Source organism: Scomber japonicus, chromosome 18 (assembly GCF_027409825.1).
Source record: "Scomber japonicus isolate fScoJap1 chromosome 18, fScoJap1.pri, whole genome shotgun sequence".
Classification (NCBI taxonomy): Eukaryota; Metazoa; Chordata; class Actinopteri; order Scombriformes; family Scombridae; genus Scomber; species Scomber japonicus.
Window position 1 is genome coordinate 16,952,858 of NC_070595.1, and position 143,356 is coordinate 17,096,213.

Below are 143,356 nucleotides of genomic sequence, written 5' to 3' on the forward strand. Positions count from 1 at the left end.
TAGAAATGTGTGAGGAAGACACAGCTGCATGCAAATGATCACACACCTGGATTATGTTAAGATTGTGCAAGCAGAGTTATGAATGAACTGAGTTTTTCTGTATTTCCTGTAAACATCCACACCTGAATATGATCAAAACTAAGATACTAATGTGCGTCAATATGGTGAAACCTTTCAATCAGAGGATGCTGTGAAGAGTTTTACTGACTATTATATTCAGCAGGACTTAAATTGCTTTCCTGCTTTCATTAACATGCTTATTTGTTCTGTTTTACTATAAAAACAGGGATATTGTGTTATTTAATCACCTTATACAAGTTGCTAATCAGCTAATCAGGCTTTTTCGGGACAGAAATATGTGGCTCAGATGTTTAGGAATACAAACGCTGCATGGAGATGTAATTGCAAGACTTAATTAACTTTCCAGCCTTAATTAACATGCTTATTTGTTAAGTTTCATTTATGACACATGGAGTTATGTCAATTAAAAATGCCTTTCTGCTTCTATAGGTTTGCTTTAGGCAACACTCAGCAGGTTAGAGCCAAAAACCTGACCAATTAAAGTCTAATAATCACAATTATCTGCAAAGAAATTGGTTTGCAAGCAATGACTATCTTCATATGCTTATTTTCTCGATCAATTGATTCGTTTTTTAGTCTTTACACACCCTAAAATGTCTTGTTTTGTCACAACTAACGGTCCACAACCACAATATAGTCACTTCACTGTCATAAAAGACGAAAAAAATAAGAAAATATTCACATTTAGGAGGCTTGAATCGGATGATTTCATCTATTATTAATCATTTTCGATCATCAAAATAGCTAGTGAATGATTTATCAGCTGGAAACTAATCGATTAATCGAGATAAACTTGACTTATTCACCTGCTCAGACAAAACAAAAACATAAAACGCGACATGATGTAACACACCACCACCACCACCCCCCAAACAAAAAAATCAATTTCCAAACCAGCTATTAGAGAGAGGACGATTAAATCATGTTAGAAAGAGGGAGAGGGGGCTATTAAACATAAAAAATAACAAGGGGTATTATTGTATATGTTGCACAAATGGATGATTTAGTGGGTTTGATATTAATTAGCCAGTGAGCTAAAACAACGAGCTGCTGGCTGCTGCTTTTTGTGTGTGCTTGTGTGTGTGTGTGTGTGTGTGTGTGCAGCAGCAGCACGACGGCGCCTGTTTAAATATCCCCTTAAATTAAACTATAATTTAAATAAATATTTGTTGTGTTAAATAATGCATTATCACACTATATTCATCTAGTTGCTTATTAGATGAAAAAACAACCAGTGAGATTTTTTTTTTTTAAAAACAGGGGGGGACATCATCACCTCTCAGCTCATCAACAAAAAAAAGCTCCAGTAGCAGCAGCAGCAGCAGCGGGGAGGAGAGGAGAGGATAGCCGGGGAGGGAGGGGGGTCTGCGGGGAGGCTGCAGGGACACACACCGGGGAGGAGGAGGAGGACACGGAGGAAGAGGAGGAGGAGAAGGAGGAGGAGGAGGGGGAGAAAACACTCACCATCTGCGGTTCTGGGGGGCTGATAGCTGTTTACTCGGAGGATGTCTGCCGCGCTCTCATTCACCTTTTCCAGGAGGCTTAATTTTTTCTTCTTCTTCTTCTTCTTTTTTGGGGAGGAAGGAGGAGGAAGGGGGTTTGATTGTGTGTAGCCCCGGTGCCGGTTCTCTCTCTTGTGTCGGAACTCTTCTTGTTTCCCCTCCACCGATATGTGTCTCTCTCTCTCTTTAAGCCCCGCCCCCCCCTCCCCACCACAGTGGAAAAAAAAGGCGGACGGGAGCGCGCGTTCAGAAAGAAGAAGAGAAAAGAAAAGCTCGCCCCCGATATGTGCGCGTAACACTGTGGGTTATGGGGAGCGATGAGGCCCAAAACGGACTGACTTTAATTGCGATTTTTATCAGTGGGAAAAAAAAACTGTTTTGTAAATGATGGAAGAAGTGTTCAGATTCTTACTTTACTACTAATAATGATGATGATACTACTACTACTACTAATACCACTACTACTACTACTACTACGACTATTACTACTACTAGTACTACTAACTAGCCTACTACTACTACTACTATTACTAATACCACTACTACTACTACTACTACTAATACTACTACTATTACCGCTGCTACTACTACTACTATTATTACCAGTCCATCTTTTGGTTATTCTTTAATAATAAGAATAAGAATGAAACTTTATATATGGGTCAGTGATAAGGGTTCACAAGATGAGCAATTGAAAAATCTTAATCTTAATCTTAAAAAGCAAACTTTTTTTTTAACCAATAGTAAGACTTCATATCTATAATTGTACTTGTCTGAGTCTCTTGGTTCAGTTTGTAGTTCAGTTTGGTGGTGGTGGTGGTGGTGGTGGTGGGGTAAGACTGAATGCTCCTGTAACCACAAAATAATGATACTCATATTAAATATTTTATTCACCTAAGTGTACTTATACAAATAATAACTTCATTTTAAAACATCAAATGAAAAGAATTGTTTAAATGCAGTATATCTGTATTTAAAGTCAACATTGAGCGGGACATATCCTAAAAGCACCTGATGCACGGTGCTACCATCCTGGATTTTGAGGTCAGGGCTGGTGAGGTTCTTCTGACCTTCTTGAGTTGAAAATCCTAGTTCAATGGTCATTTGAGTTGAAATTTGTGACTAGGAAGATTCAGACACTTTATTTTCTGTCATGACAGAAAATGGTCTTAGACGTGGCTCACCATTCAAAACTCAGGTCATAAGATAAGTTGTCAGACTGCATTCCCTCCTGCTGTAATGATGGTAGCTTTAAGACAAGGATGATCTAAAGATGATCTATAATCTTGTGTGGAGAGTTTCCATCTACAGTTTCAGTTTCTTTCCTGGCCTTTTTTTCTCAGTAAAGTCATCAGGATAGAAACCCAGCAGATATATTTTCTCCTGAACAACTAAACTCACGTGGACGACAGAGTTCTCATGTGACCAAATCATGATAATGCATTTCTAAAACACACTACAGTAAGATACAGTCATGGCCAAAAATATTGGAACCCCTGCTCTTGACACTATGGTGGGAGACCACTGCTGACACAAAAGCATAAAAAAGCCAGACTGGAGTTCACCAAAACGTATGTGACAAAGCCAAAATCCTTCTGGGAGAGCGTACTGTGGACAGATGAGACCAAAAGAGAGATTTTTGGTAAAGTACATCATGGTACTATTTACAGAAAATGAAATGGGGCCTTCAAAGAAAAGAACACGGTCCCTTTGGTCAAACATGGTGGAGGTTCACAGATGATTTGGGATTACTTTGCTGCTTCTGGCATCGGATGCTTTCACTGTGTGAATGGTATCATGAAATCTGATGACTATTACTAAAGAATTTTGAGGCGCAGTGTCCAGTGTCAGAAGGTAGGACAATGACCCAAAACACACATCAAAATACACTCAGAGATGGTTAAAGACAAAGGGCTAGATAATTCTGAAATGGCCAACAATGAGTGCAGATGTGAATGTCAGAGAACATCTGGGCAGAGACCGTAACCGTTACCCTAAACCTTCAAATCTGAAAAGAAGAGTGGTCCAAAACTCCAATAGAGAGGTGTAAGAAACCTGTTCATGGTTACAGGAAGCAAATGATTTCAGTTATTTTTTCCACAGGGTGTGCTACCAAATATTAAGCTGTGGGTGCCGATCATTTTGTGTTGTTCCAATGCAAACAAAAGAAACACACATGTGAATACTTAAGCATTTGTAATTGCAATAATTTTCTGGGAGACGTGGCACAGTATCTGACAGAAGTGAAGGGGTGCTAATATTTTTGGCCTTGAGTGTATATTTACAAAAGAAAAAAATAAGAAATATGATCAATGTGATGAGACAATGTGCCTTTTTGGAAATGATCACATAGTTAAGCTACAAATTCACACAGTTGTGAACACAAGCTCTCATTTATTTATTTATTCATTTAAATGCAAAAATATTTTAATCATCTGTATTTTCTCTTGCGTGCATTGGTCTCCGTTTTTGTCTCTCTCATCATTTGTATTCATTTTCTTTATGTTGTCTCTTGTTCTGTCCTATTATCTGGTCATCAGTCAACTGTAAAGCACATTGAACTGCTATATAAATAAAATTTGATTGATTGATTGATTGATTGATTGATTGATTTCCTCCTAAACACAGCAAAAAGAACAAGTCAAAATGAAACTATCTTCTCTCAAAGCATCCAAGATTTTTATCCTGCAGATAAAAATCACTAATAAAACTATTTTTGGCCTCTCTCACTCTCCATAGACCACAGTGGTACGAGCGCAGCCTCTCGGGGGCGAGCTTTTTACTGAACGCGCCCCCCCTGGCAGTTTTCACGGGGGCGGGGCTAAGAGTGTTCGTAGGATGTCGCGCGGTTCTCATCTTCTCTTGATGCGTTCACGGGGCCTCGGATAAATAACAGACTACGACTGGAGCATGAGTGTCTCTTGATGATAATTGTGCTAAAAGTGCTTTTCATTTATTAATCTGACATCATTATGGAAGAAGCATTAAAATCAATTACTTAGGTAAAAGTACCAATACAGCAATGTTAAAAAATACTAAATTATAAGTAAAAATCCTGCATTAAAGATAATACTTCAGTGAAAGTGCCTATAGTAATAGCAAAATGTACTCAAAAGTACTGATGATACTGCAATAGCTGATATATTATTATATATGACATCATTAGATTATTAATAGTGAAGCATCAGTGTAAAAGCAGCATGTTACTGTTGTAGCTGCTGGAGGTGGAGCTAGTTTTCAATACTTTATATACAGTTAGCTAGTTTAGTCCAGTGGTTCTCAACCTAGGGGTCAAGTCCCTCCAAAGGGTCAGCAGATAAATGTGAGGGATGGTGAGATGATTAATAGGAGTATGGGAAGTTGACACATACAAATAATGTGTTGTTTTGGGACATATTGGATAATTTTACCTCACTGAACGGTTATCTCAATGAAACCATGAAACGTTTTAAGTGTATAATTCACTATTTGGTGGAACTACTTTAGTTATTTGCACATATATACAAAAAAACCCAGACAAACCAAAAACATCTGAAATTTAATGAGGTGCCCCAGCTAGAATCGACTTGCTTTAAATTAGAGGTCAGAAGTCTGGTTTCATCTTCAACAATGTGTTGATTTTTGAAAGCTTGTTATATTATCCATTGTGTCAAATCTTCATCTGAAAAGTAACTAAAGCTGTCAAATAAAAGTAATGGAGTAGAAAGTACAATATTTCCCTCTGAAATTTAGTGGAGTGGAAGTATAAAGAAGCAGAAAGTCCAAGTACCTAAAAATTATACTTGAGTACAGTACTAGGTAGTTATTTTCCACCACTGAATATTTGTGCTTTTTATTAATGAAATCCTCAGAATATGTTTTAGTACTGGTGCTTTTTGGTTTTCATGTCTATGCCATCAATGAGTCTAAACTACTTTATTCATACTACACTACTATATCATCAAAGTAAAACTGTATCAACTAGTTATATCTGTATAAAGTAATTATTAAGTACAACATAAGTATTTGACAATCAGAAAAAAAACATGATTTTGCTTTTAAAGAATGGACTGCAGATGATTTCAGTGGGAAAAGGACAGATTGACTGACTGTGAGGAAAAAGGACACAAGAGTAGATGCCAAAGTCTTTTTAATCAAAACTTCACATTATCCGAGTTTGACTGAAAGCGAGAAACTCCTCACACAAACATTACGCATCTTCTTGAAAAAACATTTCAAAAGCATAGACTAAATGCCAGGGAAAGGCACTTCACTAAAGACTTGAATACAAGACACAATAAGACCTATAACTTTTATTGACATCTATCAATGTGAATCATCACAGAGCCGCTGCTGCCGCCCTTTCAAATAATGAAACAGTTTGTAAGAGTTAGCTTTGTAGATTTTGTAGATGAACGAAATGCAAATACACAAACACTTGGCAAAGATCCATTAGATTAATTGGACAAAAAAAAAAAAAAAAGTCCGGTTTTGCGAGCACGAAAGCGTGTTAGTTCTGCGAGAAGAAACAAGACGACAACCAAAAACATCCTTTGGAAATTATTTTACTGACAGCAGAATTCATTACAGCTCTTTTAGCTTTATCCTAATGACTTACAACAACAAAAAACAATCTTGATGATGTATGTACAGTGGCTGTCTCTGAGTTGCTCGTGTTCATCTGTCTACAAACTCTGTCGGACTCATAAGGTCCTAACCAACCTAACAGCAGAGTCTCATTTCTCCAAAAGTCCACAAAAACCCCCCTCTCTAACAACGTCCTGTGCTTGTGTCAGGGCTTCTGATATGTTCTGCTTCCTGCCTACAATAGACAAGCTCGTCATGGAGCAATTATTTAATCGATTGTGTTGATTTTTTTATGTGTTTTTATTTATTTTTAGTTGTCCCACCTGCTCTTTCTACGTTTTGGCGGTTCGGGAACAGCGAAGCTATCATCTCCTCTGTCCCCCCTCCCTTCCCCTCCATCCCTCTCACTCCGTCGGTCCTCTCTGTCCCTCCTGTTCCCGTCTCCGTTACGACTGTCGCCATGGCGGCTGCCACTGCTGCTGCCGCTGCTACTGTAGCGATCCCGATCCCCGTAGCGGTCGCGATCTCTGTCTCCGTGGCGATCCCGATCCCCGTGGCGGCTGTCTCCGCTGTGCCGTTCGCTCCTGTCGCTGCTGTGGCGGTGGTGACTGTCTCCGTGGCGACCCCAGTCCTCCTGGTGTCTGTCCCGTGAGTTATCTCGTAGCGGGGCGGGGGCAACTGGAGGGAAGCTTTGCTGTGGACTGGTCTGACTGGTGGGCACTGAGCTCAGGGTGCCGGCGCTGGTGAAGCCTGACAGGGACATGGTGGCAGCGTGGGACCGCTCTGAGCCGTTGGGGGACTCTGTGGGTACAGAGCTCAGGCTGCCAGCACTGGTCCAACCTGATGAGCTATTGGATTTGGTGGTGAGCTTTGGAGGGCCGCTGGACGCAGCCACAAAGTGACTCTTATACTGAGCCTAAAAGAAGAGGACACGTTGAGAAGAAGGTCATTATTAAGTTACCGTGTGAGGCAGAAGGACTGACGAGATCACGAGAATCTATCTTGTAAGGCTTCAAAGTCATATGCTAATGTCTGGACCATTGGTGGTTCAGACCAGCGTCAGGTCAGTGTCCTATCAGGATCCTCACGCGATCTCATGAATCCAGCTGCTTCACAAACCATCTGGTGCATCAGGTTAATTCTGTGAGATTTGATTTTTAATAATCTAATGAGGCAAAAAGGGACAGTGGTCAATATAAGCTAGATAAAGTCTTAGATTTAGGATTTTGCAATATCATGACATGTTATAAGAGTCTTATCCTGGTTTTAAAAGCTACATTACAGTAAAATAATGTAATTTTCTGAGTTTACCAGACTGTTCTAGCTGTTCTATTATTTGCCTTTCACCTACTAAGTCATTATATCCTCATATTTATCATAAAACTCACACTGTAAATGTTGTGTGAAAATCTCTAATCTCAACCATATTGGTTCAATATGAGTAGAGATATTTGGTAAAAACTATTGTGATATTAGATTTTTTCCATATGGCCCAGTCCTATTTGAGACTGGCTAAAATAAAACAACAACAATAACAACTTGTAGTCTGTTAAACATAACACAAGTGACAAATATAATAGAAGTATTAAAGTATTAAATAATAGTAAACAGACAAATGAATTGCAGCACATACTTGCAAAAATAACAGCAATAGATCATAGCGGAATAAAACCAAGAATAAAATAACATTTAACCGGAAGACTATCAGGATGAACTTAAAGAAAAACCATATAAATAACTGCAAAGTAGGTTTAGTGGCAAAGACAGAGGTATACCTGGAAGGCTTGTTTCATCGCTGACATGCGGTCTCCCATCGCCCCCGTGTTTGGTTTGCTGTAACCTTCGTAGCTGCTAGTGGAAGACAAAATACTGCTGCTGCTGCTGCGTTCCTGCAAGGACAACAACAACAACAACAACAGAAACAGTTTACGGCACACAGTAATCACTAACATTATAAACACATTACAAACAAACCAAAAAATCATGTAAAACAGGTTTAAAGTCATTATTTGTAACTCACGGAGCTTTCAGCCCCCAGTCCTGGTCTCTCTTTGTAACCAAGTCCACCTCCACCGATATTCATCTTCTTTCCTTTACCGCCTTTAAATCTGGACTTCCTGAACCACGGATTCTGAATAAAAACAAAAGTCCAAAGGTCAAAACAATTCCTCCTAACCAGACATGTTACTGTAAGACTTTTCTCCTCCTTTAGCTCACCTGCATGGCTAAATCCATCAGTTCTTTGGAAACGGATTGATTGGCTCCCTCCAGATTCCTCACCAGGTCACCAGCGAATGAGGTGTCTTTGTTGGTGAGGAGGGTGTAAGCCACACCTTTCTCTCCGGCGCGACCGGTTCGGCCGATCCTGTGCGTGTGCGTGTCGATGTCTCGCGCCACGTCGTAGTTCACCACAGTACGAATGGACGGGATGTCCAGACCTCGAGCTGAGAGGAAATAAAAACAGGAAGCAGGTTAGTTTTAACGTTGTTTCTCGGCTTAAAATGGGATGAGATTTCTCCACATATACCACTGATACAAGCTTTTCATTGAAATATACTGTGATTTGAACAGATCTACACAGAACAAATATTATCTGCTTGTGGTTTTTAATGGAGGGTTGTAAACAGTTAAATGTGGCATCACACAAACAAGCTTTCGTCCAAATGTAATGCAAATTTTAACCAAATGTCCAGAATATTGGCAGAGGAGATATTGAATTTGATGCATGTTTCCATTCACTGCTGAGTATTTGAATATTTGAAGTTAGAAACAGCTGGTGGTGGTTTCATTTCCAGTTGGGGTCATTGGATGGAAACTACTAAAACTACTGCAGAAGAAGCAGGTGTAACAACATAATGCAACGAAAAACAGATCCAGGTATTCCTCAAATTGTGAGGGAAAAAAAAGGTTAGTCAGTCCATGCATACCAAAATTTAATTGCTAAATCTGTTTCCTTGAATTGAATTTTGCTTTTTCAACCAAGTGCAAGCACGTTTTCCCAAATTCTCAGCATTTCCAGCTGTTCTTTTATACACAAACTGAAAATGTGAATACAAAAAGGTGTAAATTAGGTATTTTGTGTAGCCTTTGATGCCAAATGTGGTGGTGAGAAATCTATTTGGAGGGGAAGCAGAGACTAAACTGTCATTTCACAGCACAAACTTTCAAATGGGGCACAGTTATGTTCATATTTCCGCTCACACAGAAGAGTAAATGTCGATGTGGAGTGAAGGGAAAAAGGTTGTAGCTCTTGTACTCACCTGCTACATCGGTGGCCACTAAAATGGGCAAATTCTTCTTCTTGAAGTCACTGATAACCTTGTTCCTCTCACTCTGGTCCATGTCTCCGTGCAGGAGGCCCAAGCTGTAGCCCTCCTGCGTCAGGTTAGTGGCCAGCTCCTCGGAGTTGGCCTTCTTGGTGACGAAGATGAGGACTGAGCCAGAGGAGGTGAACTCTACCAGCCGCCGGGTGAGCCAGCCCCATTTATCAGTGCCGCTGGGAAGCATCTCCACCACCTGGGTCACATCCTCGTTGGCCTGGTCGGAGAGAAAGGGTCATAAAACATCTGCATGCCTCAACTTGTAGTTTTTACATTTTAAATACTTACATATTAAACCTAAAGATAACTTTGGCTGCCACAATAGTTCAAAAATAGCCAGAATCATTTATCCTTTTCAAATGCTGACTGATAAATGTACTTTTTATTCTGAAATTAAACATTTATAATAACAATTTCATGTATTTTAGGGTTTTAAGAGCACACAGACGCTCTGAAAAGGGGGAACATGTATCTCTAAACTACAGCTACAGCTCTCAGAAACAGTATAACAAATGATTATGGGTTAGTTGATGATGTGTGAAGCCACAAACCTCTCCAATGTCTCCCTGCACCACACGAATAGGGTCTACCAAGATGTCTCTGGCTAGCCTCTCTATCTTCTTTCGAAAGGTAGCGCTGAACAGAAGAGCTGTGAGGGCAAACACATTCAGAATTAGAACAATTTATTTACAGTCTTTCAGTGAATGATAGTTTAGGGGGAAAAAACACTTACTCTGTCTGTCTGGGCGGACGTGACTGGCGATAGATCTGACCTGATATTCTAAAAAGGAGAAGAGAAACAACAACATAAATGAGATACTGTGCACAAATCACATCTTTTACAGAGTGCTGGTAATGCAAACCTACCAAAGCCCATATCAAACATGCGATCAGCCTCATCAAACACCAGGTACGACACTCTCTGCAGGGATGTGGCTTTCTTTTTAACGTGGTCAATCAGACGACCCTGCAAACACACATTTTCAGTACAATCTCACGTTTGTTTCAACCGTATATGTCATGTGGATTTTTCTTCTGAGCATCAAGGTTAAGGTCTTTTCTTTTCTTACCGGTGTGCACACCACAATCTCTGCTCCCTCCTGTAGAGCCTTCGCCTGCTCCCACATGCTGCCTCCTCCATAAACCGCCACAGAACGCAACGAGTAGGCTTTCCCGAAACGCTTACATTCTGCGTGGATCTGCGAAATAGTGAAAAAAAAAACCACACACACACACTCCCTGGTAAACCAACTCTCTTGACACTCTTAGATAGCAGCTCATCCAATATCCCGCTACTTCAAATCTCTCTGCACTACATACCTGCTGACAAAGCTCTCTGGTGGGACACACGATCACTGCGATGGGCCCCTCTCCTGGCTCCAGCTCCTTCTGGTCTATGATGTGAACCAGCATGGGCCAGATGAAAGCTGCAGTTTTACCGCTGCCAGTTTTGGCGATACCAATCATGTCACGTCCAGACAGAGCTATGGGCACACCCTAAATCCAAGATTCAGAAAAGGGATTAATCATTATTAAATTATTCTTTTTTTAAAACACAGTAACAGTCAATTGTGCTGCAACCTGGAGAGAAACTCTTACTGTACCTGGCACTGAATTGGAGTGGGCTGAGTGTACTCAGACTTGCGGATCTGGTGCATCAGCTGCTCATCAAAGGTGAAGTGGGCAAAGCTTGTGCAAGGTTTAGGAGGGGCGGCACCAGACACCTGAGAATGAGAAAGAGAAGCAGGAAACAAAGGACATTAATGTCCTTTGTTTCCTGCTTTGTTTCCTGCTTCTCATCGTTGTTCTTAAGAACAACGATGATGAAGGTCTCCAAAGATCTTTTTGTGTCTGGATCCAAAACAAAAATGACTGAGGCAGACTAAACAGCTGCTACAACATGTTAATAGTTTCAGTTATATAACATTTATACGCCACCGTGCATGAATCCTGAACTTACCCGCAAGTTCAGTTTCTGCCTTAACTCGATCACTTGAGTTCCAGTCAGGTTGCTGAGCTCCTCGTGCTCGTTGTAGAAGTTTTTCTCAAACGGTGGGTAATCAATCTGTGATAAAAAGAGACACAATGGTTATAAAAATCACAATAAAATCTCTCATATTACATAAAAATAAAAATATAATGTTGTATATTCAGCTGTACCTCAGTGTGATCAATAGGAGGAAGAGGTAGGATGATTTTCTTTGTGGTCGGTGCAATCGGGTTTCCATCACTGTCATAATCAATGTTCTCTTCATCTTCCTCTAGTGTCAGGCCGGCTGTGGGGTTCTCTGCCATGTAGCGGAAGTAGGCTTCCTGCAGAGAGCACAGAAGTTCATGTGAAAACTGAGCCGCTATGCTGCTTTACCACAGCATCCAGGCACCATCCAGGCACCGGAGAAACTCACAAATCCCTTAAAGAGACATTCAGCCTTATCACAGAAGGAAAAAACACATTGTACACAATCTGATTAACTATTCTGTCACTTGGTGAAGTAAATAAAAAATCAAACATGCTTTTGTTTTCCCAGACTTCAAATCATGAAGAATAATTTACACAAGAACAAACAGCTGGCATCATAATGATCCTAAATGCACCCTACATGGTCAGATAGAGGAGGGGGGAAGAGAAGGGTGAGCAGGGGGGAGGCGTTGAAAGATATAGAGAGGGTAGAGGGAATGTTTGGAGAACTGGAGACCTCTCTGATCACTCAGCGATGTAGTGGATTAAGAATTTTGGAGGGCTCACTCACTTGTTCATCTTCTTCTTCAATGTCATCACGAATACCCCTGCAATGACAAGCGGAGAAAAAAAAAAACTTCCCTGCGGCTCGTTCATACACCCAAGACAGCCCACATCCCTCCATGACTAAAGGTGGCTCTTTGCTTACCTGATGACACAGAATCTATTAAGCCAGCAAAGGCATGGCTGCAAGTCTCAAATTTAGTGCCACTCTTTGAAGAAACTTAAACTATAATGTCTCATTTTAAATAGTACAACAGTTATCTACAAATTAACAAAATCCCAAATTAGAGGGATTAAACTTTTGCTCACAAAATAATAATTTAGTTGTGGGCAATCTTCTTTTTATTCATTTCAAATGCAGAATTTAAGTAGCTACTAAATTATCTAAAAAAAAACACATAAAGTCTTACTTGGCTGACTTTTTCTCCTTTTCCTTTTCCTCTAGTTTCTTCATGTCTTTAGCTGCTTGGTTCTGGGGGAGTAATAAAAAAACAACAAGGTTTGTTAGAGAAAACAAGAGGAAGGATAACCTAGCTTGTCTCTGCCTAACTGTGACTCTTCTCACCTCAACCTCTGCCATAAAAGCATCCAGCGGGTCGTCCTCGCTGTCTGAGCCGCCGCCAGACTGCATCTGCTGCCGTGTGGGCGAGTTCTCAGCCGGGATGTACGGCAGATCCGCATTGCTGCTGGACTCTTCTTCATCGTCTTCAAAATACCTTGATGAGAAAGTAATTACATTCAAATTAATACTTACATGCATTAGTTTTTGTTTTAATATAGTTTTTCTTTTTTTCCAGTGTGTTTGTGGAGTACTCACGCATTTTCTTCATCAAAATTGGCTCTTTTTGTTCCTATTTTGTAGAAGGATGGAAGCTGCTGGTTTTTCCCATATCCACTGGATCCTGGGGGCCCGAATGATGTGTGAGACTTTTGATTAAGTTGAGGTTCCTCTTTTTTCCCCGCAAGGGAAAATCCTCCAAACCCAAAACCTCGCTTAATACCTGGACCACCTTTGTTCCAGTTCATGGCTGTGCTATAAAAACAAACAAACAAGAGTGTACTTTAATTGCTTAAAATGCCCCAATTATCACATCAAAAGTGTCAGTTTGTATGTTCATATGTAAAGTTACTCCTAACAGTGTGACTCTTAAAGGACTGGCTTCAGAAGTCTGTCTATCAGGTGGATAGACAAACTTTGAAACAGGTTTTTCTAGCCATAATCATTCCTCCTGTACATACTGACTATTTGAAGATCCATTTATGATGTAAGTGATCGAGGACAAAATCCACAGTCCCCCTTCTGTGCATACATCTATTTTAAAGTTCATCTGAAGCTAATATGAAGCGTCAGTCATCCAAATGAGTCAAATCAAGCAAATATCTTTCAATGTTAGTAATTTTTAGTGCCAAAGTTCCTCTTTTTGTTACTACACTTCCACCACAGCTCAACAGGGAAACACAAAGAGGGAACTTGATACTAAAAAGACTGTAAATGTGTCAGATATCCACTTGATATGACTAACTCAGACTGCTTAAGCTGAATATAAGCCTCACATCAACTTTTACATGCATTTTTTGCACACAATAACTAAGTGGACACTTTTTTTGCCCCCCATTACTTGCACTGAAAGCACATTTAAATGGGATCTTTTAATAGCCAGTATGAACAAGAGGAATGACTAAAAAAGCTGTGCAACTATCCTTTAATAATGGATACCTCTCCTAAATTTGGCATGTAAGCACGGAACACTTATGTCAAGGGTATTTTGGTAGATGATTACTCAAGAGGTAACACCTCTGCTTATTATTAGTAAATGGGCCAAGTACATGAGATGACTAAATTAGCAACACAATCTTTGAGATACTTTTTGCTTTGTTTACATTGGGACTAGCTACAAACAGAGGATATTGCATACATTGCCAGACATAAGGTAGATATTAGGGAAATGTGGGACACTTTTTGCAATTCTGTCTTGTTTACCTTATTTACATATGAATCCAATGCATTACATCAAGTCCCAATAGCATTATGAAATCCCTGAGATGTTTGCTTGTTAAATCAAAAGTCAAATTTTGGATATTGTACCCAAAAGGAACATTGCACTTATATTACAATTCCTTGTGCCAAATCATTTCAGAATTAGTAGTTGTTTGATTTAGAAATACTTTGAATTATACAAAGCAGCTTTTATCTGCCAAAACTTTCTGAAATGTGCATTCCCATATTTGGTCATTTAATTTTGTACGCTTACAGTTTTTAGCTAAAAAAAACTACCAAGCTGTATGTTCACATGTGTAATTCTAAACGATATAGCTCACACAGTAGGCATATACCAGTTAGCTTTAAAAAACTGAATAGAAAACAGAGATAAATGCACTGGAGCATAGTTGTGCCTCATTAGTCAATGTCCCATACAGGTACATGAGATGTTTGTTTAAATTAACAACACAACGTTTCAGATACGTTTTAGCTTTGTTTTCACTGAGACTTATTTCCACCGCAGAAAGTTAGCTACAAACAGAGGATATTGCATACACTGCCAGATATATTTATGCATATTAAACAAAGATATTGTTGCAATTGGACCTCGCAATATGTGAATGGGGGTCCTGCAAGACAAGCTTTTAACATCGCTTCAGAAACTGACTGATATAGCTCTATAAATAATTAAACAATATGAGGAAGCTACTGGCTAATGGTGGTCACTTAAAAGTAACGCATTTTAACGTGAAAACACTTTAGTATCGTGCAATATTTCGCAGTATTTTGTGAAAGCTAGCTAAAGGCCGCAATGCTAGGCCGAGAGAGAGGTGGGTGTGCGCGGCTAACACTTTACCGCAAATTCAGCGTATTTAAGACGCATTTAAAACCATGGCGCGTTTCTTGGTAACATATTCCGCTGTCTAAACATATCTAATGTTTTCTAATTGCGCCTAACAAGCTCTGTTTACCTGTTTTGTTTCTTGATTATCGTCACACAAGCTCCTGTGTTGCTTTTTTTCCCTAGTGCGGTGCTTGCGTCATCTGTACGCACCAGCCACCCTCCTCCCCTCTACGTAGGTGTGACGTAGTGACATACGCGACGCGACGCTCCCTCTCTACCAAGCTGTCAATAAAACAGCACGCTGAAAATGATGTCTGGCTAACTAAGTTGCCCTTAAAAGATTATATTTGCACCGAGTAGGCTTAACACTGCACTGGTAAGTCATTATGATGTTAGAATAATCTTAAATTAAGTCGGCGTTTTCCCCCTAGAGCTAGCCTGCGCCCTCCATCATGACAACATTAGCAACATTAGCAGCTAAAATATACTTGTGACGACTTTTCTCTCATTTTAAGTGATTTATGTCCTTTATTGGGCTTAATCAGGACTGTTTTCGTGTGCAATCTGTAGGTAGTTATTTGTGTGTTTTGCATGTATTAATAGCCACTAAATATGCAAGTGTGGATGCATGTTCGTTTCAATCAATACATCATCATTTCATTATTAAAATTAACAATAATTACTGAAAGAGAGAGCTTCACTTTATCACACGACGTTTAATAAATGCATATTAAACGTCATGCATGAAGCAAAACAAGTTGATAGGTTTGATAATAAGTCTAATAAGGTTTTTTTATCATCATACTTATTTTCTTTAATATATGCATTTTTGCGTTTTTTAATTTTTGTTCTCTCATCGTTATTTATTCATTTTCTGCATGTTGTCACTTACGTACTGTCTTATTATCAGATTGTAAATCAACTGTGAAGCACTTAGGCTGTATGAAAAGGTGCTATATAAATACAGTTTCATTGATTAATAGCCACCAAATATGCAAGCATGAATGCTCCTCACTAATCATTATTTTAAAACGTACATCATCACTCAAACTAACAATAAATTACTGTCACAGCTTTGCTTTACCACACAAGGTTTAATAATCACCTGGTAAACATCATGCATGTAGCAAAAAACAAGTTCATATATTTGATTATAAGTTAATACATTTTCAGGACATTTAAAGTTTTCTGTGTTATTATAGTAGAGTGTAGTTATGTTAATGAGCATGTTGGAGAAACCAGAAGTGACTTTTGTCTCCTGTATGAAGAGACAGCACAGAAACATCCTCCTCCTTCACAATCATTGTTTTCATATTAATAGCTACCAAATATGCAAGTGTGGATGCTGTTCAATCCAACTACTAAATCATTATTTTAAACATATGTAATCACTCAAACGAACAGTAATTGCTGAAAGATATTCACTTTACCACATAATGTTTAATAATCACCCTGTTAAACATCATGCATGAAGCAAAGAGAAGCTGCTTAAATTTACTCATGTTTTTCTCAATATTGTTTATGTTTTGTAGACGTGAGTCATTTTTCACGACATTTAAAGGTTTCTGTGTCATAATAATAATAATAATAATAATAATAATAGTAATACGTTTTATTTGTAATGCACTTCGCATTTGAAGCAAATCTCAAAGTGCTACAAGATAAAAGCATCAATATAAAAGACAGATAAGAAAAAAACTAGCATTAACCCTCCTGTTGTCCCCTAGTCAAGGAAGGAAGGAAGGAAGGGAAGGAGGGAGGGGAGGGAGGGAGGGAGTGAGGGAGGAATGAAGAGAAGGAAGGAAGGAGGGAGGGAGAAAGGACGGAAGGAGGGAAGGAAAGAAGGAGGGAGGAAGGAAGGAGTTGCTTTAGCGCATTCAGTTTAATAATCACCTATTAAATATCATGCATGAAGAAAAACAAATTGTGTTTGATGTTGTCAAATATGTTTCATAGTAATGCAGATATGGATACATTTTTCAGGACCTTTCAGGTTTTCTGTGTTATTAAAGTAAAGTGTTGTAATGTTAATGAGCATGTTGGAGTAACCAGAAACATCCTCACACCTTCATACATGTTGTCTTGTTGTCTTCACAGATATTCCCTGGACCTGTTTTCGGCCTCATATGTAACACACTCAAAAGGATCCATGTCTTTTCTTGTAAGTGACTGCCAAGTACTTCCTTTTTTTAGACATTTAGGCTTACAGGGCAGGTCGCCCAAACGAGGATTAAATCTAATTCTAGACGTAGGATTAAATCTAATCATGTTTTTCTATCAATATGTTTATTGAAGTTTGTTTAAGGTCAAGGACGAAGCTTAATCCCTGGAAAAGAAATCAGCTCATAAACACAAATATGTTTTTTTTTTTTATCATGATAAGATAATGTACAGTTTTATTAATGAAACTTCTGACTGAGCACATCAGAGACCAGTTTGTATCTGACAAACTTTGATATTTTCTCTCTTTGTTTAAAAATGTGTTAATTCAATGAAGCCTATCACACATTTTTATACATTTACAAGAAGGATCTTTAATGTCTGCTGGCAATTTCTGCACACATATAATTCAACAAAGCAGCACAATGTGTCAAATTTCAGTTTAAGAATTGGTTCACAGTGCTCATTATTGTGTGGGAATAAGATTTGGATAATATCAGTGAAAGTAATTATAATTTAGATAAGAGATGTAATGATCCAGAAAATCTCTGCAGTCATTTTTTTTAGGGGTGGATACAATTATACATAAACACAATGTAACGCTGACTAGTAGAACAAAATCAAATATCTATGGTCTCATAATTTACAATACAATTATATAACAGCTCTCTGACTTGAATCTGAATATAATAAGCTTTTAAATGACTGTTGTATTAGATTATATATGTGTTCATGGTGTTATATCTACTTACAGACAAGAAATAATGCATAAAAGTGTTAGATGTTTCTAATTGTCTAATAGTCATGTTTTTCTATGACTTTCTTTTTTCTTCCACACAATAGACAGAAATCTTGTTACAGTTGCCAGCATGAAAGCACCGTTATTCAACAGCTTCAAAATGTGTTTTTTATTTTTCCTGTTCCTGGAACTTTTTCCTTATTCTTGCTTTGCATTTTCTCTTTCTCTCTCTTTTTTTTTCTTCTCCTTTCTATGTCTGTTATTAACCCCCTCTGTGTCTGTCAGCGTTGGGTATCTGAGAAATTGAGTGTGGAGAGCCTGCGGGATTTGGAGTTATTTGGAGGTGAGGTCCGAGGCTAAAACCGGGTTACAACGAAAAGGGTTGAATCACACTGCTTACACATTAGAGGCTTCATCAGCGCTAATAGAAACAAATGCATCTACTGCTTTAGTTGAAGCATTGCTTTTAAGTGAGGTACTCTAAGGTGCAATTTTTAACAGTTTTCTCTTCAGTCGATAAGTCATCTGTTATCTGTCTTTAGCGTTAGCCTCATTATTTTATTTGCTTTAACCCTCCTGTTGTCCTCGAGTCAAGGAAGGAAGGAAGTGAGGGAGGGAGGAAGAATGAAGGAAAGGAGGGAGGGAGGGAGGAAGGACGTGAGGGAGGGAGGAAGAATGAAGGAAAGGAAAGGAAGGAAAGGAAAGGAAGGAAAGGAGGGAGGGAGGAAGGAATGATGGAAAGGGAGAAGGAGGGGAGGGAGGAAGGAAGAAAGGAAAGAAGGACAGAGGAAGGAAGGAAGGACGGAAGGAAGGACGGAAGGAAGGAAAGAAAGAAGGAGGAAGAAAAGACAGAAGGGAGGAAAGAGAGGAAGAAAAGAAAGAGAGAATGATGGATGGAGGGAGGAAGGAAAAGAAGGAAGGAAGGAACGAATGAAGGAAAGAATGAAGGAAGGAAGGAGGGAAGGAAAGAAGGAGTGAGGAAGGAAAAGAAGGAAGGAAGGACAGAATGAAGGAGGGAGGAAGGAAGGACAGACACAAGGAAGGAAGGAAAGAAGGAACAGTCAAAACAGACAGGGTCAATTTGACCCGGGAGGACAACAGGAAGGTTAATTGATCCAAAGACGGCACCAAAAAAAAAGAATCTCTTTTTAATGAATGTCTTGTGTGCCATTTTATTTAACGCTTCTTGTGATTGTGCTTATCTTGCGTCTAATTCTATTTTTTTATTTGCAATTATACCAAAAAAATCTGTCTTGAGGTGAGTCATAATGGTTAACCACGTTAGATTTAAACATGACTTTTAATCAGTAGTGTTTCTTATTTCTGACACAGCAAAGATAAGAACTCAGTACATTATCAAGCTGTGTGATTGCAGTTGGGTTAAAGCCAGCATGTGCTCCTTTTTTCAGGCTCCACTGTTGCGCTCATGCTGTAGTGAAATTAGCATAAATATGAGCTGCTAAGTGCTTCTGCCTGAGCTGATGTATCTCTATAATGACATTGTCCATTATGACCTGTTTATTTTTTAAGCCAAGCCTTGCAACTCATACAATTATTCATAGCTGTAGTCTGCTACTGTAGCTTTTCCCCCAGCAGTGTGTATATTGAATAATTACATAAGTTACTGTGAGGCTGATTTGATGGTTTTTATAGTCAGAAAAGTAAATCTAAATAATTATGCTGGTCCTGCTCTGAAAAAAAACACTTGCCTGACTGACCTGAAAACTTGGTTTAAACAATGGTTTAACTCTTTTGCCATCCACACTAATATTAATATTATTATTATTGTTATATACTTACAGACTTGAACTTCTGGACTAGCTTGTGTTCATTTCTTTTAAAGCTTTTCTTAAAACATTTATCAGCTCTGACTAGGGTTGGGTATCAGTACCTAATACCATTTAAGGTATCGACCGGAATAAATTAATACCAACTAGTATCGAAATGTCTCCCATCAAACGATACCTGTAATCGATCCAGAGTTAGAAAATATCACAAGCGTTCTTCGATTTAATGCAACTTGTGATTGTCTGAAAGTCTGAATAATTTCAAGACATTCAAAATGCATTGGTGTAAAAATCGAATCATTTAGATGAGGAAGAGTGGTGGCATTTTATGATCCTATTCACATCATCATTTTTTAAAAACCATACCCATCCCTAGCCCTGACTGGAGATGTTTCAACTCTGTGACTGATGTTACAACACTGGTTTATATTTTGAGGATATTTACCGCTGTCACATTAAGACCAGAGAGAAGACATGTTTGGTTTTGATGGGAAATACAGCACTGATCTGTAACAAGGTGATTTTCAGGACTGTAGATTGTGAGTTGTAACTGAACCGTAAACATTTATATTCATGAAGTTTCTCCTCATGAATAGTCAGGGTAATATTAGGTATTATGAAAAGTTTCTTGGGGGGTGGATTAAGTTTTCATTGCAAGCTTTGACCTCATCTTCATTTTCTAGCTGACCAGTCATTACACAATGTTGCATGATGTCGCCTTTTTTTACATATTTATTTCCTCTTTTTTTATGGCTGTGCTGTTCTCCCATTGCCTTACATAATTTCTGATAAGAGCCTGCAGTGTTTAGTTAGTTCTTTTTGCAGATTCAAGCATTTTACTGGAATTAGAGTTGGGGTATTTTTTGCAGTTTCAGTTGAATAATAGTCACACAAGCTATCATGAAACTGTGCTGAAAATAGGGTGTCACTTTACTTTGTGGGTGGTCACCTGAGAGATGAAAGCTGCCGGGTTTAGACTTCCTGTTAGACTCCCAGTTCTCCCAGTTTGAAGAGCTGCTCTAAACTCAGACCCTTCTCTTGTTGTGTGTGTGTGTGTGTGTGTACATGTCTTTATGTCATTTGATGTGGTTTTTCTACCCCAGAGCAAGCTCAGGGAGTCTCTCACAGGAAAGTAAGTGTGGTACTCCTGTCACTGCATTATCACTACCCCCCCCCCCCCCCCCCCTTTCCTCCACCCTTCCACCCTTCCACCCACCTCCCCCATTTTCCCCATTTTGCCTTTTGTGGATGTGCGTGCATGCATGCGTGTGTGTGCGTGTGCAGATAGAGGTTTATAACACGTAGAAATATTCACACACACACGCCCCCCCCCCGCCCCCCCCCCCCCCTCCCCTCGAGGCTTTTGCACATTCATGCATGCATGAGTGATCGGTTCACGACACTGCTGCACATGCTCGTCGTCGCTTAGAGGGGCCCATCCCACCTCACACTCACCGGGGGCCTCTTGATAGGGAAGAGGAAGTTAAGCTTTTTGCCTTTTTTAAAACAAAAAAAAGAGACAGATAGCACATAATCCTCTTGTGCACTTTGCCTACTCTTTATAGTTGTGTGTTGTGCTGTTAACTACTCTATTTTTGGACTCTGGTGTCTTCTACTCCATCCCTTCACTAAAAAGTCTTGACTCATGTTGTGTTGTGAGTACTCAGTGACAGTTTGACACTTCCTGTCTGTGCCGGCGGCCCGTCGTAGAGTCGATGGTGATACCGATGAGAGTCTCACAGTGTGTAGATGTGGAGCTGTACCACAGATATAGTGATGGATGGATGGATGGATGGATGGATGGAGTTCCATGTGTTCAAGCTTTTAAGCTAAATGCATGGCACACCTCCTCTCTGGATCTAATCAGGATGGCGGTTTCTCCAAGTGGCCCATCTGATTAGATCGACATTTACACAGATGTTCCCCTCGCCAGATGTTCGACTTCGCTGTCATGACGGTTTTGTTTAATGTAAACTGGTTAAGATTCAGGTAGGAATACGAAGGAAAAATGCAACTGTGAGTATATTTATTTTAGAGTCTCCGATCTCGATATCCGGCTCAAAGAAGGTGCACTATTCCAGTTATGAATGTGCATCTTCTGCGCAGGTCACCATGGAAACTGACACGGCTTGCCTTCATCAGCTTGCTACTTGCAATCTGTCCATTTTCCATCATTTGAACGGCGATAAATTGATGGAAGTCAGGAGTCCCCCACTGCCAAAGACGAAGTTTTATACTTTGTGTTTGTGATGCTTTAATCTAATTATTGTTAAGTAAACACAGGAAGGCATAAGATATTCTTAAGCTTCATTTTGTGACTCTGTATTGATGTGATTGTTCTGTTATTACACAGTTTTTATTATAGGAACAGTTCACAATTACTCAACTACTGTCTTGGGCCACAAAACAATACAGTGGGGGAAATAAATATTGAAATTTTTTTTCAGTGAATATATTTCCAATCGGGATATTCACTTCATTTAATTTTCACCAGACTTTTTTCCTGTGTCATTTCTTTATATGTGTGGATTTCTTGAGGTAATACCAATATCTGTTGAAAGTTTCATGTGAATAGCCTCATTGGAAATAAATTTACTGAAATAAATTCCCCCCACTGTATGAAGTCAGAATCTGTTTTAATTAATAGACTTAAATATTTACTGGTGATGGTTTAGGCTTGTGTCTTCTGATACTAATGTCTTCTAATTCCTGTTTTTCTCTTTGACTAGTGCCTTAGGTCAAGCTAACACACTTTGTGCCTTTTTGTAACACACCTCACATCCACTCAGTCTGTCCTTTTTTCTTTTAACAGTTATCACATTTATATGATATGATACTCCACCACACGACCAGGCCTCCAGTTGTCACTCACAGTCCTGCACTGTAGCAAATGAAGTCAGTGTCTCGGCCGACCTTCAGTTATCTCTTGTTTCCTTTTCCTCCCCCCACTCCCCCCCTCCTCCGCCTCCAGGCCCATGAGGACAGCCGGGAGAGTCTGACCTCCCTCCCACGTAGGGACACGATGGGCAGCTTCCTCCCTGACAGTGGCTCGTACGAGCTCCTCACCGTTATCGGTCAGTAAGCGGCAGTTATTATTATTATTATTGTTATTATTATTATTATTAGTAGTAGTAGTATTAGTATCATAACCAGAAAGCCTTAAGAATCTTTGTTTTAGCCTCTGAATTTACTGTCTCATTAAGCTTTCAATACATCTTTGAAACTTCTATGCAGTGACTGTGTGTTTTTACATCTTTTAACACAATTAAACAAACAAAAAAAAGGAGTGGAAGATGTTTTTTAGTCTTTTAAAATGAAAGAAAATCCACGTCTGTGTTCTAGGCCGAGGTCTGGACGACTTGATGACCGTTAACCTGGCTCGATACAGGCCGACCGGGGAGCACATTGCCATCCGACGGATCGACTTGGAGTCCTGCACTAATGACATGGTTACCTACCTGCAGGTCTGCTCTCGATCTGCCATCAGTCCGCATGACTCAGCTCCCTTAACTCTCCTCCTTCCATCCTTTCATCCTTTCATCCTCATTGTTGGAATCAGGAACGCTCATACGACCCTTTGTGTCTGGTCCTGATTAACTTCCCCCGTCTTTTCAGCTCATCCATCTGTGCCTAATTAGATTTAGCATCTTGTCCTCTCCGTCTGTCGTCTATTGATATAATAAGATGTAATTTCCTCTCCTCCTTTCCTCTTTGCCTCGCAGGGCGAACTACACGTGTCAAAGTTATTTCACCACTCTAGTATTTTACCCTACAAGAGCGTCTTCATAGCTGAGAATGAGCTGTGGGTCATCTCCCCCTTCATGGCTTATGGTGAGGAATAAAAGATGTTAAGAATATTTTAAAGTAGACTTTTCCTTTAAGAGCTTTCTCACCATGTTCATGTGTGTTTGATCTTTTTTTTTTCTCTCTCAGGGTCAGCCAGAGATCTCATCTGCTCACATTTCACTGATGGGATGACTGAGCTGACCATCGCGTATATTTTATTAGGCATGCTCAGAGCTCTTGAATACATCCACCACATGGGATACGTGCACCGGTAAGACGCACACACCTGCAGATTGGGCTCAGTGAGAAAAGCTTTTGAAGGCAGATATGAATTGTAAAACAATAACAGATATTATCAGTGTTTCCACAAGAATCATGTTATTATAGAGGTGGAGAATGCAGCTTTTTGGTGTCAAATTAATTTTAGTTCAAGGGTCACATACAACCCAGTTTGATCTGAAGTGGGCCACACCAGTAAAATATTTGCATAATAGATTATAATATAATAACAGATGAAGAAGCTTTTTCATAAACACAAGTTGTCCCAAACATTTTTTTTTTTTGCAGCCAAAGTTTTGTCATCCTGGTAAGAGATACTGATAAAATGTGTCCAAGCACACCAAGTTAAATGTGCCTTTAAAATCTGAATCACGTTCTAAGTTATCTCAACCTGGATGTGCACGGGAAGATCAGAAGCCTTGACTGTGAATGGCGAGTGAAATTAAGGGAGAATAACAGTGTGTTTTATGGAAAAATTGGAATTACTTGAAAAGTTATCCATTGGGCCTGATTGGACCCCTTAGTGGGCTGGTTCTGGCCCACGGGCCGCATGTTTGACACCCCTGTTTTAGACCATTATGGGACACCAGAATAATAAAATCTTCTAGGTTTTACAGATTGACACCATGAGGCCAGTGAATAAAATAAAATAACCTTTATTTATACTTGAGAGATCATTGATGGTGAGGCTCAATTAAAAAGAAAGGAAAAAAAGAAACAGCAGCAAACATAAAATAAGAAAATAACTAATTAAATGAAATATAATTATACACAGCAATTACAAGTAGATGTTTGGATGTTCATTTGGAGCTAGGAGTCAAAAGTCTGATAATCCAGTATCTGTTTCAACACTGATGAACCAATCTTTCTTACATTTGAATTCCAGTAAATATATCAGCTCTAGCTTCTATCTTTCTATCCTGTGTAGGAGTGTGAAAGCCAGCCACGTGCTGATCTCAGCAGACGGACGGGTGTGCATGTCAGGTCTGCGGAGCATCTTCAGTCTGATCCGTCACGGCCAGAGAGCCAAAGTGGTCCACGACTTCCCCCAGTACAGCGTCAAGGTGCTGCCGTGGCTCAGCCCTGAGGTGCTGCAGCAGGTACGACATTTCTACACGCTGTAGAAGAATATGATACCATCTCTCACCTGGGGGAACCGGTTTTTGGAAATGCAGTCGAGTTACAAGGTTGTGAATTGTTTTTTTTTTTTTATCAGAACCTGCAGGGCTACGACTCGCGGTCGGACATCTACAGCCTCGGCATCACGGCCTGTGAACTAGCCAACGGACACGTGCCCTTCAAAGACATGCCAGCTACACAGGTAAACAGAGACTCATCATCTTTAAACCTGCTCTACTTCTTCACTACATAATAATAATAACTTTATTTATATAGCACCTTTCAATAACAAAGTTCACAAAGTGCTTTGACAGACAAGGCAAGCAAAAGCATTACAATAAAAAACAAGACATATAACATAGAGAGAGGTAACAAGACTGACATTGACAGGAAGAGAGTAGAGGACAATGGAATACAGTGGGAGATCATGAGAATGTAAAAATATATCAAATAAATAAGACAAAGTAAAATAAGATTAAATAAAAGACAGTATAGCAGTAAGCAGAATGAACAGACAAGCAGATGACATCACATAAAAGCTCGTCTGTAGAAGTGAGTTTTGAGAAGTGATTTAAAAGAAGATACTGAACATGTGAGCCTTATTTCCTCGGGCAGGTTGTTCCAAAGCTGAGGGGCCCTGATGGCAAAAGCACGGCCCCCTCTACATTTCAGCCATGACTTTGGAACAACCAGAAAGGCCCCACCCAGAGGATCTAAGGCTGCGGGCCGGCTCATAGGGAGTTAACATGTCAGTTATGTAGCTTGGAGCTAGACCCAGATGTGCTTTAAAAGTGATCAGTAAAATCTTAAAATCAATTCTAAAATGAACAGGGAGCCAACGAAAAGAAGTAAGGATTGGGGTGATGTGATGTCGTCTGTTAAAACCAGTAAGAAGCCTAGCTGCTGCGTTCTGAACTAGTTGGAGGCGAGAGAGACATTTTTGAGGTAACCCAGAAAGGAGAGAGTTGCAATACTTTACCCAAACTTTAACTCTCTCTGCCTTCCCGTTTGACTTCCACAGATGCTGCTAGAGAAGCTAAACGGGACGGTGCCGTGTTTGCTGGACACCACCACCATCCCTCCAGAGGAACTGTCCCTGAAGCCGTCTCGCTCCGGGGCCGACTCCGGGATCTGCGAGGGAATGGGAGCCGGAGGGCCTCGCCACTCCAACGGAGAGCCCTCGTCGTCGTCGACGGGAGGACACCCCTACAACCGGACCTTCTCACCACACTTCCACGCGTTTGTCGAGCTCTGTCTACAGCGAGACCCGGAGAAGAGGTGGAACAATCTTAACCTGCATGTTGAAATATTGTAGATGTATTGTAGAATTGTTAAAGATCGAGACACTAAAATATTTTTCCTTTCTTCCAGACCATCTGCCACCACTCTCACAGGCCATCCTTTCTTCAAACAGGTGTGTAAGATACTGATATCGTCCCTTTTTATAGAAACACATGTCAAATTTACATTATTCTATCATTTTTTAGGGGAATCTTCTTAACTTAGCAGCTAAAAAAGCCCACTATGCTCTGTGATGTCTGTTTTTTTTCTCTTGCTTTAATTGAAACAGGAAGTTGTGGTCTTACATTACAGAGCGGCTTTTCTATTATTTGATGTACAGAAATATATAAACTGTACATAAAGCATCATTAAATGTAAACCACTGCAATACAGAAAGTCTCATCAAGAAGAAAAGCCTCAAAATGCTTTCATGTTGCCACTTATTTCAGTTTAAATAAAGAAAAAGATGAACCTTTGTTAAGTATGACAGAGAATAAACTGATAAGGTTACTGATTTAATGTTTTAATCTTCTCTCCTCACTCTCAGATCAAACGGCGGCCATCAGAGGCGCTGCCTGAGCTGCTGAGGCCCGTGTCCCCCATCACCAGCTTCGAGACCTCCCGGCTACACGGCTCTCCCTCCGGATTGGCCAGTCTTGAGTCGGGTCTCAGCCACCTGGACATGGACGACTGGGACTTCTGACAGTGGATGACACGGCGTGGAGACGCTCGTAGGATTCTGACGAGAAACTCTGTGAGCGGACGGGACGAGATTTGTTTTTGTAACGGTCTTCTTGTAAATAACACAAGCCTCCATCTAAAGGGACGAGGAGCTAAAAAAAGGCTCTTCTCGGATGTTCAGAAGCCGGCAGCCATCTTGCCTCTTCTTTGATGTGTGCTTTTGTTCTCTAGATATGCACAGACTTTTTTTGCACTGCACTGAAGGCCTCTCTCTCTCTCTCTCACACACACACACACACCTGTTTACAGATTGTACTCACACAACTCAAGCCCCACTGGAACCAAAACACAACCGGACTTCTCTCTACTCCTCAGAGGAGCGTCTATGGATGTAGATGTAGCCTAAAATCCTAAAGATTCTCATTTAAAAAAAAAAAAAAAAAAAGGATCAGAGGGAAGCTGCTACTGAATATTCAGAGGGGGACACTCTACCTCTTGTTTGAACACAGCCACTTGTAAAGTGGACCATCTGCTCAGCGAGACCGCCATAAGGAGTGCACACACCGGTCCTCACAGATGACTCAGTGAAGCCCTCTTCTAAAACACCAGATGGGAAGGTTTCAAATTCCTTCAGAGGGTCCACTGAATAAAAATACAAAAAGCATGTATACTTATTTCTTAGCTCTCTGCCTGTGTTGCAGTCTTAACTCCATCTCATGCTGTACGCCTCACTTTGGTTGCACAGAGGTTAAAATAATCTGTAACATCTGTTTAGTTTAACCCTCGGAGCGTAGAAGTCTGTATTTCCTTGAACTTAACTCTGGGCGTGATGATGTTACTTAATGTCAAACGTGAATGTTACATTGGTGCTTGTTTTGTCTGGTTGCATGTATTTTGAAGAAAAACAAAGTTTTGAGGTCAAAGCAAAAAGTGTTGCAAATGTTTGATTTTACTTAAAGAATAAAGTGTTGGATTTAATGTTTTAACTTTAAAAAAAGACACAATGTAGACGGTTTAATTGTCTTTTAAAAAAAGATACTTTATTCAAAATTTACACGGACAAACACAGAAGGGGGAAGGGAGGGTTAAAAAAGGTTTTAGGAGTAGCTAATCATCTTCATCTGATGGGGGCTGGTCTGCCAGAGCTTGGCTTTTCTCCATCTTCGCAATCAGCTCTGAAATAAAAAGGAAAACAGTAGATTATATGATATGAAGGGAGCCATATACCCCTTTTCCACCGAGCTCGAGCTGGTGCTGGTTCGGAGTCAGAGCCTGACTAAGCACCGGTTCTTTGCTTTTCCACCGCCAAAGCTCCAGCCCCAAGCCTCAGAACGGGAGCCAGAGCAAGCACCAACTCTTTGCTGGTCTAAAGCAAGAACCGATTACGTCAGTGGACTGGGGGCGGGGCTAACATTTATTAGCCGGCTAGCGGGGTTAACATTGATTAGCTGACTAGCGTGGCATTTACAGAGGGTTAAAGATTTGTTGATTAAAAACAGCACTGGCTCCAGCTCGGTGGAAAAGGTGTAATTGAGGAATTTAATTGCCCTTCAACTTCCCCTCCACTTACCTTTAGCGGGGTTGAAGACACCGTTGGTTTGAGTGTTGCACACGTAGCAGCGCTTGGATTTGCGGTAATGCTGAAGAGCGCAGGCCTCACAGAAATAATGCTTGCACCTGGGAGACATTTAACTGGTTAACACACTGCGGTTGGTATTAAACACGAGGCACTGCACAGTGAAGAGAGACATGAGGGAGGAGAAGTAGGAGCTTACTTTGTGATGATGGGATTCTTGAAGGACTCCCTGCAGATGAAACACTTAAAGGGCAAATCCTCGTCGTCGCTGCTCACCTCGTAGTTCTCGTCATCTAGTTGAAAGCACAGCGTTAGAAAATACAGACGCTGTTACAAAAATGAAAGTCAAAGGCAAGGCAGGTTTATTTATATAGCGCATTTCATACATAATGGCAACTCAATGTGCTTTACATAAAACAGAAAAATATGCAATTTGAGAAATAAAAATAAAGAAACATGAAACATACAATGAACCCCCCACACTAATAATAAAAGAGTACAGAAAAAGAGAGAAATAAAATACTAGAATAGAGCATTAAATATAAGATTGCAGCATAAAATAATGATTTGCTTTAAAATCATTAAGTCAAAGGCAGAAGAAAGTCGGCACACTGCAGCTCTCAATGCAGAGTCTCCGTCTTAAATAGATCACATGATGCGTCAATCCCATTAAATACTTATAGGTGTACATATAAGTGTGAGGAAAATAATAACACATCATAGTGTATATTAGGGATGTGCGATATGATGAATATCTATTATTTCATGAGCGCTTTGGTAGCCGAGTGGTTACCACGCGTGCCACATAATGCCCCCCAAAAAGTCTCCTATTTCATATTTTACTCTTTGGTTTATATCATTGTGACACAAATTACACTCTTTACAGCATAGATGTCATTATCAGGATATAACATGACCTATATTATATTGGGGATGAGATTTGAGTCATATCACCCTAATAATTCTTTTATACAACAAGAGAAAATATTATTATATAATTCATGGATGTACAGATAGGACCCAAAGAGTACAATAGCAAAATATCAGGCCTACATTTAAAAAAAGATATTCTACATTATAAAAAGACTCACTCTTGGTATCACATTAAACTACATCTACACTGGGAGCTGAAGTGTGCAGACTTTATTCTTACAGATTTGGTTTTTCAGTCTACTGCTCAACTTTTTCCATAAAAACTAAAAAATCCCAGGCAAATTTAATCCCTGAACTCACCGTTGGCTCCATATCGTCCCTCTTCCAGTTCCCTCTCGATCTGCCAGCCGTGCTTGTAGTCCGATCTGTCGTGAAGGAACTTGCAGCTGTCTAAAAGCAGCAGAGAAGAACATGAAGAATATTAAACTCAAAAAAGGTCAAGACTTGACTTTTTAACCCTCGTGTCGTCCTCTCAGGTGAAATTGACCCCGTCTCTTTTGACTGTTCCTTCTTTCCTTCCTTCTTCCCTCTTTCTTTAATTATTCCTTCCTTCTCCCCCTCCTCGCCTCTTTCTTTGCTCCATCCTCCTTCCATCCTTCCTTCTTTCCTCCTTACTCCTTTCTTTCTTTCCTTCCTTCCTTCATTCTTTCCGTCCTTCCTTCCTTCCTTCCTTTCTCCTTTTCTCCCTCCCTCCCTTCTTACTCCCTTCCTTCCTTCCTTCTCTCCTTACTACCTTCCTCTCTTCCTCCTTCCTCCTTCCCTTCCTTCTGTCCTTCCTTGACCTGAGGACAACAGGAGGATTAAGTGATATAAATCTCAAACACACCTCCAAAACCACAGAAGCCAGTCTCCTTGTAGTCTTTGCAGATGTCCGGCTGGTAGTCCCACCTCACCGTAGCTCTCAGGTGTTCGGGAGCTCGGATTGGTCCTTTCCTGTTAATCAATTATTATAGAAATGTAATCAATTACACATCAGCACTACACAGTCTGTATGAAAGCCTGGGATCAAAACGCCTCCCCTCGCTGCTCACCTGACCATGCCAGAGGAGGCATTGCCCATGGTCGTGTCTTTAGGCTTGATGAATTTTTGGTAGTTGTTGATGCCGCGGTAGATTTTGTCGTCCTCTTTGCCCTCCAGCTCCTGTTAAGAAGGAGGAAAACGGTTCATACAGCGAGCAGGAAACTTAAAAATAATTTGGCGAAAGAGCTGTTTCAAGTGTAATTAAGTGTTTTATACAAAATGCAAATGCTTAATATAAATTTTTATTACTTTAAGCGCTTAAGAAAATCAAATCACAGTTATTTTTCTAAATTAAATGATTAGTGCTTTGTTTAGTCTAGAAAATGGTGAAAAAAGTGACCAAACCAAATAGTTCACTGTCATAGAAAAACAAGTTGAATTAAGAGAATTTGGATATTCTTTCTTTAAAAATGACTCAAAACAATCAACCAATTATCAAAACTGTTGGCAATTAATCTCCTGTTTCTAGACTAATCAATTAATCAGCTAATTGTTACAGCTTTAACATTCTGTTCATGCTTTAATACAACATTAAAACTTTAATAATAGCATGAATTTAATCATAAATGAACAAATAAGACCATGGCAGCTATCTATTCTTCATTGGCATATATTAAATAGTAGTTTATGTTTAATGTTTAATAACATCGTCTCATCGTCTCACCTCTTGGATTTTCTGGCTCCTCTCAAAGATGGCCTGAGCGTCTTTGTCTCTCTCTGTGTCCAGCTCGTATGTTGCAGTAGCACCCATGTCCTCTGGTCCCTCTGGTTTCTTTTTTTTGGGGGGTGGGGTGGGGGGGGGGGGGATTGGGAGATTAACAGAAAAGGGAAAGATTTAAATTCAAACAAGTCAAACCAAGAGAGTGTGGCTGCTTTACAACAAGGACAGACAGAAGACAGAACATTTTATCCACCAGAGCAGCAAAGTGAGTTTTCTGCCACTCCGACAAAATGTGATATGAAAGAAAAATTGTCAACTCACCGCTGAGCGTGTGGATTTGTAGGAAACTGTGATCTTCTTCTCCTCTGTCTCATTCTCACTTTCACTGGAAGACATGGTGTCTTTCTCCACTTTCTTTGTCTGAACAGGAAGGAGATTCGGAGAGTCAGTCTGACCTTTTCTTTGAAGCTTCAAATAGATCTTTAAATCCAGATATCACTATGAGGAATACTACGTTACCTTTTGAATCATGGGATTGACTCGTTTGTCTTTCCTTTCTCTTCTGACCACAGAGCTCTGGTCCTCGTCACTGTTGCCATCTGAAAAAAAGAAGAAAAAAGAAGTAGATGAAATTTAGTTTTATTCTCCAGTAAAGGTGAAACCACTAAACTTTAACAGCTGGCTACTCTTAAAGTCCAGAGAGAGAGATGGCTGACAAATACTGGATTTTTGGGGCTGATGCCAATATTGATATTAAGGAGCGGGAGGAAAAAAACTCAGACGTTGATAAATATACACTGAATAAACATTTTTTCCAGATGTGGTTACCAAAGATATGTATAATGGAGAATAGATGTAATTTATATAAAGTGACATCAGAGCACTGAGGCAGTCAATTACTGATTATGTGTATATTAAACTTAAATAAGGGAAAAGGATTAAATCTACATAAAATGCAACCTCTATATATATCTTTAAAAAACATATATCGGCACACATCAGACAGCATAAACACTGATACCGATATATCTGTGACAGGCCAATATTGGTCAATAATATCAGTTCACAGATATATCGGTCAGGCTCTAGTTTATAATGTCTGTTTTAAAACAACAGTAATTCATAATGCACTTACAATGTAAGTACAGTTCTCCTTCTGTGCAAAAAAAGTATTTAAAAGTTTATCTGAAGCTAATATGAAGCTTCAGTCGTCCAAATGAGTCAAATCAAGTAAATATCTTTCAACGTTACAGTGTTTTTAGTGTCAAAGTCTCTCTTTTTGTTACTATATTTTCACCACAGCTCAACAGAGGAAACATAAAGAGGGAATTTGATGCTAAACAGACTGTAAATGTGTTAGATATCCACTTGAAATGACTAACTCCATCACCTACATTAAAAGCACATTCAGTATGAACAGGAGGAATAATTACAGCGAGGTACTTGAACGCACCACAGCTGGCGGAGTAGTCTAATCTTTAAATAATTGTTAATGCATTGTGTATATAATATAATAGTCCTTATTAAAGACACACAAACACTGGCTAAGTCTTTTTGACATTTGAGCACCACTAATGAAGCCAGAGCGTGACGAGCATCAGCGGATTAACTTGATAAAAAGCATTTAAATCATTAGTCAAAGAGTAACTTTCACCTTTGTCACTGTCGCTTGCTTTTCTCTTTCGTCCTGAAAATTTCTTTGTGGATTTTTTAAACAGAAAAGTGCAAGGACCCGCTTTAGGCTGCTCTGACTCCGCCATCTTCCCTTCAGATTAATAAACAACTACTTTTTGTTTTACCCCTTAGCGCCCTCTATTGCCCCGGATGACTTTTTTCAAAATAAAATGTTTGCCCCCTGTTGGTCAACAGGTGAACTACTACTTACAATAATCCATTTGTTATAAAGTCAAAACATAGTTTTCAACATATTTTTATAGATTCAATTTACTTCTAGATGTACGTAAAGTCATTTATAGAGCCTCTGCATTTTGAGTCTATGGATAATTTCTATAAAGAGATATCTGCGTATGAGTCATAGACTGTATGCTATAAAAGAAAGGTATGAGTGCAGAATCTGTAGGCAGCAGCACAAGATTTTGGTTGTATGCAAGTAAACAGTCTGTTCGTAGATCAAGAGAAGGTGGAGCACAATGGACCAAATGCATTGATGACAATTTTGCTTTTTATTTGCTTTTTTTTAAAAATATGCAGATATCAGTCTATGGAGATGTGCCAAAATTTCAACTAGACCTAAAACATGAACAAAAAGTTGCTAATCACACTTTCCACTGGTGCTTGCCCCCAGAGAATCGCTGTCAGACTTATAGCTGATGGGCTCCAATAAAGTCTATTTTACTCTAAATGTGACCATAATTTACTAAATGAACACCATGCTGTATTGAAGAAGACTTGAAACTAGTGATTGAGACCATAAACTCATTAAGAGGCAATTCACTGAGGTAATAAATTAATCACCTCTTTTTTGGAGCCAGTTGGGGCAGTTTAGGAGCCCTACTGGCCATTAGAGACAATGCACCTTTACGTCACCTCATTGGCTTCACTTTCCAGACCCCCGAGAACTGCTTTTATTTTGAAGTTTTTAACAGGAAAACGTGCATTTAAGCTTGTCTAACTTGACGCTGCTCACTACCGTCCAGTCCAGTCCTCCTCCTCCTCCTCCTCCTGCAGCATCATCATCATCATCACCACCATCATCCGTGGCTCCCCGCAGAGGACAGTGGGTGCTTGCAGGACGCTGAGCCGGCGGAGGGAGGGGTCCTGGCCTGGGCACGGATCCCAAAGAGGCCCCGGGGCCGCCGCTGGATGGAGTCGGGTTGCGTTCAGACCGCAATGGCTATGGGTCTGACATCGAAGAAGGCGTCTGCTCGCAGTGTCGGCGTGGAGAGAAAAAACCTCATCACGGTCTGCAGGTAAAAGCGAAACATCACGACACGCAAGATAAGATGCTGTGAATCATCTGCAAAGTGTCTCATCCATGCATGCTGCTCAGATGATAATAAATAGATGATGATAATGCTGATTTAATGACTGAAATGCTGCACAAAAAATGTAAAAAATAATGCAGATTATTCACCAGATTTCTAGAAATTGAAGGGATGAAGAGGTGGCAGGTGCGTTTTCACCTTCACATACCCCTGCCATCACATCCGCCTGTGCAGACAGGGAAAATAAACAAATAATAATGAGCCTATAATACATTTAAATGAAAATAAATTAGTGCATTGCATTACTCTATTATTGACTGTATAAATGACCTTTTCTGGTAGCATTTTATTATAGCATTCCTCTAAAGATCATAGCTTATATTTATTGTGGCATTTAAAGAGTATCTCTTCTTATTCTCTTAGAAATAGTCTGTTTTATTTTTAACTGGTTCATTCACCTGCTTGATTACTGGTTAATACACTTTTAAAATGATACAAAATGAGAGTTTTTGGTCATGGTAGGACAGCAATAAGCCAGCAGCAGGTTTCCTCCTCCATCACAGTCAGGTTCATGGGACAAGGGCGTTTGGAGCAATGCAAGGACTTCCTCCTCCTCCTCTTCCTCCTCCCCCCATCATCAGTGGCCCTCAGGCAGCACAGTACAGTGAGTGCTGATGGGCTGTGATGTGCGGTCTGTATCTGGCTATCTCATATATCACTGTCTCATTCAGTGTTGAGAGGTTCAGAGAGGTTTGGCCTGCAAAGTCCCGAGCTTCAGAGGCTTCACGGTCCGACAATTTAACTGTCAAGAGTGTTGAAATATATCTGTGCGGTTCAACCATATGGCTATGTTTGGATCTGATATTTTGTACTTGTGTATCTTATTATGATCTCAATCAATAGTTTCCAAGCTTTCAGGCTTGTGATCGACCTTCTAAAATGAAGGAATGTCTCATTGTGAGACTGACTCTCAGGTGAAGATCTTTATAGGGACACAATTAATGATCAGTTTCATAATCGACCAATCGTCAAAATTGCCCAGAGTCAAATGTGAACTCTTTGAAATGTCTTGTTTTGTGTGATAGACAGCCTAAAATCTAAAGATATGTAGTTTACTGGCATGTATGACACCAAAGAGCTTCTTATCCTCACATTTAAAGACTTGTAACCAGCAAATATTTGTTGTTTCTCCTTAAAAAATGACTCAAATTATGAATTGTTTATCTAAATAGATGCAGATTCATTATCTGTTGATTAACTAATTGTGGCAGCTCCAGACGTGAGTGTGTGGAAATTACCATTATAATTATTCTCAGGGGTCCAGGAGACACAAAAATATCCAATATTTACAAGAGGTTGGGAACCACTGATCTAAATAGACTGTATGAAGCATAATATAGAGTTAAATGAACATGAAATTTGTGTAATGTACTGCATGCTGTGAATATGAATATATCTAACACAAGGATTAACACAGGATTAACAACTGAGCATCAAAAGCTCAAGGTTTACTTCATCTCATTTGGGTCTACATAATCTATGACACGTCCTCCATCCTCCATCTTGTGGGCCTGGACTTGAAGAGGGACTCTGTGTCAAAATCTAGTTTTAAGACCTGAATTATTATTTTTTTTATATTGAGTTTATTTGTTGTAAAGTTGTGTTTTTATCAGATTGGACACAGAAAAGTGAGGGAAAGGTAGCTTAAATCCATCCTTATTTTCTTTATCAAAAGGTCTGATATTTGTTTTCTCTAATAATCAATTCAGTGTTCAGTTTATAAAATGTCAGAAAATGGAGAAAAATGATGAATGAATGATGACTGAAATGCTCATTATTTGCTGTAGCCCAAATTAGGACATTCAAATTACTTATTTCGTGTGACTGACACAAAAAAAACTTAAATTGTTGAGTTTACTATCCTGAAAAACTGTGAAAACTGGCAAATATTCCCATTTGAGAAGCTGATACCAGTGAGTCTTTGCTTAAAAACATGACATAAATGATATAATTAAAATAATCCAGTCAATAATTCAAGTTATAATTTCAGCTGTAGAGTATAGTGGAGGTCAATTAAACTTTTTTAAATCTCATGAGTTTATTGGCGATCCTATCACTCTCAGTCTTGATCGGGATATTTTCAGAATAAAATCCCTCTGAATTTATCTGCAAGATTTCACAAAGTTCATCATTATTATTCTCCTAAATAATGAATAATTTCTTTACTATGATATTTCTATGATAAAATGAATCTTAGCTTCTCAGTATATAATTTATAGTGACTTTTATTTTGAAATTTTAATGCATTAATTTGAACTATCTTTGTTATTCCTTATGCTTTTCTTTGTTCCTCCTGCTTCAGATTACTCATTCAGACACTCTTAACAGTTCTTCTTTATGGCTCCTAAAGTTCCTGTAAACATTACCCATGTTTTCAGCAGTTTCACTATTACTTCATACAGTAGATTTATCATTTTTCTTTCTGATTGTGTCTGCACTAAGGTTGTAACTCATCTCTTTGTTTCTTGTGTTTTTTTGTTTTATGTCATAATTAGTCCTCTGTTTTGTATCATGGACACATCAGCAGAGACTTGTAGGAAAATTACAGCTACGCTTTGATAGTTTTATTGTTGCCTTGGTAAGATTTATTACAGCATTAGAACAGGTCCTGCATTGCAAATGGATTATAGTTTAGTAAGAGGTTTTGCAGACTTTGCCGTGACGTGATTATTAATTGTGTGGAGGTGTACAGAATGAGGTAAAGAGTAAATAACATCCTTTGTTGATCTGTCGAGGTCATTTGATTTACTCTTACCTGCCTCATTATGAAATCTGAACTGTGTCTGTCTTTAAAATACCCCAAAAACTTTAAAAAAAGACAATATTCAGACTCAGAAATAGACACACAATCAAGCAAGTGTTTTTATTCCAGTACCTTTTTTTTCTGTCCAAAGGTTCTGTCTGCATTTTTTAGAGACACGTACAGTGAAGCAAACACACACAACATCACACAGAGGCATGCTTGCAAAGAAATAAAAGTTCTCACAATGGACACTTCAGACACAGAGAAAAAGATTAGCGAGGACACAACAAACAGACTGTTGTTGTTTTCAGTTTGGCCTGACCATGCTAAGACCGGTTTAATCATTTAAGCATTTTTAATAATAATAATAATAACGACAAAGCACACAAGACAAGACAGAAATAAATCTCAAACAGCTTTTCCATCAGTAATGCTTACTACGCAGTTTCTTTCCATTTTCTAATGAGCAACATGACATTGATTAGGTTCAGTTTCTTCCAGGCGTGGCAGCATCTCCTCATTTGTGGTGTTTCTGACCTTTTTCTCTTTTTCTTTTTTTTTTTAAAATGTTCTTCTTCTTCCTTGATGCCATTTTTGGTCAGAGTTGATTCAAGTAGCCAACGGCCGTATGATCGTACTGTCTCACAAGCGGAGAGACATTGAATCAGCTGGCTGTGCATTAAAGCAGTGCTGGGTGTCACGTTGGTGCAGGATACAGGATCCGGGCTCGGTGTCGAACCTGCCTCGCTTATAGCTTAGCTGAACGTTAGTGCTTGGGTTAATACACCAGGCCAAGCCTTTCTTTGACCCCTAATACATGTGTGTATATATATATAACGTCTGACCTCTTCACCCTCATATATGTTTAACATACAATCACCACACACAGAGATTAACATTTTCAATTCTGAACAGTTCATTTTGAAGGGGAGGTGGGGGGTTATGTCATTTTTGCAGGACTTCAGAAAAAACGGGAGCTGTTTTCTGTTTCTGTCCTCAGTTGTTTTAAGGGTAGGGGTCAAGAGGTCAACATGTTGGTGTCAAATGTTCCCTCAACGCTGTCTTATCACCGACCAGGGGAAGCATGACAATGACAAACTGGCATCTCACAGTCCTGTTTGCAGTGTAATAATAACATTGGCTTTTCCTGCTACAGAAACTTCTCTTCTTAGACGTCTATTCAATGTTTCCTTGTTCATACTTAACAAGATGAACCCTTCTTTTTTAAATTAGAGACACATACAGTATGTACAGCAGAAGACATTTGGGTGTAATGAAAGAAAAACCTGATCAAACATTTGCACCACCACAGGGAACACTTTATGCACAAGACCTTACTAGGCTCATAATGAAAGAAATAATACTAAAACAGGTCACTACTATAAACTAAAAGGAACAGTTTTTCTTTTTACCTTCATGACAGGCTTTTTTAAAAGGGAATTTAAATGGTTTCACAGTCCAAAATCTATAAAATATCAGCCTTCAGAGTGAGGGTTACTCATGAAAATCACCCGACAAAATCAGAAATCCAAAAGTATTCAGTTAAAAAAGCTATGAAAAGACTTATTTATCATGGACACAGTGATGACAGTGTCATTGGGATCTGATGGTCTCTGTGCTGTTGCCACTAGCAACAGGTTTTATCTTCTCGTGGCAGGGCTCAGGCTTTTTTTCTCTTTTTTTTTGCAGTCAGTGGGAATTTTCATGCATAGGTCCTGATAACTCTGTTCATCTGAGCTGAATTTGAACTCTGCTCACAAGACAATTTAATTTTGTAGCACAATCAAGGCCACGTGCTTCTGCTGTACTCCTAAAATCTTTCTCTTTTTTAAAATGGACTGTTTTTGGTTGCTTTACTTTTCTGGCTAACAGCTCTCACGCCGTCATCCGTGACTTGGAGAAACGGTTGTTGCTGTTGCTGTGGACGCGGTGAACCTAAGAAAACATAGATAAGATGATGAGTGAGACTTGACAGGTTGTGGACGTGGAGAGGTGTTATGTGGCTTCAGCTGCTTCCTGTAAACAATACCAAAAAAGAAAAAAAAAGAAAAAATAGGAACAGGCAGGCAGGGAAAGGAGGAAGGGTGATTTGTTACATCTTGGCTGAGAGGTTTGAGCTCTTGATGGGTGTGGCTCGAGTAGTACAGAATAAATCTGTGCTGTTGTAAACACAAATACGTATTCACATCACTTGGAGATGCCTCTGCAAGTGGGTGTTGTTTCTTTTCTTTTCTTTTATTCTGAACAATAGTAAGGGGTGCATCATCAAGTACCACTCTCCTTTTGTTTGTTCCCGCTTTTTGAACATGCATGCCTGGAGTAACCTTGTTTTTCAGTTCCCTGATTTCTGACTCATTTTTTTTAAAAACCATCAAGTATGTGAAATTACAGCAGAAATGCTTGACAGGTTCGGCTTAAACATTTTGCATCTCTCATCAGCAGAGCGTCGCAGATTCTCTCACCACCCAAATTTCACTTTCAACATCCTGTTTAATTCTTCATTTTAACCCTCCCCCCCTCCCTCGTCATGCTCCGACATCTGATTTACACTCTCAGTGCTTTCTCAGCCCGACATCATTACTGTCCATCATGCACCCTGAACCCTATTCACCTGCTCTGACCATGAGACACTTTGCCTAGACGCTCATTCACGGGGGGGAGGAAGTGGGAAAGAGAGAGAGAGAGAGAGAGACACACCCTGCTGTTGTTACATTTTTATGTCCTTTTTTGTTTTTGCTTTTTTCTCTATTTGGCTTCGACCCCAAATGATCATTCTTGGCTAATATTCATCAAAGCACAAAGCTTTAATTCTCTTGGCTGTTTGTGCCGATCCAGTACAGGACAGGACATCTCCTCCAGACAGTCCAGGACGATAAACACGCCACTGGCTGGTGTTACACAATGCTGTGGCCAGTGAGGAATCCGCCTGAGTCATCTGATCCTGCTGGTTATGCCAAGACTAAAAAGAGAAACAGAAAGAGGAAGAAAAAGAAAGAGAAAGGAGTCAAGGAAATGCTGATGGGGGAATGAGGAGGAAAGCTAAAACCAAAAAAGAGAGAGAGAGAGCGTTAGTGTGAAGTGGAGTGTGTTTGGGTCAAGTGTCACTGCTGCTGCTAAATGCAGTTTTGGTTATCCTAGGTGGTGCTGCGGGATCAAACACACTTGTGTAAGTACAGTAGAAGGGTGAGAGAAGAGAACAAGAGGGCATTTAAAGAGAGCTGAGAGTGGGCTTGGCGGCGATCCAGGCTGCGAGGGGGCACAAAAGAAGCTTGTCAGAAAGCCCCGCAGTTGTTTTTCAGTGTCAAATCGTACCAAGAGCATGTTGCCATTCCACTCCAACCATTTGCATTTGAGGCACGCCAACGATTCCCACTTCAGATCAAAGGACTTCAGTTAATTTACAATCCCTCTGCTGTAATGTTGGTCTGAGATAACGCCGCGTCTATATCAGGTCAAAGAGGCCTCTCGCAACTGTAGACTTTCCCCTCCCTGTTATGATTTTAATGCTATCACATCACAACAAACTGGGTAGCTGCTAATCAGTGGTTCTGGGAACCACCAGGGGCCCTTGCTGAGTTTCCAAAGGCGTGGTGCTCTACAGAATGAGGAATTGCTTGATTTCAATTTTTTATTGCTATTACTGGGCGTCTGCACAATGAGTGGAGTTATGACCAAAGTTTCACCATATGTTTCACTTCCATATGTTGCAACTTCCTTTTCTAAAAAGATATTTTACAGAGTCACATTTAACAAAATCCCCTTTTAGGTTTGACTCCTTATTAAGAAACAAACCAAGGGAGTGTATGTGGTCTAAAGCTGATCTATTTGATTGAGCTCAGATATGAAAATGATTATAAATCCCTGCCACAACACAATACACAATACTTGTGCTTACTATCAAACTGACATGACCACCACACACCTTTCCCAACACCTTGAAGATCTATTAAACCATAAAACCTTGACCAACTGTCTGAAAACGTAATTAAGACACCACTGACCTGTTTCCTTGATAGATCCGGTGTTGCCCAAAAAAAAAAAGTCAAAGTAAATTTAATCCAGTTTTCGCTGTCAGTCCAAATAGAGCCTGTGCAGATACTGTAGTGGCGTCCATATGTTCTCTGTCATGGTGCTGTTTTCTTGTGACATTTTCTGCCAGTCCCCCCAACCCGCGATGAGGTCCCCTATCATCATCTAGAGCGTCTTGCGTTTGGGAAAGAGGGCTTTCCGAAACGAGGTGGTGGTGGTGCCTCGGCTGAAAGAGGCACCACCCAGGGCAATCTTGGTCTTGCCACTGGTGATGGTGGAGGAGCCCAGAGATGTTGTGCTCCTGCCCCTGGTGATGGAGGAGTTCCCCATGGCAAGCTTGGACTTCCCCCTCTTTATGGTGGTGTTGCCCAGGGTTAAGGCCGTCTTCCCCTCGGAGAAGCTGGTGTTGCCCATTGAGGAGAAGCTCGTCTTCCTGACCCAGATTCGTCGGCAGGGTTCGGGGCTCACTCAACGCAAAGCATCGGACGCTCATGCAGCACACCCTGCTCTGCAAGCCCTCTGGGGTAATAGTAACATCAGCTACAAATCCAGAGTAGACCAGAATGCTAAGCGTGGATAGTGCGACCCCCGTGTCACATAATGCACTCGTTGAGCTTGTAGACGTGGGCTCTGGAAGGCCACATACCACCCATGTGTCCCTGTGAATGGACAGAGGCAGCCGTAGGTGGCCACAGCCTATCTGGGGGGACTGGGACAGTGGTGCGATTGTCCCGTCGCCACGACGACACCGGACGGTTGAAGGACACATTGTTGTAAAAGGGACAATCTGCGGTGACATCACTTTCTTCTGTGCCATTGTTCCCTATAGCCTCTGATTGTAAGACATTGCCTCTGTGTACGACTGTATAGACCATATGCGAAATGAGTCGCTGGTTGTGGAAGAGGAAGGCCGAATGCGTTCATGTTCTTTGATTGCATGTCTCCTACTTGTCATATGTCTCCCTTTGGGTGCAACATGGGTGTGGCTCTTTCAGTTGATGTTTAATGATCCACTTTATCCACCTGTTGTTCTGAGTCTTTATTTTTCTCCCACTTTATGTCATTCAAGATTGTAGAATAAATCCCGTAAAAAGTCAGATCTACCGTACAAATCAATCGAGCCAAGCAGTGTTTAGACATGTTACTTTTATAAGCACTGTTACATCAATCAACTTTTACAATTCAAATCGTTGCTGTTTGCTGTTGAACATATGGGCAGAAATAGTTATGGAAATGCAGGGATACTCCAGTCTTCTCAACATGCACAAAAAAGTACCACATTTATACCAAAAAGATGTTGTTGACTGTACACATTATACAAGAGAGAAAAGCACTTGCTCTCTCCCTCTCTCGTGACTCCTCATGCATCACACACGTCTGTTTCACCCTTCCCCTCCCTGCCAAGTTGACACACCACAAATCATCATCTCGTCACTGTCACATTTGCTCAGCACGCACAACATGTTCAGTGTGGCTTTGGGGAGAAAAAAAAAATCTCACTCTTGATTGCAAACCCCCATCAGATCTATAACTCACTATGCACTTTCTTATTCAGGAATCCACTCGTGTGCCTCGTGCAAACAGGTGATGAATGAATGAATCATGCCACGCTTCATCAACCTACATATATACATTATTGACTGGTAATATTACTGACCTGCTAAAACTGACCAGATAGACATATCCTTGGGTTTTTCGAGTGTGTGTGCAGGATTCATGTGTGAAAATCCCAGTAGACGTTGCTGTGCGTTTCTGTGCCCCTGATGAGGGTGGTTTTGAACACAGACACAGACTTTGTCCCATGGGTGAAGGTCAAAGTGGTGAGAGAGCTCGTGGTCTCCCCTCGTGTAGCAGAGGTTTTTCCCACCGCTATGCTGATGTTGCCCAAAGTCACGGTGGTTCTGCTCCAGGAGATCGAGGATTTACCCCAGGAGATGGCGTACTTAGTCCTCAGGATCGAAATCCTGCCTTTGGTAAAGGAGGTCTTGCTTGAAGAGAATGTGGTTTTCCACTCATTGTTAGAGTCTTTTTTGGACTGCTTGGCTACTTTGGGTGACTTAGCCGCGGTCCTTTCCATCTAGGTGGTCCTGCGCTTGGACATAAGCGCTTTGCGGAAAGAGGTGGTGGTGGTTCCCCGGCTGAAGCTGGCCCGTCCCAAAGCCACAGTCGTCTTTTGCCTTTGGATGGTGGAATCTCCCATGGAGGTGGTGGTCACTCCCCTGAAGATGGAGGACTTTCCCATGGAAACGGTGGTTTTCCCCCTGGCTATGGAGGTGCTTCCCACTGCCAGGGCAGTCTTGCCCTCTGTGATACTAGTGTTGCCCATCGAAGCGGAGGCAGTCAGCCCGAGCCAGTGTGTGGATGCCGGCTCCTAACATGCACGCAGCATAGCTGTCCCTCTGTGGTGCAGCAGGGCGATCGCGTGGGGTCAAAAGCCAAACTAAAGCTGCAGCAGCGGCTGCCCTAAATAGATCAGACCACCATGTATAGATGAGGGGGAGGGAATTATTTGATCATGCTTTGATTCTGGCCGGTCCCTCAGAGCGACTAGATCCAAAGGGACCTGGAAGCGTAGCACGCACAAAGGCTGAAAAGACAGGGGGTTAATTGTATTGTTTTCATGATAGCACTCCCAAAGCATTAAAGGGGTGCATTGTGCAGTACACAAGACAATTGGGGTGACCTCAGTGTGATAAGATGGCGTGGTTCCCAAAAAAAAAGAAACTCTCCTCCCCACTATTGTTGCTGAGTTCAAATACAGTAGTACATTTGTCTGCTTGCAGTGCACGGCAGCATTTCATCGGCTGATGCAGCTCACAGCCAACTGAAAGTTCAAATGCTTCACAGATATGCAGCAGATTTTTTTTAGTTTTTTACCCCGATTTCACTGCCTTGTGTTTCTCTAATTCCTTTGTATTTTTGTGTGCTTCTATTTCAGATTCTCTGTAAAGACTCTCCTAGAAAAGTACACAGCAGAGCCCATAGATGACTCATCTGAGGAGTTTATTAACTTCGCTGCCATTTTAGAGCACATCCTCAGCCACCGCTTCAAAGGTAACACAACAGGTAACATATAACACAGGAAGAGATGGATGGATAAGTCAATATAACCTGAAATCTACTGCATTTATAATATTGTAAACCTTAACCATGGTGCCAAATTCTCAGGAGAAAAACCGATATGATAATAGAGTCAGCTATACTGTTGCCGTGGTTGTTGCTAACAGTGAGGGCTGCTGTCAGAGCAGAAATGATTCATTTGTGTGTTTAAATCTTGGACCAGGTTCAGGAAGCTGGTTCAGCTCAGACGGACAGCGCAGTTTCTGGGAATATATCCGGCTGGCATGCAGCAAGGTGCAGAATAACTGCATCGCCAGCATAGAAAACATAGAGAACATCAGCACATCACGAGCCAAGGCAAGGATATTTGTATGCATAAGTGTGTGTATGCATGAGGGAGAGTGTCTCTGGGCGTGTGTGTGTGTGTGTGTGTGTGTGTGTGTGGCAGTGCAAGATAGAGCAGCAAAGAAAGCCCTCTGTTCCTACTCACTTCTTACGTCGTCCTACATGTGCAGGGCCGGGCATGGATTCGAGTGGCGCTGATGGAGAAACGTCTGTCTGAATATGTGTCCACTGCCCTGAGGGACACCAGAACGACCAGGTCAGACTAATGATTTAAATAGTTTAGGTGGGAAATTTGAGACTCTGTAAACGGCCTTAATGTTTTCTGTCTGTTGAGCCGTGGTGGCTGTGACTGGTCGTTCAAGCTCCCCAGTTATTCTGCTTATAGAAAAAATGATTTAAAAAACTGTAAAAAAGGAAAGTACAAGCACACACATTGCATTACGAACATCAAATATATTGTAATATTCTTTCATTAGGTTGCGGTTGGTAGACTCACTGTTAAATCATTATTATGTCTCAAAGTTCAGAGATGATATTCACCTCTTCTTCTTCTTACAGACGGTTTTATGATGATGGAGCCATTATGCTGAGAGAGGAGGCCACAGTCCTGACCGGCATGCTGATCGGACTGAGCGCCATTGATTTCAGGTGAAGAGTCCAACATACAGTGTGTTTAAAAGTACAAGCTCATTCATCATTCATAGATTTTCTATCAACAAAAATATGTTATATATATATATGGGGGCTCTTAACCTTTTCTGTACAGTTACATTGTTTGAATGTGATATATTCTGTCCTGTTTTTTAAGATCAGAGGGAACTTCACATCACACTATGATAATGAGATAGTTCACATATTTTTATAGTCATTTTTATTAAATTAACAAATAAATATCAGTCTTAAAAATCCACTGTGACTTTCCGCTTATCATTTGACTCCACATGTGATCTCATACATTTATATATTAATGAGATTTAAACGTGCTATCTCATGTTAAATGTGTTTTGTACCAACTTTGTGAGAGAAAGTATGTTTTGCACTAACACCATACAGTATGAAAATGCTCTTTTTTCATTTTTGAAATATTATGTAACTCCATATGTTTGCAGTATTTACACACATTAAATATTTAGGACACAGATCAACATTTCATAAAAGTTGGAGTAAGTATAAGAGTCAGAGATCTTCCTATGAACAAGTTTTTATTTGATCTCTGTTTCCGTGCAGCTTTTGCTTGAAGGGGGAGACTCTGGATGGGAAATCCCCGGCTGTGATTGACTACACACCCTACCTGAAGTTCACCCAGAGGTGAGACTCATCCAACCTTCTGTCACTGCATGTGTGTGGGCTTTTACAACACTGTAAACCTCCTGCTTCTCCTGCTGTGTAGCTACGACTACCTGAGTGATGAGGATGACCGGCGCAGCGTGGACAGCAGTAACAGTGAGGAGAGCGTCCCTGAGCATCCCTACATCCCCCTGGTGACCGACGAGGAGAGCTGGAGCAACAAGTGTCGCAAGATGGAGCAGAGGTTTAAGATCGTCTACGCCCAGAAGGTGACTTTAAAACTAACTTGTAGCTGTTTAATTCTTATATCTCTCTACAAGCGTCTACACATAAATCTCTTATCTCCTTTTTTCTGCAGGGTTACCTGGAGGAGCTGGTCCGCCTGCGTGAGTCACAGCTGAAGAACGTGGAGACGGAGAACAAGCGTCTGAGAGCCAAGGTGGAGGAGCTGACGGCCCAGAGTCAACAGGAGAAGAAGGAGCTGGAGGCCATCGTGCTGGAGCTGCAAGCACAACTGTGAGAATAACTTTAGATGACTTTCATTTGTTTGTTCCTTTGTCTCACAAACAATACATGCATGTGCAGCAGAGGCAGAAAGTTTAAACTGGGACTTTGTGTTGATGAAAATGTCAAAAAACCCAATGAAGAGACACCTGAAAAAAACCTGATTTAATATATACTGTGTTGATACAATACTTGAAAAACATGATTCAACACTGTTACAGCACCTAATAGCACCACCAGGAAACCCACATTTCCTTCGCTGTTATTGATATTTATGTACATTTTGAGACTATGTTAAAAAATGTGGAGATTTAGGGACACTAAGTATTTATAGTTTAACATCATCAAAGAGTGTATCATTACTGACTTATAAATTACATGGTGCATATTTTCCTGCTAAAATGAAAAGTATCTCTAGACTGAATCTTTTTTTTTTTTTTTTTACCTTCGTGCTTCTTTCAGCTCTTCCCTCATGCCATGCGATTCGTCTCATCTGGCTAAAGATCTTTCCATCCCGCTTGTCAACCAGTGGTCGACCATCACAAACAACCAAGGCGATGTCAAGCTTTTCCGCAGGTAATCTTACATGTACAGTATGTCCCTGTTTTACTTGTATTTGTTGATATTCATAGCTTTTCTGTGTAGAAGATGAAACTTTATTTAAACATATGATCCCATCTAATAAATATCTCAAACTAGTTCATGTACAGAACATCGTAGCAGGTATTTATCTGTTCAGTGATGATATTTGTGTCTTTACAGGAGGAGTTTTCACAGTTTCGAGCAACTTTCTGCTGAAGTCAGTCTGAACTCAGACTCCCAGAAGACTGATGGGAGACAGAACGGAGATGCTGCTTGGACTTCAGGAGGTACAGCAATTAATTCACTACATATTTACTGTTTACTGCAGTATTTAAATGTGCAAGTTAGTTTCTCATTGCACGTTTTAGCCATTTTATGCAATTATACACACAGTTTTTAAGTAACAAGCATTTACAATTTTCAATTTATTTTATGTACTACAGAATAACAACAGCAGCTTGAGTGGGATTTGTATTTGTACTCTAGCTCTATATAAAAGCCTTTCAGAGACAGCCACCCATGCATATGCACATACATGCTCGTACAAAGGCAGGCTTGATGGCTGTTTATGGTGCTTCATGTGGGCAGCTTCAACTATGCGCCATCAGAGGCCGAGTTTTAGTGTCTTTTCTCTTTGTTTTTGTCCCTGTAGGGAAAGACAACACCCCTTCCATGCTGGGTCTTTGTGGCTCTCTGGCTTCTTTACCGAGCTCCAAGTCCTTGGCTAGTCTCAAGTCCAGCGAGTGTTTGGTCAACATCAGCACTGAACCCAGCCCTGCTCTCTCTCCCAGCTAGGAGCCCCAGACTAACAACAACTGAGATTTAACCCCCCAGCCTGTCTGCCTGGTGATGCTGCGTTGACCGTGTCCAAACCCTGATCCCACCAACATCAACAGATCTGTGAAAATACGGCGGGAAAGTCACGACTCCCATCTCTGGATTTTTGTACATGTGAGAGTGAAGCCATTACGAAGCTGGAAGGGTCCATGCCTTCTCCTCACCTTACCCCCCCTGCTCGACTCTTCAATCACACTCTCCCCACCTCCATTTTGTACTATCTGTGAATCCCCTCGTTCCAAAAGATCATGCAGTGAATCTTCCTCCTTATTTGAATGTCAGTATTGTGTGTGTTGGTGTGTGCACCCCTTGCCTTTGGCCTGTTTTTATTTTATTTTTTTGGGGTCAAAATGTAACCGAAACAGCACTTGCAGCTTTTTTGGATGCAGTCACTTGCAAAGAGAGATGTGATGATCATTTTAGTAGATCAAAGAGTATCCATATACAGTAGAGGACGGGGTTTTTAAACAGAAGTACTGTATGATTTATGAGTGTGAATGAATGGTATCTGGGGTCTGTCACCCCTGAAATGACATACGATTCATGCTTCAAACTCCACGAACTGTGTCAGTATGTGCAGCTATTATTACTGTATTGATTCTATCAAATCTAAAGCTACCAAACCTCTCTTTTTCATTTATCTCATTTTATCCAATAGAGCAGTATGTTCTTTCTACACATATACTTGGAGTTATTTTTGTTTTTTGTGTTGCAATAAACTGCCTTTTTCCATTACGCGTGTCTGTTTGTGTGGATTTCACTGTCCATTAACAGGAACACGTGTCAAAAGGGATGATTTTTTAAAATGGTTCCCATGCAGGAGGTTAATGGAGATGTTAAAATGAAAAACCAGTTGTACAGGACACGTGAGCTCTGGCTCCATCTAGTGGTTTAACTTTATAAGACAACATTTTTCTAATACTCAAAATTCATTAGAGCTCATTAGCTCCTAAGAACAACTTGAAGGTCCTCAGAGAGAAAAATATAGGTGGCTAATTTCTAACAATGTAATAAATCTTATTCTAGTCAATCGGGTCAGGTCCACTTATATCAGGACTGCTCAAATGATTGCAGCATTAACATTTCAGTAATCTCTCTCCACCTACATTGCTGCATTTTTAAATCTGACCCTGATCTCTGACCTCCCTGCGGAGAACAATGGGAGAAAAATGTGACAATAACAGAATCAGGATGTGTATGGAGTTTTAATCAAAGGTCCCTTCCAGTTTTCTTTCAAGGCGTCGTTGCTGCAGCTGTTCAATAGAGACTCTGATCTCTCTCTTCTTGTGCCTTTCTAACCTAAATTGTGGGCTGAGGAGCTGGCAGTGCATCCCCCTGCTGTTATAGAGGTTATGAAACATCCACACAGTCACTTTGTCCTCATGCCAGCAAGCTGCAGTCATCATTAGTCCTCACAAGATTCATAGACGGTTTAAACATTGTAACCATGGAGCCCTTCAGTGAGTGCTCTGTGGTATATACAATATACTATAATATAAATGCCACCTGCTGTGTGAAACTTAATAATATTGCTTGAGAGTTCATTGAGCTCCAGTAAAGATATTTAATAGACCCTAAAGGAAATGTTAATGTCATGTATATCTATATAGCTGCAGTTTAATATGTGGTTGGTTCAAACTAGAAGCTGATATATAACTAGATGAATACCTTGTATGACAAAAATATAATTTAATAATGTAGATGAGGTTTGTTTATTGTGTTGACAATAATTATTATTATAAACTTTATTTCTATAGCACTTTTCTTAACAATGTTACAAAGTGCTTTAGAAAAGGAAATAAAACCAAACAGTACAGTGGTAACAGTGCATGATATGAACATGAAACATGCAAATAATAAGAAAAATAATGATAATAATAAAATGTACATAAGTAACCGTAAAAGTAAAACATTATTAACTATAAAGCCTGTCACTGCATGTGAGAATGTACTTTATTCATGAGTTTATTTTTTATTTTTTGCACTAATATTAATAAATCTATATCAAGTGCTGTTTAAAGTAGTGTAAACAGGTTAAAACACTCCTGACTTTAAACTAAAAGACATTTGGTGTATCTGAGTTAAAGCACAGATCATTTAAATGTATTATAAGGTCAAGTTTGGATGCATATGTTATAAAAAGAACACATGGTTTATTGGGAGATTGTGATAATTACATGAAAGTATTAAAAAATATTGTTATTGCATGAACGCTCTTTAAACTGGGCTTTTTTAACCTGCTTAAAATACATATAATAGATATATGGCCTCCATAAACTTCTAAAGTGACCTCTAAGGGTCCTCAAACCACACTTTGAAGACCACACATAAACACAGTGAATAGACCATGGATTGGGTTTGAAGGGTTTGCAGGGGAGGAGGGGAAAGGCCATGCCCCACAATAGTGGAAGGGGGAAAAAAAATCTCAACAAAGTGGGTGGGAACTTGAAGTTTTTTGGAGGTTTGCCTTTCAGGAGACAGATGGATGTGATGGCCAATAAGTGATCAGTAGTATTCTGCAGTAACCAACCAGAAGAAGATATGCAGTTTATGCTTCACCCACTGCTTCTCAGAGTGATCTACTACACGAGATAGTTGCACAGGTTGAGCTGTTGTGGTGTCACTTTGCAGACAAGAGAGAGAGAGAGAAAAAAAAGCCCAAATGTGTGTGAGAGAGGAGCTTGGCTGCAGCTGGTTGTCCTCCTCTCCATACCACACGATGATGAAGGATAGATAGATAGTGCGCGATTCATTTATGATGCATTGAGCTACAAGCTTCACTACTACAGCTGCTTTTTTTTCTTCTTTCTTCTTTTTCCTCCAACCCGAAATTAAAAACTGAGAAGCAACAAAAATCATGGTCATCATCACAAAAGAAACCTCAAGCTGGGTGCTCCAACAAGAGGCCCGATCAGAGTTCTTTTGGATGAATTGAATGCGACCAGAGAGAAGAGAGACTTCCAGCTCCAGCCCCAGCTCCAGCTCCAGCACCAGCGGACGACGGGGGGAGAAGAAAGAAAAGCAAAGCCCCCGAGTGTGTGTTTTCATAAGCGGGGCTCGGCTGTGGGAGCGGAGAGTGAAGGGGGGATGTCGGGCAGAAGTGGAGGGGCGCCTCGGGGGTGCAGCAGCAACCCCAGCCTGCAGCCCCTCAGAGCCACAGTCCCATACCAGCTCCAGAGGGGCTCAGCACTCCTCTGCAGAGGAGAGGTCAAGACGGGTAAAAAAAACAACAACAACACACACATACACACACAAACATACACACGCACACACTTATTAAATCATGGTCACTTTTGAGCTCATTGCATAGACTTACATTCATTTCCAGAACCTGAAATTTGTCCCCAAAAGTACCCTATAACAGAACTTAAACACACACACATACATGTTGTCTTAGGTCACTTTTGGGGACATTACATAGCTTTGCATTCATTTCCTGGAGACTTACCCTAACCCTAAAATAACTACTGCTTGACTAAACCTTACCCTCCTCCTAACCTTAACCACTGACCCAACAATCAGATTTTTTTCCCCCAAATTGGGGACACATCTTTTGTCCCCAGTTGGACAAACGGCCCCACCAATTAACTAGTCTTTAGTCTGAAGTTTGTCCCTGAAAGTAGCCACAGGAGGAGGAGAAGAAGGAGGAGGTGGTGGGGTGTTTAAATCTGCATACACTTACATGTGCATGGGCAAGGGCTGACTTTAAAAAATTAATAATATGATTATTATCTGCCTGTTTGTTCAGGATCTAAATATAGAGAGATTTTCATTGAAACAAAACAAAACTAAGCATGTATGATCAATCCTTGCTTTCAAAGTCAAATGAACTTTTTGTCCACATGCTGAATGGCTAATGAATGTTCAAATTTTGCCACTCAATAGATTAACATAGTTGAGGTTTTTTTGGGGTTGCTGAGTGAAGCAAATCCACCTACTGCTTATTTTAGCAGCATTTGGCCGGTGCCTGATGATGACTTTATGCCCTTTTGTGCTTGCTACTCTAATACTCTTAATAGGTTCTAACATTTTAAACAATTTTTAATGAAGAAATTCCTGATTTGTAACACGCACCACTCTTAATCTGATAAAAGCAGAACAGCTGTTTCATAAACTGAGTCATTTTTATTTATTTTATTTTTTTTAAAGCAGGCTTAATCATGGAGATTAATGAAAGAAAAAAAGATCACCCTGTACACATTTTTTTACATTTCTACTTGATTTGTGGTCTAGAAGGTACAATTACAACATTCTATGAGAATGTTAAGTCAACAATGAAGGCAAGGCTGCTAACCCTGAAACATAACACTGTTCTCATAATGTTATTTGGACACTCGGTCGCCCCTTTGCACTCTGACCTGTGAGATCTCTGCTGCATGCTTCACGCTAACACAGCAGCAGCTTTAAAGGCCTCCTTGTGTTACTTGTTGTTTCTTTAACGTGTTTTTCAACTGTATCACACATCTGCATGTCGCCTGTGTTTATTTATACATCCTGTCTGCCCCGCAACCTTGGCTGATGACAACGTACAGTGTGTGTGTGTATGTGTATGTGTGTGTATGTGTGTGTGGGATTTTTTTGGGGTTGGTGGTAGATACACAAGTAGCCTGTGGTGACTCTTGCCAGTGTTGTGTAGTTTGATGGCTTTGCTCCAGGTCAAAGGCATGGTCCACACCTGCCAGAGATTACAAAGAGCTGCCAACATGCACGAATACACACACACACACACACACACACACACACACACACATTGACACACATACACATACATACACACCCAGCTTGCTTATTGGTGGAAAGGAAGCCTGGGAGCAATTTTGTGAACAACTACCACTGCTGTTAAAATACTGTTTAGCCTCTTTAAAGAGTGTTTTTTTTTTCTTTCTTTCCTTTTTTACACATCTTTATTCAGTTTGAAGCTAAACGTGATCACACAAGCACACGTTTTAATCACTCCTGCGAGACTGAAATAGTTTTGACATGTACCGAGCTCAAGGCTTACACAACCCACACAGTCCTCTCTGACATGTTTTATATCCTCTCCTCAAAAGCCGACAAGGACAGGACTACGGCCCGCCCACCCAAACCCACCATTCGTCGAACCCTGTCGTTGGACGCCATCGTTGGACCCTATCTGCAGGGGCAGTGGCCCAAGGAGGCGGAGAGCACGGCTGTTACCTGTGTCAATGACAAAGCCACACAGGTGAGTTAGTATTTCATGACACTGTCGAATTAGCTGTGATACTTTGGTGTTATTACTGTAATCAAGTTTTCAATTATCGCAGCATCAGAACACATTTCTCATAAAACCTGTTGCTTCATGTTGCAGAAGAGAACAGAGAACAGGTCGGCCTTCTCTGCAGAAACCAACAGTTTCATGGCTTTGTGTGTTTGTTGAGGTTTTTTTTTTTTTATAGAGGACAAGATATCTGATGTTGGCTCTGCAGGTGTCTGGTGGTTCCAGTTCGACGCTGCGGGTGGAAGGCAGCCAACTGGAAATAGTCGTTTTTGTTCTTCTCAAACTCTTGCCGTTCTTCTCGTGCTCCCCCCACCCCCTCCGATGCCTCCTCCTTCGACTGTATCTGCTCTTAACTAGTGCACAACCCCCCCCTCCCCCCCCCCGCCCCCCAGAACATCACCAAGCTCCGCAGCTTCGTCTTCGCTCCTGACACAGTTTTAAACCCGAACGAACCCCCTTTTCCTCCATTGTGAGGAACAGACCCCTCCTGACCTCATTATACAGACACCCCATCCCCCCACAGCGCTCTCCTCAACCACACACACACACACACACACCCGGCATCTCCTTCTGCCGTCACTCCTCTGCATTACTTCAGATGATATAACTGAGTGGTTGCTGTCATTTTATTCTTTATTTCTCAAGGTTTTCATCATTATTAGATTAAAGTTAGCCAAACATTTAGTCACAATACTCAAAATGTATAACATGCATCTTCAAAAGGACACATTATCCTAAATGCACTTCTACATACTTTCATATAATCCCAGTCAGAGTTATTGCTAAGCAGGTTTGCACATACAAGTTATTTACCCTGACATTGTAGGTGCATAACAACCCACATATACAAGTTAAGAGAGAAAACAAGTATCACAAGTCAATTAATCATAAATGATATAAAATAGAAATCTACAAGTTAAATATGTAGTATATATTCCAAACTGAAAAGGGGTGTTAGAGTTTAAAATGAAGAGATATGAATGTGATATAGCTTATTTATGGCGAAATGTCTCATAAATTGTCGACATAGCAGTATCTATAAATGCAGCAACCCTCCTTATAGTATTATGCAGTCCAAAAACAACACACACCATGACACTATGACTATAAGTGTAAAGAAAGTATTTATGAGGTAATATTTATTTCAGGGCCAGTACATTGATTTATTATTGTTCTGTTAAAATGCTGAAACAGTTCAAGATTCAAGATTTAAGTGTACTTGTATATACAAAAAAATGAAATGCTGTTTCCTCTTAAATGACAGCAGTGCTACAACAATGGAGAAAATAAAGATATATAGATCTGGAAAAATCCCTTTAAGAAGTGATAAAAACATGTGAATCCAAACTAACAAACAAAAAAAAGGAACCAACAATTAGCAGCACAAGCAAGAAGCAGATTCAATTAATCAATCAGTTATTCAACAGGCAATAATCGCCACTGATTTTTGATAATCAAGCAAACTTTTAAAGAAATTATCAAGTAAAAATGCCAAATATTCCAACTTCCAACTTCTCTATTACTTGAATTGTAGTTGAATATTTAAATTTAAGATGTTATCTTGTTGGATTCTATAAAAGTTAATAAACAGATTAACTACAAATGTGTTTTTAAAAAAATCATTAGTTGCGGCTCAGTTTCTGTTTATATTTCAAGCGCAGGAATTAAATCCATGTTGATGAGCTCTGTCTATGTTGGAAACACGAGCCCCCCCAGATGAAACGTTGCACTACATTTGAGTCTTTTTATAGGTTTGTGTCCCATGATCCCCCTTCTTCATGTATTGGTCAGGGTGGGGTTGTTGGTGTTGAATGATGGTGGCGGGAGGGTGGGGGGTGGAGGAGGGGGTCTTTGGGTAAAGGGGGTGGTTGTCAGCTGTAACTCAACACCAATGTCTCTATATGACTGACCAATGCTGCGGCGTTGTGACTTATTTAGCCCGGCTATCGACTATGATCTACCGGACAGGACTGAAGATGGTGTCAGTGTTTTCCCGCTGTTGCTTTGGAGCCTGGGAAGATTTCTGGGAGGGTTGCGAGGCTGACACCCTGAAGAGCGCAGGTCATTTTTCGGGGGCCGTGACAAAGCTGTGCTGCAGTTAGTTAGTTTTGTTGAGAGCTCAAAAAGAGACAGTGGTGTAACGCTAGCTGAGTCTGGCTTTGTGAATGACATGAACACCGGCGAGCAGATCGGATTGTTTGCAAGTGTGTGAAGCGGGTCGACAGAGGCCCCACCGGTACTTTTTGAGTATCTGATCTCGTGGAGGAAGGGGGTGGGGGGGGTCAACTCAACAGAGGATTCACCCTGTTGATAATGATGATGATGAACTGCCAGTCGTCTGCTCCCAAGCCACAGCCGGCGGTGGTCAACCAGGCCCCCGCCGCCGCCGCCGCCGCCAGAAGATCGAGAGTCAGTGTGAAGAAATCGGTAGGAATGAAAAGTTAGGATGTGTTGGAGTTGTGACGGAGTTGTGACGGAGTTGTGACGGACAGAAGGAGAAGTGAACAAAAAGTCATCTTGTTGTTTTTCTCTACAGTACATGACTTTGTGAATAACAGGATTACAGTTTGTGTGTCTAAGTGCACTGGAGTGTTGAATGCTGATAATGTTTCACTGTATTTATAGTCTTTTACAATGATGTGGTTTGGATGTTTTTTTATTATGTGTGTGTGTTTGTGTGTGTGTGTGTGTGTGTGTGTGTGTGTGTGGAAGCGAGGCTTGTTTTGCAGCTCGAGAGTGGTTTTCTCGTTGCCTTCCTCTGTACAGCTGTTGCGGGGCAGGTGTGCAAGACAGCTGTGTGTGTGTGTGTGTGTGTGTGTGTGTGTGTGTGGGGCTCCTCATGTCTGTGTGGTAGACTTTGTTGATTGGAGTTCACGGGGGTTTAACAGAAAATGGCTTTTACACCGTGGCAGGCCTCCGAAAGGTCAACCCTGCTGACGGATAGATTAATAGCCAAAAAAGGCAATTTTTCAAAATCCCAGACTTCACAACACTATTATAATCTTTTTTTTCCTTCTTTTTTTATTTTTACTTCAAAGACTCCAAGTTCTTGGGCAGAGGAGACCCGGGGGAGGAGAAGTATGGGTGGACACAAGCGCTCAGCGTCGTGGGGCAGCGCAGAGCACCTGAGGGAGGCAAGTATCTCAGTATATCATCACTACAGCAACTCGTTAATCAGCTATGCTCTGTTTCACTCTGACACACACACACACACACACACACACACACACACACACACACACACACACACATACACACATACACCCTTTCCCTACTCATCCTCCCACAGTGAAAGCATGTAGCATTAACGACCCCCGAGGGGAGACAGAGTAACCTCTCCCCCTTTTTTTTCAGAATGACTTGTAGTGATTCCTGAGTCATTTTTCTCTCTGCTCTGCCCTCAGGTGGCCAAGCTGAGGCAACAGCTGCAGAAGCGCTCCCGCCATGCACCCCCCTCTGCAGGATACGAGCTCCCCCACCACCCTTTGCCAGCAGGTCATGCAGCAGGCATCACTCAGGTAGCTTCGATCTCATCTCTCTCTCTCTCTCTCTCTCTCTCTCTCTCTCTCTGTCTCTCTCTCTCTCTCTCTCTCTCTCTCTCTCTCTCTCTCTCTCTCTCTCTCTCTCTCTCTCTCTCTCTCTCTCTCTCTCTCTCTCTCTCTCTCTCTCTCTTTTTCCCCCCTTAATGGGGTAAAGTGAGGACACAAGTTTTGGTGTATAGTAGCGGTGCCAAACTGGCTTCCACAGGCAGACTGGGAGGGACTTAGTAACCGGGATATAAAAAAACACACTGGTGCTTTTCTTAGGAACGGCTGTCGTCACAGCTCCTGTGTTACAGCCACGCTTGTCACAGAAAGACAGAAGACAATTTACAACCTCCATATCATACTGTACTATTCAATTCAACAGCCGAGACTCCACTATAATTTTGCTCAAGCACAAGTACAGATGGGTGACAAATGAAAGGATAAAAAAAAACCAACATGAAATCTGTCAGTATGGAAACAGACGAGCCTCCAGAACAGCTTCAGTGCTGCTTGCCAAGTATGTGGCGCTCTGTTGGAGGGGATGAACGCCATTCCTCCACGAGATATTCCCTCATTTATATTTATATATATGTACAACCTTTATTTAATCAGATAATCTCATTGAGTCATAACAAAAGGACATACAGCATCAAAGATAATCACTGACATCATGAAATAGATTTGAGGATGTAAGTTTATATCATTTGGTGTTATAGAGACGATGGTGGTGGGGAGCATTGTCTTACATATGGGTCCAAACTGGGTTGAGATCTGGTGACTGTAAAGGCCCTAACATTTTATTCACGTCATTTTCATACTCATCAAACCCTTCAGATAGCCCTGATGCTCAGAAAAATCTGCAACTGATGCTTCTTCACGCTTTTATTCAGGTTTTTCCTTTAATTTGCCCAGTCTCCCCCTCCCCTGTACATAATCACAAGCACAGACTCTGTGTTTCTTCTTCCAGACGATGCCGCTCATGCCACTGAACAGACTCGCCCCGCGGCTGCGACGTAGTGTTGAAGGCCTCAACTTGGAGCTAGAGGAGGTGTTTGTGTCCGAGAAGCCTGAAGATCAGCATGAGGTAACGCCGCTGAGATATGCTGTTACAACCAGTGAGGCAGAGGCAAATATCAAAGATTAGTAGCAACAACCAGTATGGAAAAGAATAAATGTTTATAGATAGATAGATGGATAGATATACTTTATTCATACCCTTAGGGGACCTTGACGTTAAAAATGAAGGAAAGAGCAGATTAGGAATTAAAAGATTAGAAATTAAAAGTTATTATTGCACATTTCAGTAATAATTGCAATGCCACAGGACTATCTATCAATGTTACTGTTGTAACATGTTACTGCTGCAGGTACAAAGAACCTCCTGAACCGTTCTGCAATTTTGAGAAAAAGAAAGAAAAAAGCTTAAAATATGATTGAAAACGTAACAAAATAATGTGATTTCTAGTGTGATCATGAAAGACTATTGTTGGGATCTCAGATAACAAACTTTATTTATTGTGATCATGATAAAATTGAAAAAACCTGTATCACCTCCTGCAACGCGAAGCATACCACACTCTGCACTCTCTTGTTTCTTTAGCTTCTCTGACCTCTTCACTTTTCACTCAGATTTTGGATATCCCAGATGGCCACAGGGCTCCTGTCCCTGCCCAGAGATGCAGCAGCGGCTCCCAGAGCGAGCCCTCGCCGGGGCCCCTGGATCCTTCCCTCCTCTCTCCTTCTCAGTCGCCCTGTCCTCTAGACCCGACGCTCCTGTCACGTTCGAATTCCCCGTGTCCCTTGAACGCATCTCTTTTGTCTCCATCACAGTCTCCCTGTCCCATGGGAGAGCCAGGTTAGCCAGACTTATCATATTTTACGCTGCACTCTTAAACTGTATTCTGAGATTCTTGTTCTGTGTTCGTTTCGGGGTATCATTAGTAAAACTTTGACTATTTCTCCCCCCGTGTGTGCAGAACCAGAGGACAGTGAGATCCTATGTCCCTCTCCGTCGACATTATTTCCTTCATTGGCACTGGATCCTCCTCTGCTGCAGGTCTGCTCTACCTCTCCTCGTCCCAATAAAACCTACGCCTTCCAGCGCGAGCCGCCAGAAGGCTGCGAGCGAGTCAGAGTATGCGAGGAAGCAATGTGAGTCAACACTTTTTTTAGGCTATGCATAATTCATATGATAATGGCCAAAATAAGCTGCTGGCTTGACCTCTGCTTTCACTGTGAGAGGGTCCAGCGTGGGTACATATTGTGATTTAAATGATGATGTAACAGGCAAAACTGCAGCTTTGAGGGCCCTTAATGATCCATATCATCATCCAGAACATGCCATTTAAGGCCAGGATATGCTAGAAACTAACTTGTTCATATAAAGTGTGGTGGAACTACATCTAGAGATAAAAAAAAAGTGTTTGAAACTTTCACATGGTTACACTTTAAGAAAGAGTGAGAAGTTTGATGTTATAACAGACGGAAGAGATGCAATGAATTGTACAAAAGGTGATAACGGTGCACACTTTTGGAGAGTCTCAAAAGTGAAAAGTGTGTGAAGAATTTAGGCAAAACTGCAGCTTTTAGGGTTCGTAATGATCCATATCATTATTAAGGACATGCCATTTAAGGCCAGGGTATGCTAGAAACTGACTTGTTCATATAACGTGTGGTACAACGACATCTAGTGGCCAAAATGTGCGTAGCTGTTTGAATGATCATACATGCCATCATAACAGAGGGAAGAGATGTAATGAATTGTATAAAAGGTGATAACAGTTTACTAACTAAACAGTTTAACTGTTTATAAAAAATAAGGTATAAATTATCATCCAATTCTGTGTCAGACCTTTTTTAAGCCAACTTCATTTTAACTTATTACCACAGGTTTTTACACATATTTTTGGAAATGATGGTCAATAGGCCTCATTTAAATGACACTATACCTAATTTTTTAGTTAAGGCCTGTTGTCCTCCCTGGTTAAAATCTACCTGAGGACAGCAGGAGAGTTAAGGCCTCATTTAGGCTTAACATGTGAATGCATCTGGACACATCATCTGTATAATGACGTCAAATACATCCAACCTTTTCATTTACAACTGGTATTAAAACATGTGGTATCAGTTATTCCTGCATTGTGAGCGGATGTCAATAGATATGGTTTGTTCCAGGTAAAGGGAGGCAATACTGTGAGCGGACATATAAATGTAAATCAGACCGCAGTGCGTTCTGCCTGCTTTTACACCTTTGCATTAATATATGTTCATCTTGGTCCAGATACAGGTCACATTTTAATACCAGGTGAAAATGGAGCAAAGAGAGAAGCAGAAATCTTGTTTGCTTTCTCATTTCGTTGGTTTCCAAATGTTACAGAAATGGTCTATAAATCAAACTTTGGAAAGATGTTGGAGAGACGCTTTCAAAACAAGTCAAAACTCGATAGGATATATTTGTTGTATAGATCGACTTTATTGTCAGATCAACGTGTTTCAGCTTGCAAAACTTCTTCAGGGTCATCATAAAACACATTTAAATAGAGTAGTTAAGAATCAGATAGAAAAAAACAACCAATTATGTGCGTCCAGACATGTATGATGGGTGAGGTGTATAGTCATGTGACTCTTCAGGCCAATCATTATCCCAGGGAGTATCCACTAAACGACATGGGTGACATCATACATTTAGTCCATAAACCAGGAAAGTGCAACTAAAGCACTTGACTGATCTTGACGCATATTAATGACCTCATTACTCTCCGCACCTCTTTACCTCCAGATCTGCCTGCCAGGATGAGCCTCTCCTCCAGCCATCCTGCCCTGACCCCAACAAAGTCAACTTCACCCCCCACGGAGGCTCTGCTTTCTGCCCTGTCAGCCTCCTGAAGCCCCTCCTGCCCTCCATGGACCTCCTCTTCCGTGGCCTGTCGGTCTCTCCCGTCACCGGCTGCCCGGGTCAAGCCTCTCCCACCAGGCACCTTGGCATGCAGTAGATGGTGAACATCTAAGCAGAGCCTCTCAGGACACACTGCACTGCCCGGGGGTTGTGGGGAGGGGGCGTCGTTCCTGTTCGTACCTGGAGAAACTGGATTTGCTTTGAATGCAGGTTGCTGACGGATACCTGCTGTGGTCACCTGGCTCATCACTGCTGTAACACGCCACGATGACTGTGCTCCAAATGAGAAACTTTGTGACTTTAAGCAGTTTCACTGTCATATTTTAGACTGACTTTGGCCTAAAGATCCGGCTGCTTTTACTGATTATTTCTCCCTGCAGGAAAAATAATGAATATTGTTTTTCTTGTTCATCAGCTGCCTGGACAAAGACTGCAGTCTGCTGTTTCTTTAATGTCAAAACAAGTGAATTTTGAGTCAGAAACCTCGAGCACTTAGAACATGAGAACAATGACTTTCTCACTCTCCTTTACGATTAATATCCTAGTAAAGCTTTGCCAGCTTTAGATGAACTTTAAGATCAATTTGAGAGAAGTACTTGATGGGTTTTGTTTCATAATCTGTTGATTGAGGGGAAAATATATTTTCTCACTAGGCCTATAGTTTACGATGGGCTTCTTTTCTACAGATGTATTTCTAGGAAGATATATATTTTTGTATCTTTGTAAAGAGCGAGGAGGCTTGTGAGTCTGTTTTTCTATTCACAGAAGAAGAAGAAGAAAAAAAATCAGCCCATCTTTCTGTTTAAACTTTGGTGGTTTAATCTTATAAGCAGGAGTGGATGTTTTATTAGCTTTACTTGCCTACAGTGGGCATTTTTTCCTAACCAAACATTTGCATAATTTGTCCACATTTAATAATTTTGAGCGATTCAAACTGAATTTGTGTTCAATATGCATCCATTTGGCTGCTGTGGTCCGGTCATAATTAAGTGTTAATGTGTTTAACTTTGATATGGCAGAAGTTGATTTCTCTCTGCTTGGATTATTATTCATAAAGATCAAACACTGTCTTTGTCGACATGATCCTATGTAATAAAAAATTATGACCAACAGTGAAGATTTCATAGCATAAGAGCATCCTAAGCTGTTTTCTCTCAGACATGATCATGCAGCCTCTTCTCTTTTTTTTTGGTTTACAGTTTAAAATGTTAAGTGTGTCATTGCTATTATGAAGAAAATAAAATCCCCAAATGTTCTGGGTGTTCAAAACCTTAGAGCTGAAACAACAGCTGATTGCAAAGATTTTCATAATCAATTAAATTAAAAAAACAAAAGGAAAAAAAAAAGCAAAAACAGCAAATATTTACTTGTATGTAATTTCTTTGTCTTAAATGATAGTTAACTAGATATCTTTTTGAGTTTTGGACAGGTGGACGGACCCTTTAAAGGCTTTTTGGAAAATCAAGATTTTTATTTTCTAAAAGTTTGTAGACAAAATGATACCAATTGTTTTTTTTATCCTCTTTATATTGAGTTTTTATTAGACTGTACATTTCAAGCCCAAAGAAAGGTACCACATAGTATATTAACACGTCATAAAAAACATTTACACTTACACAAACAAACAAATACAGCAGAAATACAGGGGTTGAAATACACTGAATTTATATTTTCTATTTTATTTCAATTAAAAATAATGATATAATGATGTTCTGCTTGGGTTTTTACAAGCTTACACCATCAATCTTATTATTATCTCAACTAAGAAAAGCTGCAGGTCCTGACATGATACCAGGGTGCATGCTCAAGAGGTGTGCAGACCAGCTGACTCATGTCCTCTTATATACAGTCTATGGTCCTAATAGACATATACATCTTCAAAACTTCAGCCATCGTCCCAATCCCAAAAAACCCAGTAGCAATCACTCCCATAGTATGAAGTGCTTTGAAAGACTAGTCAAGGATCACATCACATCTGTCCTTCCTCCCTAACTTGACCCACTTCAGATCTGCCTACTGCCCAAACTGCTCCACTGAGGACGCTATATCCACCGCACTTCATCTGAGTTTGGAATATCTGGAGAAAAAGATCACACAAGATCATGATTTTAGCCACTTGGACTAAACACTCCACTGTGCAATTGGATATTAGACTTTCTCTCAGGAAGGCCCCATCATAATAATAATAATAATAGTCATAATGCATTTTATTTAAAGCACCTTTCAAAGCACTCAAGGACACCTTACACACATCACACAACAACAGTACATCAAACAATATAAATTGATGTGGAAGTGGAAGTAAATCAATTTGAATATGACTACATAGTGCAATAGTACAATAAATAGTACGATATATGTGCGAGTAGGAAATACCACATCATCCACCATCTCACTGAGCCCCCTACTGTTCACCCTGATGACCCACAATTGTTGTTCAAAGTACAGACTACAAATCACATCATAAAGTATGCTGATGACAGTGGTGAGTCTGATCCAGAACAACCAGGAGTATGTTTACACCTCCTCTTTGGTGAAAAAGGGTCACCAGCATCTACATTTCCTGCAGCGGCGGAAAGGGCTCACCTCTGTCCATCCATCCTCACCACCTTCCTCCTATAGAGTGTTGTGATCAGCAGCATCTCTCTCTGTTATGACAACTCTAACACCTCGGACATAAAGGCCCTGAGCAGAGTGGTGAGGAAAGCAGAGAGCACTATTGGGGTCACACTGCCACCTATTGAGGTCATGGCCCAAAAACACCTCCTGGCTAAAGCAACCAGCATCCTGAGAGACTCTAGTCACTTCTGACACAGACAGTTCTTTCTCTTGCCTTCAGGCAGGACTGTTAGGTTCAGTAACAGCTTCTACCCGGCTGCTATAAGACTCCTACAAAAAAAGAAACACTGCTGCCTGAGCTTTGCTCATTCATCTGTAATCAGGCAGCTGTTATGGAAATGTGCAATATTATTTATTTATGTGTACGTTTTTACATTCTCCACACTCCATACATGTCCAGAAATTAATTGTTTGAATTATGTATTAGTTATACTATTTCGAGTCAGAGCTTTTCTCATAATTTCGTTCTCTTTGTATTTTGGATGCTATGCTGAATGACAATCTTGAATCTAGAGTCAGTTTGCCATCAAAAAAACTAAACAAATGTGACAATTACATCTTGCAGTGACAAGAAGGTTGAAAACACTGTAAATGAATGTGTTTAAAGCCTTTATTTGACTCCATTCTGTTGTTTTATTTCATGTTTTAATCTGTTTTATGCATCCTCTCTCACAGCTCTCATTCCTGTGGTTTCCCTTGTTGTTTATGTGTCTGCCTTTGACACGTGGATTTGCTGTGTTTTAAATATAAGTCCCGCCTCGGTCCACCTGAATCTGGTTTTTGATTGGCCCACGGTGGATCTTAATTGCCTACATGGACCAATGTATTAAATCCACATGCCAGGACGAAAAAAAGGGCTGCGACATTTTTGAGGAAGGACCTCATATTTTTACTAGCTGCCTTTAGGACTACATGTTTTCTTTTTCTACACAATCTTTGCATAATTAATTATAGAGGTAAATCGCAATTAAGGTTAATAAATCTGAATTTACGTTGTGGGGCTAAATACACCATCACGCCTTTTATATTAAAGATTTAATCTATTAAAGTATTTCTAAGGGTTCAGGCGGATTTTAACGCCCTAGTGGTCCTTTCTGAAAACCAAATTTCCTGACGCCACATTTTTTCCCACTAAATATAGCCTTTAATTACTCAATGAAAACACTTAACTGTGCTCACATCTTGCACAGGTGAGAAAGCAGTAGCGATGCGCGTCCATTTAAGACAGCCATTGCATTAAAATAATCCCAAAAAATGAACTTAATAATGACATAATAACATATTCGTAGTCGGTGCAGCTGCAGGATTTAAACTCAAGGCATCCTTTTTTTGGGAAGAAGCTTGAGGGGACATAATTGACAAACGCTAATTAGTCGCCTTATAAGGAGGATACTTTTAGTTAGCCTACAGCGCGAGCACCATTTCCGGGCTCGTGTCGGCGGCTATATAGTGGAGCGAGACGTCGGTGTGAGGAACACCGGGAGCACGGCGGTGTCGGTGAGCATACCGGGGCTGGTGGAGGACAGCATGTCTTCGGGAAAAGGTGCAGCAGGGAAACCCGCCTCGTTGTGGGACAACACACGGGTGCGCTTCGCCGTGTGTTTCCTCGGAGTCTTCGTGTGTTACTTTTATTACGGAATACTGCAAGAGACCATGTAAGTAACACAAAGCCAACATTTGTGCCAAACTCCATTAAAAAAAGTCCATTTTTAATGCATGCTTGCAGACAGATACGCGTAAGGAGTATTTATCTTTACATATCTAAAAATAATGCACCACAAAGTACATAATGTGCCAGATTTGTTCAAATCTTTCCTTATGCAATTTTATGCAAGCTTTTTGCAACATTACCTATACTGATGTAAGGGGCAATGTTGACGTTAAAGTGCAAGGATTTTGAATGGAGTCTGGTGTGATATTCTGTGAATGAGAAACTTCAATGTACAGACGCATGCAATCTATAATTAGCCACCTCTGCTTCCTTCATTATTATTCATAGATAGATTTAATGCAGTTGTCAACTTTCATACTTAGATTGAGTTGTTTTTTAAATGGAGAAAAACGACTTAAGCTTTCTAATACTTGAGTTTATTTTATTTTATAGAAAGTTAGAGGTAATGACAAATAATATACAGTGCAGGTAGAGGCAAACAAACCCTGAATGGGCCTATTTTATAATAACAACAATAATACATTAATAATAGTCCACTTAGAGCAGTGATTCTCAAGCATTTTCACATCAAGGACTACTTGATGACTAAATTGACACAAATTTAATCACAACCCCCATCTAATAAGATTTTGTCCCAGGCTCTCTCATCTGCTTTTAGATGTTTTATTACAGTAAGTGTATGAAACCCATGACCAAAACAGTCATTCAGTACTTATAGTCTGTAATTATAGACAAAATTAATTATTCCCCTTTTTTCCCATTTAAAAAAAAAACACTTATTTGGAGTCCCTCTATTATTGTTGCGACTGATTGAGCACTGAATCTGCTGTTAATGAGGAAATGTAATGTATAGGTGCATATAACCTACAATCTGTCACCTCTGTTGCCTTCATTATTATTCATAGTTAGATTAAAGCAGTTGTCAACTTTCATACTAAGATTGAGCTGTTTTTAAATGGAGAAAACCAAGTTAAAATTTACATCAAAAAATGACAGATAATATGCAGTGCATGGAAAGGCAGAAAACCTGAACGGGCTTATTTAAAGCCTCCACCTAAAAAATGTTAAAATTTCACAATATTACAGAACATAATATGACCACATAAAAGTGAGAACAAACCAACAGTAATGTGTTAATAATAAGCGATTTAGAGCAGCGTTTCTCAAACCTTTTCACATCAAGGACCCCTAAACTGACAGAAATTAGATCACAGACTATCTGATAAGATTATGTCCCAGGCTCAGCCATCTGTTATACTTTTATATGTTTTATTACAGAAAGTTTATGAAATTCATAACAAAACAATTATTATGTTCTTATGTATGCTATTATAGTGAAAGTAAATGATTCCTCTTTTTGCTGGTGGTCTTGGGCCCTCGTTCCTGTTACTGTAGCAAGATCAGTGTGCCGCTAGTTGAGATCTGAATCTGGTGGATATGATGTGATATGTGTGATTATGACTGTTTTCTCGGATAAGTGTCGTGTGTGACTGTATGATTTAAAATGTGTGTAAACCACTTAAATGGAGCGGCCTAATAGCTTTCACTGTAAGCTGACATTAAAGTTGTATTATATCGTATGAAATATGCATCTGCAGCAATTAAAATGTGTGTGTGTGTATATGTGTGTATATATATATATATATATATATATATATATATATATATATATATATAATTTTTTTTTAAATTCATTTATCCTTTTATTTAACCAGATTGAGATATAATTTATCTTTTGCCAGGGTGTCCTGGTCAAGATGGAAGCAGAAAAAAATGAAAAGGTTTCAAATAAAAGAGCATACACGGACAATTAACATCACAAAAAACATACCAAAACCAAACAGCTAAAAAGATAACATTGTTCTGTAAAGACTGATTTGATCTTTTTAAACATGTCAAGAGAGCGTGAAGTTAAGTAGGCGTTGCAACTCACTGAGCTTGCAGGACGTGAAAAGGCAGATTCAGAAATCAAGTCATAACACTTCTTCCTGACTCTCTTACAAAGAGTAAATGGGGCTCCCTCTATATTGCATTTCACATACTGGAGCTTGACACAGATGGCATGTAGTTGCCGAAGTCACAAGAGGTGACAGGGATCGTATCTGGTTTCAGAATAATTACCTTGAAACTGTCGCGGCCCCTTTCACAAACCTTCCTGCACACGTTTCTATCTCAAAACTACCGACATTATTCTTCACGATGAGTTTTTGACCACGGTTTCCTCTTGTGACCAGCAAGCATGCAAGATTGCAATCAAAAAAGTCTTGGTTCACACCCCTCCCCCAATCTGTCAGCTGTAATGTAATGTAATGCATTATGGCCTCTTCTTCTTTCTGAAGTGCCTTTTCCCAGCTTAGAGACTCTTAAAACCTCACTACCTCTGTTCCCAGCAGGAAGGCCGGTGTCCACGATGGTCAATATTAAACACTGTGTTTCCTGCTTGATTTTTCCAGCACTCGAGGTGATTATGGTCAAGGAGAGAAGAAGGAGAAGTTCAGATTCGCCCGGACACTGGTCTTCATCCAGTGCATCATCAGTTGTCTGTTTGCTAAGCTCTGTGAGTATACTGCATTATACAGCCTATATTCAGCCTAAAACTGGTCATCTGGGGAAATGTTATTGCAAGTTTTGTTCTTTAAGTGTTTGATCATATTTTGGCTATTTCTTCCTTTTTTTTTTTTTCTTTTTTTTATTATTCAGTGATCCAGTTTTTCGAGGGCTCTAAGCCAGATCACACCAAGAGCTGGCTCTATGGGCTATGTTCCCTCTCTTATCTCGGAGCCATGGTGTCCAGTAACTCTGCCCTTCAATATGTCAACTACCCGACACAGGTGAGTCTGCTCTTTTTCAACATGTGCAAAGTCTGATGATTGTGAGTTTGCATTGTTTGAACAGTGTTGGTGCTTTTTCCTTTCTTTTTTTTTGTCCTAAAGTAAAACCTTCTGCTTTTTTATTAATAGGTATTGGGGAAATCCTGCAAGCCCATACCAGGTAAATTTAACAGCATCACTCTTTGTCAGCTTCCTGCTCTCTGCCCATATATCACCTGCATACATGCATATCACATACACATAATAACATCAACATAATGTGTTTATACTAAGCGAAGAATGTGACATCTTCTCTACTTCTCTTAGCAGACTATCTTGTAACACGTAATGGCAAAGCTTAACCACAAATATTTAAAGCTTATTAAATATTTGTGGTTATATATTCTACAAACAGGGACCCAACATTTCCTAGAAGCCATAGCTAGTGCTGGAGTAGGGTGGATTTGCCGCTAGGTAGCGTATGCATGCAGAATATTGGGCCTCAAAAGGAGGACTTTTTTCCACTGTAGAAGAAATCCAGGAAGAATCATAGGAAGCTCTGGACTCAGAGTCTCAGACATTCAGAGATCTCCGCCCACAGAAGTCTGGGGGTTTTCTGAGTGCATAGAAATTGCTTGAACCGCAGCATGAACAGCCGCTAACACACCTACTCCCCTTACAGTTTGTCAAGTACAGGCCTTACTGGAAATGATGCTTTCCTCCTATTCTCCTCTGTAGTGAACTTAATGTCACCCTCCCTTAAGACTTTGTGTTGGTTCTGCAGTGCAGGGTTTTTAAACACACACTCTCTCTCTTTATTGTTTCCCCTCAGTTTTAACAATGAAACCTTTTGTTGATTGTCCTCGGAGTCTATGTGAGAAGCGTTTAGAGACTAACCTGCGAGTCCAGACAAAAGATGACCACAGGAAATGTTTCCAATAACAAGTGTATCACATCTCAATGAGAGAACTTTGAAGGAGATTAGAAAGATATTACTGGATGATTTATAAGGATAGTTTTTTTTCTCTGCAACTTGAGGACGAACTTCGGCCTCCATTCAGCTAAAAGAAATAATAATCAGGTGGAGTGAAGTACAACTCCTACTGCAAATATTAAGCACAGTGAATCAGTTGAGCTATATCAGCTCCATCTATAATACTTACCAGATGTCTAAGCTTATGGTTGCTCTCGCTGGAAAAGGAGAAGTGTAAATTTATGCTCTTGTGTCGTTCCCTGTGTTTGTTTTCAGTAACTGGTGAAAATTTGAGGCCTCAGCTGTGCTCTGTGTCAACACTATCTGCCAGCTGCCAGCTCTCATAATGTAATGTGCTATCGTACATATGTGTGCATGTGACGAACAAGAGAAATGCTGATATGGTTCTGAACTGCTCAAGGACACAGAGAGCGAGCATATGTGGCAGTTTACACACTATGTGCTGGTTGTGTATGAAGGTCACGTCTCGTCCCTCACAGTTTGGTTATCTCCTGTAACACATACAGAAACACACACACACACACACACACACACTCTCTTTCTCCATCCATATGTTCCACTCTCAGGGCCTGTGAAGATTAATTCACCTCAGATATTTCTGTCTGGCATTCAGGACTAAAAGTGATCCATCATGCTGTTGTGTTGTTTCAGTGATGATTCTTGGTGTGACTATACTGAGGAAGAGATACCCGATGGCTAAGTACCTGTGTGTGCTGCTGATTGTGAGCGGCGTGGCTCTCTTCCTGTATAAACCCAACAAGAGCTCTGCTACGGCAGACGACCACGTTTTTGGGTTTGGAGAGATCCTGTTGGTGAGTTTTCATAGCTTTATATTCCATTAATTTCAATTTGATTTCATTTATCATCTATCACCTTTCCATCTGCATCTCCCATAATATTTGTCTCAGTCTTAATATGTTTGTGTCACAGCTGATCTCTCTAACATTGGACGGTTTGACTGGCGTGGCCCAGGACCACATGAGGGCTAAATTTCAGACGAGTGCCAACCACATGATGCTGAACATCAACTTGTGGTCCACTCTGGTGCTGGGACTAGGTGAGTCTGCTGTGCTTTCTCCCTAAATTTACATCTAACAGAATATGAGGCACGGAGAGCCGGGAGCAGGGAGGGTTTTATTACAACCAAAACATCAGAGCATCTCAGTGATTGACAAATCTGTAGCGACGGAGGAGAAACTAATGAGCACAATCACCTTGGAGTGGGTTAGCACTGGCAAAATACAGCAGAGTGAAACTGACACACTGGTGACTGAACATGCTTTCTCTCACAACATAGCAAATTGGTTAATTAGGGCTTTTTGTACAAGGAGATGAAACCATTTTAGAGCGTTGCAGCGACTCAGCTCAACCGAAGCTGTCTGGTGGCGTCGTCTGTGACTCAGCTTGTCAAGTTGCCAAGTGGCTGGTTTTAAAATGTAAGGCACGTCACCTGTTTCAGCAGCCAATCAGCTCGTTGCCAAGTCAGCTGGTCAGATCAGCAACCTGTCAGCTTATTGAAATGGCAAGTTCGGATGTAAGGAAAGAGCCTCGACTTGCTCATTATTGTTACGTTTTCCCTGTTTCATCAATACTAGAATGCAACTGTAGGAAGTTACTCACTCACTATTAGAGCTGAGCAATTAATCAAAACTTTACTGAAATTGCAAGTTGCTTGACTACAATGTTCAAATCACAGGAGGTGTAATGTTAAAGGTAAAATACCATTTTAAATTACATATTGTGGTGCTGCAGAGACGTCCTGGCCTACATGTCATGTTCTACAGACTTAGGAAAACATCTTTGTTTGGTGCAAATCCTGCAAAAATTACACCATAATCCTTTTTAATGGTTTTCAATGAAAATAATGAGGTAAAAATAAGATTGCAAATCATAATGTAATTGCAGTATCAGTCAAAATAATCTCAATAAGATATTTCTACAAAATTATTCATCCCTAATTACTATCCTTATTCATACTGTATGACGATAAGATGCTACAAATTAAATCCAGCTGCAGAAAGATGCCTGAAAAGCCTGCAGATAGAACAGAAGTGCAGAGAATTGTTGCCATGGAGATGATGCACTATCTCGTCTAGACACATTGGTGTAAACTGGCAGATTTTGCAGACTGATGCTTAGCAAGAAGTTGCAGGTTTTGACTTGTCTTGTTATGAATCTTCTGCGTGAACTGGGCTTTAACTTAACTTCTGTATAAACGTGAATGAAAAATGATCAACTAGAAAAATAAAGAGAACCAGTTATTCTATTTTTCTACGCTTGGGTGACATGCAACATCCATCTTTCTCAAATCCCATGAAGCTACAGAAACAGATTTTAACAACTCACTACTTCATAACAGCGGGAGCAGGGTGTGGTTATTGTATTTTGCTTCTAGGTATAGTGTATGCCAGCTCAATAAAACTAAAATTAGGATTGAAAGGGAGAAGATTTGCTACTGTGGAAGAATAATTGTAGCAGGCTCTGAACACGCTGGCGAAAGATGACAACAGGAAACAGTTTTAGGAATGGGAGAAGTGTATCACAGTATATTGAAGCAGATTAACAACATACAACTGAAGGATTTACATTGATAGCTTTTTTTAAAAAACAATTGTGGGAGTTTACCTTATATTTATTTGCATGTTTTTGTTTTTTAAAGCACTAAGATTTGGCTTCAGATTAGGCAAATACAATAAAAACAAGTGTGGCCACAAAGGTAACAAAAGCAAGACATTAAAATGTAAACCATCAACCAACTGACCAATCACCTCATGGACACACCTATTGGCATATGCGCCTTTTCACACACACACCTCCTATAAGTCACGCCTGTTTGTTCATAACCAAGAGGAAGAAGTTTTATGAGAAACACCAAACAGATTATGACCACTGCTGTAAAAAAAGTGCACACTATTTTTGCATTAAACACATGTAGTTTTGTAGTTTGTATATTCTGGCATCTATGACACATTATTTATTATCTTTGAGCTACAGCTTGTTATGTTTAAATGCTCATTAACCTTCCTGTCGTCCTCCTGGGTCAAATTGACCCCGTCTGTTTGATTGTTCCTTCTTTCCTCCCTTCCTTCCTTCCTTCCTTCCTTCTTTCCTTCTTTCCTTCCTTCCATCTGTCCTTCTCTCTTTCCTCCCTTCCTTCTTTCCTTCCTGCATCCCCCTTCCTTCCTTCCTTCTGTCCTCCTTTCCTTCTTCCTCCTTTCCTTCATTCTTCCTCCCTTCCTTTCTTCTTGCTCCCTTCATTCCTTCCTTCCTTCCTTACTCCCTCCCTCCTTTGCTTCCTTCCTTCCTCCCTTCCTTCGTCCTCCTTTCCTCCTTCCCTTCTTAATTCCTCCCTTCCTTCCATCCTTCTTGCTCCCTTCCTTCCTTCCTCCCTCCTTTGCTTCCTTCTTCCTCCCTTCTGTCCTTCCTTTCCTTCCTCCCTTCCTTCTTCCTCCCTTCCTTCCTTCTTCCTTCCTTCTTCCTCCCTTCCCTCCTTCTTGCTCCCTTCCTTCCTTCCCTCCCTCCCTCCTTCCTTCCTTCTTCCTTCTTCCTCCCTTCCTTCCTCCCTCCCTCCCTCCCTCCTTTCCTTCCTTCAAACCATCTGATTTACAGCTGTATGTCTGTGACTCTTTGAAAAGTCTGAAAAAGCCCAAAATGATCTCAACTAAATGTCAAAATCACATCTTTTGAGCTCTTTTGTTACCCTGCTGATCCACTCAACCATTTATTCTACATGCTAATATTATCAGGTTTTTGTTGTTGTTGAATTCACATAATATGTTGGTGTTAATATTCAAACCTGAGAGAAAATGGCTCCTGTGATGCAGTAGTTTATGGCAAAAAAAAAATAAAAAAATGCAAACAGTAACAACGTGTTAGAGAAGAAAAAGGTGAACACTAAAAACTCATTAATTCAGTGGAGGCAAAGTGTTGAGTGTTATCTCTGTAGATAAGGAGTCCTGCACCTCAAAGCCTTCAGTTCTGTGAGGAGGTTGCTATAATATGCTCAAGAGTGAGGTACATAAAACAAATGCGAGGTTAGGCACTAATGGGCCATAAGATAAAGACTGAAAGGTCAAAACCAGTATGAGAACCCAGAGACTCTTATCTTTCCTGTAACAGACTAATTGGTGCTGCCTGTAATCTCAGTATATTTCCATCTCTGCTCCACAGTTTTTATAGGTTAGAAATGACTTCTTCTTTTTTTTTTCAAATAAGACTAGATTTGTTTTTCTCATAAGTATTTAAAGTCCGTTCCAGGCAGCTTTTAAAATGCCTTCAGATGTCTTTTTAGTTTTGGTTTGTTAATTCTGCTCAGACACAGATAAACTCCTGCTGCCATAATAAGATATTTTTTTTTTTAGCTTTGAAGTGTTTTAATCCCAGAATGCAAAAGGTATTCTAACTCCTCGGCTCCCACGAATCCCAGACACCCCACACTGAGTCCTTTTCTAACCTAACTGTTGTTGCTGTATTACGCCACTGGATGGTGCTCTAACCTCACATTATGAACACTTGTAATTTGATTTTCTCACCACATCAGACATCATGAATAAGGCTGCGACTATCTGTTGATTATTTAGATTCCGATACAGAAACTTTATTGTCTGTCGTGACAGAAAATCATCTTAGACGTGGCTCAACATTTAAAACTAAGACATACAATACATCCTCAAAAAAATAAAGAAAGAAAATATACAGCGTAAATAACTTAGACAGAATATAATACATGATGAGTAGTTTCTCAATTGATTAGTCCTTAGAAAATTGGTAAAAATCACTGTTTCCAAAAGCCCAAGTCAGCATCTTCAAATGTCTCGTTTTGTTGCGACCAACAGTCCAAAGAAGGCAAAATGAACCACAAAATTTAACATTTGAGAATAGTCTGCTTTTAATTTTCTATCTCTAGCTCTTATTATGATCAGTTACTTTGTTGTGTTTCTGAGATGACACTATAAATGTTCTTTTTCTTTTTTCCCCCTGATGCTTTCTGCTCCCAGCGGTGTTGTGGACTGGGGAGATTTGGGAATTCCTGAGTTTTACTGAACGCCACCCGAGCATCTTCAGCAGTATTCTTCTGTTTGGACTGACCAGCGCTTTAGGCCAGGTGGGTTAAAGGATTCATTGTTTTGACAATGATCCTCCAACTGAAACAGTTACAGTTTAACAATAAACTTAATTGTTTAAAATGACATCAATGCACTGAAACAATAAACTTCACTGTGAATTTAATAATTATAAATAACTATAATAATAAAAAACCCACATGGAACAAAAAACATGTATTTATATATTAAGTTTGAGTTAAGAAAAAGGATGAAATATACATAAAATGCTGCCTATATAATTTAAAAGGGGGGAAAAAAGAGGAAGATATCAGTGCATATTGGAGAACAACACGCCAATACCAATATATCGATCAGGCTCAAATTATTTCCATTATTTCTTTCACTAGACCTTCATCTTTATGACGGTAGTGAACTTCGGACCACTCACCTGCTCCATCGTCACCACCACGAGGAAGTTCTTCACCATACTCGGCTCAGTTCTTCTGTTTGGTAACGTCATGAGCACGATGCAGTGGTTCGGCACCATCCTGGTCTTCCTTGGTGAGAGTTAATTCAGCTTTAACACTCTCTTGGCCTCTTTCGATTTATTGTTAGTGACTGTCTCTGTGGCCTTTTTTCCTCCTACCTTTCCTCCTACTTTTCCTCATTATTTTAATGTATTGTTGTGAAATTGCTGACGGATTGTAATGGTTGCAAAAGCTTTTAAAACATGATTGAAGCCACCAGTAACTGCAGGTTTGGTCAGTCACAGTATGTGTTTATTACCAAAATATTAGATCCAAATTTGATTTGAAATAATGCCTTAAATGATAATTACCATTTTTTACAACCTGGACCTTATTTCTAGCATAAAATACGATCATTTACTCACCCAGACAACTTTGGTGTCATTTGGAGTCGTTCAGATGAAATTAGCTCCAGTGTTGCTGCGTATATATCCGTATAATGCGAGTACGCGGGGCACCGAAGCGCAGCCTCTATATAACACATTATCTGCCGCCAAACGAGTTCATTTCACCAATATTTAGTTATGATACGTTAGTGCTATTCCCCTCCGAGCCCGCGGTGGCATGCTATGAACATCCGGGGTCCGTAGGTTGTCCTAGTAACCTCTCATAGATAACCTCTGATCTGACATTATCTGAAATGACATCATCCAGATCAGAGGTTATCTATGAGAGGTTAGTAGGTCAACGGCTCAACCTACAGACCCCGGATGTTGATAACATGCCACCACGGGCTCGGAGGGGAATAGCACTAACGTATCATAACAAAATATTGGTGAAATGAACTAGTTTCGCGGCAGATAACGCGTTATCTGATGGTCGTATTTTATGCTAGAAATAAGGTCCAGGTTGTAAAAAACGGTAATTATCCTTTAAAGTGTAGCTAAAGAGACAGGCAGTCAATTTTATTCTGATATAGTTGGAGAAAATGAGAATATTTTCCTATTTTAAATGGTTTTATTGATGTTTTATGTCCTTTTTTTTCTTGCTCTTTAATCATATCTTTGGTTTTCTTACTTTTAGGTCTCGGATTAGATGCTAAATTTGGCAAAGGCCCCAAGAAGACGACACACTGAAACCACCTGAAGTACACGAGACACAGAGAAGAAAACCAGAAAGCATCATTGCAGATCAAATGCAAACACTCAATAGCCAGTATCTTATATTCATAAGACATCCTGTAAAGGCATACGTATGTGCCTGTGATTTGTTCAAGTACAGTCAGATCTTTAACTTAACTGTATTTAAAAAAAAAAGAAAAGAAAAAAGAAAGAGTTTTTGTCATTTTAAACTCCAAGTTTACTGAAGATTTATTTTACTTGGGATCAAAGCCTGACTGAACTGTCATGAATCATTAACATACGTTTTTGTCATGCTTTATGTGAAGGAATTCGGACAGGTGGAAAATAATGTAGACAAATCCTTTTTTTATTGTTTCTGAAACCAGCTTCACTTCACTCGGATGAAAAGTGAACCAAACAAGGCCTCCAGAAAAAAACAATTCCAGCATTTAACTCATGAACTTATCACCAAGGAAGGCCTGTGTGGCACATTGTTGCTTCAAAATGTCTAATTTTATGATGATCACGTACAGTATGTAGTTTATTTCTTGGCCAACAATCAGCCAAGTGTCATGTCATTTATAAAACATAAACGGTTATGTGTAGCCTGTTGTGTTACGTCCGATCTTACTATTGAATTGTTTTTACTTTTCTTTTTTTACAAGTTGAAAATTACTTGACATAAAAGGGAAATTGTGATATTTCATGGTGATTTTTCTTTTCCATTTCACACGTGTGATTTCAGTACTGTACTCATCTCTGATTGGCTCCAGCTCCACGTTTAGAAATGGCTGTAAAATATCCAACAAAGCCTTATTGTTTAAATGAATGTAAATATTAATATAATTGCAAATCATTACCTCCTCTTTAATAAATCTCAACTAACTTGTTTTTTCCTGCGCATATAACACTTACAGTATATTTTCAACTAGGGCTGCAACTAATGATTATTAATTTATCTTTTGATTATTTTCTCTATAAAATCAGTTGTTGCTAAAATATCAAAAAAAAAGAAAGAGAAATTGTTGATTGATCGGTTCCCCAAGTCTAAGATGATGTCTTAACCCTTCTGTTGTCCTCGAGTCAAGGAAGGAAGGGAGGAAGAAGGAAGGGAGGAAGGAGGAAGAAGGATGGATAGAAGGGAGGGAGGAAAGGAGAGGAAGGAAGGGAGAATGGGAGGGAGGAAATGAGAGGAAGGAAGGAAGGAAGGAAGGAAGGAAGGATGGATGGAAGGAATGGATGGAAGGAAGGAAGGAACAGTCAAAACAGATGGGGTCAATTTGACCTGGGAGGACGACACAAGGGTTAAAATGTCTTCTTTTGTCCTGACAGCAGTCTGCAACTTAAAGATATTCAGTTTCAAAGTCACAGAAACTAGAAAATGTTCACATTTAGAAGCTGGAACCAGATAATTTGGACATGTTTTCATCTCTATACTAATTGTATGGAAGCCAAAACATGTCCAAATTATCTATTTATTATCAAAATAGTTGATGGTACACACAACACACAAAAACCCATCAAATAATATATAGTGTATATCATGTTTTATTACTTTTTTAAGTCACATTTAAAAAACAGGCATGTCTGTTAGCTACTTGAATTAATAGCATTCAGAAACATTTTGAGAGCATGAATGCACCTAAGCACGCATAACCACAGGAGTTATAAAGGGAATATTTGCCCCAACAGCATAGTTGAAGGATATCAACATTTCTGATGATATAAACACAAAACAAAGAACACTTAACGTCTAAATATGAGACATCTTAACTATGCAGCCTTTACAGGGTGAAGCAGAGAAAAACCATTATGAAGTAAGTGGAATAATGATTCTAACTAGGCGGAGATGAGAGTTTGTTAAACATGATGATTAAAAGTTGCACAATGTTTCAAGTCGTTTAACACAACAGTCAGGTGACGCTGAATGGTGGCTCAATCATTCCTCCTGTTAATGCTGGCTGTTAAAAGATCAATGTAAGTGATTGGGGAGGGGGGGGTGCAAAATCCTTATTTAGTGCAAAAATGGATTTTGAAAGTTGATGTAAAGCTTATATGAGGCTTCAGCAGACTGAGTTAGTCATTTCTAGTCGATATCTGACACATTTACAGTCTTTTTAGCATCAAATTCCCTCTTTGTGTTTCCTCTGTTGAGCTGTGGTTGAAGTATAGTAACAAAAAGAAGGACTTTGACATTAACCCTCCTGTTGTCCTCAGGTCAAGGAAGGAAGGGAAGAAAGGAGTAAGGAGGAAAAGAGGAAGGAAGGAAATGAGTAAGGAGGAAAAGAGGAAGGAAGGAAAGGCGTAAAGAAGGAAGGAAGGGAGTAAGGAAGAAAAGAGGAAGGAAGGAAGGAAGGAAAGGCGTAAGGAAGGAGGAAGGAAGAAAAGGAGTAAGGAATGGAGTAAGGAGAGAGGGAGGGAAGGAGGTAGGAAAAGAGGAAGGAAGTAAGGAGAGAAGGAAGGAAATGAGGAAAGAGAGAGGGAAGGAGGGGAAGAACAAAGGAAAAATTAAAGAAAGAGGGAGGAAGGAAGGAACAGTCAAAAAGAGACAGGGTCAATTTGACCCGGGAGGACGACAGGAGGGTTAAAAGAGAATACTAACATTGAAAGATATCTACTTGATTTGACTCATTTGGACAGCTGAAGCTTCATATTAGCTTCAGATCAACTTTTAATACATGTTGCAAATAATGAAGACTGGATTTTGTCCTCCATCACTTATGAAGAAAACTTCTAGTCAGTATGAACAGGAGGAATCATTACATCAATAAAAATCTACAGATGTGGTTGAACTCATGCTTATTCTACAAAGACTTTCTAAAATAGCCCGGACAAAATAACTGGTACCCCTCAGAAGATGTAGGAAATAATTGATTAGTAGTGATACTTTAAGCAGGCTGTTTTTAGTTTTTCTTTAATTAGTATCACAGATGTTTCAATCATAAAATCACTCATGCAGCTAATTCAAAATGAGAAAATTACTCACTGCTGTTTTATGCCACTGTGTGCGTCACGTCGAACATGGAAAACAGAAGGAAAACTAGAGAGAGATCTGAAACCTAGAGAGTGATCTGAAGACTTTAGAAGAAAGGTAAAAGCCAAGTGTGGTCAACCTAAAGGTTACGAGACCATCTTCAAATAGTTTTATTATTAGTGATTTTAACCCTCCTGTTGTCCTCCCGGGTCAAATTGACCCCATCTCTTTTTGACTGTTCCTTCCTTCCTTCCTTCCTTCCTTCCTCCCTCTTTCTTTAATTTTTCCTTTGTTCTTCCCCTCCTTCCCTCTTTCTTTCCTCATTTCTTTCCTTCTCTCCTTACTTCCTTCCTCTTTTCCTACCTCCTTACTCCTTTCCTTCCCTTCCTCCTTTCCTCCCCCTCTCCTTACTCCATTCCTTCCTTCCTTCCTTCCTCCCTCCCTGCCTCCCTCCTTACTCCTTTTCTTCCTTCCTCCTTTCCTCCCTCCCTCCTTCCTTACACATTTCCTTCCTTCCTTCCTTCCTTCCTTCCTTCCTTCCTTCCTTCCTTCCTCCCTCCCTCCTTCCTTATGCCTTTCCTTCCTTCCTTCCTCTTTTCCTCCTTACTCCTTTCCTCCTTTCCTCCTGTCCTTCCTTGACCTGAGGACAACAAGAGAGTTAAGGGCCATGGAGCCATAGCCAACATATTTAGAGTATTTTATTTTCAGTATTTGTAAAGATATACATGAAAACACAAACACAGCTCCAAACCCCTCCCCAACCCACCCACCAACAAATTGAAAGACATAGGAAAAAAAAAAAGAAAAAAGAAAAATAATAACAATGAGAGGCAAGGTAGGCAGAAGCTTGTAAATCTACAACCAGTCCATCATAGAGGCTGACAATGTGTCAATATATACCAAATAAGGTTGCCACATCTCCGTTAAAGTATTATAGTCTTTCCTGAGTGTATATGTCATTTTTTCAAGTGGAACACAGCTATTCATTTCTGAAACCCATCTTCCTATAGAAAGTTGGGAGACAGACTTCCATGGCAGCCGTAGCCAACATATCAAGATGTGGTCACATGAGGAAAATTGGCCTTGAGATTGAACAAGAATGCGCCAATGTTCAAGAAGGAGCCAAGGAAAACGTACAATACAGTTTAAATCACACCATCTATCACTGTCTTAATGAAAATGGGAAGAATAGCGGAGACACAAAAAAGCCAGACTGGAGTTGGCCTAAATGTACATTGACAAGCCACAGTCCTTCTGGGAGAATGTGCTTTTTGGTAAATCACACCAACCCTCCATTACAGAAGAAATAAAGAAAAGAACACCATGCCTACTGTGAAATGTGGAGGAGGCTCTGGGATGTTTTGGGGTTGCTTTGCTGCCTCAGACACTGGATGACTCAATGAAATCAGGAGACTATCAAGACATTAAAAACTCCCTTTTAACAGGAAGAAACCTCACGCAGAACCAGACTCAGAGTGGGCGGCCATCTGCCTCGACCGGTTGGGGTAGAGAGGAGAGAGAGAAAGGAGAGGAGAGAGAAGCACATTGAAGGTCCGGGACTGGAATCTGTCATCCGTACGTCTACAGGCCCAGATTACCTGTGAGACCAGAAAGTACAGACGACTCCGGGGAAGAAGTTTAGGTTATTGAATGCATTAGTAGAACATGAATGTTAATGGATATAGATGGATGGATAGAGAGAGACAGAGGAGGAGAGAGGAACTCAGTGCATCATGGGAGTCTTAGCTGTGTCTTAGCTGCAAGTCATGGGTGTTACAGCAGGATAATGACCCTCAACATACATCAAAAAGCACTCAAGAGTGTTTGAGAAGAAAACGTTGGACCATGTTGAAGTGGCCCGCTATGAGTCCTGATCTGAATCCCACTGAACATCTGTGGAAGCGGCTGAAACTTGGCTTCAAACCTGAGAGAGCTGGAGAGGTTAGCTTAAGACAAGTGGGCCAAACTACCAGTGGAGAGGAGCAGAAAACTTATTCAGAGTTACAGAAAGCACTTATTATTAAACTAGTAGGGATAAGAGTGTCGCAGTATTGAGCAAGAGTACTTCCACTGGTGGCAAAATGGGCGGCAATATAATCAGTGTGAATTTGGGCATATGGCTGTTGTTTTTAGACAAACGTAGAACAAATGAGACCTGTCCTTTAACCTTTGTGTCGTCCTCCCGGGTCAAATTGACCCTGTCTGTCTTGACTGTTCCTTCTTTCCTCCCTCCCTTCCTTCCTCTCTCTTTCCTTCTCTCTTTCTTTCCTCCCCCTTCTTTCCTCCATCCTTCCTCCCTCCTGCCTTCCTTCCTTTCCTCCCTTACTTCTTTCCTTTCCTCCCTTCCTTCTTCCCTCCTTTCCTTCCTTCCTTCCTCCTTTCCTTCCTTCCTCCCTTCCTTCCTTCCTCCCTCCCTCCTTCCTTCCTTCTTTCCTCCGTCCTTCTTTCCTCCATCCTTCCTCCCTCCTTCCTTCCTTCCTTTCCTCCCTTACTTCTTTCCTTTCCTTTCCTCCCTTCCTTCTTCCCTCCTTTCCTTCCTTCCTTCCTTCCTCCCTCCTTTCCTTCCTCCCTTCCTTCCTTCCTTTCCTCCCTTGCTTCTTTCCTTTCCTCCCGTCCTTCTTCCCTCCTTTCCTTCCTTCCTCCCTTCCTTCCTTTCCTTCCTTCCTTACTTCCCCCCTCCCTCCTCTCCTTCCTCCCTCCTTTCCTTCCTTCCTTCCTTGACTCGAGGACAACAGGAGGGTAAGTGAAATGACCGATGAACCGTCAGATTGAGGGAAACAGCGCCTCCTGCTGTCAGACTGGAGTACAGACCGTCCACCTGCTCCCACTGAAACCAGAGACAGGAAACTTGTTTTAGTCATCTCAGTCATGTAGACAGCACTGAGTACTTTAAATAGATACTGTTCATTGTTATTGATACTGGCATTTTAATTGTGACAGAGCATTGAATCATTGAGGTAGAGGTAAGTGACAGTTTGATTTAACTTATTAGTATTAGAGATATTTATTAGTATCTCATTATTTTGAGATATTAAGTCATTAGTTTGGAAAGTTTCTCATTATTTTGAAATACTTAATCATTATTTTGATGTAGTTTCTCATTATTTTGAGATGCTATGTCATTATTTTGAGATAGTTTATCATTTTTGAGACACTTAAGTCATCAGTTTGAGAAAATTTGTCATTATTTTGAGATATTAAATCATTAGTTTGGAAAGTTTCTCATTATTTTAATATAGTTTCTCATTATTTTAATATAATTTCTCATTATTTTGAGATACTAAGTCATTATTTCAAGAAAGTTTGTCATTTTGAGATGCTAAGTCATTATTTTGAGAGTTTCTCATTATTTTTAGATACTAAATCCTAATTTTTAAGAAAGTTTGACATTATTTTGAGACATTAAGTCGTTAATTAGCGATAGTATCTTATTATATTGACTCGCAGGATCTTTTTTTCATCATATTGACAGAAATGGGCTTCCATAGCGATTGCATTATATTGAATGAATGAAGTGACATTTTTTTTAAAAATCGTATAATTAAATCCTGTGTCAACAAATCCCACATCAGCTGTGTGATTTACTGATAGTATCGCAAAGATAAATAAATCAATGAATAAATACAACAAGTCTGAGTCAAAACAAGAAGTAAACGAGGTATACAGTCTATAGGTATTTGTCATGATTGTTATTGTTCTCATGAAGCATTTTCAGCTTTGCCGGAATAAAATGTTTCAATAAAACCAAAAAGGAAGCGACACATTGATCAAATATTAAGAAATACATCGACATTTCTGTCTTTACTGTACGCCAAGGATGTTTAGCATCGTTCAGTTAATAATTAATATTGGTGTGTTTATTGTCGCAGCTGCTCAGGCAGTGTGTGTATGTCCTATTTCTGACTCCTTGGCCTTTTCCTTCTTTACGCACAGATCCTGCAGATTAAATTGCGCACCCAGCCTTTTTTGGCAAGACTCTCGCTAATCCGTTTATATCGGTACAAATTGGGATAAATCTGTGTTTTACTCGGGGTCAAAATGTTCTCCACACTCAGCAAACAGATGAGGAATCACCCAGCTGTGAGTATATTTAGGTTATAGTTGGTTAAAATGGAGAAAAAAGGAGCGCAGATTCAAGGCTTTTACTCTGTAGCGCAGTTAGCTTTCTGCGAGCTAATACTCCCAACTCGACCGCATCGACTTTCAGAGATGCGGGTTAAATATCTAAAGATGCTATGCTGTTAAATATTATTCTCCAACATGTTATTAGTAATAAACATATCTCCTATATCTTATAGTTTAAGTGATTCTAAGACATTTTATTTATCGATGCTTTTTGGAGTCAAATGAGGTCGCGTGCTTTACTAGCAGCTGGTTAAAGCTACTACTAGCTAAGTAGCATTTCTGGGTGTTAACTAGTCTCCTCAATCCTTACAATAACTTTACATTTGACCCAACATACAGACGTGTTGTTTAATAAAGGTTTGAATAGGTTAACTTGGTGTAGAAGTGTTGGCTTTGAGGGGAAAAAGTTGTGAAACTATTCAGACTTTTGTGTAAACACGACATGACGCCAAAAACACATGATGTCTGTTGACTACAAGGTCACAAAGCTGGTTATTAAACACAGAGGAGGAGTTTAAGTCCATTTACTAAAGTACAGCTTTGAGTATTTCCATTTATAGCTAGAGGGAAATGTTGTATTTTCTACTCCACTACATTTATTTGACAGCTTTAGTTACTTTTTTGGATGAAGATTTGACACAATGGATAATATGTTTTTAACATACATAAAACACACTGTTAAAGATGAAACAAGAGCTTTCAAGTCTGTTTTGGCTTTTGACGCTATACAAAAAGTAGTGTGTAGTCAGACTCATATTTCAGATGTCTACTAATAATCTTAAACTTCTCACATTCATTTCAGTAAATGATCTAATATTTCACCAAAAATGAAAGATTAGAGGAAAAAGTTCAACAATCAAACACCAATTTGTGTATCAGAGTTTTGTTTTTCCTTCTTTCCTCTCCCATTAATCATCTTACGACCGCTCACATTTATCTGCTCACCCTTTGGAGGAGCCTGGACCCTATGTTGGGACTCGCTGGACTAAACTGTCTATTAATAGACATAATTTATTTTTGACTTATTTTAATTTTGTGTCTGTGACCCTTGGTTCATGGAAGTTGTTTTTGCCCCAGCCTGTTGTGCAGTTCACTGTTTCCAGTATACAGTACTGTGTTTACTGATCTAGATCTTGTGTCAGCTGTTCTTCTGTGTTTTTAATAAACACTGTCTGTTCTTTTACAGCTGATTCCTCTTGCCATCTTCATTGGTGGAGGCGCAGCCATGTCCATGATGTACCTCGCTCGTCTGGCTTTGAGGAACCCTGACGTGAGGTAAGGACTCAACTCACACATATGACACATCAGACCTTCTTGTAGCATTTATTCTTCTACCTTTCTCCTTTGTTTGCTCTTTTTCAAAATGGCAAATGGGTGCAGCACGGTGCATGTGCTCTGCAGAAGACATCAACATTGTTTGCAGTACTCTTGCTCATGTCACATCACAGTTTTTGGTGCAGCATCGTAAATATTTTGTACCTTTTTTTTCCCTCCTCCCTCCTTTGCAGCTGGGATCGTAAGAACAACCCAGAGCCCTGGAACAAGATGGCCCCAACTGATCAGTACAAGGTGAGCCTTAGTCACCGCTCAGGAAATCAGTAGTAGTAGTAGTTGTAATCGAAAGAGTGTAGGTGGTTATGTTGAGAGATTATAGTATGGATCTTTGCCAGACTTGCTACTGAGCCTTGGATTATTCCTTTCAATGGGATTTATCAAATGACATAATCTGGTTAACGTTATCTTGTGGTAACAAATCTGATAAAGTCATTAACTACTGAATCACGTAAGTATTCAGACACTTGTAGTTTTCTTTTAATTACAAGAACATTTTATAAATTATCTACCTTTGTATTGTGGTGGTGTTTCTAATATTTGTGTTTTTTTTCTCTCACAGTTTTACGCAGTTAACATCGACTACAGCAAGCTGAAGAAGCAAGGCCCTGACTTCTAAACATCATATTTGCTGGACCAAAAAAACAACAACAATACAAATATCAGCTGATCCGCACATCCCCAACTTTATAACTTTTGTTTTTTTGGAGAGAGTTTGATTTAATGATGCAGAGGCTAAATCCGCACAATGGTTCATATTTAAGTTTGGTCATTGCATCCATTACATTGGCGCTTTTTTCCTGACAATTTGTCTCTTGTTTCTCATTGGTGAGTGGTTGTCATTAAATAAAGATGAGGAGTCTTTTCTCCTTCATACAGAGAAAAGAACTTGTTTTCATTTATTTGTGAGCGCTCTTCATTTTTGATTTTTTTTTTTTTTTTGCATCCTCACTGCAAAAACACATCATACACTCAATTGCATCACCGCCCAGATGGCCCTCCGCTGTTATGTCATTGTTGTGTCTGCTACAACTACTATGTTGGCTTTCCCTTCACCTCATCTCACCTTTGTCCTGCCTTAACTCAGCAACTGGTGAATTATGTGGCACACTACTCTTGGCTGCTATCCAAAGTCTTATCGTATAACGGGCTAGAGCGAGGGTGGAGGGAGACTTTAACCATGGTCACGTTTGAACAGGTGGCTCCCTCTGGTGGCAGCTGTAGCAGTCCAGATGGTATTAGTAATGAAACCTTACTACTATTAAGTCTGCTGCTGCTGCACAGGTTTCAAATTGCACTCTGTACTTAAAGGGAGAGAGCAAGACAGCGTTGCCTGCCTCCCTGCAAAGGTCGATTTGGTGTTTGTATAAAGCAATAACATGTTCAGGCGTTGAACTCCACACACACACACACACACACACACACACACACACAGAGAGGCAGGACTCTGGTGGGACGTTGGGAGGTGTTTTCTTCTAATAGAATGCCATCGCTCGCAGCCAGATGAGTTTGTAAATGTCAACGGGTCGTGCAACTCCATCTGCAGCTTTGGAGAAATGCGACAAGGATGAGCAGCCAACGTAGTGCAGAAAATGTCAAGGAGACCTTCATATTTGAATAGAAGCCCACGTCTCAATCTGCCCACCTACTCCACGGCTCCACAGTTCTTTCACACACTCACTCAATCTCTCTTCTTTTTTTCTCTTTTTTTTCTTTCACCTGGGCAAATGAAAATTAACGTTTGGCACAGCATGTAACAGTGTTTTCATTTTGGAGCAACTAGGGATTGTTTCAGTATGTTCACCTTGATGACTCTGAGCCCTCAAGTCTTTTTTTAAATTAATTATTTATTTATTTTTATTCCTCCTTAAAACAACTATTAGTTCAGATGAGTTCTTCAAAAAGAGAACAACACAGACACCTGCCTACAACTTCCCTGAGCTCATTTATTTGTTGATATAACCTGTTATTGTCAGTTTAATTGGGGCAAAATGAAGGCAAGTGACATGCTATGTGGATGACAGCAGGCACCAGAGGCTGAATGACAGAAGAAAGAAAGTAAAAATAAGAAAGAAGGGAGTAAAGAAAAAGAAGGATGAATCACCCTGAGATCAAGAAAAACTTTGAATTCTGTAATGTCACAATAGAGTTAGGAACTATCAGCCAAGATGATGCACTTAGGATGAAGTTTTGAAGTATTTAGTGCATTAAACAACTTGTATAGCTACTATAAGAAAGAAATAACTGCTTTAGATATAAAAGAAACTTGAAGATTATTATCAGGGTCTTTACAAGTATAGAGGATCAACACTGCCAAAATCTTCATACAAATCAGGATATTTTTTAAAAACAGTTTTTGCATCAGTGATTTTATAGTGTCAGTATTGCTACATTTGAAGAATAAAATACCTTAAAATGAATAAAATGTTGTCCTGACTGTTTAATACCAGCAAGAATAAGCATCTACTGCAATGCTAGCAGCTCTGTAAGGATGCACTCATGCACAGCGGTAGCTTCAGTCAAATGCCGACAAGAAGATAACATTTGCCAATTATCTCTAAACACACAGTTACAGTTGAGGCTGATGGCTGTGTTGTTAGTTTTGAATTCCGTAATAAACCAAAGTCATTTTGACCTGATGATGGCCAAAGTTTTTACAGTTCATCCTGAAGGAAAACATCAATGTCTGTACTGAATGCCGAGACATTTCACTCGAAACCCCAGAAGTCAAACTCATGACGGCACCAGAGGAAAACTCAGGGGACCATTTAAGTCTATTGACGTCATCCTCTGGGGACCATGACAAAAATGTCATGTCAATCCATCCAAGAGTTGTTGATATATTTCAATCGGGACCAAAGTGGTGGATGACTGACTGACTGACATGTCTGGATGCACATAATTGGTTATTTTTTTGTACCTTTTTGAATTTTTGACACTACTCTATTTCAATCAGGAGAAACCAGAGAATGAAACAAAAAGAGTTGTTTATTATACACATGATATTGATGATAGGTAATGTCAAAACTCTTGGTGCTTGGACTCTGCAGGGAGATTTTGAATCAAAGGATTTCAGTCCTGAGCAGCAGCAAGAAGAAGCCCCCCCATCGAGTCCAGACACTGGTGGTGGATGACTCTACTTAGACTGATGAGGTTTTGATGAAGTGATGCACTGACAAATCTGCGAAGAATGGACGGTGATGAGTCGTGCAAAACAGCATCAAGAAAAAAAACATTTTAAAAGCTAGGACAGCAGAACAGTTCATTGATGCTCCAGAAATGACAGCAAGGAAATGATGTGGAGGAGTGAGCTGTGAGAGGGATCGGAATGACAGAGGAATGAGAAATAACATTATAGATGTGAGAATGCAAAAAGAGAGTCTACCTGACTAAACATTCGCTAAGCTTCATTTCAATGCTGTTTGTAATGTGTTTTATGACGACCCTGGTGAAGGCCGCAAGCTGAAATGCGTCGGTCTAGCAATAAAGTTGTTCTGTATGCGACAAGTGTTGCTGGAAATTTGACCTTTTTGACCTGTTTTCTCTTCTGCATCCACCTTGGAAGTAGGTGAAGTTGTGCAAGAAAGCTCAACTCTGCTACAGACCATCAATGCCATGCCTAGATCCAACGAGTGTCACTAAAAATCTTTGAAGCCGCACATCAAAATGAAGTGTTTTTAGTAGAAATTAGTGCTTTTGTTTGCACATATAAGGTTTTGTAGCCATGTCTTCTTGGCTGAGGAAATTTTCCAATTCACCAAACCAGATAACAGTCAACACCGAGGGTCATCTTTTGACAGACAGCTGCAGGGGCCCAGAGTTCAAATGGCTCGGGGGCGGTGAATTCTCTGAGGACGCAGGCTGAACACAACTGTAGAGCCGATTCTGACCTGCATCTTTACCCTCGTCCTCCTGACCTCTGACCCTCTCGGTTGAATACGGCTCTCTTTCTGCCACACTGCAAAGGTAACATTGAAAAAATAATGAGGGAAAATAATGTGAGACGAGGCGCGAGGCGATTGCTGCTGCTGCAAATTGTCTTCTAAAGGTCATGCCAAAGGTCCGGCAGTCCAGAGGCAGGGAGGGGGGAGGGGAGGGGGGACTCCTGCGCCAGTCATACTAACAAAGTCTCTACTAAAGCATGTTCATAGAGCATGTGTGAGTATAAAAGTGTGTGCAGGAGAAGAGGATGACTAATAAACTGTATACACCGGTGTCATTATACATGCATTCATTGCTTGTTTTAGTTTTGGTCATTCCATAAAAAAAAATCAATTTCTGTATTCAAGAGGTTCAACTATCATTTCCTGTGATATGCAGCACCTTCTATTAACCTGAAATGTACACAAAGCTTATGCAATACTGGCCAAGTATAGTCTGTCAGCAGCAGCGAGTCAACTCCTGTTCTCTTTATCTTCTCCAGCTCGAGTATTTTAATTTTATCGCCGTGATCAGGAAAGTTCAGCCGTGAAGATTATGCAGAAATATGGCTGACATTTAACTTGCTGAAATGACAGCTTTTTTATCATTTGTGAAATTCTAACCACCACTGCCAAGAATATTACCTGCTTTTTTTCCCTTTTTCTTTTCTTTCATAGATTTTTTCCCCCTCCACAGATGTCATATTACTAACTTTCTACTTATGCTAAGTTTTATTGCTTTACACATGTATGTAGCAGACATAGAGCAACATTATCAATCATTTGGAGTTGTGTTTGAGTCCACTTGATGAGAATCCAATATTCACTCCACACCTTATCTGTGTTTTTCTCTTCATCAACCACTGAAGGAAATATCTGACTATCTAGCAGTTACACGCTCCACTAACTTCACCAGCGAGTCGCTAACTTCGTCTGTCTGCCTTTTGGGGTTTGGACAGGCAGAGCCGGGAGCACCAGACAATTATCAGCAAGGGGGCACAGGGTTTTCACGGGTGGGCACTCCTTTTTACAAGGTCATAGATTGGATGTTTTATTTATTGTTTAAGTGTAACGTAAATGAGCTAGACAGATGAATGGCTTTCTATACAAGATAAATTCAACACTGCATAACTCGTTACAGGAGTAGCTACAAACACAAATTGAACAACGAATATGTTACATTTCAGAACTTCCTCAAACAGTAGTTTATCTGCAGCTATATGATGCCCACACAAAGTTGAGTCTTCTGGGCTTTGAGTTGAAAAGGTTGATTATGTGATTGTTATCCGAAGTGTCAGTTAGTTTTTCTTATGCCCAATCAGCACGGATGATCTCAAGCGTGTTAGGATCTGGTGTAACACTGTTCAACGTCTCACGACCATCCTGCTGCGTCGTCTCTGTAGCATGGCCTGGTCCAAATATGCTTTATCTTCTAGATGATTAGCTGCTAGCTTCATGAAACCACCTTCTGACCTTCTGACATGATATATCACTTATATATCGTGACATCAGTAACATACAGTAGCCTACTGATAGGGTAGCAATCAGATTAATATAAACTTCCTATTACGTGATTGAGTTTTCGTGAATCTGAAAATACGGGAGAGCTCTCAATTTGAATTGGGTGTAGCACAAAAGCCCAATTGGACAGGCATTACACCCCAATGTCCACCTGTGCTGCTGACGGTGTGGACAGGTAACATACAGGGGGTTTAACAGAGCTTTTTTCTTCTTCATTATTTTGCAGAAAGCAGCTGCTTGCTGCAACTGGAGGTTGATGAGAGTGGTGAGACTTGTACTAATTGTTATTTAATTGTTTTAGTTTGTAGTTTTTTGTTTCTTAAACTAATTTCTGCATCTCTGCTGAGTGTTTACTTGTTTTTATACCAATATAACACTTACAAATCTCTGCATCTTACTGTTTGTAAACTGTAAACTGCAGAATGAAATAACATATTTAGAAACTTGTTGCTGACATATGCAGCTGTTATTTTATAGATTAGTTTGCTCTGTTATGAAGTGGTATCTCCTCCACTAAATGCTAAAAGATTATGCCAAATCGTTCCTTTTTTAACGATTGTTTTCCCTTTTTATCAGCTTCAGATTTGTAGATGATGAATATTCAACATCAATTTTAACATAAAGAATAGAAAAGTTCCACATCCGACGAGACCAAATTAAAAATTGTTATTTTACAAATATTTCACAGAGACGGAAGAGGAGCTGACACATAAATTAGTTCGCCAAACCCAGGAGAAAAAACACAATGCTAGCTTTCATCCACTTTTATCTCTGTGTCAATATTGCCTGTGTAATGCCTTAGTTACCTCTCAATTACCTCTCTACTTTCGCCGACTCAGACACGTACATACACACCCACAGATGCATTATTACTGAAGGGATAAACCGCTTTCCCTCCCATGCTGTGAGCTGTTCTCAGTAATGAGTGAAAACCTTTCTCACTCTGTTTCTTGCAGAGTGCCTCTCATTTTTCGCCATTTGGTGTTCAACTCAGAGTTGCTCTCCACTCGTTCTTGCTGTGTTTCAATCATCTTCTGTTTCTATTTTCTCTTTTCCCCGTTCTTTCTGTCTCGAGAGGTTTTTTTTCTGTTTTACTTTAATGAAATACAGACACGGACACACACAAACAAACACACACACACTCACACAAGTACCAATGACGAATCATGTTGCTGACTAGAATAGTTTTGTTCACTTCAGTTTGAAGACTACTTTGTTTGTTTGTTCACTTTTTGGTGTTTGTTCACAGCGCGGATGTCTGATTATCTTCAGTTCAGTCTGTGAATGTTATATAACTTTGCAGCCTAATATTCATATTCATTTCTCTCACACCATTTCAAAGGGGACATATCATACCTTTTTGTTATTTTTATAATGTTTGTATCTCTATATTAAATGTGGTCAAAGTTTCAAAACTTGAGGTGAATGTGTGTAAAAAGGCTCCCCACATGTCAAAAGCCAGCTTCAACCAGCTGCAAGGAGTTGTGTCTCGATGGTAACCATAGACTTGTGAAACTCTCATGAGCAGCTTCATAATGTTCTTGGCTTGCTGTTTTATTATTTGACGATGGTAAGATTAAAGTCTTGTTAGGTTGTTGAGGGTCAGGGAAAGATCATGGTTTGCAAGAGTTTAGCAGATCTAGGGTTTGGAAAGTTACCTCCACTTCCTCCTCGTGATGAGATCATATTGTTCACACAAACGGTCATCCGTAGGTCGTCTTTGTTGTTAATGTTGTTTCATGCGTTGCTCGCCTTGTCCACTCATATATACTCACATGTACAGATGTGTTTGAAGTTTCCATGTTAAGAATGAGAAAAAGTAGGTATAAGAGGGCCTTAAAGAGACAGGAGCTAAAACAACCTGTTTCAAAAAGAGGCTGAACTTAGAGAAATAAAGAGCCAGTATAAGATAAATAAGGAATTTCTTTAACTGTAAATCATGCAAAAATGTTCCAGCAGAACCCCTAAATAAAAATATAGACCTGGAAATGTGCATGATGTGTCCCCTTTAAGGTTTAAACAAGGAAATAATGTACTGTTTATCGCGGGTGAACTGACTCCCAGTGATCATCTCCTCTGCTAGACGCTCCTGATTCAGTCACTTCACTTTAAAGCTTCATTGTTAAAGGTTCATTCGTTCACATACTGACCACACACTAACACAAACAGCAGCAGAGGAGGTCGTCAGGGAAGTTTTATTCCAGCAAAATCACATTGATCCTTGAGCTTTCTCACTCAGGATGACAAAGTGGCATTTGCAGCAGATGCACAAAAAGGTCAGGGTTGTCGATGTATTTTTGCATGAGGGATTGAGTGGGGACGCTGCAATTTAACAGCCATTTCAACAGGAATACCACAGGAATTAATCATTCCCGATATCTCAGGGACAGAGAAGCTGTGCGAGCATGCTTTATGTGGTGTTGCAGAGCATGCATCACTCACTGTGGAGCCAATTCAGCGCTGGGTTGACTGGATGGTTAGAGAGACTGTCTCATAAATACAAGGTCTCGAGTTTGATCCCTGAAACAACCAGTGTGTCGTGTTAAAGTGTCCTTGAGCAAGACAAGGGTGGGTTATCAGCCAAATGTTTGAAATGAAAAATTAATGTTTACGTAGAAGAACCTTTAACGTATATATTGTGATTATTCTCTATTATTAGCTTGTAAAGACATGAATTGTAATAAAAACTAACAGACACACCAGATCCAAGTTCCCATCATCCTTGGCATCTGTGTTTTGATGAAATCTGTTTTTTTTCCCTCTGCATCCATGATAGGAAAGCAGGTCAAAATTTAAATAGCTGAAAATAGAACATCTGGCTGGGCCTTGTCAGTCAGCAACGCGTAATGAAATATGGAAATTGGGGCGCTCTTCAAAGAGATGCGTGCCTCTCGGTGCCTTCCTGGGTCTCCAGCAGGCCCCTTAACAGCCCCGGTGGAGCCCCGCCCCTCTGAAACGTGTGCTACATTTCCAGGTGCTGCCGCCACGGCCCTGTCCGCCGCCCGTGCCAGCTCGTTAGCGCTCACAGCCTGGTGGAGCTGGCAGCTGGCATCATTAAACTTCAAACCGGCTTTCAACCCGGGGTGCCGCCGCAGGGAGAGACCGCCCGCTCATCCGCCTGCCAACAGCTGATTAGAGCCACGCTGACACCAACAACCAGACTCCATCCACACGCTATCCAAACAGCATATCCACACACCACCAACCACACCAAATTAACCAAAACAGCATATCCACAAACCACCAAACAAAACACAAGCTATCCAAACACCATCCAAACATCAAAACAACCTCGTAGGACAAACTAGTGTCCATGTCGCCAGTCTGTCCCACAGGACGCCCGAACATCGTTGAGAACAATTGAATTGAATAGTTTTCATCTGTGTAAAAGAGAGCAAAAATACTTGAGAAGCTAAACTGTCCCATCACCAAAGGTTTTCATGTTCATGAGTCTGCATTTTGAGTCTTTGGCTGTCATTCTGCATTGAAAGTCTTTTATTGCAACTGTGCCAGCAGCTGTATATTATGTCAAAGTGACCCTTCAAATCATTTAACTTTTTGTCACCCAGACTTTGGCAGCCCTGCAGATTTCCATTACTTCACAACCAGCATCATCCCTTTGTCCTTGACCAGCATCACTCATGAACTGGATCCCAGTCCTTGTCTCCACTCTTGTCTCTCCTCAGATCATCGCAAGGCGTCCAACCAAAGAGTTTGCCATATGGTTGAATAGCAGTGTTGAGGAGTAACCAGTTGATGAGTAACCTGTTACAGATACTGAGAAAAAAAGTGTAATTCAATTAGTTACTTATGAAAATGTTGATGATTACAAAGGGGGTTACGTCTGAAGTCAGACCTTTAGGATTTTGCTCAGGAGGGTTTTTCCCTATTTTTTAAATATTTAACATGTTGCTGAATACATATAATACTGTTTTTGATTATTTGAAATCAATATCTTTATATATTTTGTAAATAAATCATGATGTTGACTTATTTGGAGCACACATGGGCTTAAAAGGTGTCACAATACCAATTAAATCCACTTTATTCATAATATATCTTTATTTTATATTCCAAAATCTACATGAACTAATGAATACATTTTCAAATGAGAGATAAATGTTGCTTCATAAGAAATAATCTCCCTTATAAATTATGTCAGTATCCATGAAAAACATTCTGACAGCTGAAAACATTCGTTAGAAAATTAGAAAAGTAATAAATGTAATAAGCTACTTTACTTTGATTAAGTAATTGGAATAGCTACATTACTTACTACATTTTAAATAGAGTAACTAGTAATCTGTAACCTATTACACTTCCAACCCTCTTCCCCTCCCACACACACCTTTTTAATACTTCACTTTTTGAGTCGAGGAAAGATGGTTTGAAATCGTGCACCATTATCCCAATTTGTGCAGTTATGGCGTCTCGACCGTCTGTGTAAAGGTAGGCTTTCAATCCTTGGGAATGGTTGTTATCGTTGTTCGGAGTGACATAAATACAAACTAGTTTGTTTCGACCTAACCCAGCATTTGGAGGCATCAGTTCACACAAGTCTAAGCAATCTCATATCTCTGTGGGTAGTGTATCATTTGTTACCAGACTTTAAAAATACAATTTTATCGATTTGAGACAGCAACAGGAACTGACAGCATGTTATTGTTTTGTCTTTGTCATAAAACATTAGATTTAACTCACACAAGAGTAGAGGGAATATCGTCCCTCAACGCTCTCCTGATGTGATTTTCTTTACCAATATTGCCTCCAAATAGATTGTTGGCCATTTCTGTTCATTCTTTGCTTTCAATTCAAATGAAGAAACAAGATTTAATTTGCACTCAATCAGGCTCAGGTATGGTAGAGCGCCCATGCCTTGCCAACCACCAGTGATGCACATGAACACTGGTCCCACTGGAGCCACAAACTGGTTCGTGCTCCATTATCCTCCTTTTGTTTCCTATGTCTGTCCTTTTTTTCTCTTTCCCACTGCTGGGCACATGCAGACATGGTAATTTTCACTGTGATTGAGTCATGAATGATAATGGCTTGATTATTTGGCGAAAATTGGTCTCTTTAGATTCATTTCATGTTCAGCGATAATTGAGAAGCTTTGTCGGTCCAGATAATACCAAATCACTCAACTGACTGCCTTTACACATTCCTCAGTCTTTCACTGCTGAATGCTTTGGACTGGTAGCAAACTTATTTCATTTTCTGTGCATTGGGAAATTCTCCAGTTAATTTCCATTTAAAGAGACTTAAAATCCAATGCAAGAAACATCTGAGTCAGTATCCCCCTGTGAATACAAATGCCATTAGGCTCAGTTGCCAACCTCCTGTGATGCCCTGCAGTTCATCAGAGAGCTGTTGAGGAATTTTGTCTCTTTGGGTCTTTGAATCGTCCACTCTATCACTCTTAAAAGCTGCAGCCTAAAGGAGACCACTGTAATTTCTTTACAGTAAAACACCACCTCTAAGAAGTCTGTTATTTAAATATCGATATCCATCTTGGGATTTGGTCTGATTTCTTTATTGCTGAAACCAATTGCTTTTGCTACAACCATAACTTTCTTCCTCAATAGCAGAGAATCCATTAATGTGCTCTAAAAGTACCTCTGGGAGCAACATGGGCTGCTGGGAGGAGAAACAGCCCAGTTATGCTGCTCGTGAATAGAGGACCTTAGTCATAATTCAGCTGTACTGTTAATGAACACAGACACCAACAAATATCAAGGCTGATTCTGGTAAAAACCTAAGCAGGGAAGAAATTATTTATCTGTAGAAAGATAATAGAGAACAGAAATGAGGTCTGAGCAAACCTCTGCATAGACAACATTTTGAATTTTCTCTTCTAAATAGCAAAGAGGGGAAAAAAAAAACGTTTTATTTGTAAGAGCTTCTTGTAACGAGAGCTGTGTGTATCGTTACAAACAAATGAGCAGGAGGTTAATAGGAAGGCCAGAGGAACATCTGGTTGGGTGGCCTTAAATAATCCCTAATGAGCCTTTCGGTCATCTTTAGAGACCTCATGAATTGATTTATCACAAAACCAATGACTTAAAGGTCACCAAATCACCCAGTGGTGGACTTCAGTACTTTGGGACTTTGACATGACCCTGTGACCTGCACCATGCATCACAATTCTCTCCTTATCATGCTGTCCACATGCATCAATGTGCATCCAAAGCACTCCTGAGGCAAAATACAATTTCACATCAATATGTATAACATATCCAATCTGGCCAATCTCTCTCTTTCTCTCTCTATCTCAGTGAAAAATGAGCTGCTTACATGAAGCATCCTGTCTTGATAATTTCAAAGCTGAGAGACCTTGTTTTGTCAGAGTAAAGAAATGCCTCCACTCAGCTACGACTTCAAAGCGAGGGTGTAGCTGTTGCTTGCATCCACGGGGAGGCAGCAGAGTTTTGGGTGGGAGAAAGAGGCAGACACAGGGTGACCTCTCTCTGTAAGCAGTTGACCCTGGTGGCTGGTGGAGGGCTGTGGGTCGAGCGAGGTCCCCATGTTCCCCTGGCACGCCGCCCTCTCGCCGGGGGCTGAAGAGAGCTGGACAGACTGAAGAAGCGGCGCTGGGATCGGAGCAGAACCTCCGGACTCCATCTGTCGCTTTCTCCACAGCAGAGAAGAGGGAGATGGGGAGAGCCAGAGACAGGTGGGCCAACCCCCCACCAGCTGGCACTGCAACCGGCATCTGCCCACAGCCAAGGCAACTTTCCTTTCTGCTTGTCATCACTGCTCAGACAGCTCACAGCCTCTTATTGCTTTCCTCTGAGCTTGTTTCATTGTACATGCTTCCACCTTACACACTTCTTTTAGCTGCTTTAGTCAGCAGTCGGCCTGTTTTGGAGTGGTATCTTCTGCCAAAAGAAGAGTATTACATTTCGATTAACTTATATTATTCTGATCAAACGTTGTACTCCACTGTCTGAATGTTATACTGCTGCTTCTGCTGCTGCTGCCTTCAGCATAAAGTTCAACAATTCAATACTAAATCAATGACAGAGAAAATAAGGTGTAGGGAGTCTGAAGATAGATGTCAACAAAATACAAATTAGGAGAGGATTTTTATGCCTCATGACAACCAAGGTGAATTGTGAAAAGGGGCTCAGTTAAGGAAGATTGGAAGATATCAATCCTTTACTTGTACAGGCACAAAGAGATATCTGGCTGGCAGTAAAGTTATAGTCCATGTAGATGTGTCACGTCTGCATCTTGGGCCTGTCCTTCACGAGCATGAAAGACATTCAGAAATAACATAATCCATGAAGGAAAAAGATGTAAAATGAATAAAATAAGCTAAAAAAAACTGACAGAAACACAACACAGCTGTAGACAAGAAGGCAAGTCTGTTTAAAATATAAAATGTGGATGGTTCTGTTATTCCTGAGATGGAAATGCTCATTTTAAAGAATTATTAAGGTGCGATTCCTTGCCAATTCTCAAATTGGAGTCCCTCTGCAGTTGAAGGTAAAATATGTGACCAAGAAGATGAACTATCTAAAAGAAATCGTAAACTTGAAGTCAGCACAGTTCTTGTTTCTCTATTATAAAAGCAATTCAGTTTGTCTGAAGTTTTATTGAGTATACTTATAAAACATAACATAAAAGAATAATTCAGAGTGTTTTTTACTTGGGGCTTTTAGATTTCGTCAAGTTACTCTTTCATCCTACAAGTGCAGTATCTGCTCCATCTCCCACTTCACTTCTAACGAAGCCCGCACACCAGATAAATATATTTCCTGACTCTGTTTTTCCAGTGGACTCACCTTTGACTGAGTGGATCTACACTGTCAAATAGAAACACTGTTCCCTGCTGTGTTTGGGAATGTAGTTGTGATTATAGTGTGTTTCATTACTACAATGTTACACTATCAGACATGCTGTTTACTGGTAGCACTGTTCAATGTTTCTTTATTCCCTAAATCAGAAATGTGACATCACCTCCTTTTTTCAGGCCTTGAGCGAGGCTGCAGCTGCATTCTTCTTCCTTTTTGCCAACATGACAGTTTAAAATGTTATTGCTTACTTCACTATCTGCAAGTCTGCAATGCACACACACACACAACTTGGAGAGAGGCCCTATTGCAAAATGTCACTGAGGGCCCCAAAATGTCTGAGGCCGGTCCAGGAATGTGTATTACAATGGGACTGGCCTATAGGGGGCGGTATAACATCTCTGAACAATGACAGCTACAGCATTGATGTGATTCAGGAGGAGAGTGCACTCTTCACACTGATACACACACACACACACACACACACACACACACACACACACACACACACACACAGGACAGATATAACATTACAAAAGACTCTCTGTGTTTACTCTTTTTTTTGCTTCTCTATGAATGTCATGACACGCACAATGCAGCCGTCACTGTGGCAGATAGTGCTGTGAAGTGCTGTGATAGCAGCCCATCCTCCTGCCCCCCGCCCCCCGACTAATTCTGCTACATCTCTGGTAGACCGGGCTAATTTAGTTGAAAATTGAGACAAGGATGGGGATAAAATGTTAAGCAAGACAATCCAGCAAGTCTGATTAGGCTGTATGTAGCCAATTAGGCCTACTGGCTCCAATCTGAAGTCGAGCAAGCAGCAGTCAAAGGCACATTAGCCTACTGGAGAGCCTTTTGTCTATTCCGTAACATAATTATGCCAACACTGTTATATTTAATCAGATTCATGTCAGATTTAACGTTTTTTAAAGTGCAGACAAACAATAAAACCAAAAGGGCAAAACACAGCTTTATACTGTACAGTAGGTTTATAATCGTATTTGGTGGATGGAACAACATTAGGTATATGTTTAAAATTCAATTTTAATGTTAATGTGGCCGCTGGTTTATGAATCAATATGCAAATTTGGAACGGTTCAGGTGCAATGGAGTTAAAAAAAAAGAAGAAAAAAAAAGAAAAAAGCATCTCAGCACATTAAACAATTGAGTTTTCTTGTTGTACAGAGCTCTGCCACACACACACACACACACACACACACACACACACACACACACACACACATACACACACACACACACACACGCACACACACACACACACGCACACACACACACACACACACAGTATTGACCCATGTGAAGTTTAAAGGTCCACAGTGGGCCTTTTTAAGTCTTGGTTACACACCTCACACATTGACATTTTAGGTAGAGAAAGTAACAAAACAGGTTTCACACTAAGCCACCTTTATTATTATTTTTTATTGAAATACTGCTTATTATTTCTGACTGACACTTTGGTCCAAACTTCTTCGTCTCAGTCCTCATAACATCTTCTTCACCTTGACTGTGTTGAAACTGAAGGCTTCTTTTGTTTATGGCCTTTACCACTACTTTGTAAATAACATCCCCAGAGTTTACTTCCCTTCAAAAGCGGAGAGGAATCCAATTTAAAAAGCTTGCTCCATATTTCCTGTAATCTAGAACGAATTTTAAAGGGAACAGCAGTTGGTGGTAGGCTTACCCCCAAAAATAACATGCAAATGAGGTCCTATATATTGCTTTCATAACACTGTGTGAAATGCAAACTTGTTCGCACGTGGCAAATTGAAAATTAAAATGAATTGACAGAACATTTTTATTTTATTATTGTTTATATTATAAGGCCCACCCATAGTAATGTAGTTTGCCACTGATGCTGTGGTTAGAAACAGCTCTTGTGTGTGTGTGTGTGTGTGTGTGTGTGTGTGTGTGTGTGTGTAAATGTAAATTCATCATCTGAAAACATCACGGGTCACGTAAAGAGATGAAAGTGTGATCAGCACAAAAATAATATTGCCTCTGGTTTGTTTTTTGTCTCTGTGTGTGTTACCTGCTCTCTCTCTCTCTCTCTCTCTCTCTCTCTCTCTCTCTCTCTCTCTCTCTCTCTCTCTCCCTCTCTCTCTCTCTCTCTCTCTCTCTCTCTATCTAGACCCTGGTGTCCATCTACTCACTATGATTAGCCTTAATAGATGTGCAGTTACATTTTTATTCTATTATTACTTCATATTACAAGTCCACACATAATGTACTTTGCTGACCGACGCCGTGGTTATAAACAACTTTCCGCCTTTGCCTTTCTGCAAATGTAAATTCATCAGCTGAAAACATCACCAGTCACGTAGCAAGATGAAAGAGTGATCAGTATAAAAATAATGTTGCCTCTGATTTGTTTTTGTCTGCATATTAAGCTCCATTGCTGCGTATTGTTTGTCTCCAGCTACCTGCTGGGTTTAATTTCTGCTCTCTGTAGATCCCAGTGTCCATCCACCCACAATGATTAGCCTTAATAGATGTGCAGTTGGGTTGTGTTTGATGACCCATGTTGTTTGTTGACAAAGCCTTGATGCAGTTCTTTTATTAAAAAACAAAAAGAAAAAGAAAAAAGAAGCATTAGGGGTTTAATGAGGATGATTTCCTTCCAATGGTGACGTAAGGCTCCATGCACAAGGGCTGGACAACTGGAAATGTGTGTGCAGTCCTCATGCAGAGTCTAGATTCTGATTTCTTATTGCTTATTATACAATAAAGGCTATCTATCCATCCATCCATCCATCCATCCATCCATCCATCCATCTATCTATCTATCTATCTATCTATCTATCTATCTATCTATATATCTATTACAATGCCTGTTATTGCACCTAAGTGTAAGACTATATAGTATAAGACTAGATTTGTAGCTACGTAAGAAGAATAAAAAAGTTTGTGTGGAAGTTTTAAAAAAGTGGGAAGAAAAGGCACTAAAAGCACTAAACTACAAGTATCACAGGTAAATTAACAGCTCACAAGCACTCTGATTATTTTTTTTCATTTTTCAAATTAGCTGTTAGGTTTTCAACCACCTTGGATAATGCTCACTGCAGTAATAAATGATATGTGACAGACTCCCACATCCTGAGTCAGTGGAAGGTAAATGAGGTGGAAATACTGTATTTATTTCAAGGTGTGATAACACACCGCTATGAGCACACAGTACCGTTACAGACGCTCTGGAGCATCTGATTTCCTCTTGCCGGAAAGCACAGAAAGAACAAATTACATGAGTGACTTATATAGAGGGGAAAGTTTGCATTCAAAAACCTAATAGTATTTCAAATGTGACAGATGTGTAATAAAACTGAGACAAAACAGGTGCCACATATATAAACTCTGGAGGCTCATATGGACATACAGTAAACTCAAGCTGGCATCAGTTAAAGATTTGAGGTGAAATATGTGAAATAAATAGGCAACAACAAGGCGATTCAAAGTGCTCGACATAAAACTTGAAATACATCAACACAAGATATAAAAGCAACATATGGCAAAATAAAAAAAGACATTTAAATATGATTGAAAGTGTTAAATTAGAAATAAAATTAAGCAAGAAAGGAGAATATAACTTTACAGATACAAAGAAGAAACTGTAAGACTGAAATTTATGGTTGGATATTGTTGGTTGATATTGGGATATTTTTTGTTTTGTATTAATAAAGTCTATATTCTATTGTGATTTGACAAGTTGATGCCAAAGACTCAAACCTAAAGGCTCATACACTCAAAAATGTCCATTGTCAGCTAAAATCGGACACTCTCTGCACCGCACTGCACTGTCACGTTTGATAGCGAGAGGAGACAAATGTCCTAAATCACCCTCTTTCACACTTTTATAAGAGGTATAATCCCATTGCTAGTTATTGCCTTCATTTGTCTGTATTATCACTACTAGAGGTGATTGGCAGTCCCACGAGATGCTTTTTGGCAGGGCCCTCTCTTAACTTGAAATGTGTGAGCCAGGCGTGATGGAAGCGCTCTCTTGGCACTGCGTAGTACCTATCTTCTGATCATCTGTTATCTCTGACTGAACATATTGGTTTATTGATTCGGAGAGGGAATGTGTTTTTGCAGGCGCTCAAAAGACCCACGTTTGTCTGTAGAAAGCTAACATGCTCATTGTAGCTTAACTGTGACCCAATAAAATGCACAATAGAGAGAGAAAGAGAGAGAGAGAGAGAGAGAGAGAGAGAGAGAGAGAGAGAGAGAGAGAGAGAGAGAGAGAGAGAGAGAGAGAGAGAGAGAGAGAGAGAGAGAGAGAGAGAGAGAGAAAATACTCCTTACAATTGTGTGTAGGGGAAAAGGAGGTATCATAAACAAGCTGGTCAGAGGGGGCAATATCTGAGGTCAGGGCTGAAACTGGACAATGAGGATGAGGATGATGAGGGACAAGCTCAGTAGCATCCCTGGTAACCCCTCTCATCCGCTCTATGATGCACCGGCCAGACTAATCCAACCTCAGAGCAAGACAGAATGATTCAGGTGTTTATTTTGCCCACTGCTGCCAGACAATACAATAGGAGCTGTGGAAAGAACAGCACACACATACATAAACACCCTGACTTATTCACCCAGGGGTGTAACACTGAACCCCCCCCCCCCCTTCTTCACCCTCTCCAAGCTCCAGAGCTCTGGACTCGGTAGTGACTATTGTGTGTGGACAACAATACCTGTAGAATAGTGTTTGGCTCAGTGCTGCACAGTAACAAGCGCTATAACAATACACCTGTGTATTTACAGCAGTATTATTGAGACTATGTGAGAAATACCAAATTTTCTTCCATAATTTTATTTTACATTGAATTATTACTTATATCGACATATAATGTTACTATAAAAAAGTTACAAAGGGTTTTTACCCGTGTGTAGACATTAAATATTGTTTCTACATGTATGCACCCATTCCTTTCACCAACTTAAAATTAGATTATAACATAAGATAATCCTTTATTTGAGTCCCATGATGGGGAAATTTACAGTATTGCAGCAGGAAGTGGATAGCAAAAATAGAAAGAGCATCAATAAAAAGAATAAGAACACTAAATAATAAGTAAATGCACAAGCAATAACAACAACAGTAGTAAAAAATATAGTAAAAAGATAATAACATTACATTGTACATTGTACTTGCCTGTGCATAACATTCATGAGCGTATGTCCTTGTGCATCTTCCTTTATGCTGTGCTGGTGTGTAAAAACATTGAAAGCTAGATACAGCACTATACTACTACTATTTTTGGTTATTGTTATGGTTATATATGATCATTATTATATTGAACAAATGTGAAAAGTGCCTTGAGATAAATGTGATTAGGTGCCCTATAAATAAAACTGAATTTAATTTAATTTGAATGTCTATGATACTATAAACTGTATGCTTCATGTAATATTACTATATAGTATGCAGATATTACAAATATTATATATTATACTGCACACATATTACATACATCATATACTTTGTTATATTATAATATTCATTGTACTTACGATTCATATCTAAACATATATATTTATGTATATGTATAGTTCACACATCATGACTTACACTATACACTGATACTGATACATTTATGTCATTAAAATAGTTAGTTTGTTATTTTCTTGAAGACATTTATCTTATCTTATCTTATCTTATCTTATCTTATCTTATCTTATACAGTATTCCAGACTCGAGCTGGAGCTGTCCGTGGTGCTGAATCAGAGATTTTTCCATTTTCAGTTGAAAGCAGCAAGATGAAAATGTGCCTTAGTTTTTCCCCTCAGTATAAATGCAGTGAAGCAGTTTTATTTCAAACTGTTTAACCAACTCATGAGTAATTTCCCTGCACACAGGCCCAAACAGAAAAAGCTTAAGCTAGGTTAAAGAGAGGAGGAATGAGAAAATAATGTACAATCACATTCAGAAGTACTAAGCTAGACTAGTCATTAATTCTTGGGCTGTTACGACTCACAATGTTACGGCCTTTACTTGCACCGAATGTGTAAATGTACGTGGTTGCGCACATGCAGAGGTGTAAAATGAAGCTGGAGAAAGACTATTAATATAATATAGTAGGTACCACTTTGATGGTTCCTCAGGAGGATCTATGAATTAGGACATCCTAAAGATCAGCAGAAGGAGAGAGGAGGAGTCTGTCAACAGAAGAGCATAGTGGGAATACGTGGCAACGAGGCCATGAATTTTACTGATATTCCTCCTGCGTTTTGTGTCGGTGTGCATGCACATGTGTGAAGGAGAGAAAGAAAGAGAGAGATTGACCAGAGATGCCATTCTGCTCTGCTGCTGCCAAGGAGCATTAATTGTTTATCAGTAACTGGCTTTCATTCCTCAAATCTGCAACATATCTTGATGCTGCTTCAAGTAGCTGCATGATTATTTCACTAAGCACTCTCCATTGGTTTCTATTTTTGGATCTTAATATGGTTTCATCTCCTCACATGTTTACCAGCTTTAACTAAGTTAATTCAAAAGCACATCCTTTGAATTATAATTTTAAAGTGCAAAAACATTGCTTTGTATTGTGTGACCTTCTTTGGTAATCATTTATTCGTCAGAACGTGGTCAGTAGGAGGTCCCTGCTTTTTTTTATTATTATATTTCAATCAGACTGTACAGTAAATAGAAAATGCATAAATTCCTGCACATCCGAGTTTTCTTCCCTAACCAGACACTGAATGATTGGAAGAGTTAATGTATATTCATGAACTGGGAATACTTTGCATCACTTTTCATCTCTGTCGCTGATTGATATAATCAGGCATAGAGATTGCTACTCATAATCAGGGATGGAGAAGAAGAAAAAAAAAAAGAAGATGAGCATTAATTTTTGTGACAATGTTGTCAAATATTCATTTAAAAAAAAAGCTTGTTTTTTTTTAAATTTCAGATGGTGAGTTTGAACTTTGAGCTCTTTTTTTCCCTGTGTGTTCCCATGTTGGCTTACCCTCACTGTTTACTGATGTCTCGCTGGAACAGTGAGCTTCAAAGTGAAACTGACTACAAGAAAATATCTGCTTTGTCATTTATGGACTGAGCAGATAAGTGTCTCCTTTCTCAGTGGTACAATAACCCGACCCTACTTTCTCCTACACACACACACACACACACACACACACCTTGTCCTCATCTGTATTAGCTGATGGCATGCTGCCTGGAAGCAGGTAAAACACTGGGGACCTGCTCCTACTGTCCCCAGCTGTCTATATGAATTAATAACACACATTGCCACTAACGCTAGCAGATCACAGTCTCATGCATGGCAACATCTGTGCACATGTGAGTACATCAGTGTGAGTCTGAGAGTCCTTGAACTTAGTAGGGAATTTACCCCAAGGACTCAAGACGACCAGTAGGGGCGCTGTCTGGTTTAACCTGCTGGAAAGAGCAACACATCCTTTTATTTTATCTCTCCTGACTGCTGCTGCTGCTGCTGCCATATGTAGGAGAACAGTGGACAGTTTATTTGTGCTTAAGTGAAGTGTTTTTTTTTGTGTTGACAAGTTCTGTCACTTCTTCACAACATAACTCTGCCTCAATTTCTCCTCATCACTTCTTAAACGATCCCTTCCATCTCCGTTTTCTATTTTCGTTTCCATCTGTTTGTTTATCTCTCTCCTCTATCTCCTCTCTTTCTCGTGCCGCACAGCCCTCTTTTTTCTTTTTCGTTTTTTTTTTCTTCTTTTTTTTTTCTCCTCCTGCAGGCAAACAGAAGCATTGCCAAGAACAGCTCTGTTGGCCTGCTTGGAATTTACATATGTAAATGAGAGCCAATGTTGCTCGTAGATCTGCAATTAAGCAAACAGCTGAAGCTTACAAACAACGTCGGTCCCCATTACTTTACCAATAATAGAGTTTCTTGTGCGTTGATTTATATTGCTAACCCCATTACCTTCTTTCTCCTGCCTTTATGCAATTGGTTGAAGATAATGTTCTGGACCTGAGTCAAGGTCTTTGATTAGTGAAGCAGCACAATGTGTTCAGGAAGAAAAGCAGCTCTGTACTTTTTTTCTCCAAAATATATGAGAGAAAAACACAAGCTTTACTTACTTTTTATGCTTTTAAGACTAAAAGAGCTTATTAGCATGTGCTCATCAAAGCTCTGTAAATCTATTTACATACTACACCCTACAAAGGAAACAGCACTTTTAATGAGTCGCACAGGTCAAAAGTCACGACCAAGATTCAGATTTTATAGCATCAAACATTTCACCGTGCATACCAGTGAATGTGTAGCCCAGATTCGTGCCAGCAATACTTACACTTGTCTACATCCACTTGTAATGTTCTTACAGCTAAGAAGAGAGAAAACTCGTACTTACACATCCAACAGACTCAGAGAAACATGGGCATCTCCTCCAAGTGCTTTTTTTTCTTGCAATCTCTCAAATACAAGTCCAATGTTCTTTTGGATTTCAGCCCTGGTTTGGTCCACAGACTCCAGAAGGAGATATCTGGAACTCTTTGGCTTGCTAGATGTTCATCTTTCTTCATTAGCAACTCTCATCTTGGCCTTTCACCCATTTATTTTTTATCTGAGTAGGTTACATTGAGTTGAGTTTTGAGGTGGGAAAAGCTACCTGCAGTTTAATATGGAGAGTTATTGACTAGACAGACTGGAGTGAATAAACAAGCAAACCAGTAAACGGAGCTTAAACACACTAAAGCTGCAGGCTGGTTGTGTTGATTCTCAGAGAGATCGACAGCAGCAGGAAATGTTAGTGAGTCTTTGCTTTTTCTCTTATTTTGCAACTTCCAACTTTTGAGCAAAGGTTGTTTTAACATAGTTTGTAATATAACATGAGCAAATCTCACACTGAAAACTACAGAAGTTGGACATTTCAGGTATTCTTGGTTGTATATGACAAACTCAAATTAAAAATATGAATAAGAAAACACTGATATACACAAGATTTAAGGTTAAAGGTTCAATGTGAAAGAATTTGCCTGGATTTTAGTTTAAATAGTTAACTAAAATCATCTACAGAATGCAAATAAATATGATATTTGACATTATGGCAAAGACATATGTATTGTGTTACAGAGATATCTACTGAAGAGATCAGGTACAGATCCGGACACAATGAAGGAACCGATGGGCTCAGGCTTACTCAGAGTCATTTATTGCAGGCGGGGGTCAAAACCAGGTAGGCAATTCAACAGGCAAAGGTACAATTAATCGGCAGGCTAAACTCTATGGTCGGGGAATCAGAACTAGTCACTCACAGGAAGCTACTCAAGGAAATAATACGCTGCAACTCAAAGGACAAGACGATCTGGCACAGAAGGGAAGGGAAACACAGCTTAAATACACAAGGAGGGGGGGAAGACAATTAGACACAGGTGAAACACATTAGGGCGGCGAAAGCAATCACACAGGCGGGAAACTTGACAGGAAGACAGGGGTAAGACGAGGACTTCAAAATAAAACAGGAAGTGGCACAACAAGAACAGAAAATCAACTAAAACCCCAACAGACACTAACAGACCCTGACAGAAGATAGCATCCTAACCAGCTAGCTCTGGCCCTATCCGGTCTGTACTGTCTCAGAATACCACTGTAGCGTCCAATCTGCCTTCAGTTCAACATAAAAAGGAAGAAGAAGTAGTAGCAGTAATGGTGAAGTCAGGCTGAGAGCTGTTGGACTGTTAATATGTCACTTTTTAATGTTTTTTTGGCCCTTTTTGACCCTTTTCCACACTGAATGGTTATTATTTTGTTATTCATCTACACTGTCAGTACTGTCTATTTTGTTATGTTTCACTGACTATATATACATTTTCAGGTGAGAAAGTAACCATGGAGATTCCCAATATGTGGCCAGTTAATGATAATAATACTGATAATGCATTTCATTCATAGGCGCCTTTCAAAGCACTCAGGGATACTTTACAAGATGCATGTAAACACTGAAGTGGAAGCAAACATTTTGAAAGTTGCACTGATGTTGTCGGCTGCTGCTCTGAGGCTGGCTGGGTTGGATGTCAGCTGATCCAGTTACCTGTACTGGATTGTACCAGCTACTGTATGTGAAAGCTGGCCATTTGGCACCATAGCACACTGGAGAGAGCTGGATCAATATTGAAATGTCATATCAATAAGTGACATATCTTCTGTGTTGCAAAATGGCTCCAATTAATGAAAAATAATACTGTGTGGCAGAAAAGCTGCTGTTTTAACATTAGTGACTTGATGTTGTGAGTGATGTTTTATGATTTACATGCACCTGAGGGGTAACTTTAAATGTTGTAACTTACCTCTGTGGTGCAAACACTTTTTAGTAATTCACTGCTAGCTCTAATGTAGCATTTGGCTCTCTCCACATAAACCATAGCACAGATTCACTGTAAACACTACGCTTTATGCTGTATTCAGTGAGTGATAATGGTGGTGGGGTTATGTGTTTTGGGGGGAAGTGTGGGGGGCAGGTAAGTGGGGGTGATATGCTTTTCACTATTTGTTTGGATCAGGTGGCCAATTTTTACCCACTGACCCTTTTAAACTGAGCTTTAAAACCTAATGCCCTGTGACCGAATTCATCAACATGATGGATAGCATGTTAGCAAGTGTAGCATGAGCCAAAAATTGTATCTATAACAATACATTTGAACTTCCTAAACATGTTGCCTGCTGAGAAAAATAAAACACAATGTAACTGTGAGGATTATAACAATGTCAAAAGTTTACAGTATGCTTATCAGATAATGAAATCTTGGAAAACTCACATTAAATCCAACTCAGTTTCCAACATGGAATTTCTTAGCAGTAGCACAGAAGCCGGAAAGTTGGACTTTCTGACATCTTCTGGATGTAGTATTAGATATGGGATCTTCTGCCAACTACAGATAAGGAGGTCAGTCTTGTTATTGCACACTAGTGCTGTTCAGAACTTTATGTGCGGAGATTTGAGGTCACTGTGACCTTCCCCATGTGTGAGGGGAGTGAAGGTTCTCCAATATCACCTCCCCTCTGGATTCTCTACAGAGGGAATCAAAGGAGGGATTCAAAGTCCATTTGGTGGTTAGGGAGTGTCAGAAGTAGTCAATCCAGGTCATGCATTTTTGACCTGATCTCTTTTTTTTTTCTCCTCTTGCTCATGTCTCTCTGACACAAACACACTATTACTGAACTCTTGATTTCTTTTGTGAGAAAAGATAAAACCTCTATGTTGTTTCTTGCCATGGTGTAGAAATAAAAATACCGAGTGCTAAAAAACAGTCCTGTCTCCTACTCTCATAGATATGATCTCAAATCTGCACTTTCATCAACCAAATCAAGACACAAATCCCACTTTGGAAATATAAACTGCAGAATTTATGTCCAAGTGAGTCCAAAACTGAGAAAAGTTTATCCACATTTTCATTTTTAGTCAGCAGGACGACTGTAATGGCGTCTTCACAGGTCTGTACAAGAAGCAACCAGCAGCTTTAGAGCCATAGTTCGTACTCAGACTGACTAAGTGAAATACATTACGACAGTTTTCAGATCACTGTGCCGGCTTTCTGTACTGTATGTCAATGGACTGATTTTAAGATACTGTTTGCAAAGGACTAAAGTTTAAGCCCAAAAAATGCATCTGTGACCTGCTCTCGTGTTAAAACCCTACAGATGGGAGGCAGATTAGTTTGAAACACATGCCTGAAAGGTGTGAGGCCTGAATACAGCTTGAAACTAATTAGAACTGAGACTAAGGCTCAATTCACACCAAATCAGGTGCCATTCCTCCAATTTATTTAAATGAGGGTAATGCATTTATAAGGTGAGGGCCACAGGGGTGCAGTGAGAAAGTTGAAACAGAAGAGACGAAGAGAATGAAGTAGAGATAGCCTGCAGTGTTCAGAGCAGCCTGAACTCACTGGGAACATTTTCACATACTTTCACCTCATGTTTTGAAACTTTGACCATGTTTAACAAAGATATCAAACATCTTAACTTTGCAAAGATAACAGAAAATCACAAAAAAGCTTGATATGTCCTCCTTCAAATCTGCAATAACTGATGTATTGGCAACTTCAGGGCAGCAAAAACAAAGCTATGATCAAAACACTGTTCATATGGGAAACCTGTTAGCAAACAGTTGACTATTTATACATCCAGCAGACATTATGGAGCAACATTATCATTCATTTTCAATCATGGCCACCTGATTAAGTATATACAGTATATTATAATATTGAATATTTACTGTCTTTTATCTCAGTTTTTGTTCTCCACCCACTCCTGAATTGTCATTTTTGTGCTGGGCGGGTTGTTTAAAGTTGCTTTTTAAAGATTTTCTGTTGTAAACATAAAGCCAAAACAAGCTTAACAATTCTTTTTCTCACTGAGTTCATGACTACACACATCATCTTCCTCATGCAAGCAGTCATATGATCGATTGTTAATATAAACAATATTGATTATTACTGATTTAAAGCCTTTTAATGACTCTCATCCTTCCTTCCTTTTTGTTTGAACTGTATTATACAAATAAACTTTCCATGATTGGTTGTAGAGAAAGAAAAAAAAAGGTATAAATAAATAAAAAAATAAAATGGTGAAATTGGATTATGGCACATGATGAGAAATTAGGGCCGAGACTGCTGAGATGTTAAGTGTTACAGTCCCAGACCTTCTCTAATAGCGTGAAATGAGAACAGATCTGTTAAAGCCTCAAAGAACACAGAAATGGGATGAGATTGGCTTTATGCCGTCATACATTACTGCCCTCACATTGATAGGCCCTTTATGAGACTTAATTAAAAAGTCGATGGCATCTTTAATGGCCACAGCACTGGTTGTTTTTCTGTGTTTTTAAAACGCTGGTTCCCTAATGACCAGAGGCAGCCTCATTTGGAGTATAGGGGGGGGGGGGGGGCAGAAAAATATTTGGACCTGTGGCATGAGGTCATTACGCCCCAGCTGTGTCAGGAAAACAGATAAGCCTGTTGTCTACGACTCCGCAGTTGAAACCTTTAACCCTCCTGTTGTCCTCAGGTCAAGGAAGGACAGAAGGAAGGAAGGAAAGGAGTAAGGAGGAAAAGAGGAAGGAAGTAAGGAGAGAAGGTAGGGAGGAAGGAAGGAAGGAAAGAAGTAAGGAGGGAGGAAAAGAGGGAGGAAGGAAGGAAGGAAGGAAGGCAGGAAAGAAGGCAGGAAGGAAGGAAGTAAGGAAGGAAAGGAGTAAGGAGGGAGAGAGGGAGGGAGGAAGGAAGGAAGGAAGGAAAGAAATAAAAGAGTAAGGAGGGAGGGAGGGAGGAAAGGAGGAAGGAAGGAAGGAAGGAAGGAAGGAAGGATGGTAGGAGGAGGGAGCAAAGAAAGAGGGGAGGAGGGGAAGAAGGAAGAAAAAATTTAAGAAAGAGGGAAGAAGGAACAGTCAAAATAGACGGGGTCAATTTGACACGGGAGGATGACACAAGGGTTAATACAAACTGCACAAAGGCGGAGATGAAGTGGTTAAGTCAAAATGACAAATGGAGTATGTGAAAACTCCTCGGTTTGTTCTTCATGCCGTGTCTTCTTCTTTTTTTTTTCCCTGGCATTTTTTGTTTCACGTCCTTGTTTATCTTCTGAAGTAGAAACAGAGTAATAGTTCAATGTGTTTGAGACGGAGCCAAGCGTGTCAAAGCTTTGAAGGACAGCCAGTGTCCTCTCTGTCTCACAAACTATTTTAGCAGAAGTTAATGACTTTGAGAGACTTACAGATGAGTGCCTCTTTGGAATAAATGAAGTGAATCATATTTTACACTGTTCCTAATGATTTCTCCCTTGTATTGTTATCAAATTATAGCCCAAAACAAAGTTGGACGTGTACTTTATTAGGAACACCTGTGCAATGTAATAATCTTATATAACAGTTCTGCTATTAAATTCTACTTTTTTTTTTTTTTTTTTACAAAGCCTTATACTTTTCAGTTGGTTTAAAGTGCTTTACATAAAACATAAAACATGACAGAACATAAAAGCAACACATGGCAAAATAAAAAGACATTTAAATATGATTAACATTGTTGAATTAGAAATAAAATGAAGCTAAAATAAAGTAAGACAGGAGAATAAAAAGTTTCAGTGCACTAAAAAGCATTCTCAATATTACACCCCCCTTCATGTCTACTAATGGAGTGGACACTTTTTAATAAACAGTAATGCAGTCTGGTACACCATGACGACCCACTATAATCTCTATAATAAATAAGTGGAAGTACAATTATCACCTTTCTACAACAATGTCGACAAAAGCTGAAAATGAAAAGCTGTTGGATTGAATTAGACTGCACAGGTGTTCCTAATAAAGTGCTCAGTGGGTGTATGCTACTTCAAGGTTTTTGTATTAGTTTTCCAGCCATTAGGTATTGAATATATTCAGGTGTTATTGTATAATTGGCTTCTCTTCTATAGTTGCTGCATTACACTTAAAATAAGGCATAGGGAACTTGTTTACTTTAATGTCCACTGTAACAGTAGGAAAACAAAATGCTGACAAAGCACGTAACACATCACTATACTGTCTGTCTTTACAATTACTAACACTAAGGTGCACAGCGTTGCATCATCTCCATCCAAAATAAGTACTAGGATATGAGAGATGTAGTTACCATCCATTAATTATGCAAATCATCCCAAAAATCAATGATAAAAAAGGGAAAATCTACAAAAATAAATCAAATCTTACATTGTTATTCAGTTTAAAACAATATCAAATATGTTAAACATGTTAAACTAGTACCATTTAACCCTCCTGTTGTCCTCGAGTCAAGGAAGGAAGGGAGGAAGGAAGGGAGAAAGAAGGAAGGAAAGGAGGCAGGAAGGAAGGAAAGGATGGAGGAAGGCAGGTAGGAGGGAGGAAGGAAATAAGGAAGGAGGGAGGGAAGGAAGGAAGGGTGGAAGGGTGGAAGGTGGGAAGGAAGGAAGGAAGGATGGAAGGGAGGAAGAAGGAACGAAAGGAGGGAGGAAGGAAGGTAAGAGGGAGAAGGAAAGAAGGAAGGAAGGGTGGAAAGTAGGAAGGAAGGAAGGATGGAAGGTAGGAAGGAAGGAAGGAAGGAAGGGAGGAAGGGAGGAAGAGACAGTCATCATAAGGATGACTATACAGCTTGTGGAAACATTTAATATCTCCTCTGTGTTGGGAGCTTTCTAAAGTCTGTACTTAAAAAAAAACAAACACAGAAAGCCTGTAATATAATCTGGGGTTGTGGATTTTGGAAGGTGTGGACATTTACCAGACTGCAGGGATATAAAGAAAGATACTATGAAGTGTACACACAAAAGAATCACCGGAGTATATTTGATCCAGTTTGGGTCAATATCCAACCAACACAATACTGAGGTAATGTTACCCAGAAAGCCACTAAAGACAAGACCTTTAATTTCCATTTTACAGTTGGGTTATTTACCCACACTACAGCTTTTTATTATCTGTACATCTATTAGTTTGTTCTGGGTTTTTAATTTATTTTTATGTCTTTTGAATGTCACATGCACATTGTTTTGTACAAGAAACAATACATTTGTGCCAGTTTTTAGCTAAAGCATGTTGTGTGTAACACTTGGTTACTATAACAAATTGCTGCTGGGTAAAGTTAATCCAATGTTCTATGGGTGCCATATTGGTCCAAACTGGGTCAAATTTCAACCCTGTCATTTTAAAGGCCCATTTATGCTCAATCTGGATACAGACGGAGCCTTCTGTCCGTGCTCTGTGTTCATTTCGTCCGTATTTCTGCACGTTTCCACAAAGCTTACGGATATGGACCAAACGGAGCAGTACCACCGGAAACCATGTTTTTGAGTTTGTTGTTGTCATAAACTTTTGACTCTGTGCTGCCCCCTGGTGGATGTATTGGTTAACATCCAGGCCAACGGAAAGGACGCATGGAAGTATGTGAGCAGTGACGGTGACATCGTTTGAAAAGGACGTATACATTTTAGCATAAATGGGCCCTTAGTGTGTAGGCTCCAGTGTTTTTTGTCATGTGACTCATACTTAAGGACCAAAAGCTAGTATATCTCCACCTCTGCCACTTCGATTTTGAGCATTCATCTTATAATTTGTCTCTTTTGAACCTCCAAAATTTCTGGAATACCTCTTTACATATAAGCTTTAATGTGTGCAGTTTCCTATACTGTAATACTGAACTGTGTTTGATCTTTTATTCACTAATTTCACATGAAAAAGATATGATACCATTTAAAAAAATACCGTCTTATACCCTAATGTGCACTTGCATCTTCACATGTGGTATTTCACACATTTTTTTTACCCTTATTAGACACTGGTAAAAACCTTTCAGCTTCTGTATAACCCTTTACTATGCAAATGTCTCTATGCTGGAGGGGAATTAGCTCTTTGAGTCAGTCAAATTGAGCTGCATAGCTCAGCCTCTGACAGCCTGAGAAAAAAAAAGCAAGCATCTCTCATTTCAGTTATGGTTCTCACACCTTTCATATTGTAGTTGTTAATTAAGATATTAATAATTTGGCAAACCACGCTCATAGCAAAGAAGTGCTGCTTTCAACATGACAATTTAGCAAAATTCAAGTTGTGCAACTTTTCAGTTCTGCATTTATGTTGACATGAAACATCATTAACCCTCGCTGTAAGCAATATACACTGTGTTGATTCAAAACAGAGACACAAATAAACTAAAAGCATCTCAACTGAATAAAATAGTGTGGGAAATTGAGTCAAAACAATGAAAAGTGGAGTGAAGATACCACCCATTAAACACAGAGGGGAGATCTTGAGTCTAATCCAGCAGGTGTATTTAACTCTGCTTTTTCATAAACTGTCAACTCACACAACGCTTCGGTCGCTGTCTGCCGTTGTTAAAAATATTTTCCCACCTTGATAGTTTAATGTATTTCCAGCCTGTTCGAGCCTGACATCGGTGAGGGACCAAGCGTCAACAGCTCCTCTTTCTCCATCTTTGAAAAAAAAAAAAGATCCTCATTTAGAACAGCGAGTCTGTCTTCCAAAGGATGCCTCTAATTGGAGGAGAGAAGGCTTTTCTTTCTGACGGCGGTGGAGATTTCAAATAAAGCCCATTTGCCAATGTAAGGAGTCATTAAACATGTCATTAAATCTTCTTTGATATAAGTAGATGAAGCTCGGGGAGCTCATTTGGACTTTGGAAATGATGATAGAATTGAAACTGGGCGTATGGCAGTCGAAGAATCACGCTTGACCTGCCACACTGACATGAATCGACACACGCACACGCACACGCACACGCACACGCACACACACACACACACACACACACACACACACACACACACACACACACACACACACACACACACAGAAAGGCATGTAGTCTCTGTTTGTACTCAACGTGTAGGTGTTTATTGTGCGCTCACAGGAAGCCTCTTAAAGTCTATCATTTTCATACAGGAGGACACCAAATCATCCCATTACTGAAGGAGGAGAGTATGACATTCAGCCACCAAAAGACGAGTCCTTGATGTTCTCAGACTGGTCACGCTCCTCTGTCTGACTTGCACTTCTTTGTTTCACTGTTGCAGTTGATTTTTTTTTTTTTTTTTTTTTTTTTTACTCAGCGGTCTGATTTGGCCTGCAGCAAGCGGCTGGTAAGTCCCAGTGGAGATGTCGGCCTAAACAGCCGGGTCTGAAGTGATTATGTGAGTGCAGTGTGAGAGATTCCTTTAGGGCCTGTGGGAAGCCTGCACATTCTTTGTTGACAGTAGCAATGAGAGAGAGAGAGAGAGAAAGAGAGAGAGAGAGAGAGAGAGAGAGAGAGAGTGAGTGAGTGAGGGAGGGAGGGAAGGAGAGAAAGGTAGATGGAGGGGAAGAGATGATCTGAACAGACAGAAAAAAGTGTTGGAGTCTGAGAGATTAACGCTACGTGCAGATATAAAATCCCTTCTCGCAGTGAAGCTATTAGGTTTTCCTTTATTTCTTCATCCACATATCGAATTAACAGGAGCTTTGCGTTCACGAAAGTACAAGTTACATTTTCTAACACGATCATATTAGATTCACATAGCTTCCCCTATATGTATCTTATAATGCTGTCATGCTGAGTTGGCATGGCATCCTTACATAACATACAAGATTTTAAAGTTTGACACAAGATAATGAAACTATTTTTTCTTCTTTTGTTTCTCGATTGAACTCGGCGCATTTTCACTTTGAAATCTCTTGGCGCCTCATTGCAAACATCACAACCAGTAATTAAACACCACCCTCTTAAGGGGTCTGTAACAATTAATTATTCACGTTCATATCATCCCATATTGTCTTTATAAGTACAGCCAAGCAGTCAAATTGATTTTTTTTCTCCTTTTTTCTTCACTGCCATTGGCCTGTTTATTCTAAAAGCATGTCCTTCAAGCATCTCCTCCTTAGAATCAAGGAGCTAAGCCATAGAAAGGCGAGCTGTCGTTTATCGCTGCCTCGCAGACAAATCCACTCTAAATGGCCGGTGATTTTCACTCATTGGCTCAATAATCCATTTGAGAATTTACTCAGGGACTCAGACACATTGTTGAGGTTGCTTTTTTTTTTGGGTCCTTTTGAACAGTTTTCTCTGTATACCCATTTCAATATGAAGGAGACTGTTTAAACAACACAGAGAATGGAAATGAATGCAACTGCAGGCATTCTCAATCAGTGTATAGCTACTCTGTGGACAGGAAGTTTAGTAACTCAGATGGCTTCATGTTTTCTGATGTCCTTGTTGAATCTGAGGCCAGAAGCTGGAGCGAGAGACCCGAGTCACACATGGATGGATCTCCCTCAAGTTGTTTCTCCGCATTTAATCCTTTTCTCTACCCATGCTTAAATAAATACACAGCTCTGGCCGCAGTAACAGTCTCTTACTTTTTCTCCTTGTGCCTTTTTTCTGCCACCTTGCTCTTTTACCCTGTCGCCTTCACTGTCCATCCTTTCTCCCATAGTGCACTGTGGTAATTGAGTGAGAGCTGTGGCCCTGGAGTCCTTGTGTAATCCACACTTTATAAGCACTCTAATTGAAGTGCAAATTCAATACTCCCTCATCAGCCTTTTACTAGCTGTGCCTTTTGCCTGCACCCCTTAGGTAATTACAAGGATACTAGAAGTTCAATCATTTTGCAGGAAATAATATAACAAAAACATAGCTGCATACACCAAATCATTTCACCGTGGCTGTGTACAGAGTGCGATAACCGGGTTACTGGAGGTGAAACACTGCAACAGACAAACCAACTTCCTCTCTGTAGTCAGGCAGGAAACACACGAAAACCTGTGTGATAAAAAAATTTAGAGCACCATATCTAAATACAATTACTCTACACACGCTTATATTGCTTTGCCTACTTTGCCACACGTGATTGCAGGCACATCAGCACACCATTTGCATGTAGACACACTCACGCCCGCCGTGCACGCATACACACATTCTCCCTCTTTGTATAGTTGTCACTATAAACACTCATGTGCATGCAAGCATGCATAATGGCAAGTGAGGTGCACATAGGCAAACACACGTAAGTGTATTATTTTGCTTATATTATTGCATGTGCCTTTGTGTGTGTGGGAGTGCGGTTTGCAGCTTTAATTAAACTTCCTCTATTTTCTCTGAGCTTGTCCCCATAGGGCCCTGTCTTCTTCCCGACCACATGCTTATTTATTTATAATTGCATTAAACTCCAGAGCTGAGCCACGGCTGAACACTGTGCCAGACCTGTGGAGTGAGCCCGGATTGTCACACAGTAATACAATTTCATGTACTGAAACATCCCACCGGCTGGGAAAATTCCACGTTATGAATCATGTAGGGATGCACTATACATCGAGCAACAAGCAGAATATGTTTGGATAGTGTTTCACAGTATCCACAATAACAATACAGAATGTCAACACAGATGCGTATGATTTAAAATGGTGGGAACAAGGACTGTTTCGCACAACAGAGGAGCAAATTCCACCTGTGAAAAGATCTTATGAATATATCATCCCTGCAGCATTGTGTTCCTCATGAGATAAAGCATTCCTGAGAAGAAAACAATCCAGGTGTCATAACAACTTTTTCTCTTTTTCTCCTTTATTCCAGTGCCAGATTCCTCTTCATTTTTTTTTTGTTTATCTGTCTAATTTGCTTTGCCTTAAACTAAATATCCCACCAGACAACCTTTTGGACGAGCATCACAGCAAATTCGTACTACATCCCAAGTGCTTTTGTTGAAGTTGGATGGATGATGATTTAAATCTTCAAAAGAGAAAATCACGTTACGATATTTCATATAACATTTGCGAAATTGCCAAGATACTATACATGGGCAGCTACCCACATGTGGTGACTTAATATCTGCAACACTGCCTACTCACATCTGCAACATAAACAAGCAGGCACAGCACTCTTTTCATAGCCAATTTAACTGCGGGCATCAAGATCATAATCACATTATAGCACATCTTTTCATGTCATATCATCAAACCGGTAAATCTGCAAATGTGCACAAAGACGCTGTACCCTGATTTATACTTTTGCATTATTCTCAGTAGATTTTTAATTGCTTGTTGCATTATTTCCTGTTGACTTCCCTGCCTCGACATCCTGCTGCGATGACCCACTTGTATGGCACAGTCCCTGCATTTTAATAGGCTTCGCTCTGAAAACTTGTCAAATTTATGCTTATATTGACCAGAATTCTGTCGATGAAGTCAGGCAATTACACTGTTGACAGAAAGTAACTGTGTGCTTGGTGACATGTGCTGAAAGCCACCATGCACACAGCTCTAAAGGAAATAGGTACAGAATGCTGTAATGAGCACAAATAATTAATTTTGGAGATATGGGTGGATATCAAACTACATTATGTCTTTTATATAATAAAAATGTCAAACTTTGCACATGTTAACATAGTTTTATGACCAAAAACAAGGCTTCAATTACAATAAACCAAGAGCAGCATTGTCTGTATATAGAATAGAATAATTAGACAGATACATAAAAATAGAAATTTGTTTTCACTGCATGCATGTGTTCATTTAATATGAAAAAAAGCAGATACATGCATAGATAACATGGACATATTGTCATATCTACATGAATGCCCTTACACGCCCACATTTCTACACACATCTTTATGCATAGTGTTCTTCTGGGTGTTTCTTTAGGACTGTTATGGCAGAAACTCCTGCCAGACTGAAGAGGGTGATTTATGTCATTTGCTTTGTTGGATGGTTGTGTTGCTGAGGTTTAGGAGGTCAGGTATGGAGAGTCTAATAACTTTGGAGGCTGTATTGTGTGTGTGGCAATGTTAAGTCTGTTTTTTTCATACTGCACAGAACAGCAGTATGGGATGAATTGTGCTTTTGTAAGGAGAGCAACAGAGTGCCTTGAGTTTACAGATGATGTGGAAAACAGAGTTCATGGTTTATAATGACTTTAAGGTATGTGGTGTCGACCTGTTTTGCCTCGGATGAAGGAGGATTTTTCAGTCCAGCATAGTGTGTTTTTGGTGTGCCATTAGTCCATTGTTGATGCATATGAGCCACTTCTATCTGTCATTAGTCTACTAACTCTTGGGATTACTCATCACTTTGTGAATTGCACTACTGACATTGCACATGCATTAAATGTATGTATATTGGTTTAGGGTAATGGACTGTATGTATACATCTCTTCTACTTATATGTCCTGTTTCTTTCCACCGCTTTGTCAGAGGTGAAATATAACCAAGTGCATTCATTCAAGCATTGCATTTAAGCATAGTTATGAAGGATTTGTATTTTGCTTCCCTTTTCTGCTCTGCTTACTTCTACTCTGATGCATTTGAGATTATAATATCATACTATTTTCTTTAGTGCATTTATTTCACTACTGTAATTTACTTTACATATTGAATTTCACATATATGAATATGCATTGCAAAGCTGCACACTTCCTTAAATCCATATATACACTTAGTTTCACCACCAGCAGGTACAACAATAGTGCATAATAAAAATCAATCCATAAAATAATATAATAGGGAGCATTCTGCTGCACACATTTCATACTTTCAGTAAATGTTTTCAACACTTACTTGTACTTGAGTAAGATTTTGAATGCATGATTTTAAATTATAATAGAGTATTTTTATTGTGTGGTATTGATAGTTTTAGTCTGGCAAAGGATCTGAATACTTTTAAAAACACAGCTCTCTGCTTCCCTGCAATGCCGAAAGAACTCAAGAGATCAATAAAGGTCTCTCTTTTCTGTCTTAATAGGCTATTACAATCTTAGTAATCTAGCAATTAAACTAGCCCACACTAATAACAGTTAGGTTTCCACTGACATTAAGTGTCCTGGGTTAGATGACAGGCATTTAGAGACATAAAAAGTCTGCACACTGTAGCTCCCAAAGCATGTACTGTAGGTATAATAATATAATAATAATAATCCAGATATGTGCCTCTCTCACATAACCCTTTCAGGCATTTAAAAACAGAAATAAAGACAGTAATAAATATATGTGTAGCTCCCAATGAGGATAGCTATAATTTAATGACATTTTCTGCTTTTACAGATTTTTTTTGGTCCAGCACTTGTTTCTTTTATTCCAGATGTGCACCTCTCTCACATAACTTTTACAGGCATTTAAAAACAGTAATAAATGCATTTCTAACATGCAGCCAAACCAAAACACTCTCAGCATGGCCAGACGCTTATTGTGCGTCTGCTCACGTCACAACCGAACCCGGAAGTGCGGTGACAGCGCCTGTCAAAAATCCTTCATCCTTTACGAGGAATAGCGACACAAAGGTGAGTTTTTACGCTTTTAAACGAGCTCTCCTTTCACATAGCGATGGCGTCTTGTCATATCTTCCCCTGACGTGAAATCCGTGTAAAGTTTGGACGTGATTTGACGCGGGACACACTTTTTACAGAGCTTCAAATATTAGCCTTTAGCTGGCTTTTTTCAGCGGTGCAGGATTAATGTTGGTGGGGATGAAGACTTATCAGCTGCTTTAAGTTATTTTTCTGTACCACACTAAGGTCGTCTGGGTGGATATAGATGTCGAGGTTACATTTATTCGTGTGAAAATGTTCATCAGCGACATGCCAAATAGTGCGCCCGCGTTAAGAACTCATGCAATACCGTATCCTCCGGCTCAGCCTCCAGTATCCTGCCAAATAGTGATCCCGGTTTCTCCCCTCTGTTGCATCTTCCTGCGCAGTGCAGGACAGCTGCAGGTTGCACCCTGCAAGAAACAGGCGAGTAGTCCACCAGAGAGGCTGCTGCAATGCAGAGTGAGGTCCGAATGATACTTCTGCAACATGAAAGTAGTTATAAAGTATCAAAGGTGGAAATTATATAAAGTATTTTTCACTGAAGTGCTGTATAAGTCCTATTTAAAGTTACTTGTGCTTTGTCCATTTGATGCTACTTTATACTTCCACTCCACTACATTTCAGAGGGAATTAATGTAGTTTCTACTCCACTACATTTATTTGACAGCTTTAGTTACTTGGTGACAATGGATAACCAGGTTTGGGAAGGTTACTTTGGAAATGTAATAAGTTACAGATGACTATTTACCCTATTTAAAATGTTGTAAGTAATGCAACTATTTCAGTTACTTAAAGTTATGTAACTTATGCCATTTGATTACTTTTCTCAAAAGTCTGGCATGGGCTTAATTGGTACTGTGACACCATTTAAGCCAAAACACAGCATTAAATGAAATTCAGTTACATATTAAAATATTAATATAAAATATGAAAAACATGAGGAAAAAACCCTCCTGAGCAAAATCTTAAAGGTCTGACTTCAGACGTAACCCCCTCTGTAATCATCCTCATTTTCATAAGTAACCCCAACAGTCCCCAACACTGTGGATAATATAACAAGCTTTTAGAGTAGAACACATTGTTAAAGATGAAACCAGTGGTTAACAACTTTTTTTGTCTTTTGATGTCTTTACAAAAAGCAGTGTGTAGTCAGCTCACATTTCAGATGTCTATGAGTTGTTAACAGCTCCACCAAATAGTGATTTTTCCCTCTAAACTTCTCACATGGTTTCATTTCAATAAATGTTCAAATGATCCAATATTTCAGCAAAAATCAAAGATTAGAGGAAAAGTCCAAAAACTGAAAACACATTTGTGTATCAGAACTTTGTTTTTTCTTCTTTCCTCCTCACATTTATCTGCTGACCCTTTGGAGGGGCCCCACCCCTAGGTTGAGAACCACTGGACTGAACTAACTTTAGTTGTTGAAATTAGCTCCACCTTCTCCTTCTTACACTGCTGTACTGGTACTTTTACTTAAACAAAGGTTCTGAGTACTTCATCCACTGCTGTAAAAGTGCTTTAAGTATCAACAAAAGAGTAATGTTAGGTTATTTATTCTAGCAGAGAAAGAAATATATTTTATTAGGAGTATTATTGTGCTTTTCAACCTCAAATGATACAGTTATAATGTCCTGAACATGCAATACACACTATTATATCCTTAATATCTACATATGGTTACTTTAATGATCTTGTGCTGTGTTGTGTATGATGTAATGTGTTTGTTGGACTGCTGTCTGTAAAGCAAATTGCCTCTGGGGGGGGGGGGGGGGGGGGGGTGTAAAGTGTTTGAATCTTGGATCTTGGATTGCTGCTGCAATAAAAGCTGAGCTGGCGGTCCATTTACACTGAATGAATGTAACTTCTGACTTTTATAATGACGCTGATAAAGATTGGATTTATAGCCTCTCGGCCAATGCAAGGTCAGTATCGTAGATCAATACCAATTGGTGCATGGCTACAAAAAAACCAATCGACAAATCAGTTAACAAAAACAAATGAATGCAATAAAATATGTACAGAGAATACAAACTCACAACTCAGTCAATTGTATAAGTTGTTGGAATAAGTTGCAAAAATAAAACAAAAAGCTCATTTCTTTATAAACTTATTGTATTATTTTATTATGAGGAAGCGATAGTGAGTAGATGCTTGTTTGTGCAGTAGTAGCTGTATGAATCGAGGTGTTAAAGTGCTAAAAAATTCTGTTGCTTTTTGTCCGCTCAGCTGTGCTGGAAGTGTATGCATGTGTGAGGAGGTGTGTGGGCGTTCAGAGACGCTCTGAATGGGAGTCTTGTTTGATTCATAACTGTCCATGGGTGAGAATATTTGAATGTCAAAGATGGCTCGTTGGCTGGCTTTGCAATCCTCTTATTTACTGTCACCACACACATTCCTGACGTAGTTGTTGGTGAAGACGTGTTTAGTGACTGGTGACGTGTGATGAAATGTACTGTCCTCGCTTCCTTCTCAAGCTTACATTGTTTTTTTGGAGGATTTGAGTTAATCTTATAAAGTTTTTTGTACTAAACTGTCATCAAGTGCTTCAGTCACAGCTGCCTGCACTTCAGTGAAGATACTCTGCACTACTCTGGTCTAATAAACAAGAAATACTGCAAACTGTATCAGACTACAGTAGGGGTGGCAAACATGCGGCCCGTGGGCCAGAACCGGCCCGCCGAGAGGTCCAATCCGGCCCAGTTTCCTTCTTCCTCTTTTCCTTCCTTCCATCTGTCCTTCCTACCTTTCTTCCTTCATTCCTTCCTTCCGATCTTCTTTTCCTTTCTTCCTTCCATCTGTCCTTCTTCCCTTCCTTCCTTCCTTCCTTCCTTCCGATCTTCCCTTCCTTCCTTCCTTCCTTCTTGTCTTCTCTTCTCCTCCTTCCATCTGTCCTTGCTCCCTTTCTTCCTTCCTTCCGTCTTTTCTTCCTCCCTTTCTTCCTTCCATCTTTCCTTCCTGTATTTTCTTCCTTCTCCCTCTTTTCCTTCTGTCCTTCCTTCCTTTTAGTGGTCTGGCCCACATGAGATCAAATTGGGCTGTATGTGGCCCTTGAATGAAAATGAGTTTGACACCTCTGGACTATAGACTGGTCGGCCTATCACAAATATATTGATATGGGCATATATTTGTCTGATTTGTGCCAATTTTTCTTTGTTTTTAACTTCATATATGATTCTTTTTCTTAATTCAAGTGTAATATATACATGTTTTTTTGTTCTCTGTGTATTTATAGTTATTACATTTACAGTGAAGTTTACTGTTTTGGTGCACTGAATAGGTTAGGGGCTCACAGACAATACAAAAACATGTACTACTAAAAAACTCACATAAAATTACATTAAAACACAAACAAGTCCATAAATAAACAAGGGCAGGTGTGCAAAGCTGCATTAAAAAGTAGCATCAGTCCATTTGGACTCGTTTAAAATGGATATTTGCATTAAAACAGTAAAACCAAACTAATTTCACAGTTGAAAAGCAAACAGTTGATGTTATAGAAGCGTTGCTCTGCAGAACAACCACAATCTAATATCATCGAGTATCGGGAGTGTTACTATACTCCCAGTGAAGTTTAGTTTCAGTGCACCAACCTCATTTCATACTATAAAGTTTATTAAGCTGTAACATATCCTGCCAAGTGTTTGATGACTATGTTTGAGGGGTCACAGCAAAAAACAATTGTGTTTTTGTTTATATTTTGTATTATTGCCCCGCTAATAACTCCCTAATATAGGTTTTGGATAAAGTTGAACAAAAAAAGTGCTTTTACTGCCATATATGCACACAGGAAAACTAATTCAATGTTGGTCAGAAACTGCTGAAAGTGTCTTAACCTTTGTGTCATCCTCCCGGGTCAAATTGACCCCGTCTCTTTTGACTGTTCCTTCTTTCCTTCCTTCTTCCCTCTTTCTTTAATTTTTCCTTCCTTCTTCCCCTCCTTCCCTCTTTCTTTAATTTTTCCTTCCTTCTTCCCCCCCTTTCCTCTTTCTTTGCTCCCTCCTCCTTTCATACTTCCTTGCTTCCTTCCTTCCTTCCTCCTTTCCTCCCTCCCTCCGTACCCCTTTCCTTCCTTCCTTCCTTCCTTCCTTCCTTCCGTCCTTCCTTCCTTCCTTCCTTTTTTCCTTCCTCCCTTCCTTCTCTCCTAAATTCCTTCCTCTTTTCGTCCTTCCTCCTTTCCTTCCTTGCATCTTTCCTTGGTACCTTCCTTCCTTATGTCCTTCCTCCCTCCCTCCCTCCTTACTCCTTTCCTTCCTCCCTTCCTTCTCTCCTTACTTCCTTCCTCTTTTCCTCCTTACTCCTTTCCTTCCTTCCTTCTGTCCTTCCTTGACCTGGGGACAACAGGAGGGTTAAGAGTGATCTCTGAAGACCAAAGTAAATCAGAGGCTGTAGGAATCTGGGAAAACCTTTCCTGGTTGTTGTGCCTAAAGAAGTAACACGTGGGGCTGCCACCATGTTGGACCACCACCCACAAAGCCAGGTGTAGAGGTCAGAGGTATGTTGTTAGTCCGCGTGCAGGTGATGGAGGGGTTACATTTAGATAACTTTACCCCTGACTATGAAATGTGTGGGGCTTGGTGGGGCACGGGGTGTCATATCTCTGGGGAAAGAGTGTGAGCTACTGTGGGAGGTTGAACAATACAAAAAACCATTCATAGAGTCGGGGTCACCTCTGTGCACAGTATCAGCAGTGGGACAGAGCTGAACTGATGAAAAGCAGTAATAACAGTATGACTAATGTAAAAATGTATTGATACTTGTAGAAAAGTTGATTATCTGCAAAAAATAGATGAAAAAACAGCACAGAAAAATGTCAGAGCAGAGCCTGAACTAACTGCTGATTATTTTCTCAGTTAATGAATTAATCATTTTGTTTATGAAATGTCTGTTATAGTTTCTTTGAGCCCAAGGTTATGTATTCAAATGTCTTGTTTTGTCCAATCAACAGTCAAAAATCCAAAGAAATGAATTTTACTTTCATGCACGACACAGAAAAACTTCAAATCTTCAACCAGATTTATCAAAAAAAGTTGCAAATTGACCAAAAATTCATATGTGGTTGTAGGTTTTAGTTTAAAATTCAAAGTAACACCTTGCTGATTGTGCAAAGCCCTTCTTCTTCTTCTTCTTCTTCTTCTTCTTCTTCTTCTTCTTCTTCTTCTTCTTCTTCTTCTTAGCAGGCTGCACTACAGTCCAGTTATTATCTGTACAAGCAAATGTTGTAATTTAAACTCTTTTTTTTTTTTTTTTTTTTCCAAGGCCATTTCAAAGCCATAAAAAAAACTAATTAAGCTGCAGCATGTCAAGCATTGCATTTTAATAATTGTTAGTAGAATGTACTAATCCGTTTTGTTTTACTCTCGGGGGTATATGCAGGGAGTGACTTGGTTTTAAAACAGTTCAAATGATTCTCTGTTATTGGTGGACAATAAAGAATAGATTTTGACACTTTGTGAAACACTCCTTTACAAAAAATAATGGAAACATCTGATTGCTGAGAGTCTCTTGAGTTTCAGTTCCTTTAAAATAGATTTTTCTTTTTTTTTCGGTGAGTGCCAACTTATTTGTGCGATAATCCCGAATAAATTCTGCCTAAGAGGAACATTGATTCACTGTTAACGAGATCAGTGTGGAGGGGACAGGCCAGATGCTTTTGTTTCATATTGCTGAGCTATGCGCATCAACACCAGTTATTAGACAGGTGGCCTTTCCTCAGACACCTGGCAGCTGGCTGAGAGACACACTTTTCTTTTGTTTATAGGAGTGTGTGTGTGAGTGTGTGAGTGTGTGTGTGTGTGTGTGTGTGTGTGTGTGTGTGTGTGTGTGTGTGCGTGTGTGTGTGTGGTTGAAAGAGACCACTTGTCTTGATAGAAAAGTGCTCGCCTCGAAATACACCAGTTGACGCAGTGTGGAGTATTTTACTAATTACATCATATAATTATACCATTTTACTGTATTCATTATGTGGAGAGGTCAGTCACTCTGCACCTTATCTATCTATTTATTTACAAATATTCAAACTTAGCTCATTATTTATTCAAACTCTAATATACTGAAACCGTGAACTCTGAACCTCTGCTATGCACTTTATGTTTCTCTGTCGTCTTATTATATTTCACTGTATCACTGTCATATTTGAAAATTTTAACTGCTATTACAATGTAATCTCCCTCTAGGGATTAGTAAAGTTATCTATCTATCTATCTATCTATCTATCTATCTATCTATCTATCTATCCATCTATCTATTGGTCAGCCGGTAATGACCTATCACAAATATATCTGTATCAGTTTTTATGTTGTCCAATATGCACCGCTATACATATATATATATATATATATATATATATATATATATTTAAGTTATACAGTATATCTAATCAAGTATAATATATATCTAGTTGTGTTTTCATGTAAAGCACATTGAGTTGACCCTAGGTATGAAATGCTCTAAATAAAGCTGCCTTGCCTTATTATTTAATTCCCAGTGAAGTTTACTGTTTCAGTGCAGTTTTTATTGTTAACCTGTAAAATATCATGGCCTGTTGTTTGATAACCATATATTATATTCTGTGCTATTGACATTGGACCCAAAATCTAGTATTGGTTGGGCTCTAGTTTTTACCTGTTGCAAGGCCGCATAGCTTCACTTAGAGAAAAAACCCCCAGCCACATAAAAATAGAGGTGAGCATCGGCGGTAGTTGAGTGTAGGAGCTTCAGTTGTTTATAATAGACAAGCTCTGCTGCGACAGACGTGCGGCGCCACCTCCGCCTCCGCGCCTGGTATATTTCGGCCGTAGCAGCGATGTGCATTGAAATCTCCCTCTAAGTCGACTGTGTCCATTTACCTTGGCGCCTGCCCTGTATATTAAACTATTCAACCACTCTGTCAGATGTTCTTTATACACAGATGCACCCAGCTGCCCAGAACTGCCCCCCCAGCCCCACCCCCCACCGCCATCTCTCTCTCTTTCTCCATACACCACAAGATGCAGCCACCGGGTTTATTTACAGGAGGTGTTTCTCTAACTGCTGGGAATAGGCCAGGAGCCAATCGAAACACACGGTGGAGGCCAAGCTAATAGAATCTGACAGGAATGGAGTCATAGAGGCCACTCAGGCATCGTAAAGCTGTCGCCGTTTAAGCCTCTGAATTTGTCGCTATTACCTGCCTGCTTTTCCCTTCTTGTGAGCAAAGAGTTGTGAGGTAAAAAGTGCATCAGGGCCTCCTTCTTCAGAGCCAGTATTTACTACTCATGTTTCTGCTAGTGTGTGTACTTGGTTAGATAAATGTAGAGCTGCAATGATTAGTCGATTGATGGATTAGTTTATTGAAAAAATAATCAAATTGTTGTTTTAGTCACTTTAAAATGACAGAAATTCTTTGGCTTTAGCGTTTCTGATGGAGGAACGAGATATTTGAAGACATCATTTTGGACTTTGGGAAATTGTAACAGGCATTTTTGTACTATTTATTGATGAATGGATTAATAAAGAATATAGTTAATTGATTATGGTTTGTTGCAGCCCTGCATAAAGGCTTGTGTTTAGTGTCCAGTGCAGAGTGCATTGATAGTAAATTGAAGGATGGTTAATGTAAAGGCTGCAAAAGCATTTATTTTCATTATTGATGAATCTGTCTGATGATTATTTTCCTGATTAATCGATTAGTCAATTGAACGATAAAATATCAGAAAGTGGTGAAAAATGTTGATCACTGCTGCCCAAGGATGCAACTTTAAATGTCTTGTTTTGTCCCAACCAACAATCCACCACTCAGAGAACTAAAGTTGCATCGATCAATAGAAAATTAGCCACTGACTATAGGCCTATTCATAATTGATTTGAGTCATTATTTAAATAAAAATAGTCCAAATTCTCTGATTCCAGCTTCTCAAATGTGAATATTTTCTGGTGTCTAAAAGAATATGTCCAAAGATGAGATCTTAAATATCTTTTTTTTTTGTCCCAACCAACAGTCTACAACTCAAAGGGCTATAACTGCAACAATTAGTCAATTAATTGATTACTTGATTGCTCAATCGCTAGAAAATTACCGTTTATTGACAATGAAAATAATCGTTAGTTGCAGTCTTACCAAATATATATTCAGCCTGTTATCACAAAGGAGCGAAGAAACCTGAACATATTCACATATTAGAATCTACAACCGGAAAATTTTGGCGTTTTTATTTAAAAGTGACTCGAGGATTCATTGATTATCAGAATAGTTGGCGATACATTTTCTGTTGATTGATTTATGGATTAATAAGTAATGGATGCAGCTCTAATAAGCATTAGTAATACACTCAACACCATAAAGTATGTTGAATTTTTACTGACTGTTTCTGCATAGCTCCACATAGCTCATTTATTTGTTTACTCTCACATTATCATTTGGTGGTGCTGCAGGGAAGAGGCAGAGTGTGAAATGTTACAGTAGTTAGTGCATCAAGTAGTAGTCAGCGCTTTGGAAAGAAAATAAGGAGAGGGGTCGTCCGGTGGTCAGAAATCGACTGCAGACTCTGTAAATAAAACAAGTTCGACTGAGCTTTTTTTTACTCGCTAATGAGCCTGATTATAGAGGATGTACGTGATTTATTTTCACCTCCCAAAAGCATGAGCTGGTCGCTGTGGCCAGGCTGTCTCCTGAGCTGGCTCTCTGTCAGTTGTTAGTGGATGATCTCCAGAAAAGTGTTGGCCAGTGGCATCACAGCTCACAGCTTTGGCTTTTCTGTTTCTGGTTTCGTGATTGAGTTTAACAAGTTCACAAATATGAGCTGATGGGGGGAAAAGAAAAAAAAAGAAAAGAAAAGATGCACGTGCAAATATTTGTTTCAAGCTGATTTCCACTTTAAAGGTCAAATCTGAAATGAGAGTATGTCATATTTAAAGTGCTCGTTCGACTGACATCTTACTGTGAGCTTAAATCTAATTTAATTGGTTTGAAAGTATGAGTAGTGAGCAGTTCTTAATATAAGCACTGACAGCATGTGATATAAAATGTGAGCTTTAAATAAAGCTAAAGGTGGGCTGAATGCACACCGAGTACAGAACATGTGGAGGAAGAAATGATCTGTATTTTTTTTTTTTTGCAGTGTGGTGAAGTACTGATTTTCCATCCTCAGATGCTCAGAAGCTGCCGTGTTCAGCCCCTACTAAGATATAATTGGTATAGGCAGAGGCCCACTCAAAAATGTCTCTGATTGGCCCTTTTATGGATGCAGCATGAGAAGAAGCTCGTTTCTCACATTGCTGATCGCTTGTGAGGGAAGGCAACAAGTATTGAATTAGTTTGCATGAGAGGAGGGAAATTGAAATATGGATTGGGGTCGCAAATGCCTGCCAGTGCTATTGGCTGTTTCGGATATGGAGGATGAAATGTATTTACTGTGTGTATGTGTGTGTCAGCGTGTGACTGATGCAGACAGTGTCGGCATTGAATGGGTTTTTCCAGCGTTCCCGCACGGGCCTATTTTTTCAATAACAAGTTGGGAGCAGGAGTGACACAGATGAAGTGAATGTTTTAAGAGGAAAAGTAATCTTAAAGACGAGCCAAGTCATTCCTCACTCTAATACGCAGCCTCATCCTCCCGCTTCTTCTCCTACATCACCGCTCCCGTCTCGGAGCCAGACACGAACCGGCTCTCTCACCATCTGCCATTTAGATGTATTTAAATCATGCATGCATGCTGAGTTTGGACCTGCGATTTGAACTGGTCAGGTCCCAGGTCTCTGCCAGCCTGCTCAGCAGCACAACTTGTGACCTGGGGAAGCCATCTGAATATGAATTAACGACAAACACAGTCGGTTAAAAGTGTCACCGCCCCAAAAAGTCAGATCCAATTTCTGCTGATATTATTTGGCATTTAGTGCGGGAAAACGGTGACCCATCGTAATGGTTTGATTACCAGATCCAGCTCTGTCATGGCTGAAATATCATTGAATTTTGGCATTTGAGAAGGTTGTTATTTTGAGGTAAAGAGATGTCATGCTCAAAAGTGAAGAGGGGCCCAGTTCAGCTAGAAGTGTTGAGGGAAATGATGGAAACTACAGTGTCCAGTAGAGCTGGGAAATAAATCGATGATATATAAGTATTGTGATATTTTATAGATGTCGTCTTAGATATGGAATATAGTAATATCATCAAATGGAATAAATGTTATCCACTTAGTCATTATATCAACATTACTGATGATTATTTATCAAAAATCTCATTGTGTGCATGTTTTGTGAAAGCACCGATATATATCGATATTGAGGTATTATCGTGATATCGTGATATTAGATTCTGCCCATATCACCCAGCCCTACTGTCCACTATAACATTTGTAGTACATCCAAAAAGAGAAGTAAGTAGCTGCAGTTTTCACCGTCTTCTTTGTTGAATATTTGACAGATACTTGCTGTAGTCGCCCTGGTGATTCATGTTACCGTTGGATCATACTCGTTCCAAAGCAAGCGAGATGAAGCACTTGAAAAGGCTATAAGCATATAAAATAGAGAAGTTCACAGGTAAGGACCACCCAACTGCCCTCACACACACCCTCCACTAGCACCTAGCAGAACATAAAAAAACCCCCCCACTCATGTTTCCCCTTTTTTTTTTACAGAAAGTGGGAGGGGGAGTTGCATGTCAAAGGAAGGAGATTGGAAAAGAGCGAGGACAGGAGGAGGAGGAGGAGGAGGAAGAGGAGGAAGGAGAGTAAAGAATAGTGGCTGTGTGTGAAATCGATAGTTCATACCGTTCTGAAATTGAAAGGTTTTTTTTTTTGTTTGTTTTGTTTTTTGGGAGTAAGAAGTCTCGTGTTGACGGAGGAATATGAATCAGCTCATGTAAGCAGCGGTATTGATTTCCAAAGACCTCGTCCAATTATGTTACTCCTGCTTTTGTCCCGGCCAATCAGTGACCTTTTTTAAAAAGGACCCCGAGTGACTCTGGCGATGGATGAAATTTTGGCCACCGCCCAACTTCCGTCTCATCTCCTCCTCTACCCCCTCTACCCCCTCGCCCCCCCCACCCAGAGCGGCTGACTGTTTCTGTCATCAAAGCCACAGAGGAAAAAAGGAAATAGAGTCTGCTGTTTCTACAGTTTCCAGAGACTCTCTGAGGACAAGGCTACAGGATGGGAGATTTCCCCTGTTGGCAGTTCCTGTTAAGAGATTCACTGGCATTACAACATAAAGAGAAAATAATCCTCTCTCTGTGTGTGGTGGTATCTGTCCGCTTGTGTGTCTGTTGGCAAGTGGCTCAGAGAGAAAGATTGGACTGACAGCAGCGTCTGCATACCAGACAGCTCGGCTTTGTACGTCTGCGAGCGGGCGTGTGTGCGGCCGTGTTTTCTTACTTTGAACAAGGACTCGGAGGTTTGCATGAATGTCTGTAGAGTTGCACAGTTCAGGTTTGAGGTGTATTCACACGTATCCCCTACAGTGTGGCGGTTATTGTGAACAGCCAGACATTAGCAGAGAAATTGCTTTAAAGCTGTTATTGCTGGAGGATTTGCAGGGTAAAATGGTCTGTAATTCCCAGCCTGCGCTCCCCGCTGTGCAGTCCTGTGCTGCTGACGCTGCTTTCACACCGCCCTAGTCGAGCTTCATAAGGAAAAGCGACAGGAACAATATAGTGCATCCCCTCCTTTTCCCCTCCCTCCACTCTTGAGATTCATAAAGCAAAAAAAAAGAAAGAAAGAAAGTTAGCTGGCAATGAAAAGAAAAAGGCTTTTGCTTCTTCCTAGGCCTCTCTTCCCCTTTTTTGCTTCTTCAACCATCAGTCACCATGTGTCCCATCTCTTCTTCTCCTTTTTTCCTTTTTTCCCCCCTCTCCCTTCTCTCCCTCAACTCTCCAAGTAACGGGAGTCTCATGCAATATGCTGCGTTTCCCCACTTGAGTGTTAATGAGGCCGATGAATATTCATGAAGAGGAGGCTGACATCGCTGTATGGCGATTGTGCAGAGGATGTTTTTGTGCATGGGGACCGCCGTGGCCACATTTCTAAAGGGATGTGTTTTGGGAGCGGGCAGAGACACAATCAGGAGAGTCTGGGCTCCTCGGCTAATGATGCAGATGCGAGTCCCCATGTGTTTTGTTTTGGTCGCCGACTGTGACTGTGGTTGACCCCTTCTTAAGGCCTCTCCCCATTCTCCCTTGGTGGCTGCTGGCGGAGCTTAAGTTTAGCCTCCAGCTGCTGGCGGAGGACATGCTGGAGCTCTCTCTCTCTCTCTATCTCTCTGTGCTGCCTCCTCTTCTTCTTCTTCTTCTTCTTCCTCTTCTTCATCCTCCCTCTGGTCCCTGGCTTGTGACAGATGCCACGGGCCGCCTCTCAGGGGGGAATCGTCTCGACTCGAGGTCCTTTTTTATTATACCTCTCCCTCTTCTTTGTCGCTACCACTCTCTCTTCATCTTTTCATTTTTCGGCGGCTCGTGCTTTTTCTTCCTCGGGAACATATTGTGCTGTGATGTCTGGAGCCGCCAGCGCTATGTTTTTTGAAGGACATATGAGAAAAAGCACGCGGCCTATTTTAGCAGCAAAAAAGGCTACGTGATGCGTGCTCATCATGTCTCATTTCCTCCCGTGCTCTCGACCTCCCACCCCCCTCCTCCTCCTCCTCCTCCTCCTCCTCCTCCTAGCCACACTTTTTCTCATTGTCAGCTTTGTTCTGCTCTTCAGATTCCCCTTCCAACAGTTCCTATAGTAATCTCTCACGTTCTCTTTCTCCTTTTTCACATCAGCCTCTCATTTGCATTTTCTCACTTCGTCGTCATCCTGGTCTTCCTCTTCTCCGCCCTTCTGTCTTCAGCCTGCAGGTTTCTCTGCTCCCTCCCCGTTTCCCCTTCTGATTTACCATTTTCCCTTTTTCCCCCCTCCCTCCTCTTCCATGCCTTTTCTATTTCCTCCCTTGCTTCTCTGTTAGATATCCGACCCCTGTAGTCTACCTCTGTAAAAATCTTTGATCTCCCACCAGCCGTTTTCAACATGAGGTGTTTTATGTGTGTGGTTGTCTGTCTCTCTCATGCCATTTTGTTTTTTGTTTTTACTCTGCAGCCTTTAATTTGGGAAAGGTGAGCCTGTTGGGGCTGCAGAGGAGTTCACATCGTCCCAACGGCTCTTTTTTTATATCGACTATTCAGTGACATAATAGAGGCCTTCCTGCTCCTTGGTGCTCCTTCTCCTCTGTGTTCACCAAAAAACTGTCGCACTGCCACTTTAATATTGTTAGTTCCAGTCTAGCAGGTGGCCATGCTTGATACACACACACACACACACACACACACACACACACATACACGTACTTACCCTGCAGTTGGTAGAAAAGGGTGGAGGCTGACCAATTTATCAGCGCTCTGACTGTAAGGCTACGGGGAGCCCTCCGTCTTCATCAGTTCAGTCAGCAGATAGGCACACCCCAGTCACCGCTACTACACTCACCTCGTGTGTCTCCATTACACGTTAATAACAAAAGCTGTGAGGGTTACTAGAAGTGGCGCTTCATGTCATGCCATGTTAAGAAACGGGGGGTCTGTTCAAATCGCAGGTAGGACAGGTTGAAAACTACTTCATTAGCTCTGAAAGATGACGAAAGCTCACATTGACTTCTGTTAGACCTGTGAGTGTTTCCCACAGGTGCCAACCAATTAAAAAAAGATGTCAGATTATTATAACACAATAGGAGTCGTTTTATTATAGTATAATGAGAACAACATTAGCTTAATTGTAAGTAGAATAATAGCTGACTGTTGTGCTCCATTTTAATCATTGGAAGTGCGAAGCAAACACAGTTAATAAATTAACTCCTGAACATCTTGTGCAGACTGCATTTATTTTAATCTCCTGCTTTTTTTTCTTTTTTTTTAATTTCATGATTATTTTAGTGCGAGTTAATCAGGAAATTAGTTCAACATGTTTACAAACATATAAGCAGCTAACAAGAAAAATAATAGAAGTCAAAACAGACTCCTTTCTCCGCTCTGTTGAGCAGGGGTTTAGTTCATTGCGGTTTGTGAAGTCACTATAGTGTCAGTGTGGTGATTATTTTCATTATCAATCAATCTGCAAATTATTTTCTCAATCGGGAAATAGCAAAAAAAAAGCCTATTTTCATTTCCTAAAGAGCATTAAAGTAGTATTAGAAGTCTTGTTTTGTCCACCCAGCAGCCTAAAACCCAAAGAGATTCAATATTCATTCATTTAAAACGGAGAAAATAAGCATATACCCACATTTGAGAAGTAGAAACATGTCAAAAAAGTCCCGCTTGTGCTTAACAAATGACTCAAATAATCATGTGATTAGAGCCCGACTGGTATTGGATTTTTGGATATATCAGCCAATATATTGTGTATATACAGAATATATACATAAAAGCACATTTATTTTGCAATGATCCCTGAATTGTGGTTTTCGAGCATTTGTGACAAACGTATGCTATAGAGGCCATGATAGTTTTACAGTTTAAACAATTAACTTATTTGTTTGAAATTATAAAACCTTTATTTAACCAGGCGAATCAATTAAGAACAGGCTTTATTTTCAATGATTGCCTGACAAGAAGCACCAGCTTCTTGAGGGGGAGGGGGATGGGGGGGCTGTGAAAGGAAGGGTTGGTTAGAGGGGCAAACAGTACCCAAGTACAGCTGTACAGACACATACAGACAAAACAAACAAAAAAGTGGCAACACACTAGGAATACAAGAGAAATGAAACAGTAAACTTCACTGGGATTCAATAATTATAAATAACTATAAATAAATAACACATAGAGCAAAAAAACATATGTAGCTATGTACATATTAAACTTGAATTAAGATTAAATATACATAAAACACTACTCATAACTTTAATGTAGCATACACACCAATACTGATATATCTGTTATAGGGGGAATATCGCCCAATAAATCGACTGACTGATGCATAGGTCGAGCTCTCATTGTGATGAACTTCCAATTAACTAATTATTTGAGCTTTATTTTTTAGATGGGAATGAACATCAGCTGTTAAAATAAAATCAAATCGACACTGCATATCAGGGTTACTGGACTGGACACAGTTATCACCCGAGATGAGCTCAGTGACTTATAACGCAGTGTGACCCCTGGGTGCTGGTCATTGATACACTCTACTACTTCTGCCCCGTCATGTGATATCTCAGGGCCGCCCCAACATCCCTCGTCTATCTTTTCATCCATTGCCTCCGTCTCTCCTCCGTCCTTGGCCCGTGCACACCCTCCGCTTTCCTTGGGCCCACGCCACTGATCAAAGCTCCCCCTTTGAGGACGCCGAGTGGTTCCAGGGCTGATAGTGATTTGATGGTACGTCTCAAGAATCTTCCCTTCTCTTGTGATTAGACGGCGCGTGACAGACGGTGTCGGCCCCATCAGCTCGCATTAAGCCTCGCCTCGGCGCTGCCACCGCCGCTGCCATTTTTATCCTTTAATGTCGCACCTTCCTTCACCAGACGAATCAATTATCAGTGATCAGTATGTTAGTGTCAAAGTCTTTAGCGCCAGGCTGAGCCCCACCGCAGCCTTCTTCTCCTCCTCCTCCTCCTATTCCTCCTCCTCCTCTTCATCGCTGTGTGGCCCTGAGGCCCAGCAGGAGCCACACTACGCTGATCCCCTGTCAGAGCGCCGCTGCTGCTGCAGAGGGACAGCTTTACAGACAGCTCTAAGTTTAACCTTCCTCCTCAACAGCGCTGTGACGACGCAAGGAGAGTTTATTATGCCTGACAAAACTCCTCCGTGTAGGTTCTCCTCAGTGAGAGAGCTGCATAGAGATTAGCCCCATCATGCTCAATTTTGAATGTAGCTGTCAGAGCTATCGTGCGGTGGTCTCGTTGTGTCCTTGGATTCAACTTGATGCACATGTTTAAGTAAGTAAGAGGAGATCACAGGAGTCTCAGCTGGATCACTCGTGTTCACAGCTGAAGAGAGAATTTTCCATACATACTTTCTCACTGTATACATCCCATTACAGAAGTACACACTTGTACTGTGTGTCAAATCACGTACTTCTCTGCACACTTACACTTAATACTTTCAGTGCATAATAAAGGCACTTTTCACATAGAGCAGGTCTAGACTGTACTCTTTGATTTTATTTTTAAAGAGATTCAACATTTCCCCGTGAGCAAAAACTTGGCGACAGTGGCAAAGGATAAACTGCCCTTTAATGGGAAGAAACCTGAAGCAGGACTGGGCTCTAGGGTGGACGACCATCTGCCTTGACCAGTTGGGTTGAGAGAGAGAGAGAGAGTATGACTAATGATAATAATAATAAGAGTTCCTGTCTCTCTCCACATTGCTCTTTTAGCTACTACAACCCACAAATTGTGAAGTGCTGTGCTGTGTCTCAAATCTCATACTTCTGTACTAAAGTACCTGGATGGTGCACTCAAAACTGTCAAAAAGTTGAGTATGTAACTATGGACACTTCTCGCCCCTCACTGGTCACCATCTTGGTTACGTAGCATAAGGGGAGGGACCACTTTTCAAACTGGAAATGGTTGCCGAGGATACTGTAACTACGTTGAACATCACCACATTATACAAATGTAAATTATACATGTGTTTTTTGCACTAAGCACCATGATACTGTTGTCACATAAAAGCCATCAGTAGGTTTTTTGGGCTAATTTGGCAGATCTGTAATGATTTGTTACCAAGAACAATACTGCTAATGCTAATGGTAAGTGCGCAACGGTTGTGTTTCATTGGAGACAACACTAACCTGTCGAAATTTGCGCACTGCACAAGTAAGTACACAGTGTATGGTCCTGTTTGTGTGTGTGTGTGTGTGTGTGTGTGTGTGTGTGTGTGTGTGTGTGTGTGTTTGTGTGTGAAGTATTGCCACTGCAACACACAGGGCAGTGAGGCGTCTCGTTAGAAAAAAAACAAAACCCTCTCGGCTGCAAGGTCATGGCTCTGGCTTCTCCACCTTTTTCTGAGTGTCAGTGCTCACACACACACACACACACACACACACACACACATACACACATACATATCACACTCTTCTCAAAGTCTTTAGATATCATAGAGCCGCAAATGTATAATCTAACACTTTCTACAACACACACACACACACACACGCATACATATCACACTCTTCTCAAAGTCTTTAGATATCACAGAGCCACAAATGTATATTCAAACACTTTCTACAACACACACACACACACATACAGTTTATATATGCACCAGTAATCTTTTGCTTGCGGTGTCTAAAACCATCAGCTGGGCCTCCATGCTTTCTGTCATGCAAATGCTAAAACTTTTAGTATACGATCCAATCAAACCTTTTTTTCTCTCCTCACTCTTTTTTATTAGTCAAGAGCAATATTAAAAACATTTATGTAGCATTTCTTGCCATCGTTGACCGTCTCTTTCAGCGGTTAAAATGTCAAATGGGCAGATTATATCAGCTGTAGCTAATTAATATGAATTCTGTAATGAAACTTTTGACTGCTATCTGGTTAATGTTCTCTCAGCGAGGCCGTATCAGTACTCTGTAACACCACTCTAACTGAAGTGGATTGTGTTTTTATAGATTAATACAGGCCAACTGTGGTGATTGTACTCTAGGGAAATGATAAGAGCTGCAACTAACAACTTTTTTCATTATCAGTTAAAGCTGATGATTGTTTGTGTGGTTTTTAAAATGTCAGAAAATAGTGAAAAATGTGTGTTATAATTTCCCTGAGACAAAGATAAGGTCTTCATCTGTTTTGATTTGTATGACCAATAGTTCAAAACTCAAAGATATTCTGTTTACCATCATTTATGACATAGGTTGGTGTTTTATTCCTTTAACAAATACTAAAACTATTCAATATTTGATGATGAAAACAGCTGCTGATTCATTTTGTATTTTATAAACATAAATAATGGATTAATCAATTCATTGTTGCATCTCTCGAAATGATCTTGTGGATTACACCATGGCCATGTCTGGAAAATCTCAATTAAACTTCCATTCATATCATATCAGCACTTTGAGCTTATTAATGTGATAGTTCTGATTTGCATATTATAGAATAAGTAGTATGTGAAAACTAATATGTGCAAAGTAATATAGCTGCACCTTTTATTTAAGTGTCTGATACACAAAGTCGCGCTGCCGCCTGTTGACAGCTGGGCACCTTTCCATCAGCTGTTTCACGGTGCAGTGATACGAAGGTAGGGAAATAGTGCCAGGTGATTGTGAGGTCTGGCTTTTTTACTGACAACGATTTTGTGATGCAAATGTATTGCTCTTTTGAACACATATTGTTTTTCGAAGCAAAATGCTTTATCTTTGGGACCCCAGAAACTAGCCGGAACTACTTTCTTCAACACCAAAAGCCGGCAGGACGCAGTGGGGGAAAAGCCACTGCTGATGCACGACACTGATGGTGAGGATGTCATACAACTTCATGTCAAAAAACCCGAACTGTCCCTTTAAATCACTCACACAGGTTTATTATTATTATTATTATTATTATGAGTTAGGCTACTACTTAAAACTATAGTGTTTCTGCCTTCTTGTATATGACAAAAGATGGATTTAGATGTTCCCAAAAAGAAAAATCACTGTTTTGTCAAACTACAGAAGTTGAAATGCTTTAATAATAATACAGTAGTGGCTACATGATGAAACCAAGCTCAACACCTTCCTCAGGGTCAAACAGTCATATGCTCAGACAAATAAATATCATCGACTAATTGTTGCATCTCTTGAAATGATCTTGTGGATTGCATCACGGCGATGTCTGAAGAATCTCAGTTAAAATTTCATTTATATAAAATCATTGAATTTGCATCTCCACAATCTGGAACAATTAGTATGTGAAAAGTAATTTGTGCAAAGTAAGAAAGCTGCACCTTTTATTTCAGTGTCTGATACATTAAATCGCACATTAAAGTTCTTCAGAGTCAAACAGTCACATTCTTACATATGAATATATATCATAGATTCATTCATTCCCTTTTTTATGGACACTGATTGTAGTGTTTTGTCTTTTTCTCAAATCGCAGTCAGATCCAAAAGAGCGCTTCCCCACGTGTTGTTTCTCAGGTTGATGCAGATCTCTGAGTTTTAGTAATTTACAGCTTTATTTACATTGAAAGTTTTAAAGATGGGTCTACATAAATTTGGCAGGGGATTCAGATTACATAAGCATGTTTAATACTGGATTGAGATTTGGCCAAATGCTCTCCCTCAAACATAACAATTAGTCATTAAATAGGTGACTCCATGGTCATTAAATGCCTTTAAATATTGAATTGTAGGACTTTGAGCTGTACTGAATTCTGTAGTTCCAGCTTCTTAAATGCAAAGTAGGTTCGAGAACGTCATCTTGGACTTGAACACCCATTTTCTGACATTTTATAGACCAGACAACTATTAAGAATATACTTAACAGCTGAAATGATAAAGAAAGTCATTATTAGCTGCGGCCCTATTAGACTCAGTTATAGGAATATATCACTTTGGGCTCCGGGAACATTTGATAAGAATTTTTTGGGGACATTTTATAGATCTATATGATCAGTAGATTAATTGAAAATGTAATAATGAGATGAGTTCATAATGAACATGAATAAAAACGAAAATCGACAATTTATAGGCGATAAAAGCTGAAGAAGCTCACGTCTTTCCATTAGCGAGGCTCTGTGTGGAAATAAATCAAGGGTCGGGGGTTTTCAAGTTGCTGTTAAATTCAGCCGCCGTGCTTCTTTACTTGACAAGCCTCCACCGTTGACAGGGGTGGAAGTTTGTTTGAGGCTTTTAAGATGTAATGTGTCCGCCTGCTATCTGAGATTGTTTCTCCAACTCGTTCTCAACCCTCCCCTGCCTCTATCTCTCTCTCTCTCTCCATCCGCCCATCCTCTCCTTCTTATGTTATCCAGTGTTGAGTGGAGGTAAGGAGAGATAGTAATCTGCTGTAGCCTTGGCACTCTCTCGCACTCTGGTCTCATTGAAGAAGATTGATGGCCCTCTTTCTGGAATGGCTGTTGTTTTGGATGGAGAGAGAGTGAGAGGGAGAGAGAAAAAAAAACAGATGGAGGCAGAGAGAAGTGGATTCAGAATGAAAAACTGAGCGAGGGACGGCAGGCGTTAGTTGGGGGGGTGGGGGAAAAAAAGAAATGGAAGTAGGATGAATGATAGTTGTAAAAGATGGAGAAATGGAGGAGGAAATGTCACCGTGGAGGAGCTTGAGAGCTCATTAAATTCAGTTTGTGTTTTATTGAGTCAGAGTATGCATCCACCTGTGATTGGTTTCAGATTCACACATCACTCTCATGTGTGGGTTACAGAACGGGCTTCACTTAGTTTGCATGTCAGCAGGATTATATTTAAAGTCCCACTGAAAGGGAAACTAGAGCTGTTTCACTGTGACGTATTTCCCAGTGAAACAGGATCTTTTTCAACAATAAGCCTCAATGATCCTGAAAACATATATCTAATAGCAATTATCTTGACTGATTTTGCAATTGCGATATGATTTGTGATAATAGAGGGAATGATCATTTCTTGTATAAACATATTAAAATGATTAAAGTGTGATTTTTGTGGTGCTATGTACCAAACAAAGATGTCGTCTTAAAAGTGCAGTGTGTAGAATTTAGAGGCATCTAGCGGAGCCGACTCAACGGAAATGGACTAAAAGATAAATCACCTATAAATAAGACTAGTTGTGTTTTCGTTACCTTAGAATGATCCCTTTATATCTACATAGAGAGCGGCTCCTACATATTTGGAAGGGAGGATGGGCATGTTTATTTGGTTGTAATCTTCAATCTCACCACTAGATGCCACTAAATCGTACACACTTGTCCTTTAAGTCTGGACAATAAGACATCTCTGCAGCATGACAATATTTAATTGACAACAACAATATGACAATGTTATTTTGACACATTATGCCTTTAACAGATATTGCACCTCCTGCTATTTCATAATTGCAGTAGGTCATATTGTTATTTTGCCAAGATTTCAATTAATCGTTCGCCCCCCTTACAAGAGGGATTTAAATCAAATCCTTGCATTTGATTATAAGGCTAAAAACATGGGCAGGGCTTATAGAGTTAAGCTTGATAAGGAGCTGCAGAGAGAAACGGAGCGACAGAGGACTGTTGGCTCCACACACACACACAAACCTGTTGTTAGATCAGGAGGAGGACGAGGGAGTAATAAATGAATTACACCTTTTTGCACACTCATCCAAACACACATTCAATCCAATTCAATTTTATGTATATAGCACCAAATCACAGCAAAAGTGTTCTCAAGGCCCTTTTCACATAGAGCAGGTCTAGACAGCACTCTTTCATTTCATTTTAAAGAGATCTAACATTCCCCCCATGAGCAAGCACTTGGTGACAGCAGCAAGAAAAATCTCCCCTTTAATGGGAAGAAACCAGGCGGGGAGTTCCGGTCCTCTGAAATGAAGCCAACGCGGAAGTAACTTAACTGCATTCTATCAAAAGGTCACCAGGGGGCGACCGTTTTGGTGTCAAAAGGACTTCCGTCTCTATACAAGTCAATGAAGAATTCACCAACTTCTCACTTGATTTCTAACCTCAGTAAACGTTTTCAAAATGTGTTTATGGTCTCCATCGCTAGTTTAAAGCCTTCTTCAATGCAGTATGATGTTCATTTGTGACATTTTGGCCTCCCTGATTTTATATTTGACGATAAAGCAGGGTATGCATTAGGGCGTGGCTACGTCGTGATTGACAGGTTGATTGCCCAATGTCCTCGAGTCGAATCATAAGAAGAAGAAGAACTTAGCTACTTTGACCCACAAATGGTAAAATGCTGGTTTCACATAAAGTCACATTTGTTTGGATAAACTTCTGTAAACGCATGCTGAGTCATTAAATATTGAAAACCATTTCAAAGGAAGAAAAAAAAAGACGTTGATTTTTGATGTTTTCTTTCTTACATATTTGGCATATTACAAGAGATAAATGAACAATTAACACAGGGACACGCGGGATTATAACTGGAGGAAATGTATTTTTCATTTCACTGAGACTTTAAATGTCAGCTTTTCTCTCGGGATGCAAATGAGAACGGGAACGTGTTGTGATGGAGAGATTTCCTACATGTTTCTTCTTCTGCTATAGCCTTTAAGCCTTTTTAGGTATCTGGTATTCACCGTTTTGTACGTAGCTCGTGCTGCATTGCTAGTAGGAATTAGCAGCTCGCTCATCCCCGCTCATGATGGGTCTATTGCTCAGTGGCCGCGTGTGTTAGTGTGGATGTGTGTGTGTGTGTGTGTGTGTGTGTGTGTGGGTGGAATCGGGGCTTTATTGGCTGTGATGACAGTTATGCTCTTAATTGTGTCAGTTATTCTTCCTCTGTGGCTCTTTTTGAATGTAGTCAAGCGCTTGATGTAACCCTTCTGGCGTTTTATTCCTCTCTACATATTGATCTGGTGAAGTATGTTGCAGGTTTTTATTTTAGCAAGACCGAGACGAGCAGAGCCTTTTCTTCGCTCCCTCTTTTTGAGAGAAGAATCGAGTCTGATGTGCTTTTTTTTTTTTGGGCTATCCCCATCTCTTCATATCCCAGTCTGCCCTCCGCTTAATTCGTCTTCTATCCCTTTAGTGTGTCTCCTTTCTCGACTATTGTTTGAACTGTTGTTCTGCTCCTGTTCTCTCTCTATGTCTCTCTGGCTCTATTTCATCAGCTGTTGTACATCGACCTATCATTCATCCCACCTCTCTCTCTCTCTCTCCTCTTGTGTCTTGTCGGCTCTTCATTTTTCTGCTTTCTATTTTCCCTTGCTCTTGTATTTTTGTTTCCCACCTCCCTGTCTGGCAGCTCCGTCCTCCAGCTCTATCCTCATGATGCTCAGACATCGCCGGGGTCAACCAGTCATGCCACTAAAGCAACGACTGGTTGACTCCAGAGATTTCCCTAGCGGTGTCTATTGTCATCTTTCGCCATCTTAACTGACCGCTCGAGGCTGCCGAAAGTCACAAGAGGGCAAACAACGCAGGACGGAGAAGACAGGAAGGTTGTGAAGGAAGGCCGTGGTTCACATCCTGCTTATCCAAAGTGTTGATGGGGTTGTTACAAGCTCCAGGTCATACTTCATTTCCTGTGGTCACAACCCAGTGTCACACCGCTGACCAGTGTGAATCTTTAAAGGAAATTATGGACAAACAGGATGACCATTCTTAGTCCATTCTTAGTCTTATAGTCTTATATTTTAACAACTTCTGCATGAATTTCCGTTAAATCTTCAACAGACAGTCATGCTCCCTTGCCGATGAATCCTAATGACTTTGTTGATCCCTTGACTTTTCTGTAGCATCACCAGCAGGTCAAATTGGGCACTTTTCACCTGAGAATTATCTAGACTTGTAGTCAAGACCGCCTAAACCGAGACCAAGACACTACCAAGACCAGAGGGTATCAAGACCGAGACCAAGACGAGACCAAGGCCAAGACAGACTGAGTCAAGACCAAGACAAAGTTGAGACGAGACCGAGACGAGACCAAGACCGAGACCAAAAAAAACAAAACAAAAAACAGCTAGTGAGCTAGTGTTACACCATAACTTGCATCAATTGAATAAGAGCAGCATACTGGGGTAAGAGGTTCAGTCCCAGTTTAAATTCAATTTAAGAAGGAGCATGTCATGAATGTGTGTGACTGTGAGCTCACTCACTGTAAATAATAAATGACCACTATGTCGACCTGAGACCGCAAGACCAAGACAATGAGACCAAGACAAGACTGAGGGATCCGAGACCAAGACAAGACCAAGACCAAAGACGGTCGAGACTGTGACAAGACCAAGACCACGTAAAAGTGGTCTCGAGACCGGTCTCGAGACCAAGACCGGTCTCGAGACATCCAACTCTAGAATTATCTGAACATCTGCTAGATGGATATTTATGGTTCGCAGATGACATATGACTTCATGGTGTCATGACTGTTTTTGTCTTCCACCATGAGGTCGACATTTGTGGTTTTGACTGACGCGTCCCAACAACTATTGGATTGATGGCTTTGAAATTTCCTACACACTAAACTACAGGGATGAAAACTTTTGCGTC

General features: G+C 40.1%; 8 protein-coding genes across 11 annotated transcripts; 5 read left to right on the plus strand and 3 right to left on the minus strand.

The window, feature by feature from the left end:
- Positions 1–5,695: 5,695 nt before the first annotated feature.
- Positions 5,696–15,210, minus strand: ddx42 (DEAD (Asp-Glu-Ala-Asp) box helicase 42). Of its 2 annotated transcripts, XM_053338817.1 has the most exons (18): positions 15,165–15,210; positions 13,030–13,245; positions 12,778–12,928; positions 12,623–12,684; positions 12,220–12,256; positions 11,630–11,782; positions 11,430–11,534; positions 11,074–11,193; positions 10,790–10,966; positions 10,540–10,668; positions 10,337–10,436; positions 10,203–10,250; positions 10,021–10,118; positions 9,410–9,686; positions 8,367–8,593; positions 8,170–8,280; positions 7,925–8,038; positions 5,696–7,065 (listed from the first exon to the last, which is right to left on the minus strand). In XM_053338817.1, exons 2-18 carry the CDS (start codon positions 13,236–13,238, stop codon positions 6,460–6,462), a joined length of 2,724 nt encoding a protein of 907 aa, XP_053194792.1. In that variant the 5' UTR covers positions 13,239–13,245; positions 15,165–15,210; the 3' UTR covers positions 5,696–6,459. The 2 variants fall into 2 exon arrangements, with proteins under 2 accessions (XP_053194792.1, XP_053194793.1); XM_053338818.1 differs by lacking the exons at positions 12,220–12,256; positions 13,030–13,245; positions 15,165–15,210 and having other exon boundaries at positions 12,778–12,819.
- A 73-nt stretch (positions 15,211–15,283) lies between these two features.
- Positions 15,284–27,865, plus strand: strada (STE20 related adaptor alpha). The gene is made up of 11 exons (XM_053338821.1): positions 15,284–15,413; positions 17,135–17,198; positions 22,695–22,797; positions 23,066–23,187; positions 23,446–23,554; positions 23,657–23,780; positions 24,717–24,888; positions 25,005–25,109; positions 25,929–26,185; positions 26,279–26,321; positions 26,736–27,865. The coding sequence occupies exons 2-11, from the start codon at positions 17,187–17,189 to the stop codon at positions 26,889–26,891; spliced, it is 1,203 nt and encodes a 400-aa protein (XP_053194796.1). The 5' UTR covers positions 15,284–15,413; positions 17,135–17,186; the 3' UTR covers positions 26,892–27,865.
- A 47-nt stretch (positions 27,866–27,912) lies between these two features.
- Positions 27,913–32,820, minus strand: rnf113a (ring finger protein 113A). Its single transcript, XM_053338824.1, has 10 exons — positions 32,715–32,820; positions 31,580–31,659; positions 31,382–31,480; positions 31,064–31,171; positions 30,410–30,519; positions 30,205–30,311; positions 29,679–29,768; positions 28,645–28,738; positions 28,440–28,546; positions 27,913–28,044 (listed from the first exon to the last, which is right to left on the minus strand). The coding sequence occupies exons 1-10, from the start codon at positions 32,818–32,820 to the stop codon at positions 27,977–27,979; spliced, it is 969 nt and encodes a 322-aa protein (XP_053194799.1). The 3' UTR covers positions 27,913–27,976.
- Positions 32,821–33,743: 923 nt separating this feature from the next.
- Positions 33,744–47,701, plus strand: rundc3aa (RUN domain containing 3Aa). 2 transcript variants are annotated; one of them, XM_053338830.1, is made up of 11 exons: positions 33,744–33,990; positions 43,776–43,903; positions 44,121–44,254; positions 44,413–44,498; positions 44,801–44,890; positions 45,470–45,550; positions 45,633–45,798; positions 45,888–46,045; positions 46,496–46,609; positions 46,796–46,902; positions 47,268–47,701. In XM_053338830.1, exons 1-11 carry the CDS (start codon positions 33,884–33,886, stop codon positions 47,408–47,410), a joined length of 1,314 nt encoding a protein of 437 aa, XP_053194805.1. In that variant the 5' UTR covers positions 33,744–33,883; the 3' UTR covers positions 47,411–47,701. The 2 variants fall into 2 exon arrangements, with proteins under 2 accessions (XP_053194805.1, XP_053194806.1); XM_053338831.1 differs by having other exon boundaries at positions 43,776–43,891.
- Positions 38,603–41,451, minus strand: zwi (zwilling). 2 transcript variants are annotated; one of them, XM_053338826.1, is made up of 2 exons: positions 40,810–41,451; positions 38,603–38,743 (listed from the first exon to the last, which is right to left on the minus strand). In XM_053338826.1, the coding sequence occupies exon 1, from the start codon at positions 41,249–41,251 to the stop codon at positions 41,003–41,005; it is 249 nt and encodes an 82-aa protein (XP_053194801.1). In that variant the 5' UTR covers positions 41,252–41,451; the 3' UTR covers positions 38,603–38,743; positions 40,810–41,002. The 2 variants fall into 2 exon arrangements, with proteins under 2 accessions (XP_053194801.1, XP_053194803.1); XM_053338828.1 differs by lacking the exon at positions 38,603–38,743 and adding an exon at positions 39,352–39,767.
- Positions 47,702–50,068: 2,367 nt separating the features above from the next.
- fam117aa (family with sequence similarity 117 member Aa) lies at positions 50,069–61,250 on the plus strand. The gene is made up of 8 exons (XM_053338820.1): positions 50,069–50,669; positions 52,504–52,655; positions 55,730–55,825; positions 56,096–56,209; positions 57,186–57,302; positions 57,848–58,073; positions 58,195–58,369; positions 59,997–61,250. The coding sequence occupies exons 1-8, from the start codon at positions 50,540–50,542 to the stop codon at positions 60,208–60,210; spliced, it is 1,224 nt and encodes a 407-aa protein (XP_053194795.1). The 5' UTR covers positions 50,069–50,539; the 3' UTR covers positions 60,211–61,250.
- Positions 61,251–63,850: 2,600 nt separating this feature from the next.
- On the plus strand, positions 63,851–75,540 carry slc35b1 (solute carrier family 35 member B1). Its single transcript, XM_053338823.1, has 9 exons — positions 63,851–64,387; positions 66,858–66,961; positions 67,105–67,235; positions 67,365–67,395; positions 68,860–69,020; positions 69,139–69,265; positions 73,206–73,312; positions 73,661–73,814; positions 74,804–75,540. The coding sequence occupies exons 1-9, from the start codon at positions 64,260–64,262 to the stop codon at positions 74,854–74,856; spliced, it is 996 nt and encodes a 331-aa protein (XP_053194798.1). The 5' UTR covers positions 63,851–64,259; the 3' UTR covers positions 74,857–75,540.
- A 6,183-nt stretch (positions 75,541–81,723) lies between these two features.
- Positions 81,724–84,174, plus strand: ndufa4a (NDUFA4 mitochondrial complex associated a). The gene is made up of 4 exons (XM_053338825.1): positions 81,724–81,895; positions 83,127–83,215; positions 83,449–83,509; positions 83,835–84,174. The coding sequence occupies exons 1-4, from the start codon at positions 81,854–81,856 to the stop codon at positions 83,889–83,891; spliced, it is 249 nt and encodes an 82-aa protein (XP_053194800.1). The 5' UTR covers positions 81,724–81,853; the 3' UTR covers positions 83,892–84,174.
- The last annotated feature ends 59,182 nt before the right edge of the window (positions 84,175–143,356 follow it).

What these genes read in the sequence shown, in the direction of transcription:
- rundc3aa (XM_053338830.1), top strand. Translation starts at nt 33,884, where the DNA reads ATGGAGTCGGGTTGCGTTCAGACCGCAATGGCTATGGGTCTGACATCG. An exon ending in CTGAGCGCCATTGATTTCAG is followed by an intron (nt 44,891 to 45,469) that starts GTGAAGAGTCCA and finishes GTTTCCGTGCAG; the next exon opens with CTTTTGCTTGAAGGGGGAGA. An exon ending in CTGGAGCTGCAAGCACAACT is followed by an intron (nt 46,046 to 46,495) that starts GTGAGAATAACT and finishes TGCTTCTTTCAG; the next exon opens with CTCTTCCCTCATGCCATGCG.
- ndufa4a (XM_053338825.1), top strand. Translation starts at nt 81,854, where the DNA reads ATGTTCTCCACACTCAGCAAACAGATGAGGAATCACCCAGCT. An exon ending in AGATGAGGAATCACCCAGCT is followed by an intron (nt 81,896 to 83,126) that starts GTGAGTATATTT and finishes GTTCTTTTACAG; the next exon opens with CTGATTCCTCTTGCCATCTT. An exon ending in TTGAGGAACCCTGACGTGAG is followed by an intron (nt 83,216 to 83,448) that starts GTAAGGACTCAA and finishes CCTCCTTTGCAG; the next exon opens with CTGGGATCGTAAGAACAACC.
- slc35b1 (XM_053338823.1), top strand. Translation starts at nt 64,260, where the DNA reads ATGTCTTCGGGAAAAGGTGCAGCAGGGAAACCCGCCTCGTTGTGGGAC. An exon ending in TTGTCTGTTTGCTAAGCTCT is followed by an intron (nt 66,962 to 67,104) that starts GTGAGTATACTG and finishes TTTATTATTCAG; the next exon opens with TGATCCAGTTTTTCGAGGGC. An exon ending in CACTCTGGTGCTGGGACTAG is followed by an intron (nt 69,266 to 73,205) that starts GTGAGTCTGCTG and finishes TTCTGCTCCCAG; the next exon opens with CGGTGTTGTGGACTGGGGAG.
- fam117aa (XM_053338820.1), top strand. Translation starts at nt 50,540, where the DNA reads ATGTCGGGCAGAAGTGGAGGGGCGCCTCGGGGGTGCAGCAGCAACCCC. An exon ending in CTGTCCCATGGGAGAGCCAG is followed by an intron (nt 58,074 to 58,194) that starts GTTAGCCAGACT and finishes CCGTGTGTGCAG; the next exon opens with AACCAGAGGACAGTGAGATC. An exon ending in AGAGTATGCGAGGAAGCAAT is followed by an intron (nt 58,370 to 59,996) that starts GTGAGTCAACAC and finishes CTTTACCTCCAG; the next exon opens with ATCTGCCTGCCAGGATGAGC.
- rnf113a (XM_053338824.1), bottom strand. Translation starts at nt 32,820, where the DNA reads ATGGCGGAGTCAGAGCAGCCTAAAGCGGGTCCTTGCACTTTTCTGTTT. An exon ending in AGCAAGCGACAGTGACAAAG is followed by an intron (nt 31,660 to 32,714) that starts GTGAAAGTTACT and finishes TCTTTTTTTCAG; the next exon opens with ATGGCAACAGTGACGAGGAC. An exon ending in GGGACGATATGGAGCCAACG is followed by an intron (nt 28,739 to 29,678) that starts GTGAGTTCAGGG and finishes GCTTTCAACTAG; the next exon opens with ATGACGAGAACTACGAGGTG.
- zwi (XM_053338826.1), bottom strand. Translation starts at nt 41,251, where the DNA reads ATGGGCAACACCAGCTTCTCCGAGGGGAAGACGGCCTTAACCCTGGGC.
- ddx42 (XM_053338817.1), bottom strand. Translation starts at nt 13,238, where the DNA reads ATGAACTGGAACAAAGGTGGTCCAGGTATTAAGCGAGGTTTTGGGTTT. An exon ending in CCACTCCAATTCAGTGCCAG is followed by an intron (nt 10,967 to 11,073) that starts GTACAGTAAGAG and finishes TCTTGGATTTAG; the next exon opens with GGTGTGCCCATAGCTCTGTC. An exon ending in TGATGGATTTAGCCATGCAG is followed by an intron (nt 8,281 to 8,366) that starts GTGAGCTAAAGG and finishes GTTTTTATTCAG; the next exon opens with AATCCGTGGTTCAGGAAGTC.
- strada (XM_053338821.1), top strand. An exon ending in CTCCCCCTTCATGGCTTATG is followed by an intron (nt 23,555 to 23,656) that starts GTGAGGAATAAA and finishes TTTCTCTCTCAG; the next exon opens with GGTCAGCCAGAGATCTCATC. An exon ending in CACATGGGATACGTGCACCG is followed by an intron (nt 23,781 to 24,716) that starts GTAAGACGCACA and finishes TATCCTGTGTAG; the next exon opens with GAGTGTGAAAGCCAGCCACG.